At 45.0% G+C, this 144,179-nt stretch overlaps 2 protein-coding genes and 3 pseudogenes across 2 annotated transcripts; 1 reads left to right on the forward strand and 4 right to left on the reverse strand.

Annotated features, from left to right (window-relative positions):
- Positions 1-4,441: 4,441 nt before the first annotated feature.
- LOC136543218 (uncharacterized) lies at positions 4,442-6,043 on the reverse strand. The gene has a single exon (XM_066535728.1). The coding sequence runs from the start codon at positions 6,041-6,043 to the stop codon at positions 4,442-4,444; it is 1,602 nt and encodes a 533-aa protein (XP_066391825.1).
- A 2,343-nt stretch (positions 6,044-8,386) lies between these two features.
- LOC136543219 (uncharacterized) lies at positions 8,387-12,048 on the reverse strand (annotated as a pseudogene).
- A 16,035-nt stretch (positions 12,049-28,083) lies between these two features.
- On the reverse strand, positions 28,084-70,790 carry LOC136543220 (uncharacterized; annotated as a pseudogene).
- Positions 70,791-120,352: 49,562 nt separating this feature from the next.
- On the reverse strand, positions 120,353-120,775 carry LOC136543221 (uncharacterized). The gene has a single exon (XM_066535730.1). It carries the CDS (start codon positions 120,773-120,775, stop codon positions 120,353-120,355), a length of 423 nt encoding a protein of 140 aa, XP_066391827.1.
- Positions 120,776-131,836: 11,061 nt separating this feature from the next.
- On the forward strand, positions 131,837-133,049 carry LOC136543222 (uncharacterized; annotated as a pseudogene).
- Positions 133,050-144,179: the final 11,130 nt, after the last annotated feature.

The raw sequence follows: 144,179 nt of genomic DNA on the forward strand, positions 1-144,179 counted from the left end.
CATGTTATGAGTTCAACCATTTGGTGTTTACATGTCATTTCGTTTCAAGTTTAGACCTGCTAGGTCTGTCAGCGCTCTAAATCTTTCACTTGCTAAATCACCGGCTTCATAAAAATATGATCCGGTACTTGGAATTATTTCTCTCATAATAAAACCGCACAAGTCTGCTACTATATCTTCCATAGTTTTTGGAGTGAATGGCACGTCCTTTCCTTTGCTTCTCGGCTGGAAACAAAGTTTAAAAGCATCATTGACACATGTCCAATATTAATATTTCCAACTTTAATGAGAAAACTTCATACATAGATATTTTTTACCATATTTTTGTCCCTGACGTATCGTCCCCGCTGCCTTATGAACTCACACACATAGTATCCGCAGTAGACCGATCCAGGTGGTTGCTTGTGGCACTATGTAATTAATGAGCAAAAGATTAAACTAAAATTGTCATGCCTTGTGTATTATTTATATGATGATATGTGTTCGGACAACTTACCGGATAATGGTGTTGTATCGTCAATGGCACACTAGGATCTGAGCGGGCGGCGTCGACCGGTCCTTTTTGCTTCTTATAAAACCGCCATGCCCTGTAGATATCGAATATAAAACACTATAGTTATTTAGAAACTCTAATTCATATAAGTACGGATGTGGTTGCATGTTGGCTCACCTTTCTAAATGAATCAGGAATGTTTGATACGACTGAGGAGGATAATGTAAGGAGTCTAGGACAAGCACCTTCCCTTCGAATGGATAAATATAAAAAACAATCCAATGGTCACTGCATGAATAAACGAGTGAGCGACACATGTACTTAGGGTTAACACGATAATTTGAAGTACGTATACGAGGTCACGCTTACCCAAAGTTGTAGGGTGCCAATATAAAATCCCTGTACTTATATCTCAGCATTGCTCTACCGAGATAGAGGGCATATTCCTTTACAGCTTCTGTAAATTGTTCTGGTGTTTTGTCCTTCTCTATCTTTGCTCTATCTTCATTTGTAAGTACAAATTTGTGCATATTTTCTTGTAACCTGATTGGACTCAGGTAACCGACCATCGATCCTATAGTTAACGATCTCTGCTCGTGGTCTTGCAAACTACATACAACATCCACATATTAGAGTTTATCACATTCCAAATTTAATAATAACAATGTGTGTGCATGAGTGATACTTACAGGCACCAGATTGTAATGAGTTGGACGTCAAGTTTCCTATAGTTCAACAGCAGGTGCATGTCCTCGAAGGTAACAAATGCCCCGCTTTTATCCTTGCCAGTAGCAAACACGTCTGCTGGTATGTCAACACTAACTGCATGCAGGCCAGCATTCACTGCTCTCATGTACCAGTCATGAAACCTTTTTATCGTCCATGGACCCTTTTCAAGCACCGTCCATTGCAGCATAGGCCTTCCGGGCACATAGTTACTGGGGACATTGACATAATCATCAACCGTTGGCTTTCTTATATCCTTAAGGGTCAATGGTGTATTTGATGGCGGTTCGACATGTACATCGCCACTTGGGGCTTCCTTTGTTGGTGGCACGGCTTCAGTTGCTTGGCCGGCGGCTTCCTTATTCTGTGACGGTTCGAGCTCAACGACTCGTGCCGTCTGCTGCTTTCCAAGCCCTTTCAGAAATAGAACTGTGCCTGCTGCTTTCCCCTTTTTTGGCTCATAGGGAGAAACCAATTTTGGAATTGGAAATTTCTTTGCCTTCTTGGAGGCCGGTGCTTGTGGGGGAGTTTGCTCTGCTTCCTTATGCTTTGGTGGTGGCGGGGGAGTTTGCTCATCTTCATTCTACTTTGGTGGTGGCGGGGGAGTTTGCTCTACCTCCTTCTCTGGTGTTGTGTCCTTCTTGGCTGGCGGAGTCTGCTGCTCAGGCATGTTCTTGGCTGGCCCCTAGAGCTCATCCAGCGAGAATGACATATCATGTATTGGGGATGACGACGGTGGCTCATAAATATACGGGGATGCTGGAGCTCATCCAGGAGTTTGCTCTACCTCCTGTCAATTCAATTGTTAGGTACATACATACACATGCATTATTCTCTCGTATAGACAATCTACGAGCATATATACCTCATCATCATTTGGCTCATCTTCAGGCTCGTAATTAGGGTCACGTTCCAACTCAAGACGGGCCTTCTTAGCTCTAGGAGATTCACGCGGTGATACGCTCGGGCTCCTATAAGGTTCGGATCCAGAGGAGTCAGATCCCGGTGTACCTATCTGGGCATCGGCCTGCTCAGCATTTGATGGAGTACTCATCTGCATGAAATATAAGTATAACCACGGAATATAAGTATAAACATGGAATACAAGTATTAACATGGATTACATAGCCTAATCAATTAGCGAACCTATTATTAACAAACCTAATTAACTAACACTAATTTGCAAACCCTAAATAATGAATATTAAATAGGAAACCCTATTTAACAAACTAATTATTATTTCACAAACCCTAATTATGCATGAAATATAAGTATTAACATGGAAAAAACATAGCTAAATTATGGAAAAAACCCTAACAAAAAACATAGTACATACCATTAATTACTAACTAAACTAATTCACAAACCCTAAATAAAGGGAATAAATAACCGTTAATTACTTACTAAATTAACTAACAAACCTATTATTAATAAACACTAACTAAATTAACTAACTAAATTAACTAATTACTAAATAAACCCTAACAAAAAATATTACTAACTATTAATAAAAAACCATAACAAAAAACATTGCTAAATTTTGCAAACAAACCCTAACTAAATTAACTAACTAAATTAACTAATTACTAACTAACTAAATTACTAACTAAATTAGCTAATTACTAACAAAATTACCTAACAAACACTAATAAAACATTACTAATTAATTAAAAAAAAGGCAAGGCGGCCTGCCAGGCCCAGCAGGCCCAGCAAGGGCCTGCCAGGCCCAGCAGGCAACGCCGCCGGCGCTCAGAGGGGCGCGCGCGCGGCGGCGCACATGGCAGCTGCCACCGCACCGATCGGAGCCGCCTCGGAGCAGAGCTCGGCGGTGGCGGGTGTGCACGGCCTACCTCTCGGCGTTCCGGCGACGTCGCGGCGGCGGCGCGTAGGCGGATTCCTGGCGCGGCGCGGCAGCTGCTGGCGGCGGCGGTTCGCTGCGGCGGAGTGGAGGTCCCTCGGCGGCGTGGCGGCGGCAGCTCACGACGGTGGCGGTCCGGCGAGCGGTGGCGGAGCGGCGGCGGATTTCGGCAGCCTGACGGCGTCCAATTTCTGAACTCGCGCCTCCGGGACTTAGAAATTTTCGCGGTCCACGCGCGGGAACTTATATTGGAGCACATTAGTACAGGCGGGCCATATTGACCACCGCCTGTAAAAATCTTTTCACAGGCGGGCGTCATTGACCGCCGCCTGTACTAATATATTAGTACAGGCGGTTGTTAATGAGGGCCGCCTGTACTAATACATTAGTATAGGCGGCCCTCATCAACAGCCGTCTGTACTAATGTTTTTTTCATTTTCCACAGGAATTCAGGTTATTTATTCCCTTTATTTAGGGCCAGCGTTGCTTGCTGGGCCCGCCTTGCCTGCTGGGCCTCCTGGGCCAGCGTTGCCTGCTGGGCCCGTCTATACTAATTTAGTTAGTTAGTAATTTAGTTAGTGTTTATTAATAATAGGTTTGTTAGTTAATTTAGTAAGTAATTAAAGGTTATTTATTCCCTTTATTTAGGGTTTGTGAATTAGTTTAGTTAGTAATTAATGGTATGTTAATTAGGGTTAGTTATTATTTCATGTACTTAATTAGGGTTTGTGGATTAATTTAGTTAGTAAATAATGGTTTGTTAATTAGGGTTATTTATTATTTCATGTACTTAGTGGATTAATTTAGTTAGTAATTAAAGGCTTGTTTAATAGGGTTAGTTATTATTTCATGTACCTAGGGTTCGTGAATTAATTAAGTTTTTAATTAAAGGTTTGTTAATTAGGGTTAGTTAATATTTCATGTACCTTGGGTTAGTAAATAATATAGAATCCAAAGGTATACAAGAAGGGGAAAGAGGTTTTAATTAAGATTTGTTTAATTAAGTTAGAAAATAATATCATAGTCCAAAGGTATACAACAAGGGGAAATGTAAACATCTTGCTTAATAAGAAAGAGTAGCATTAGGTACAAATGATAAGTGATACATTAGTTACATGATAAACAATCTAGCGTGCTACAGTCCTTCCTTGTCCATCATGGCGCACCCAGGGCAAAGAGGTTTGCGGGATACTTTTCTCCACATTTTTTATCTTTTCTTCAAAGTTTGTAAAAAGAGACATCTCGCTGAACTGGTTAACATCCTCTAAATCCATTACACCATCAACTCCTACAATTTGTTGCTTTCCAGGGATTGCTACGTGCTTTGGCTTTTGGGTACTTTTCTTTTCATTCGTAGATAGAATTTATTCCACATAGAACACCTGTGCAGCACGGTTAGCAAGGATCCACGGATCATCTTTGTAACCTACTTTACTTAGATCAAGAACTCTTTGGCCATAGTTATCCACAGTGACATGTTTATCTTGAACCCATCGACATCGGAACACTGGAATCTGCAGGCGTGGACCATATTCAACCTCCCATATGTCATCAATGAATCCAAAGTATGTAGTTTCTTCACCAGTTGTATCATCTACAGCCTCACATCGAATGCCACTATTCTGTGCCATGCGCTTGGTGTCCCTAAAACTGGTGGAAAATGTGAAGCCACTAATGTCATAGCTCTGCCATGATATGACCTGGCTTGATGGTCCAGATGCTAAAATCTTGATGGTTTCTGATTCATCTGTCATGTCCAAATTCTTTAGCCATGCGGTGAACCGACGCTTGTGTTCCTTGTGTACCCAATCATTTGTGCATCCTGGATTCTCCTCACGAAGCTCTTTCATGTGCTGCTTGGTGAATGGGTCCATTATTATGAGTTGTTGTAGTATGCTGTAATGTACCTCTAGGACTATGTTGTAATCTGGTGGGATGAATGATTTCCGTCCCATCCTCCCTCGTCCACCAAGCCTTCCCTCATGTCGCAACGGAGGCAAACCAATTGATACCTGGTCTTTTAGGAGATTATTACATAATGGTCCTCCAGACTCAATGGCCTCTTCTGTAGTGTATGCCTCTATCATGGAACCCTCCGGATGAGCACGATTTGACATATAGCCATTCAATATTGACATGAAACGCTCATACGTCCACATTTCATGGAAATACATGGGGCCCAATGCCTCAATTTGAGGCACCAAATGAACAATAAGGTGTACCATGATATCAAAGAACGTTGGGGGAAAGCACATCTCCAACTGGCTCAATGTCTCTGCAGCAAATTTCTGTAGGGACTCTAACTCATCACGGATAATTACCTTCTCAGATATCTTATTGAAGAAGTAGCACAACCGTGTGATTGCCATCTTTAAGAACACTGGATTTATAGCCCTGATGGCAATAGGAAGAAAAGTGGTCAGCATTACATGACAATCATGTGAGTTGTAGTTGGTGAGTGTAAGGTCTTTCATTGAAACAAGACTCCTTATGTTGGAGCAGAAACCAGATGGAACTTTTAAATTCTTCAACCACACACACATTGCATGTTTCTCCTCTCTGTTTAGGTTATAGCTTGCTGCCGGTAGATGGTACTTCCCATTCTCTAGGAGTACAGGGTGAAGTTCTTTTCTGATCTTTAAATGTTGCATGTCCAAACGTGAATTGAGACCTTCCTTTGTCTTGCTCTTTATGTCTAGCAAAGTTCCAACTACGCTGTCAAACACATTCTTCTGAACATGCATACCATCGATCGCATGTCGTACGTCTAAGTCTTTCCAGTACGATAAGTACTTAAAGAAAATAGACTTCTTCTTGAATGTGTCCCCCTCATTTGCCTTCACAACCTTTCTTGGTTTCCCATCTTTGGTCTTTTTTCCAAACACAAACTTGACATTCTCAACTATCTTATACACTCTGTGCCCTTTACTATAACCTGATGGAGCAGTAGATTTTGATTCATCCATATTGTCAAAGTACTTATTCATCTTTTGTAAGCGGTACTTATGGCCTGCCGGTAGCCACCTCTATGCCTCATGTACACTATCTTGTTAGATGGAGGAAGAGACACGTGCCATGTTCCATCTATGCACTCTACACAACCAACCTTTCCCTTGAACTGGCCTGATAATGAGAAGAGAGCAGGATAATCATTAATTGTGACAATAATAATTGCTCTCAGTGTGAATGTCTCTTTGCGGAACGCATCGATCATTTTCACACCCACTTCCCATAGTATTTGCATCTCTTGCATTAAGGGCTCTAGAAATACATCCATATCAACTCCAGGTTGTGTAGGTCCAGAAATAAGAATGGTTAGCAAAAGATATTTTCTTTTTTGACACAACCATGAAGGAAGGTTGTATATTGTCATGATCACTGGCCATGTGCTGTGCGTGCTGCTCCTCTCGGCAAATGGATTCATTCCATCAGTACTCAGAGCAAACCTTACATTTCGTGGATCCTCGGCAAAGTCTGGATATTTCTTATCGAATTCTTGCCATTGCTTTGCATCGGCTGGATGTCGTAACTTTCCATCATCTTTCCTTTCATCAGAAGCATGCCAGGTCACAAGTTCCGCATCATCAGGGTTTGCAAACAAACACCTCAAACGATCAACCACAGGGAGATACCATATCACCAATGCAGGAATTCTTCTCAACGCATAATAGTCCACTTCGATATTGCTAGTGGGCTTTGAACGTTTGTCTTGTTGAGTCTTTGTTTGCGTCTTCTTTCGCTTCCTCCCTGAAGAAACAGAGGCTGCATTCTCTTCCTCTCGATAATCTTTATTCGTCTTGTACCTACTAGCACCACAGTTTGGACAACTGTCTAAGTCTTTATACTGATCACCCCGATATAGAATACAATGATTTCTACATGCGTGGATCTTCTCAACACCCATCGTAAGTGGACTGACTAGCTTCTTTGCATAGTATGTGTTAGCAGGCACTTTGTTCTCCTTAGGAAGAAGGTCTCCAAGTACACGCAATAAATCATTGAAACTAGCATCGGACCAACCATATCTAGCCTTAATCGTCAAAAACTGAAGAACAGCCCGTAGTGTCGACCACTCTTTGGTACAACCTTTCGACTCGTCGTACAAAGGCTCTTCTGCTGCCTTCTTCAAGGCTTCCATTCGCTTCATGAAGAATATTGATGGATCCGCACAACGGTTCATTATTGCCTCTAAGAAATCTGCATCTTCAATGGCATCAGTGTTAACATGCTGAGTTTCATTAACATCGGACGTAGAATTATGAGTTTGATTGACATCTGGCATAGCATGATGGGTTTCATTGATATCTGGCATAGCATCACATTCATTGAGATATGGCATTGGACCCTCCACATTGATGTTACTTGCAGTGTTGTCAGTTGTCCGCATATAAGGTGTAGAACTACCCTCACCATGTTTTGTCCAAATCAAGTAGTCCTCTACAAATCCTCTGCAAACCAGATGAGAAGTGATTGCTTCCACATTGTCAAATACCACAATATTTTTACAGTCTGCGCATGGACAACATATGTGCTTCGCCTTTGTTCTCTGAGCATGTATCTTCACGGCATCAATAAATTTTTGGACCTCCACTACATAAGATGGGTCTAATCTTGATAAGTTGTACATCCATAATGACCTCTCCATATTTATCTGTAATTAGTTAGGAAAATATTGTATGTCACTCTAAAAACAAAACGAAAATAACCCCTCATAACTAAGATTCTATCCTCCATCAATTAAATAGATATGAAAACCTACCTCCTACAGAATTTACAAAATAAAAAATTTAAATAATTATTTAAACTCATTTTTATAATTATAAGAATTAATTAAACGGAGATGGCATCTTGAATAACAAACCCTAAGTATAAGCAAAAATGAAGTTCAAAACCTTTTGGAAGTTTCTCACCAAAGAAATGAAGTTCAAAACCTCCCCCCCCTTGGAATCGCCACTTCTCTGTCCGCCACTGTGCACACAGCACGCGAGTAACTGTTCTTGTCTGGAGGTGGACGAAGGGAATTTATAGCAGCATTAACACAGGCGGTTGGTAAGGAGGACCGCCTGTGTAAAACAATTTACACAGGCGGCTCTCCTATCTCTACCGCCTGTGTAAATACCTGTATTTACACAGGCGGTTTATAATGTCAGCCGCCTGTGTAAATGGTATTTACACAGGCGGTTGTCATTGTAAACCGCCTGTGTAAATACACGTATTTACACAGGCGGTAGAGATAGGAGAGCCGCCTGTGTAAATTGTTTTACACAGGCGGTTCTCTTGCTGGGCCCACCCTATTTTTTGTACTGGCGTCATGAAATTGTGAACCGCCTGTGAAAAAAAAAACAACGTGCCAGCAAAAATGATTTCTGTAGTAGTGTGCCATGCCCACGGTTGTCATTCATCCTGCGGAGCTAGACCTTGAGCCTGTTCAATTTGCCCCATCCACATGGAAGAGGTGGAGGACAAAGTCCTCCCCTCGGCAGTGGACAAGGTGTTGCCTGAGTACTGATCAAGCGCCACACCCTCTGGGAGATCGGCGATGAAGAATCTCTCCTTGGCGAGGTCGATCCAGTCCTAGGATGTATTGGGTCGCCATATAGATTTTGTCGCAGGCGAGCACAATAGTAGGCGGGATATGGACCGTTGACTTATCGAGAAGACCCGTGGCTATGCAGCAGATGGCCCAGGAGCCGAACTGTAGGACACACACCAGTGCCATGACCTTATTGTCTGACTCCTAGGTGCAGACGCTAAAGCGGTAGGACAAGGCGTCGTTGCCGTGGTCGGCTGGGAGGGGCATCGCATGGCGGCCCTCCAAAAGGAAGATGGCTGTGGCGACTGTGGGAGCACCATGGCCTAACCTATGATAGGGTACAACAGTGGGGAGCGCACAGCGAGACAAGCACGGTGGAAGGTCTCGCCACAGAACTCGAAGAGGACCAAGTCGTTCCAGCAGTCCCAAACGTTCGACACCGGCGAGTCGCCGAAACCGAAGTCAGCACTCACCTCCGTGCTACAGGCATCAAGAAGCGGGATGAACTCCAAGCCAGAGATGCCTCCATTGGACACGTAGACCCCAAGCAAGCACGTCAAGTGTAGGCGCCGCATGGCCAACACTTGCTGGTGAGTGCGGTACTAACCAGGCAGCTCTGGCATCCGAGACGGAGAAGGATCTTGTCAAGGAGATCTCCGTTGGTGAGGGCGTGGTGCAACGATGGGAGCTCTGCTCAGTTAAAGACATTTCATGTAAAATATGATTTTTTTTCTATATATGCACCAGATTAAAAGTGTGGGACACATTTTCCTAGGATTGGTTTGTCATAATTTATGTGAATTCCCTGGATATATTTATTTATGTTTGCCAAATTAGTAACTTCTATTATGGGGGGACATTAAATGATTTTAAGGTGCTTTGGATTGTATTATTGTTGGAGTATATCTCAGTAAACAAAAAACATTTATAGCCCAAAGAAATCAGATTTGGTTTTCAAAGTGGAAACCTCTAAATAAACCCTGACTTGTTGTGTGTTGCCTACTTAGCCCCAACCTACCAGACCAAGTGTTCAGCACATTAAACTTTCGCATACCAATCATTTTACCGCCGGGCTCGTTTTGCTAACTGGTATTGTGTACCTGGACAGCTGCAGTGGCATTCTTGGCCACGCTTGTTTTGGGCCGCCGGCCTGTGGCGCACACTCGGCCCCGACCACCTCGCACTCCTCTGTGGGGAAGCCATCTTCCTCGAGCGCATGCACCGCCTCATGCCCGACAATGATGTCACGCTCCTTGTGGATCCTAGCTAGTAGGCGCTCCCACACAGCCTGCGGCCTTATCTCCCCGTAGCATTCAGCGACAGTGAATCGGCTTAGGTGGCATGGGATGTTGTCCCCAGCACCGCCCACCTGTTGGTGCTGCTGCCATGCCCACGGTCATCATTCATCCTGCGGAGCCAGACGCGTTGAGCCTGTTCAATTCGCCCCATCCACATGGAAGTTGTTGAGGACAGAGTCCTCCCTTGGCAATGGACAAGGTTGCCTGGGTACTGATCAAGCGCTGCACCCTCAGGGAGATCGACGATGAAGAATCTCTCCTCGGCGAGGTCGATCTAGTCCTAGGATGTATTGGGTCACCATATAGATCTTGCCGCAGGCGAGCACAATAGTAGGCAGGATATGGACCGTTGACTTATTGAGAAGACCCATGGCTATGCAGCGGATGGCCCAGGAGCCAGACCGTAGGACACACACCAGTGCCACGACCTTATTGTCTGACTCCTAGGTGCATACGCTGAAGCGGTAGCACAAGGCATCGTCATCGTGGTCGGCTGGGAGAAGCATCACATGGGCGTACTCCGAGAAGGTGGATGGCTACGGCAACCATGGGAGCACCATGGCCTTGTCCGTGTCCTTGTTAGGGTACAACAGTGGGGAGCGCACAGCGAGACCAGCTCCGTCGAGGTGCCGCGAGGCCAGCACTTGCTGGTGTGCACGACACTAACGACTGAGCTCCGGCATCCAAGGCTTATAAGGATCTTGTCAAGGAGATCTCCGTTGGTGGCGGCATGTTGCAATGATCCCAGCACCGCTGGGTTAAAAACATTTAATGTAAAATATGATTTTTTTTCTATATATGCACCAGATTAAAAGTGTGGGATACATTTTCCTACGTTTCATTTGTCATAATATATGTGAATTCCCTGCATATGTGTATTTTTTATTTTTGCTAAATTAGTAAATTCTTTTATGGGGGGGCATTAAATGTTTTTAGGGGCTTTGGATTGTACTGTTGTGAGTGTATATCTCAAGAAAAGGAAAACGTCCATTCTTGGCCATAATCATCTTGAGTCACCAGACTATGGTTGAGCACTAGGTTTTTTCTAAGTGTTGCTATGGACTAAGCACCTATGTATCTCACATCAACACATATTAGTCCACCTAGGTTATCACTCAATTATCAAAACCAAACCAGGGTCATTCACAAGCTCCTACACAATTCTAGTGATCATGGTAATTAACAAGCTGCCAGTAGAACTAGCAAGCTACTCAAACAACAACAAAAACTACATGAGGCAAACAAGCAAGTGGGCAAAACGACTACGCAGGCACGAGATTGCACAAAGTAAAGAGCAAGTGTAGAATCCGCAAACCACAGGAACAATGAAGATACAAGATTTATCTTTTGAGGTTCGATGATTCGCGCGATCACCTTCTCCCCATGGTGGCATGTACAAAGATTGCATATCACACCTAGTCGCGTAATATATATCCCGCTCTTATAATCAGGTGGATACAAGAAGAAAACATATTTTAAACAAATATTTTTTTGTTTCCAAACAAGTCCACAAATACTTGATTTTTGCCGGTGATTCTGATTTTTTTCTATTTTTAACACTTTTTGTAAACTAATTTTAAATCTAACACTGTTTTTTGTTTCAAAAGTAACACTTTTGGCCGTGCCTATTGCCATGGTACGGCGAAACGCCTGTGCCGCGCCATGCATGGTGGCGTGGCGGTAGGATGATGTGGCGACGACCGGGGCTGCTGACCGGTGACGTGGCAGGGCCTGCCGTGCCACCGAACTTGGCGCGGCAGTGACGCGCTCTAATCGGTGGCGCGGCAGAGCCGGCTAAAATGTCCGCAGCCCAGTTCCGTCTGCCCGCCGCGCCCGCTGTGAATTCGTGCCCGCCGCTCCTATCCACCACGCCCGCCGCCGGCAGTGCCAGCCACCGCTCCTGCCGCACGCCGCTCCCGCCGCGCCACAAAATGCCAGCACGCGCCACAAAATGCCGACCGCACCACAAACGCCGGCACACCACGTCCGTCAGCTGCCCGCCTTGCCCGCACGCTGGCGCGACATCCCCTCCGGCCACCCGCCGTGGCCTCCAGCCATGCACGGCGGCTGCCCGCCGCGCCACCACCTCCGGCCGCCCGCCGCGGCCTCTGGCCACGGCCGTGCCCGCCACCGCCCTCATTGCATCGCCCGCGACTGCCGCCGCTGAGAGGACGAGCGCTGCTGCCGCGAGCTACTCCCCTAGTGAGTCTAGTTATACATTAGTTGTTATAGTTAGCCTTGTATAGATGTTAATATTAGATTAGTTAGTATAGTTATAGTTAGAATAGGTATTAATATTACTATGGACATTACGTACGATGATTTCGACGAATTGATGAAGTTTCTTGAAATGCTTTTGTAGATGGATTGTTGTGTTAGAGTTTTATACGGAGAAAGTGTTAGGATAGAAGATGGTATGTTTGAGGATATGGAAGAAGAATTGGAATGGTTTGATGAACCTCCTAGCTTCAACGACCTTTGTGTCCATTTGAGTGCAAAGTTTGGCGGTGATTTCACACTAAAGGGGAGGTTTGATACTGGGAAGACTAGGGCACACTATGTCCTCATGCCCTTGCGCGACCCTGCTCACTGGTCCCACCACACTAGGGTGCTCTAAGGTTCCAATATGCCCATGGCTAAGGCGGTGGTGGAGAATGGGCACATGATGCAGGGTGTCCAGGACGGGCCATCCATTGACGGTGTTGGAGGCAATGAGCAAGAATTAGGGGTGGAAGGGGAAGCAACTCAGGGTAACATAGATTTGGACGGTCAGTTGATGCAGGAGCAGTTTCATTCAACTGCAGTAGGATGTATAAGCAATGACTTCTGTTGATGCAAAAGTGGATCTGCAAACACAAAGGGCTAATACCCGAATCGATATCCAAGGCGTGCCAGTCGATTTGACCTGTTAATCGACAAGGATGAAGATATGAGCACTTTGGTCCTGACAACAGCGATACGCCCGGAAGTCACGGCCAAGAGGTACTCACGCGGAACTCGAGAATCGCCGAAGGTCGCACTGAAGCAATGCAACTCGCCGAATCAGTGAGAACTCGTGAAAAGAAAAAAAATATGCAAATTGACGAAGTCCCGAAAAGTAAGTAGATGCAAATAGGAGTAAAAATTGGTTTTGATATTGATTGATATATTTATTACATTGCCCCTCACTCCATATTTATACCCTGATCTAAAGAGACACAACCAAACACAACTAGGACACCAAGCCCATATCTAAGGAAACACGTGACTCTTACATGAATCATACTCTAACAAATATAGAAAAGGAAATCAACTCCTATCTATTTCCCTGTCCGCCTCAATTACGATGGAAATCTCACCGTCCTCCTTTCCATCGGCATACTCCCTGTTTCATCGGCAACAGTCTTCAAGTCTTCCTTCATCGGCATACTCCCTGTTTCATCGGCAGTAGTCTTCAAGTCTTCCTTCATCGGCATACTCCCTGTTTCATCGGCAGTAGTCTTCAAGCCTCCCTTCATCGGCATCGACAATAACACCTCCAACCTCATCGGCAACGCCCGAGTCTAAATCAACCTTTCCATCGACCACCACCAGCTATCGGCAACCATCTTTACGAGCTGGCTTTCATCGGCTATCAGAATATACAGTAACTTTCCCCTTGCCGATTAGTCCACTCCGATCATTTTGACACGTGCAAAAAATGGTGTCAACACATGCCCCCCAATTTCAGAGTATAAAACCATTAATGCTCCGAAATTTACTCCAGATAACGTTTGCCTTCGCCCGATTACCGTAACTCATTCTCCAAGCCAGAACTTGATCTGTTATCAAATCCAATCAAATCTAATCCAGATTCACGCACTTCAATAAATATCGCACAATCGCCAACCACTCTTGCCTTGATTATGGTTAAGATACCGAAACAATAACCCATCGGCAAGATCTTAACATGATAATGCTGTCATTTTCAGAATTAAAATATCCTGTATTGATATCTCTTCCAAATCATGATTACTTACCATCAACTTATCTGTACAATCCCCTGATTATCGTGCGAACAGTTACCATATTCATCTGAACCACCTCGACCTACATGCGCGCGGTATAGAGATAAGTCCAAAATACCCCTACTCCAAGCGGCTTATAAATAGATTCCTCCGGAACACTCGTTTTCTACCCTCAGACTCCAATCTTTGACATTTTCTCTTTCCGGCGGCGACTCCAACGAACAACTGCGCGACCTCAACCAACAAGAACTCTTCTCCAGCGTTAACCTCAAGTCTCCGGCTCGTGCCCCCATCTTCCTCAAGATAATGGCAATCAACTTCGACGTCCCTGCGGTTCGCTCTACTTCCATTACCTTTTACTTTGATTCCCCTAGTTTTTGCAAATCCATACAGTTGGTGATTTTTCCTTTCTTTTGTTCTCCGGATCCTTTAAACTCAGGAACTGCGCAACAAATTAGTTATTCTAACCAATCAGCCGCATGTTCAATGCCTAGGACCAATGGGCAACCCAGATCCAACTGATCTGATTAATGCAGAGGTTAACAGAATCCCCTTTAGAGCCCAAAATTTCTCTCTAAATTTATGGAAAGACACATTCCGATCTTGGCCCAAAACCACCAAAGGGTGGAAAGATTGGTACTTGAGGGTTAATAGATCGATGCAAGTATACTGGGCAGAACGGAAGCTAGACCAATGCATTAGGCTATCTATTGCCGATATGCAGAAGAATGAATCAATGATGATTGCAGCTGCTTACTTCTGGTCAGACACAACAAACACTTTTATGTTTGGACATGGCCCAGCTACTCCCACACTTGCCGATGTCCACATGCTCACTGGCTTGGATATTTCAACTGCCGATGAAGGCTCCATCTATGGTAGAAAATCTGAATATAGGGTGAATACCCGCAACATCGGGGTTGGACGGGATACATTCAAGAATACCAGAAGACCGGGACACTTAACCAGAGGGAACATGCCACATTCTTGAATATGTGGTTAGAAAAATTTATCTTCTGTGGTCGATCAGTAGGACCAACCAACGCCTTCCTCCCCGCAGCTGAACTTTTGGCTAATGGTGTAAGGTTTCCTCTCGGCCGATACCTTCTGAGCTCCACTTATCATCTTCTTCATCAAGTGTCTCAGAAACTTTTGCTTGGCGAACCCATCGGCAACCTAGGAGGCCCGTGGTGGTTTATCAACATGTGGCTGAATGCCCATATGCACAAACGTTTGCAATGGGACTTTTTTGCCCAACAATTCCCACGAGAAATTGCTGAAGACCATGTGCTCGGGGACGATGAATCGGCAACACGCTCACCCCACAATTTTGGTGAAGCCATAATTGTCCTTCCTGGAACAGAGGCCAATGAAGACCAGATCGGCAGATTCTTCCAAAGCTTCTACAATGGTCTTTCTCGTGATCACAGAGCCTGGGTACCTTATATTGACGAGGAAAACAGATTCCCCCTTCTTTTCAACTTTGCCGATGACACCCTGAATCAGGATAAGGAACTCATGATGGCCATCATTACTCCCAGGGCAATTCCAGTAAATACATTTGGTAGCGGGAAAAACACCATCATTACATATGAATTTTACAACCCATCGGCAGTATCCCGTCAATTGGCTTTTGGGCAACTGCCAATCAAACTTTGCTTTGCCGATGTGATCAAACCCAGGGAAACAATCACCTGTGGAACAGATTGGAACAAGGTAGTACAACTTTCCCCCGATGCCGATACTACAGATGTTGATATATCCACCTGGACGCCAGTATCCTTCATCACCGAGTCATATAAGCAATGGTGGCGAGAGTGGAAGGAACAACTGTTTGCAACTTCTGCTCACACATATCGGCACATGATCGACCCTGAATATGCCATCCCTGATGACGCGGTAAGTTTCTTTTAACTCCCTTCTACTTTTCCCTTCATATATCAGTAACTGACTCTCTTATGACAGGTTAACAACCCAGCACCATCTGTGAGCAAAAGTGGGAAACCCTTCGATCTTCAGCTTGTTTCCCCGATATCACCGATCGGCTACAATGCCCCCACCTTAACTGCTTTGACTCACCAGAAGATCCGTACCAAGACCATCACCTCTAAGTCCAAATTGGCTACAGCTAGGGCCACTCCATCGGCTGCTGCTACAACCTTGGTCAAGGCATTCAAGGTAACAACCTTGTTTATTTCTACTTATGCTGATCACAAACTGTATTAACATTAATCATCAGGGGGTAAGAGCTGCTGCTGGATCGTCTCGGCAATTCCTCCGACATCAAGCACCACTTCTTTTGACAAACCTTCAGAGGTATCCTCTTGACTTCTCATTTTTATCTGTTAAATATCATACCTTACACTTGTTTTGCAGCAACAATTGGGTACATCGGCAAGCGTACCAGATATCCAAGCTTCACAACCAACAAGTGCCGATGCCCCCAGCCAATCATTGCCGATGCCCAAGCAAAGCGCAAAGCTTTAACAGATGCTGAAGCACAGCCAAAACGACAAAGGTCCATGCCGATCCCTACATCTGCCCCAATGTCATCGGTCATCATACCTCAAGAGCCAACCACCCATGAAGTCACAGAGGATATCCCATCGGCAAGCTCAGCCGATCCCCCACACGACATACTCCAGGTTGCTTCCTCCAGTCAAGCACAGGAAATTGCCTTGAAACAGGTAAACCGATTAACCTAGCTGATTTACAATACTCATACTTATCCTTAACTGACCTCCTTTTCTTTTCCTCAGGAACAAGACTCCCCAAACAGCCTATTCTCCTTTGCTATTGACGTCTCTGACGATGATGGAGAGGAAACAAGTTCTTCCCTTGCACTGGGAACAATATCGGCAGAAACTAAGTCCAAGTTGGAAGCTTTCCTGAACTTGCTACAGCAGGATACCGCCCAACTGGTAGATGACTCGGACCCCGCAAAGGCAATTTTCAAAACAATCCGTGGCCAGGTCCCTGCCGATGTTGAAGAAGTACTCTTCCCAGCAGCCCATTTAGAAAGCCGCCAACTACAATATCAACGGGCTGCTCAACGTATTGCCGATAGAGCAGCTCAGGCTCAACTCAAACAAGAGATGCTACAACTGAAACAAATTGCCGATGAGAAGCACAAGGGCATCGGCAACTTGCAGACTTCGGGTGCTGAACTTAAGCAGAAAATCTTGGATTTATCAGCAAGGAAGATGGCTCTATTGGCTGAATTGAAAGAAGTCGATGCAGCCTTAACTCATGCTCAACAAGAAGAAAGCCAGCTACCCAATGCCATCAAAGCCCTTTAGCAAGAAAGAGATATCCAGGCTCGCAAAGCTTTGGCCATGAAGAAAAAACTCAAGCCTGTGGAGGGTGCTGCCGATGACGATATCAAAGAAATGGAGGAAGCCGACCAGATTCGCCTGCGTGCGATATTAGCTATCCAATCCTTGCTGAACTTGTAATCTTGTTTATTGTATCGGCACTTTATGAAACATTGACATCCTTGCATAATTCTAGCCGATAGGACTGTTATCGGCACTTATACTTTTATGCATCCATCCAGATACTAGGGTAATATTTCTTTAAATATTTTCCATTTAATGCTCTGGGAAACACAACCCCTTCGAGGGTTTCTAGAATATATGCATTACCAGGAACAGACTGATTTATCTGATATGGACCTTCCCAATTAGGAGACCACTTTCCAAACTTTGAACTTTTAGTCCCAATCGGTAAAATCAATTTCCAAACCAGATCTCCATCGGCAAACTCCTTTACCTTCACCTTCTTGTCATACCATCTGGCTACTCTTTTCTTGTTTTCTTTGATGCTAACTAAAGCCCTTAACCGATGACCCGCCACATCTTCCAACTCATCCTTCATAAGAGTATTATAATCATCGGCTGTCAGCAGATCTTGAGAACGTATTCGCCTGGAGCCAACTTTAATTTCCCAAGGCAATACTGCATCGTGTCCATATACTAACTGATAAGGCGTTACTTTGGTTGCACCATGACATGACATCCAATATGACCACAAGGCTTCATTTAATACTATATGCCACCTCCTAGGATTTTCTTCAATTTTGCGCTTAATGAGTTTGATGATCCCTTTGTTAGAAGCCTCAGCTTGACCATTAGCTTGAGCATAATATGGAGAAGAATTTAAAACTTTAATTCCATACCTACAGCAAACTCATCAAATTCTCCTGATGTAAACATAGTGCCCTGATCGGTAGTGATAGTCTGAGGAATACCAAATCGGTAAACAATATGCTCTTTCACAAAATCAATCATATTAACCGATGTCACCTTTTTCAAAGGAATTGCCTCAACCCATTTTGTGAAATAATCGGTAGCAACCAGAATAAATTTATGTCCCTTACTCGATGGCGGATAAATCTGACCAATGAGATCAATAGCCCATCCCCGGAACGGCCACGGTTTGATTATAGGGTTCATAGCCGATGCAGGCGCTCTTTGAATATTACCAAACTTTTGACATCCCTAACATCCTTTAAAATATTTAAAACAATCTTCAAGAATAGTCGGCCAATAGTATCCATTCCTTTTGATCATCCACTTCATCTTGAAAGCCGATTGATGCGCACCACACACTCCTTCATGAATTTCACCCATCAAAGTTTTCGATTCATCACTGCCAACACATCTGAGTAAAACTCCATCTATAGTTCGATAATATAATTCATCATCAAGGAGCACATACTTGGTAGCTTGGAACCTTATACGTCTTTCAACCTTTTTATATGGATCCTTTAAATAATCGACAATCTCCCTTCTCCAGTCATCGGTATTAACTGCCGATGTTAGCACTTCCTGAATAGGTTGATACCCTGAAGCATGCTGAGCTAGTCGATTAGCTTCCTCATTATGCAATCGAGAGATATGTTCAAGACAAAAATCTCTAAATCCTTTCAACAATTGCAAACATTTTTCATAATACGAAATCAAACCTTCACTTCGGCATTCATAAAGTCCAGCCAATTGATTTATAACTAGCATAGAATCACCAAAGATTTCAACAGCATCAGCACGTATCTCCTTCAGTAATTCTAACCCTTTTACCAAGGCTTGGTATTCAGCCTGATTGTTCGTCGACGTAGCAACAATCGGCAATGAAAACTCATACTTCCTTCCTTGAGGTGAAATTAACACAAAGCCGATACCTGCTCCTTCACCACATGTGGACCCATCGAAGAAAAGTGTCCAGGGAGCAACCTCCAGAGAGTCCACTGTATCACAATGCTGAGTGACAAAATCAGCCATCACTTGCCCTTTAACTGCCTTAGTTGATTCGTAACGTAGTTCAAATTCTGATAATGCTAAAATCCACTTGCCGATTCTACCACTTAATATCGGCATCGACAGCATATACTTGACTACATCGTCTTTGCATATGACCGTACATTTGGCAGATAACAAATAATGCCTTAATTTGACACAAGAAAAGTATAAACACAGACATAATTTTTTGATGGCCGAATACCTCGTCTCAGCATCCACTAATCTTCTGCTCAAATAATAAATAACACGTTCTTTCCCTTCAAATTCTTGAATAAGAGCTGAACCGATAACTGTATCATCAGATTTGAACTGGGCATTTGAACCAAAGGCATCTGGAAACCCCCTAGAGTTGGTTGCATAGTAGTTGCTGTGGCATATTGAGGCACTTGGGCCATCGGCGAAACAGCCGATGGTATAGGAGCTTTTCCTACTGCGTCAAACACTTGAAGTAATCCAGGATTGAAAGCAGATGACTCCGGAGGCATACCATATCCCCACCAATTAGTAGGAATCTGGTTATTCTGAGACACAGGGCCTGACATAGCTGATGCCGATAGATCTGTACTAAGCTGAATTCGTCCTCCTGATCGTATCGGTGTAGATTGAATATTAGGTAAACCTGCCGATACTGGAGAAGAAGTGACTTCTGTACCCACAACGGCCGAGGGAGCCGATGGAGTATTGACAGACGCCGGCTCTGGTTGGTGATAGGCAGGCCCAACGTAATGCGGTGACGCTTGTCCTTCTTTGAGAGTTCGAACCACAGCATTATGAATAGTATTGGACAGCACATTGGAATGATTAATCAAAGCATGATTTACTGCAGAATTAACCATCTCTTGAAGTTTACCAGGATTGGAGTCAAAGGTAACCTGCCGAGGCAACGGCAAATCTTGCTTCTGGATGACTTGTCCACTTTTGTTCAGGCTAAACGATTTCAGACAAAGCTGCCTGTATTCTTCTACAGCCTTTTCCATAGCTTGCCTCTGCTCTTCCTTGAGATCTTCTTCTGATACCGCGCTAATGTTCCCCGCATCGATCTCGGAATTGAACATATTGATCGGATTGATTGGTCCCACCGGGCGTGCCAAAAGATGTGTTGATGCAAAAGTGGATCTGCAAACACAAAGGGCTAATACCCGAATCGATATCCAAGGCGTGCCAGTCGATTTGACCTGTTAATCGACAAGGATGAAGATACGAGCACTTTGGTCCTGACAACAGCGATACGCCCGGAAGTCACGGCCAAGAGGTACTCACGCGGAACTCGAGAATCGCCGAAGGTCGCACTGAAGCAATGCAACTCACCGAATCAGTGAGAACTCGTGAAAAGAAAAAAAAATATGCAAATTGACGAAGTCGCCGAAAAGTAAGTAGATGCAAATAGGAGTAAAAATTGGTTTTGATATTGATTGATATATTTATTACATTGCCCCTCACTCCATATTTATACCCTGATCTAAAGAGACACAACCAAACACAACTAGGACAGCAAGCCCATATCTAAGAAAACACGTGACTCTTACATGAATCATACTCTAACAAATATAGAAAAGGAAATCAACTCCTATATATTTCCCTGTCCGCCTCAATTACGATGGAAATCTCACCGTCCTCCTTCCCATCGGCATACTCCCTGTTTCATCGGCAACAGTCTTCAAGTCTTCCTTCATCGGCATACTCCCTGTTTCATCGGTAGTAGTCTTCAAGTCTTCCTTCATCGGCATACTCCCTGTTTCATCGGCAGTAGTCTTCAAGCCTCCCTTCATCGGCATCGACAATAACACCTCCAACCTCATCGGCAACGCCCGAGTCTAAATCAACCTTTCCATCGACCACCACCAGCTATCGGCAACCATCTTTACGAGCTGGCTTTCATCGGCTATCAGAATATACAGTAACTTTCCCCTTGCCGATTAGTCCACTCCGATCATTTTGACACGTGCAAAAAACGGTGTCAACAACTTCGATGTGAATGAGTTCAAACAGGAAGAGGAGGAGCAGGAGGAGGGGGACAAGATCGGTGATGTAGTTAGCTGTGATTCAAATGATTTTGATGATGACCAAGGAGGTATAGATGCTATGTCGACACCGGTTGATGCCATGCCAGTACCGGTTCATACTATGCCATTACTAGTACCAACTGAGGTTTTGCATGGTATCCAGGCTCAGGGTAGACTAGTCACAGATTTGCCAGCAGATGATACCCCCTATGATTCATGGGGCAGAATTAGCGAAGCGCAGCAATATGTTCTACCACCACCTTACACAGCGACTGAGCTTGAGCAACTAAGGTCGATGAATGTACCTTTCAGAGGCGTTCCGAACTATAGGGATGTCAGCATGATAGATTTGGCAGTTTGTGACACTGGTCTCCAGATGTGTAGGAAATCATTGTATGACCATGCGAAAGAAACCCTTAGGAAGGGGATGATATTCAATACAATGTCAGAGATGAAGCTCTTCCTTCAGGACTATGCTGTTTATCACCATAGGCCGTACACCATCACTCATTCGGACAAGGAGTTGAGGTACCACGTGGTATGCAAAAATGGGTTGTATGTGGAGGTTAAATGCATGAAAGAGACAGAGTGATGGCAAGTGAAGGATAAGTAAAGTTGTCGAACCCCACATTTGCCTAACAAATAGGGGGAAGGAAAATCATCAGCAGCTCACTGCACATTCCCTTGCCCGTCGTATATTGGGGCTCGTTGATGACAATAACGACATTTCGGTGTCTTCTTTACAACAGTCCATATCTGGATTCGTTAAGTACGATGTGAAGTACAAAAAGCCTTGGCGTGCTAAGGAAATTGCCTTGGCAATTTGATGGGGTAGTTGGGAGGAAGCGTACAACAGGGTGTCCCGCATCTTATGTGCAATGCATTACTACAACCCTAGCTTGAAATGGTTTGTGGACACTAGAGGGATGTGTTTTCGGGACCTGGTGAGGCATGTCCTCTATCGTGTGTTCTGGTCGTTCACACAAACGAAACATGCATTCCAATTTTGCCGGCCAGTCGTACTTGTTGATGGCACTTTCCTAACAGGAAAGTATAGGGGCACCTTGATGATGGCTGCTACTTTTGATCCTGAGGACCAGATAGTACCCATGGCATTTGCTTTGGCAGAGGGAGAGAACAATGAATCGTGGTCATGGTTCATGTGGCTTCTATGTGTTCAAGTGCTTGGCCCATCTCACACTATATGTTTGATCTCAGAACGTCACCCAGGGCTTCTTTATGCTGTAGCTGAGCATATAGATGGGTTCCCGCCTCTAGTGCATAGATGGTGCATGAGACACTTTGCCGCTAATTTCTAGCAACGTCAGAGGAAGCAAGTGGTATGTGACAAGGTAAAGGCTCTATGTTGTGTACGTACAGAGCACCAGTTCAAGAAGACAAAGAGAGAACTAGACAAGATGGTAAATGAAGTGAGAAAGGCCTGGTTAGAGGCGCAGATGGAACAGAAGGCTCAGTGGGCATTAGCATATGATGAGGGGGGTTTCAGGTATGGCATCATGACCACTAACTCCTCGGAGTCCTTCAACTGTGTATGCACCGGAGTTCGATCGTTGCCTATGTCTCGAATTGTTGAGTTCTCCTTTCATAAGTGCAATGAATATTTTGTCAAGAGGTGGGAACTTGCGCAGAGGAATATAGCTGAGTAGGGGTGTTTTGGAAAGGCCGGAGCAGAACATTTGAAGGAGGTCAAGAAATTGGCCAAGCAGCGCACCGTCGAGCCGTATGGACCCCGCCGCCATATCTTTAGTGTACGGGGCAAGGGTGGCACAAGATTGGGCGGCGAACGTTATGGTGGACGAAACTATCGAGTTGATCTTGAAAAGGTAGAGTGTAGTTGCATTGTCCCTCAGATCATGCATGCCCCTTGCTCTCATATGATCACAGCCTACAGGGTTCGCGGGTACAACTATGAGGATCTACCATATATGTGACCCTTGTATCTCCGTTCGAACATCGTTAGTATTTGGGAGATGAGCTTCGAGCCATGCCTTGACCTGACATAGTGGCCACCTTATAATGGTTATGACTACATGCCGCATCCGGATCTAATGAAGGTAGGGAAGGGTAGGAGGAAGAAGAAGCGACTCAAGGGGGACATAGATGCTATGAGAGGGTACGGCGAAGACATGTACGGAGGGGGAGACTTCAATGAGACCCGTGGTAGGAATCTTTGCTCCATTTGCAAAGACCCTGGTCACAAGGCTAGCAGGCATAGAAGACGAGGGCAGCAAGTGCTTTCATATCGTGTTCGTATTGCATACCAAGTAGTTCAATTTTTGCAATGCTACATAATGTTAATTTGAATACTCTAACCCTTTGTTTATCAATTTGTAATAGGATGGCCCCTCCCATGATGCACTAGATGTACCCCCTTCTTGAGGTGGAGTACGACGATGAGATTTCCAAGAGGTGTCCGAGGGATCCTTACACACCTGTGACTTAGTTGGTTATGTCGAACTTATGTCAAACGAATATTGTCGTCTGAAACTTGTAGACTCATGAACCAATGAAAATGTTATGTGGCAACTTGGCAACTTACACATGGACTCCATTTATTTGCTTCATATTTGTTTCAACTTGCACACGGTCGTGGCAGGACTTGTTGCTGTTTATAGCATCGACAACAGCTCCCGTTCAGTTGCAACTGAGGCTGGTCGGCTTCTATCTATGTCCATGTCCTGCCGCGCCATGGGGCATGGCGTGTCACTGCCGTGCCATGGGGTATGGTGCGGCAGAAGTTGGACACAGACAGAACCTAGGCTTAGGGTTGGCGCGTTGATTTTGTTCCTTTTAGAAATTCTAGACGCATTCGCTATTATTAAAAAAACTTGGAGAGCGAAAAACGGATAGGTCGAAGGGTGACAAACGGATGGGATCACTTAAGATCAACCATTGGTTTTCCGAGTACATGATACATGGGTACAATACATCAATAGTTCAAATGGAAAACAAGACAACACAATGAAAGTTCTAGTACATAGCTACATTGATCATTAATAAAGCATGGAACTAACAAACAGCGTAATTAAAAAACCCTCAGTCAGAAACATACTGAGTAAGCAACTCATCGTCAAAGTACCAATCCTCTACCACAACCTTTTTGTTGTGGCTAGGGTCACTTGCATTTTGCTGATCTACCTTTTGCCTGTAGTAAGAGGCCTCCGCTTCATCTGCGGCCTGAGTGAAGAACGTGTCCTCATCCTCCTCCGCCTACAAGCCTGCCTTTGCTAGAGCGATGAGCTCGCTTAGTCTGCCAGTGTCATCCTCAGCCTCCTCTGCCTGCAAACCCGCCTCTGCTAGAGCGATGAGCTCACTTAGTCTACCAATGTCGTCCTCATCCACGTCCCCCTCATCAGACAACATAATCGGTGATTCAACGGTGCGACCAGCTCATGTTTTTGTGCTCATCTAACTTCTTTTTCTCATACCTTGCATGAGCCACCTCTGCAGCATGTTCCTCGCTGCATCCAATCCCTTCATGTATAAAATGCAATCGGTTAGCAACGCGATTATATTACATTTAAAATCAGGCAATGAAAAAAAGGCTTTCAGGCACTCACTAGCACATAATGCAACAACATGCTCGTTCAAGACCTACATCTATACTCTTGTCTCCTCCCTTGCCTCCTTCCTTGCCCTCTCCTCCTCTAACGTCATCCGTCTCTCCAATCCCCATTTGTCAAGCCCAACATCGATCGAGTTACAAATACCGCGCTGTCTAGCAAACTCACGCATCTTTTCTTTGTGATGTTTAATGAATAGGTTGACATAGTCAAGTCCATATCCCCTCTTTTGTGCACTTACTTGCTCCCCTTCAGTTCATCCAAGAACTTAGCTTGACCATCATAACATTCCCACCAGCATTTCCTAGTGCTCTGTTCAAACGAAAAATTATATCATATATGTCTTAGCAAAAGAAACAAAATACAATTTCATGTTTACCACAAAAATAACCAACCTCATCATAGTCAACCATATGGCTACAATAATGGCCTATTCCAAGCTACAAAGGGACTAGATCGTAGTTGGATTTAACACCACATTTGCACTTGACTGGAGGTGCTTTGTAAATTAACATTTCTTTCTTCTTTTGCTTTGCCTTTGGCGGTTCTTCCGGCCATTGGTTCTTAGGACCATACCACCACTCCTTGAAATGACACTTCGCCATTCAAAACACCTAAAGAGGTGACATTAGTACATGAACACACATAGCTCAATATTTCAACACATACACTTTGCACTTACTTCATCCTTATTTGGACACACAAACTCCAACGTATTTTCAGGGTTTATCACAGCTCGATCTCCGCAATCACACAGAGGAGGTTCCTCGAGTCGTCTAACTATGGCTAAGTGCTTCTCCTTAGCCCTCATTGGAGGGGGGTTAGGGGGAGGTGGAACCCACCACTTGAAGTGCTCTCGTGGATGTCGCCCTCTCCACTAATCGTCGAAAAGGAGGTACCTGGGGTCAAACTTGTCTACACCGTCGATCCACTAAAAGAAAAAGCAAGTCTCATGGGGCTACACAACAAAATTCCAACAAAATATTAATAACTTAGTAATATAAATGAAGAAAAAAACATATGAAAACAATTACTTACATTAAAACGACTGCATGTGTAGAAGCAATGAGGCGCTATGTCTGGATGTCTCGATTGAAACACGTCGGCCGAACTACCACAGTCATAGTTAGGGACAGAGAGGTCAGGAGGGACGGGGGCATCTTTGCTAGACTCATCTAGGTACAATTCTCTAGGATGACCCCGTTTTCGCCACAACTGCTCCCGAAACATGTCTTCCATCTAATAAAATGGTTCAGATTAAACATCAGTCGAAACAACGCAAATTAATGGAAAATATAATCATTTGCATTGCAACTCAAATAATATAACAAACACTTATAGCAACAAAAATATACATGGTAAACATACTTCTAACTAAATAATTAGTTAAGGCGGGCTGGCAGGCGCGGCGGCCACGTGCGGGCAGGCGCGGGCGTGCGTGCGGGCAGGCGAGCAGGCGCGGGCATGCGTGCGGCAGGCGGCCAGGCGGGCGGCGGTAGGAGCGTGAGGCCAGGCAGACAGAGGGAGGGCGGCTCGCTGGCGATATATATTCCGGGAGTGACGCACAGTGAGGGATCGGTGGCACGGCAAGCCCTGCCACGTCACTGGTCAGCAGCCCCGGTTGTCACCACGTCATCCTGGCGCGACACAGGTGTTTCGCCGCGCCATGACAATAGGCGCGGCCAAAAGTGTTAGTTTTGGAAGAAAAAAAACAATATTAGATTTAAAATTAGTTTACAAAAACTGTTAAAAATAAAAAAAAAACTCTTCAATTTGCACATAGCAGAAAGTTCAAATCGCAAGACCTTCCTATGTCCTTCCTCTTCCCGTGCGGCCATTAACGTTACTATAGTTCCCTTGCATCCCTCCCGCCTCATCACACCGAACGCCCCCACAAGTCACGCTGACCATCATCCCGTCACTACTTTCCATATCTGCCCACACTTCCCCCACACACGGCACCACACAGCAACTGGGGTGGCAGTATAAATGGCGCCTCGCCACTGATCCCCAAACCCACCTCAAATGGATTGATTCAGCCTTATTTTTTTAACATGTATGATTGATTGTACCTTGAAATACCTTTTAGTGGTAAAAATAATGGGTATTCAATGAATACTCTTGAAATCCCCTAGGCGATGATGAGCAGCCCTATGGAGCGGCTGTGTGCGCGGCAAGATAAGCGGAGTGCTCAACCGCGGTGCGGCATCACCGCGGCCACCCAGATCGAGCGACGGCTCATGCGCGAGGCCGCACCGACTACGGATCTGGCGAGCGTGGGCTTCTCAGGCGATGTCACACGTGCGGGCCTCTCTGACGGTGGCGGATGCGCAAAATCCAGCAGTGCCACGGAGTTTCCTGCGAGCGGCAACAGCTCATCGATGGGCTCAGCGGGCCCTGTGGATGGGCTAGGCGGGTCAATCGACGGGATTGCTGTTTTTTATTTTTTTAATTCATTAATGCAGGCGAGCATATGTCCGCCTCTGTTAAGCCAGATTTACCAAGATGATTTGGCGGAGGTGAACTAGTTGCCCACCAGCCGAAACTGCTACTGTAGTAATGGATGACGACCACCCACCGTGGTGCGGGGCCCGGAAAGGCGAAAAGCGTCGACAGAATGACACGTCTGCCGAGCGGATTGAGCGCGAGGATGCGGAGACCGCGGGAGCACCATGGCCTTGTCCATGTTAGGGTACATCAGTGGGGAGCGCACAGGGAGACCAGCGTGGTGGCAGGTCTCGGCGCCGAACTCGAAGAGGACCAAGCCGTTTCTCCAGTCCCAAACGTTTGGCACCAGCAAGTCCCCGAAACCCAATTCAGCACTTACCGCCGTGCTAGAGGCATCAGGAAGCAGGATGAACTCCGAGCCAGAGATAACTCAGCGGGTTGGTATGAAAAGTAGCAGCAAAGCACACATGATTTAAAAGTGCGGGATACATTTTTCTTGGTTTTATATCTCAATATAGGAAAAACATTTTTTGCCTGAAGGAATCCGATGTGGTTTTAAAAATTGAAAATCTTTCTCCATTGTGTTTGGCCTCCTATTTCTACCACTCGATAGTCAATGTCACCATCTTCATCATAGTTGCCCACATAATAGTCACCACTCAGTTCCCGGAGCTCCCTCCGCCAGCACTCTACTGCAAGGCGATCCAAAGCCCCTGTGACCGGTTGAGCATGTCCACCATGGACGTCGTCTGGTGCCTGTCGACGAGGCCCGTGAGGTCCGTCGAGTCGCCAAGAACAGTGGCACGCTGCCATGAGTGGGAGCTCAGCCTGGAAGGATGTAGGCGTCGCCAGACCCCTCATACAGCTGCGGTTTCAGCACACGCTCCTGCATCTCCCGCCGCTCGGCCAATAGCGCCTGCGTTTGCTGGTCCCAGGACAGCGACGCGCACGACTCCAGAAGCCGCGCGGGTGTAGTCGCCCTCCTCCACGGCGGCCTGCACCACGGCCATGTCCTCCGCGGCGTGGACGCGGTGCCACTCGCGCTCCAGCTGCAGGGACATCCCCGCGGTCACCGGGAACTCCGGGCGGAGCAGAATCACTGGGTCGCCTCCCACCCGCACCATCTCCGTGGTGACTGTGTCGCGGTAGGTGCAGCTGTAACACCCTAAATTTTACAACAATTGAAACTAGAGAAAATTTGATTTACTAAGCATTTTTGTGAGCATTTAAATTTAGGAAGAATAATAAAGTTTACCAAATTAAAATTCAATATTGGTTAACAACAATGAATGTGCATTCATGCTGCTGCATAGTAATTTTTGGAATGGTGTGATTTGAATTCAAATTTGAACTTGATTTGAACTTTGTCTTCAAAATTGTTTTGGAAAGAAATTAGAAAAAGAAAAGAATAAATTCTTTCTTCTTCCTCTTTCCGGCCCGTAGGCCTGCTGCTGCCCGCGGCCCACCTTTTCTCCAGCGCCGGCCCACGCTCGCCCACGCCGCAAGCCGCTGGAGGCAGCCCAGCTCGCGCAGCCCAGTTCGCTGGCCAGCCGCAAGCCACGCCCGCGCACCTTCCTCCGCCCGCTGACAGCCCTGGCCCGCAGGTCAGGGGCTTCTCCTTCCTGGCGCCGTAGCGAAGTCGGACACTGTGCCGACGCCGTCGAGTCCGCCCTTGCCACGATCTGTGGTGCCGTGGCGCCCAAGGGATCCTGGCCCCATAAATAGCGCCCGCACCCTCCTCTGTCTCCTATCCCATCTGGCGCCCGTTTTTCTTCGCCAAGCAGCCGCAGCCGAGCTTCGTTCCAGCGCCGCCGCCGACCACCGCTGTCCACCAAGCACCGAGCCGCCGTCGCTGCTTCCCGCTTGCGTTTTCCGGTTCGGGTGAGATCCCCATCCCTTCCTCTCTCTCCCGGTACCTTTCTTTGGTCGAATAGTGCACTGGAGGTCATGAACTGAGTGCTCCAGAGGCCGGCCATGGCGCCGCCGTTGTCCAAGCCACCATTGGCACTGTTCCGGCGTCCCTCTCTCTCTCTATTTCTGCCAGATCGGATCTCAACCGCCCAAATCTAATCTAACGGCCTCAATCGGAGGATACCCCTTCGCATGGCTGTTTTACTTAAGAGTCCCTGTATTTTGCAAAAATAGAACCCGCCGTCCTTTGCGCGTTTCACAGTTTATGTTTCTTTCTTTCGAAAGCGTATTTTCGTTCGGTTGGACTGAAATACGTTTTCAATTATTTACAGTTTTGCCATTCAACTTGTTTTAGCCATAACTTCTTCGTTTTAACCCCAATTTGATCCGTTCAAGTTGCGTTAGGTTCATAATTATGTGATCTACATGTTTATGTTACTGTAAAGTAGATTTCCAACTATTAAAATTCAAGCTTAGATTTAATCTATTATTTTCCTATAGGAAATCTTGTTTAAATCATAACTTTTCTGTTTTAGATCCGATTTTCGTGATCTTCGCGCCTGTGTGTTCGTAGTGAGACGTAGATTCGTTTTCCAAACTTTTCATCTTGATTCTTTGCTGTTGGTGTACTGTTCTAATCTGTAGCCTTGTTTGCTTTGCATGATTGCTCCTGGATGATTGTATGTTGCTGTGGTTATCGAGTATAGACGGCGAGCAGTTCTCGGGAGATCAAGGGTACGACTTTGATGAGCAGGACCAGCAGGAGTACTTTGCTCAAGGCAAGTATAGCATGGGATCATCCTTGTTTCCTATTCACTTTAATTCATTAAATTCATGTTGCATGTGTTGCCTTGATAGGGAATTCCTAGAATTGAACTATTGCCTTGTCACCTATGGGTTATGCATTTGGGTAGCTTTGCTAGAGCTCAATCAAACCATGATCTTGTAACTTGACTAATGGTATACGCAATAAACATTAAAACATGACTTTTTAGCAACATGGAAATAGGGGGCTGGAGTGTTTAGCTACTTTCTAAATGCTTCAGATTCCACTCCCTAAGGACTTATCTGTAAGTGATCATCCGGGACTTACAGTACAGCTGTGAGGGCTACATGGCTCTGGCTTTAGCTCAGTATGAGGACCTTTTCTAGCTTGTTAGTGGTTACCTTTATGGCGCAAGAGGGGTGTGTTCCGGGTTGGATATAGTGCGGCCTCTGTCCGTCAGTGTATAGGCTGCGCGTCATTGTGCCTGTCAGAAGGGGAGCTCTACATTCGTAGGCCACAGAAACCTAGCAGCCCTAACTTGTTAGATGAACCTTTGAAAGGCTTCATAGTGACCCCTGCCCGCCCACCTTGGAAGTGTTTTGGGAGTTATAAACCCAGGCATATGGGTATCACGACTCACAGTGAAAGTGTACAACCTCTACAGAGTGTAAAACTGGTATATCAGCCATGCTCACGGTCACAAGCGGCCTTGGAACCCTTATGGAATAGATGATCACTAAGTAACATCTGTTTATGCTATTCATTATTCATGTTTACATTTGATCATGTGTTTTGCAATGGGAATTGAAACAACTTGATGCTACTGATAAGCTAAAATTGTGACAACTAAAAGCTGAACGCTGTTAAACCTGTGTCTAGCCTTTTGAGCCTCATGAACCCCGTGTTATACTTGTTGAGTACGACATGTACTTACACTTGTTTATTTTCATTATTTGGATAAAAATCCTGGATGGGTAACACATGACATTGGGTATGATGATTTTCCTGAGGACTACTAGACTTGTGGTCAACCAGTCGACGTCCCTGTGAAATGGAGCCTTCGCGAGAGATCTTTTTATTACCTTCGCTATACTTATGTAATAACTCTGTCTTATTCGTGATGTAATAAACATTGGTGATGATACTATTCATAATTTGTCGACTTATGTGTGTCACTGATCTCTGGGCGCACATAAGGTTTTGCACCCCATTGTCATAGGTTAGGTATATCATAATTTATATGAATTCCCTGCATATATTTATTTTATTGCTAAATTAGTAACTCTTTTTCTATGTGGGGACATTAAATGATTTTTAGAGGATTTGGATTGTGTTGTTGTGGGAGTATTTCTCAATACAAGGAAAACCTTTACTGCCCAAAGAAATCAGATTTGGTTTTGAAAATTCTAGGTCTTTCTCCGTTGTCCCTGCATTGTCCCCGGCACTGACCACCGTTACTGCAGGGGCGTCCTCATCTCCATCACCTGCGGTCTCCCAACCCTGCTCCACGAGATGGCCACAAGTCTCATGTAGGGAAATGGTGTCCCTAAGCACCCACCCGTCGGCACTGCCGCCAGCAGCACCAGTGCCGCCATACCTGCGGTCGTCCTTCATCCTGCGGAGCCAGATGTTGAGCCTGTTCTCCCCATCCATATGGAAGAGGTGTAGAGGACACTGTTGTCACCCCAGCAGTGGATAGGGTTGCCTTGGTATTGATCAAGCTCCACACCCTCATGGAGATCGACGATAAAGAATCTCCCTTGGCGGGGTCTAGTCATAGGATGTATCCTGCTTTGGGTTGCCATGTAGATCTTGTCACCGGTGAGCACAGTAGGCGACAGGATCTGCATAAGCAACGGAGGGACAAGACCCATGGCTATGCAGCGGATAGCCCAGGAGCCCGACCGCAGGACACACACCAGTGTTATGACCTTATTGTCTGACTCCCAGGTGCAGACGTTGACGCTGTAGCACAAGGCATCATCGCCGTGGTCGGCTGGGAGGATCATCGCATGGCGGTACTCCAGAAGGGAGATAGCTGTGATGACTGTGGGAGCACCATGGCCAAACCCATGATAGGGTACAACAATGGGGAGCGCACAGCGAGACCAGCATGTGGAAGGTCTCGCCACTAAACTCAAAGAGGGCCAAGTCATAGGCACGTCGAGTGTAGGCGCCGCAAGAGATACCTCCGCAAGAGATAATTTATGTGAATTCCCTGCATATATTTATCCAAAATACTATTTTACGAGCGCGCGCACGTTAGCGCTGGGGAATGCGCACCATTGCTACCGTCCGATCTCTCTGTGCGGATGTAGCCATGAGCCCACAACGAAGTAGACATGGCCCACAAACCACAAGTATCAACGTTTCTCAGATATCGATTCCCCATTTCCTCTCTGTTCTCTCTCCTCCCTATCGTTCTCTGTCTTCCCATTCATTTCCAATCCCGTACAAAATTGAAAAGTGAATCCAGCAGCCGGAGCTACACCCTGCAATCCTTGACGAATCTAGCAATAGCTGGTGACAAGGGGGCAAAAGCCCTTCGAACCTGGGTGGACGTCGTTGACGACCGCTTGTGGACGGAGGTAACAGGGAGGATTTCGCCCATGGTTCATGGAGAAGGAACCTTGATGGTTCAAGAAGGGTGGTGATCTGGTGGATTTTGGCATCCCGCTGCCAGTGATGTTCCACCTCCCCTAGGCTCCCATGGGGTTGTAAGGTGCGTAAACATTTCCATCCCATTTTTCTTCAACTAGCCCATTCTAATCCCAGTGAATCTCGCATCAATGGGGCTTCGATCCCTAGTGAATCTGGTAGAAGCTAGGTTTCAAATCACTATCAATTTCACAGCAGACTATGAACTGGCCCTTCGAATCCGGCTAGATGAATGATTTGTAGCTTTGAATCGAGCTGCGTTTGGTGTTCCAGTGAGGAGCTGTGACGGGAGGTTGTCTTGCCTATGGTGGTTTCCGCGGTGGTGGAGATGTTCGTTTTGGGTCCGTCATCATCCTTCCCCTTCCCCCATTCGCATCCGTTTGTTGTTCTTCGCCGTTTCGATTTCATATGCCCTTCTAATCCTCCATGTTCTCTATATTGAATCTCACTTTACGAATCCATGGCAGATCTGTTACTATTGGTGAATCTTGCCTCTGTTTAGTTTGTCTCCTTCATGAATTAGTCGCCGCTAAGCTTCAATCGAAGTCAATCGAAGTGGTGGATCTCCAATTTGGGCGCCACAAACTGTAGGTTCATTAGCATTTCCTAAGCATTTAGGTTCATTTTTGGGAATATCCTTGCCATTCTGTATGCAATCCTACTGAATTTCACTCTCAGTCTAGCTTCGGTACTACATGTGTGTTGGTGCCCTATACTATGTACTCGGATTTTTCATGCGGTCTGTACTTAGATTTGATAGAACAGATGGTAGCTGTGGTCTAAGTGATCTTTCATGTGGTGTGTTTGGAGGCCTAGGGTTTTTTCATGAGAATTGCATTAATCATGAGCTTTGTCATATGTGTAGTAGCTATTATGCCTTTTCTTAGATTTTGTAATAAAATGTGAATATGGTTATTATTCATGTAATGATGTGGTTATTCATGACAAGTGTGTATTCCCTGCACTACGGGAAACAGGGCATTTACCGAGTGAAACTTTCTTTGCTGAGGGCTAAAAGTCAGGCACTCGACAAAGAGCTATTTTGCCGAGTGCTGCACTATGGCAAAGGAGGGAAGTACTTGAATGGATCCAGACGCTAATGTTCCCTGATGGGTATGTAGCGAATCTGAAGAGGGGAGTGAACTTATCTACTCTGCGAGTCAACGGGATGAAGAGTCATGACTACCACATATGGATTGAGCGGCTTCTTCCGACGATGGTTCGAGGCTATGTCCCTGAGCATGTCTGGCTAGTGCTGGCAAAGTTGAGCTATTTCTTGCGCCAGCTTTGTGCCAAGGAGCTATCTCGGACCGTCATTGATGACTTGGGAAAAGGGGCACCTGTGTTGCTCTGTAAGTTGGAGAAGATCTTTCCACCCGGCTTCTTCTTGTCAATGCAGCATTTGATTGTGCACCTCCCGTATGAGGCACGAATGGGGGGGCGTGCAGGCCCGTTGGTGCTATCCAATCGAGAGATGTCTAAAGACTCTTCGCAAAAAATGTAGAAATAAAGCCAAAATTGAGGCTTCCATTGCAGAGGCATACATTCTGGAGGAGGTGTCAAACTTCACAGAAAAATACTACACTGAGAACCTTCCTAGCGTGCATAATCTACCCCCTCATTACAATGCTAGCAAAAATGAATCGAACCTCAGCCTTTTCCAAGGGCAACTCGGAAGCGCAAGTGCATCGACCACTAAGCACTTGAGTATTGAAGAGTGGTGCAGTATCATGTTATATGTGTTGACCAACCTTGTCGAGGTGCAGCCGTATGTGAGATAAGTTCTCAACGAACTTGTTTCAGTATGCCATCACTATTCTGCATCCAACTCCCTTGTTTCTCGTTGGTACAGGGAATTTCTTCGTGAATCCTGGCATCAATCAAGGGATCCTACCCCGCAGGAAAATGATACCCTTCTTTCACAGGGTGCGGGACTAGGGAGGCCTGGTTTCATTTCTTGGTTCAAAAATATGGTACCGTCCAATTTAGCTCGTACTTAGTTTGACATTCCAAGTTGCTCGTATGTTCGAATAATATAACGATCTATCCTGCTTGAGCTTGCAGGCCCAAACCGATGCTTTTATAAGTGATGAGTTGAGACAGGTTGCAAACGGTTGTGCCTTAAGGGTCAGGTCATTTACCAGTTATGATGTGAATGGATATCGCTTTCACACAACAAGCTACGAGCAGAGTCGGACAAATAAAAAAAACCACAAATAGTGGAGTTTTTACGCCCGGCACTGATGGCCTTGACTATTATGGAAGAATTGAAGAAATATACGAACTTTCATTTTATGGTGCCAAACCTTTTAATCCTATCATATTTAAATGCCATTGGTTTGATCCTCGAGTAACGAGACGGACCCCTAATCTTGGGCTAGTCAGAATGGAACTAGACAATGAAAGGGTTGATGACGAGGACACTGGAGATGAGGTGCAAAATGTGAAGGACTTCGAAATGCTTGAGCGATTACGTTTAGGCAATGACAATGAAGACAACATTCCTCCTTCGGATAGTGTTGATTATTTGGGCAATGACAATGTTGATAGTGATGACGAAACCTATGATCCAGCTAATCCCAATCATGAAGATTATTTCTAATACATGTAATACTATGTTTTTGTAATTATGTTTTGTTTATTTTTCATCTATTTCTATTTCTAATTACGTCTTGTTTATTCTTTTTAATTGCAACTGATTGAACAAAGATGGCGGGCCGAAGCGACCGTCATAGGGACGTGTCCTCGCTTTACCAAACACCACACACTATAGATGCCGCTGCAGGTGAGGGGCCGTCGGACAGGAGGAGGAGGAGCAGCGGCCGCAGGAGGCAGCCACCGCCGCCTCCTACCACACAGCACGAGGAGGACGAGGAGGAGGCGAGGCCCGGAGACGATGACGAGCTGGTTCGGCAGACGAACGAGGAGGAGGGAGCGCACAAGGGGGAGGGGATGCACGAGGAGGATGATACGGGTTCCGCTTCCTCTGGTTCATCCAACGTCTACTTGCGAGGTCCGGCGAGCCTCCCTCCAGTTCCGCTTCCTCACCAACGCCCAATGATTCACCCCAAAGGGCAAAAGTAAGTAACTTAAGATTTAATCACCACCACTTCATATGATATGTTGAAAATCGATATAGAAACTAATATTTTTTCTTAATCACTTGTGCAGGAACTGGACGATTGTGTCAGGTGGTGGTCACGGATGCCCGGGTGGGCCGAGACGCATGATGCTGCCCGGGAGCGGCGTTTGCAGATGCATGGTCCAGCACACCATCAAGGCAACCGCAACCTCGCCGGATACAAACAATTATGGGTACGCGAATTCATTTAACTATTCTGACACTCAATTATGCCTTATTTCTAATCATCTTGCTGTCTTTCTCACAGTCGGAGGCACATGGTGGCCAGCAATGCTCCGACTTCTAGGCATGGTGTATGTCCCACAAGGGCAAGGCGACATCCAGCGACTCCTACAACCCGGAGGACCCGCCCAAGGCGTACACCAACCCGAGCGTCCACACCCGCATCAGTGAGTACACGTCGGCAGCAAGGTCGGTCCATGGACCAGAGTACGACCCGAGCACCGAGGACTTTGATGCAGAGATCGTCATGAGGGTGGGTGGAGGCAAGAAGCATGGGCGGTACTAGCTTGGTGACGGCGTCATCGACTCGACCTCTACTCCCTTTCTCTCCTAGATCTGAGCACAGAGCACGAGCGCAAGCCCGGCCATACGGCCATGGCCAAGTGCTTCACAGCAATGGGTCGACGCACTCGAGGTTATTCCTGTTTTACTCGTCGTACATTGATCTTTACACAACTTAATTAGCTTTGCATTACTGAAACATTGGAGTGAAATATTGCAGGCCCGGCTGAAAGAAGAAGCAAGGCAACGTCAGGACCTGGCGGCCCAGCTGCAGTCCGAGTGGGCCTCGTGAGAGGCCCAGGCGCAGAGGATGGCGGAAATGATGCAGTTCATGCAGACTCTTGGGCAACATACCGGTCTAGCTGTGCCACCTGGGCTATTCGCTCCACCTCCGACTCCTGCAGCTGCAGCTACTCCTGTGAGTTTTCGCTTGTGCTTTGCTTGTATGACCTAGATTAGCTATCCAAGTAATCTTGTCTAAGGCATGCAATCTCTTCTCCTTTGTGCAGCCTTAGTCGGAGGGTTCAAATAATCCAGCTCATGCGCCTCCGACTGATCCAACTTTTCCTTCACCAGGCACTCAGTTTCCACCTTGGTGATGAGTAGCATTAGTTGTATTTGCATTTGTTGTTCACTTGGTGATGGATTTCTGATATATTTGTCATGCACTAGTGGTATATTTGGATAATTGTGATATATGTGATAGATGTTTGGATTGATGTATGTGATATATGTGATATATTGTGATAAATGTGATATATGCGATGGATGTGATAAATATGTGATGTATGTTTGGATGGATGTGAGATATATGTGATAATCTGTGTTTGTCGTGATGGAATGTAAAAATGAATAAAAAAACTGGTTTTGGTCAGTTTGCCGAGTGCAATGGTCACTGCACTCGGCAAAGCTGAAAAAAGGGGCGCCAACCCGTTTCCCAGCTTTGCCGAGTGCCATGACCATGGCACTCGGCAAAGAATTGTTTAAAAAAAAATAAAAAACTTTACCGAGTGCCACCCATCCGGCACTCGGCAAAGAATTTTTTTAAAAATAAAAAAATAAAAAACTTTGTCGAGAGCCACCCGTCCGACGCTTGGCAAAGAAATTTAAAAAAAAATAAAAAACTTTGTCGAGTGCCATCCCGGGCGGCGCTCGGCAAAGATTTTTTTAAAAAATAAAAATAAAAAACTTTGCCGAGTGCCAGCCTGGGCGGCGCTCGGCAAAGAATTTAAAAAAAATGAAAAACTTTGCCGAGTGCCGTTCGGGTTGGCACTCGGTAAAGCCGCCGTCACCGTTTCCTGCGCCATGATGGCTCGTTTTCTTTGCCGAGTGTTGTCTTGGCACTCAGCAAAAGCTTTGCCGAGTGCCCGACAAATGGCTCTCGGCAAAGGCTGCTTTGCCGGCCATTTTTTTCCCGAGTGGCCTTTGCCGAGTGCGGCAGTCGGCAAAGCCTTTGCCGAGTGTATTTAGGGCTTTGCCGAGTGCCGCAGGCACTCGGCAAAGCGCCAGAATCGAGTAGTGCTGGTTGCTTCTCCTAATTGTTAGTATTTATCCGCCTCCCTGTCATTTCAAATCTGCACCAAAAATCTTTTTCAAAACTCATGTTGTGATGTGCCTAGATTTTTTTTCTCATAAGTGGTTCCGTTTTGATAACTACAAGTGTGCACGTGCTCTCCTACCTGTTAGTATTCATGCCTGTTCACCCTTACTTGCCTGTGCACTTTTCTGTCATTGTAAATGACTGTGCAATGTACCCTGAAGACTTATATGTTTTTACTTTTTTCTTAAAAAACTCATGTATTGACAAGCCTAGTGCACAAGTGAGAACTTTGCATTATTCACTACATGAAAAACAATTTGTAGCAACAGGGCTTTTTTTAGGGGCGACTGGCATTGGAGCAGCCCCTATAGTGGTGTGCTCGGGCTCCAGCACAGCAGCCACCCCTACAAATGACACAGTAGGGGAGGCTGGTAATACGAGTCGTCCCTACAAATATGTCGATTTATAGGTATTACCAGCCGCCCCTACAAATACCCGTTGTATATATAGCAACCACCTTCTTCCACCTCGGGCCACTCTCTCCAACCCGAGCAAAAATGGTTGGGAGGCCTTGGGCTCCTCTAAAAAATTGCTCTACTAATGGGGGGGGGTTTGATCTCAAATAATTTGGTGGAGAGGTTGTACAAGGTAAGAAAATGCTATTCCAAGCCTTTATTTGAAGTTTTAATGGTTGGTTAGTGATCGTAATTAGAGTTTTGCTTTTCTCTCTTTTCTATGGTGCTTGAGCTTTGCATGAAGCGAATTAGACTCTAGTTTTGAAGCTATTAGTGTAAATTAGTTAGATAAATGAGATTACACCATTTATTAGTCGATCTTGCTTGATTTTAGTTGAGATTACACCATAGTTTCATGTATGTTTCATGTAGATATAGATTTAGATCTAGATCTAGGGTTTGTTTTTTTATTTTAATTTTGTAAATTTATGTTTCATGAAATTGGAATAGGATTTGCATCAAAGGTAGTGGGTGAAATATTAATTGTTGCAAATTGTTGTCTTCGAAATTATTTATTTTAATTAATAAATATATATTTTTAATTATTTATTGATAAATAGGTCATTAATTAATTACCCTCTATCATGGTGTGTGTTTGATATGCTTCATGTAATTTTATTTTATATTTATATTTATATATATCTGAAGTATATAGAATTATTGTCAAGTACTTAATTTTTAATTTGATTCCTTTACATATATATCTGAATTAGTAGTCCTTTAATGTATTTTCTTTTATTGTTGTGTTTTAAAAGATGGAGTACAGGAAGTCTTGGATGTATGGTTCGAGGCAGGTTTCCTTGAAGAGGTGGACAAATTTATTGAAGCCGCAAAGAAGCATGCAACGACGTTGACAGAGAATAAGGATACAATTATTTGTCCCAACAAAGATTGCAAGAACCTTATGGCATGGACAGATGTGAGTATCATCAGATAACATTTGATTTTGCGAGGATTTGTTGAGGACTACACAGTATGGATTCATCATGGTGAAACAACGGTTGTTGATAATGATGACGATGATGAAGAAGACGATGCCGAAACCCTAGAATACCTATCCCAATACTTAGAAGAGCTTGATGTACAAATGGATCCTGAGTTTGGCAATGAACAATGTGGTGATGATGGTGGTTGGGATGGTAATGATGAAGGTGGTGCCAATAATGATGGGGGAGCACGTGTTGGTGATGAAGATGATTTTGATGATTTGGAGGAAATGATTCGGGTCCTTGGACCAGAGATTTTACTAAAGAACCCGAAAGGTCTAGAAAATTTGGAAAGGGTGATAAAAGCATCGAAGGAGACTGTGTATGGTGTTCAAAAGGGTTGTCTGCCACATTGGACATTGCTACGTTTTGTGCTTGAGCTACTCATCCTGAAGGCTAAGTACGGCTGGTTAGACTATAGTTTCAATTATCTATTGCGTCTCCTGTCATGGGTGCTACCACAACCAAACTCGGTTCCTGCCAACACATACCAAGCGAAGAAGGTCATAAGTCCACTGACAATGGGGGTTGAAAAAATCCATGCATGCCCCAACCAATGTATCCTTTTTCGTGGTGAAATGTTCACGTCACTGGATAAATGTCCCCGGTTGTCATGTGATGCTGACAGTGTTTCTACCTATTGCAATCAGGTCTATAAAGTCAGAGTTCTTGGAAATGGCCATCACCCACATGTGCTACTTCTTTTCGAAGATCTCACAGAAGACGATTGGCAAGAAAGAGCTGAGTGACCTACATGAATTTGTGGTGGAGACACAAAACCAACTAGAGATGTGTTTACCTCCTTCTTTTTTTGATATAACGCCACATCTTATGATTCACATGGTTCATTAGATACAGGCGCTCGGCCCTTGCGACTTGTATGAAATGTGGTCCTACGAGCGGTTCATGTCGGTTCTAAGCCGATACGTGTATAATCGAGCATACCTAGAGGCCTCCATGATAGAGGGTTACAGTACTGAAGAAGTCATTGAGTGCTGTCAAGAGTACCTAAAAGTATAGAAAGGGATTGGTAAACCCGATTCTCGTCACAAGGGTAGGCTGGCTACGAAGGGCACCTATGATAGAAAAGTGTTCATCGACATGATTACAAAGAAGTGAGTCGGGCGCATTATAGTGTCTTGTAGAGTACACAACAGATGCAACCGTACATTGATGAACACTTGCTATCATTATGGCGGAGAGAAATGGTTGTTCAGATGATTGGGTCATGAAATAGTATAAGCAATGACTAACTACATGGTTGAAGGACCAAAACATATCGCCTAGAGAAACCATAGACTCTATTACCATAAGTAGGTTGGCGGAGGGGCCATCGAGACAAGTGACATCTTGGAAAGCTTATGACATCAATGGGTACACGTACTATACCCACGCAAAGGATAGTAGATATGTGAACCAAAATAGCGGCGTTCGATTAGAAGCTCTCGATGGAGTGGGGCGAAAGATCAAATACTTTGGCATCATTGAAGAGATATGGAAACTTGACTATGGAAGGGATATAACGGTGGCCCTGTTTCGATGCCGCTGGATCAAACAACAACAACCGAACAAGATCGGATTGAGAGTCCTGGACCTCGAGAATCTAGGCTACCAAGATGACCCTTGGGTGCTCGCTTCACGTGTCACACAAGTTTTCTATATGCTTGATCCACAAAGTAACCTCTCCCCGAAGAAGAAGACAAAGCACGTGGTTGCCTTCGAGAAACAACACATTATCAGAGTTGATGGCATGAACGATGTTGAAGCTTACAATAACTATGATGAGATACAGCGGGCTAGCTAGTTGTTGAACGTAGAGTGTTTGTGTAAGTGTGTGTTTGTAAGACTTCATTTATGCATGTGTGTGAGATTATATATTTATGTATGTGTGTGAGACTACATTTATGCATGTGTGTGAGACTATCCTTTGCAACATCCAGGTGAACCTATTGCAACTTCCACTCTATTACTACTAAAATAGCTGTAACACGTAGACACTTGAAACAGACACTTATTACTACAGCAACATCTTCGGACTACTATTGAAACACTTAAAACAAGCACTTAACACTTTATGAAATGAAGAAATGACCAAAATAAAAGTTGGAGATCTTGACGAGTTATACAACTTTTATATTCATCACCTTTACAGCTGAAATCATTTAGTGGATGAAAATCAGGTTTGAAGTTGTCATTTTCTGAAATTCAAAATTTGAATTGTCCAAAATTAGTGACAAAGATAGATGACCAGAATAAAATGATAGAGCATGATTTTTAAAAAAATTAGGAAAAAACCCATCACATTTGGAGATAGTATGAGGGGGAAAAACAAGTTACAAGTTTCAACCACAGATTAAAAAGAGAAATCACACTTATTCATCATTGATCATCATGAACAATTGTGATTTTTTTTAATTTCTGGGTAAAATTTGTAACAAGTCTTTCTTCCTCATACTAACTCCAAATGCGATGATTTTCCCTAAAATTTTCTAAAATCATGGCCTATCAAGTTACTATGTTGATTTGGTCATTCTTTTCGTTCGACAAAGTTTGAGCAATTCAAATTTTCAAATTTAAAAAAAATGACAAATTCTAACAAGATTTTGAAACACCAAATGATTTGAGCTAAAAAAGTGGTGAATACCAAAGTTGTATAACTCATCAAGATCTACAACTTTTATTTTGGTCATTTCTTCATCTGACAAAGTGATAGTAAACATTGTTCACAAATCAACATGTCTCTCGTATAGTTTATGAAACTATGAGTGATATGTGGATTTGTGAACAATATTTACTAACACTTTGTTAAATGAAGAAATGATCAAAATAAAAGTTGTAGATAGTGATGCGTTTTCTAGTTGAAATCATTTAAGGTTTCAAAATCTTGTTTGAAGTTGCCATTTATTAAAATTTAAATTTTGAACTGTTCAAATTTATCAAATGAAAAGATGACCCAAATAAAAGTTGTAGATAGTGATGCGTTCAACAACTTTTATGTTCATGGCTTTCTTATTTGAAACCATTTAAGGTTTCCAAATCTTGTTTGAAGTTGCCATTTATTGAAATTCAAAATTTGAACTTTTCAAATTTTGTCAAATGAAAAGATGAGCAAAATATAAGTTGTACATCTTGATGAGTTCTACAACTTTGATGTTTACAAAATTTTTATTTGAGGTCATTTAGTGTCCTAAAATTCTATTAGTTGTTTTGAAATTCAAATTTTGAATTTTTAAAATATTGTTTTTTTAAAGAAGAAAATATAGAATTATATCTATATATATAATAAAATTGTTTACATATACATATATTTATATATATAGAATAATGAAAAAACTAATATATAAATTTACATTGTGTTCTTTATATATGAATGAATTACAGAATTAGTAATTAAAATAAATTGAAAAATATTTGTCGGGACGGCTAATTAGGAGCCGCCCCTACAAATCGATTTGTAGGGGCGGCTAACTCAGGAGCCGCCACTACAAATGACCTCTGGTATATAAACTAGAGCCTGTGGGTGGCCAAAATTTTTCTAAGTCTAGGCGCTATTCTTCCTCTATGTCGCCGGCAGCCTGCCAAAGTTTCTTTCGACGCCGCCGACGCCTCCTTGTCCCTGACCACTCCACCGCTGACACAGTCCACGAAGCCGCCGCACCGACGCCGCCACCCCATATTCGTGCCCTCGGGCCCCAGCCTCGGCAATCCCTATGCCGCCACGCGGCTAGGGTTTGAGAGCCTCCCGGCCGGCCAGCCCACCGTAGCCCCATCTCTGACCCCGACCTCCCCCGCTCCGACCGTCGGCTCGTCGATCTACAACCTTGATCTCTCCTGGCCACCTACACTAGGGTTTGAGGGCCCCGACCCACTGCGCCGCACTGTCGCCATCCCTTGGTGGCCGTGTGCACAGACGTCTGTGCACGCTCCCCATCTCCGACCTCTGCATCTGACGTGGGGGTCTTCTCCGACCTCGACATCCCTGCCCCGTGCTCGCTACCGCCGCCATCCCTTGCTTCGCCAGGTCTTCTATAGGTATGCGCCCCCCCAACCTCGCCTTTTCCTCCATTCCTGCTGCACTGACTGTCGATTTGGCTAAAATATCCTTGGAATCACTTGCGAGCTCGGCACTGGCTTCTGATTTTTCAGTATACATCACTGACAATAGATAAATGTGCATATATGTATATTCAGTTCCAGTGCATGACTACCTGATGAATTTCTTGAAAAAAATGAAGGCTAATTATCAGCTAGGTCGCGTGTTAAATGGATGTGTTTCTAGAGTTGTACTGGTGTCACGGATAGGGTGAAGCCTGAGTGAAGTGACCTTTTTTCATATAGCCTGAGTTGTAGTGATTATTAGCTAGGTCCCGTGTTAAATGGATGTGCTTCTATTATTTGGGGGAAGTGCGATCGTTCTTGGACCATGCATATTTATAGCCTGCAATTTTTGCTTACTGTTATTTGGGGCAAATTGTGTGCTTGAGGAAGGTTTGTTGCTCAATGATGATAAAGGGACGAAGTGAGATTGGTGTGACAGTTCAGACCATACTCTGGGCTTTAGTTGTGCTGTTGTTTCATTTTGATCATGTAGCAAATCTATCTTGATTTTATTCCATCTACTGTTGGCTATATTGCTTTGCCAGCTGTTTTATTTAGTTTTGTATAAAAACTGTTATAGTTCCTGTTGGAATATTAGCAATAAAATCTTGACCTTCAATTTGTAGAACTAAAACCTTAGATTATTGTCTTGGTTCTGTCACACTTATCTAGGATCTTGATTTGGCCATTTTAGCGTTGGATCGGTGTTAATTTGGAAACCCGCACTGAGAGCAACTTATTATGCATACAACACTTGTGGATATGTTTCTATTGTTTGCCTACCATTTTTTGAGCTTTAGAAGGCCGTTCCTAGACAGTTGCGAATATGAGCTCCATCAGAGGCGCAGTGCTCAACTACTCTGGAGGAGGAGTATGTTTTTGCTGTGGAGGACGCTTGTATTATAGTACATATTACTTAAAATGTGGATTTGGATACCAGCTTGGGGTTACAAGACTCCAAGCATCCTAGGTTCAAAGGGACGCTTGTATTGGTACTTGTGCATTTGGATACCAGCTGGTCGTAACGCATTATTTAAAATGTTTTGTTTAATAAATAAAATGGTTCCCAGCTTGGGGTTGAATCGGAGCTCAAATGTTGTGCCAGTGGGACCCCATGAAATAGAGCAAACGAACGATTTGCATACCAGGGAGGGGGGCTACATCTACATACATGCCCAGCTATCATGTGTGCAGCTGTGTTTGTGTTGCTGCTCCCCATTTGCCAACAGGGAGACAAGGCCCGGGCCTGGGACCAGGACCACGGACCTGGAGGGGACAGACAGGTTCACAGTTGGTCAGGTCCCATCCCAACTGCTAGTGAGAGAAACAATATCTAGTAGGATTTTTTTGTCCTTTTTGCCAATAGATAGAAAATCTCTACCCCTCATGTTAAAATTATTCCATGCGTAGTCCTAGCATTATTAATATGACTTATTAATAGAACAAAGTGGACCAGCACCATAAACATCCAAAATTTGTTTTGTTATATTTTTACTCCTTGGAATAAATACTGTAATAAATGATATGCAGATCTACTCTCTTCTCCTCTCTACTCTACTACTCCTACTCCTCTCTTCTCTTTTCTCCTCTCTACTCTACTACTCCTACTCCTCTCTACTATACTACTCTTTTCCTCTCTACTCTACTACTCCTACTCCTCTGTACTCTACTATTCTTCTCTCTATGTTTGTTAACAGTGAGCATATATATGTTTGTTAAGCAGCTGTTGCTTGGTGGATCTGCAGGGGTCTTTCAACCATGTGGCAGCAGTATGTTATATGGTCAGTATTATATATGTTCACTAGTTCATCAATTTTCTGCTAATAATGAGACCAATGCTGCTGTTTTTAGCTATTTTTGCCATCAGCTGCTGCTCTATGTTTGCTAAGTAGCTGTTGCTTTTTTTGCCAAATCTCCCCTCTCCTATCCTTTGTTTTGTTGATGATGAAATTGATCAAGTCCATATATTATATGGAATATGAGCTGATGATCAAGAACTTGTGAAGAACTTGGCATCATTATCAGCCGCCCCTACATTATCTTCTCCTCTCTTCTCTGTTATGATGCTTTGATGCTCCAAGTTCATGATCAAATGATGATTGACATGTTTCTGAGGCCTCTACTACCGCTACTACTCGTTTTTTATATATTGTTGTTTTATAGGACTAATTAGTTTTATAGACCTTTTTTATTTCTTATACCTTCTCACGTACCTAAAGCACACTTTCTTGCATCTATTAGAACAGAGCACGAAATAATGTCGTGGACAGCAGACAGTGCAACCCGATGCCCTGAGCATGATGAGCAGCCAACCTATGAAGAGCAAGCACTAGAGGACCAGCTTACTCAGGAGCAGTTCGATAGCGAGTTAGAAAATGATCTAGAAGTGATGCTTACTCAGGAGCAGTGTGACGAGGAGGAAGGGGGAGCAGAGGGAAGAGTAGGAGAGGCTGCTAAAGGCAAAGAAGAAGAGGATGATGATGATGAAGACGATGACGACGAGAACTTAGAAGAGGGATATGTAAGTCCCGAGGATCCTTTCCCATGTGAAGCCAGAAGGAGGCCAACGAAGGAAGATTTGGACAAGGATTTTGACCCAACCGAGGAGGTAGGGATACAACCTTAGCTTGCAAATTTTGCTAAAGCTTTGGCTGTGTTACCTCTGCTAACACTTTGACCTATCGTATATGCAGGTCCCTCCTGAAACTCAGAAAAGACGACGTTGATGTCCGTGACATCTCACCGGACAAGACGGAGTAGAGGAAAGGAGACCAGAGGCAGCAGCCACAGAGACGGACATTGAGGCCTCTGCTCCACAACCTCAAAACACAACCATGAACACGTCTACCAAGCCAAAAGACGAAACGAGGGGATAGAAAAGCAAACCAATATCTAGATAAGGCATGCTATGTGATAACCGAGATCGGGCCAGCAGGGGAGATCCTTGAGCCGAAGGAATTCAGAGGACGATTCCATAATGCGATCGGGGCCCTAGTAAGAGATAAATTGAACCCAGCAATCCCAAACTGGAAAGAGATACCAGAGAAGAAAAAGGATGAACTATGGGATAAGCAGTTGAAGCTCAATTTTTGATTTCCGGAGGGTAAACAAGAACTGATAAAAAAATGCTTTCAAGATCATGGGAGAGTCATTCCGATGTTGGCAGTTGGAGCTCAACAAGAGGTATATACAAAAGGGGTTAACTCCCTTCAACGAGTTTGGCAACATAACTCCTAGTCAATGGGAGGACCTCGTGGCTTAGAAGACTTCACCGGAGGCATTGGAGCTCAGTGCCCGAAACACCGAGCTGGCGAAGAGGAACAAACACAACCATCATCTAGGCCTTGGTGGCTACTATGCCAAGGAAGAGTAGTTTAGGAAGATGGACGAAGAGGCCGCAACTTCTGGGAATATCATTGTGAAGAATTTGAAGTACGCTCAACGCTCAAGGAATTGGATATATGCGAGGAGTACAGAATCATCCGGCGGTAATCTTAAGTTTGATAAGCCGGAGACCCAAGAGGCAGTATCAAGGATACTAAAATATGCTAAAGACAAGGAGAAGGGTTCATTCAATCCTTCTAGAGAGAGGGACGAGCTTAGCCTTGGCTTGGCAAACAACGAGCACACAGTCCGCACCAGGAGGCTAGGGAAATGACGACTTGGAAGCACGGATTCGAAGAGTACAGGCACATGTTCAAGAAACATGGTAGAGACCGGGAGGCTAATCTATAGCGTCGCTATAAGTCTATACCGACCGATAGGGTTTATAGCGACCGATAGTTAGACGCAAATATTTATACCGACTGATGATCTGTAACATGTTTTAGCGACCAATGGTTTGAGGATATCAAACTTTTTAGCAACCGATAATCTGTCGCTATGAACTGGCACAATTATATATTTAATTTCACATTGTACCATATAATTTTAGGCTTGTTTAACATCGATACAAGTTCACAGTACACATCAACCACATAATTGTATAAACAGATCTCATATATTCATTAAAATCAATATTTGTACAATTGTATTTTGGATAAATTCTACAAGGCACCTACCACAGAGGCACACAACCCATGAACTTCTAGAGTTCACTATACAGAACACCAAGTACCCTATCAATCCAGAAACTACATGCTAGAAACACATCTGAGCACTCCACACCTTTTAGACCATCTTCCATGAGAACTCTAAATAGCTTGTCGACACCATCAAGCATGCTAGCTGCTTTACTAGCACCTCCCAGAACTACATGCCTGAAATCCACATGCAATCCAATATAAGTATTCTAGTATTCAGCTAGGATCCAATAAGTAGACAGGTGCAGGTGCAGTAAGAAAAGTATTTATTTTCTTTTCTTATATTAAAGCCAACAGACCACAGATTGAAGAACAGACTAGTGCCATTTGAATATTAATTCTTGACCACCAACCATGAAGCCAAAACAGTTCTCTCTCAGCAAAGTGATGCAGATCTGAAGAACATTAATTCTAGGGCAAATAATATATCTCACCATATTCAGTTGAGGAGATGGCTCTAGTCTACCCCCATTTTAATTATGTACACTACTGATCCAAAAGGCTATTGTCATGAAACAATTTTAATGAAAAATCCAAAATATGGATCCTTTTTCCATCTAAATGAATCAAAGATTAGAGACATGACAGTGTCAACCTCAGTCTGACAGAGTCCCAAATTGGCAAGTAGAATTCACATCAGCAAGCATAAAAATGGATAGGTGCACATTCTGACAATGCACCATGTCAACTTGTGTACATTGCAGTAAATAAAGTAGCAGGAAGTAAGCACATCCTAAATTAAAGTACATAAAACAGCTTTGGTCTTTTGGTCTTTGCATAAAGGGTAAAGACTAACTTCTTTGGCAAATCAGCTGACGGAAAAGGCTTATCATATTCCAGTTCGTGATCAGCAAAACCTCCTTTCACACCTATCAATTGTCTATTTGATTATGAGAAAAATGAAGTTAAAGCCTTGTAATTCATTCGCCTCAGTGAATGGCAACAGTTTCAACAGGAATGATCATGACTTGATTTTGTCATCAATGGGGGACGACCACCATTTGGTTTTCTTATGGAATTCATTTCAGAGCATAAGGCAAACCAAGCACAAGTCAACACTGCACTTATTAAAGTCAAAATTTGAAACAGGTGGTGGATTCAGAAATGGAGTAACGACTTGTATCTGTGAATTGAAAATAATATGATAGTGCAACAAAATTTGCATGTTTTCTAAAAGAATGTAGGATGGCAATAGTTGACAAGTGATAGCAGCTGGCAAAACAGATACCTGATTTGTAAATGCAAAAGAGTTTCGTTGCCAATTTGACGAGGATTGTGGTTGTTCTAGAGCATAAACCTCGTTCATCCATCAGGTGTGCAATGGGGCGACAATGCTCTATTGTTGATGATCTGTTACTATTTCCTCTTCATCCTTCTTAAGTCTTCCGTCTTCCAACGATATCTGTGCCATAATACATCTCATATGAAAATTTAGCTAAGATACAATCAATATAATCACACTACCTGAGATCATGTGAAGATCAAAAACAACTGATAAGAGTAGCTAACTGTCATATGTTTGACACAGAAGCTTCTTGCGGTACACAATACAGGTTGTATATGAAGTTTATCATTAGCTACTCTTAGCCCCACAGATCATTTGTAACTGATGCTAATACCTCCAATTTGAAAAAGATACTATCATCAGCTGCATTACCTGAACTCAATGGGACAATGTGTTCATGAGAATCCCTTAAAAATTAAACACCTAAGAAAGTCTACTTCACAGTTCAATGAATCAGTTAAGACCTGAAATTCATATGTTCCATCAAGGCATTTTCTCAAGCACTCGGTGTGAAGCCAACATTTCCAAATTCGATCAAGGCATTTCAATTGTTGAGATAAAGTATACAATAGTGACAAAATGAAATATGGTCTGCCTTCACACAAAAACACATGCAGCCACACAGGTTCACTGCATCTACATGATGCTGAAAGGTGTCTGAATTCAGTACACCCTCAAGCCTGAAAATTATATGCAAATCTCTGCATGATACTATCATTACCGTTGAATTTGTGATTTACATCATGATTTTAATGGTTTGGCAATGGGATCAAAGCTGAGGGTTTTTTAAAGAAAAGAAAAATGTACTTTATTATTTTGGAATGACTTAAATTTGGACCCTACCTAACCATCATCAAACACAAATATCATCTATTCAGAAACACATATCTATATTTGAAGCAGATAGATTGGAGCAAATTAAGTGACCACAGCTACAGACAACTTGGTTCCATAGAATTCAGCAATTCCTTCTTTCGAATATCCAAATAACCACAGCTACCAATCACTCAGTTACTGTATTTTATACACCAACATAACCTTCTACAATTTCCTAAGAATAAAATCCCATTCTACTTTGTGCTTTATGTATTATAAGTTATGTTGACCTTGCAGTTTTCGCATAACAGGGATGCAGCAGAGAAGGAATCCTTGTGTTCAGTAGTATCATACAAAGGATTGAGTCCCTGAAAATACAAAACATTCATTCAGGTCATACAAGTTAACTAACAATTTTTTGTTTTCAGCAAAAACCATTTTCTCACGATTAGTTACCTATGTGACTGCAATTAGAAAGTCATAAGTATAATGAGGATTCAGATTATGAAATCGAAAAATAGCATAAGTAACATTTTACAAGTACACAAATTTGCAAAGTCCAATAAACAAGAATACTTAGTTTTCTGTTTAACAGAAAAATGTAAAATTAGGAACCCAGAAACAAAATACCTCCGCTGCTCGGCATCTAGATCAATTCTAGCAGCAGCAACTAGCCATAAAAAAAAGAAAACTGCACGGGGAAGACCATACCTGATGTGCATCCACTGTGGAAGGAACCTTTGCACTGCACTTTGCCTCTGGTCAGCCACCGCCCGTGCCAACCACGTCGAAGGCTGTAGCTGCGCCAACAACTAGAGGGCAGAGAGAGAAAAGCAGAGAGTCTTCAGATCCAGGAGGCCAGGGAGTTGCTTGAGTCCGAGCTTGCACGCCGCACCATCGAGGACACCATGGGCTGGTGGATCAAGGGTACCGTCGCCCGCGCTGCAGAGGAGTCCGCCACTGCTTGCACTGCAGAGATGGTCCTTGTCGCTGCGGCAGAAGAGGGGGGCAGATCTGGGGGTGAGGTGAGGATACGGTGCGACAGATCTGAGTTTGGGACATGGAAAGGAGAGAGAAGTGAAGGGGAAGAGTGCGTCGATGGATCTCAGCTCGTCACCTATTTGTTGGTCGCGGCTGGCCCTAGACCTCGAGCATGGCGGTCCCGAGCGCGGCCCCGAGGTGGCTACCACCCAGCAGCGGCCTCTTCGCGTGCCCCTCTAGCGGCTCCGAGCAGCGCCCCCCTCACGTGGCCCCAAGCAGAGACCCTGTCGAGCACGCAGCGTGGACGGCGACCCAGACGACCGCCGCGGTAGGGATGGTGGTCCCGGCAAGCTCACGCTGGTGGTGGAGAAGAACACCCGAGGCAACGACGAGCGGCATCTGGGTTGCTGAGTCCGTGAGGTGAGAGAGCGTGTGTGTGGCGGCGCTGTTGGGTTGGGTGGGTCACAGGTGGGTGCCGAAGATAGGGTTTGGTTTTTTTAGGGGTGGACCTGGTTTGTTACACTCTGACCTGTGGGCCATGTAATTTTCTGTGAGCGCGAGTGGGCTGGGCTGGACGCATCAAAATAAAAATAGGCTATAGCGACCGATAGTATGACTCTAATAAGTGTTTTTACCGACCAATCATCTGAAGTAAATAGCTAAATATTTGTAGCGACTGATGTACCGTCGGTACGGGTAAAAATAGCGACCGATGATAAGTTAGAAATTTATAGTGACCGATTATTGGATGTTAATATTACGTTTTAGCGACTGTTGTCCGACGCTATAGATTGGTTGTGGTATAGTGTGAGGAGGCCGTCACTAGCAAAGCCCACCAAACAGCAAAGAAGTATTCAAATGTTGATGCCATCAAATGGTCAAAGGATTGTCCAAAAATATATGAAAGAGGCAAGCTCTTCCTACCAAACCGGGACATCCAGCGCCTACCACTTGGAATGAGAAGGTTCCATGATTGGTACTTGCATGTTCTCCTAACGAGCATAGACCTCGTACAAGCATGCTTCCCCGCCGGCATATTTGGAAGCCCAACCGGGAAAATTATCTTTGACTTCACTGATATGCAGACATGCTTTCACCTCGGAGCAATGGAAATGAATCTACTTCGCACGTGGTGCCTATAAGTCCTTGCCCTTGCCATATGATATGAATGTAATCTTTGGATTTTGTTGTAACTAACCCATGTCATGATTTGTAGAATGCAAGTGCACATTGCAAAACAAATGCCAAGTGTGAAAGCCGGGTATACAGACCCTCAAGCTATAGCACAAACAAATTTTAATTACCCTAGACAGTGGAAACTAGATGCAAAAGAGCTAGCTGCTGGAAAGACCCTTCGGGAGAAAGAGGACATCCATGCCAAAAAACTAAGGCAAGAGTCCCTTAAGGTTTCGGCATACATTGCCCTGGCTTTTAAAAATCTCCAACAGCACTCTACTATATGGCTACCATACAACTTCGAGTAAGTTCAACTCTATACTTAAAGCTTTGTTCGATATATTTTATTCGATGTAAAAGAGCTTATCTAGTTCTACGATTAAATTCGTGCAGCAACCACTGGATTTGTATAGGCGTCGATGTCGGTAGGAGCATGGCATGGGTCTTTGATTCAATAGATAGGGACCCTGTGACATACAAAGACTTCATATCGATTCTCAAGATGTATACATATCGACAATCCTCATTAGCTTATATGTTTGTATACATACTTGTAACGTTCACTTTTGGATACTAACAAGTTGCATTTGCTAAAATAATTCGAACAGGGCATTCAGGTTCTATGTCAATAAACATTATGGAAGGCATGATCCAGTAAGGAAGGAAAGGCTAGCTATAAAAACACTATGTGCGGTAAGTGTAACTTACTTTAGTACTCCATCACATGGCTGTCAAAAGCATTACTTAACATTTCCATATGCAAAATACATAGTGCCCCAAGCAGAAGCCTGGGAGTGTACATTGTGGATACTACGTATGTTCTATGATGAGTAACACCGGTGTCTACAGGAGACACCCCTTAAGGGTAAGTTTGAACCTCTTCACCCGTAGTATAAAAACTTCACACATGATAAGAAATACTAAACTAAAACTTATTCTCTTGTAGTGGAAAGAAGTGAAAGAAATGAAAAGTGACCCATACAAGGATGACCAACTCTTAGAGCTAGTCGGCGACCTTTGCAACTTCATATTGGACTAGATTGTACACGTCAAAGGCACCTACCATGACCGAGATTCTAACTTAGGTAGAAATCCTCAGTACCAACACCTTCGTGAGACTGAAAGGCTAGCTCTAGGCCGTTGATAACAATGTGTATGGAATTTGACATTAGTCTTACCTTGTGGGACGGTTTGGACTTGTGGAACGAATTAGACTTTTGAATTATGTCTATTTAATGATGGATTGTATATATTCTTGTGCATTGGACTTGTAATGGTAGTTTATATAATGCTCTTGTGCTTGTGGTCAGATTTGAATTATATATATATATTCTGGTCGAATTTGAATTGTAAATTTGATTTTTTTTCGAAAAAATGTACTGTAGGGGCGGTTCTAGACTGAACCGCCTATACAAACAGGTATTATAGGGGTAGTTGGTACTACGGCTGCCCCTACAAATCGATTTGTAGGGGCGGCTGATAACACCAGCCGCCTCTATAAATCGATTTGTAAAGGCGGTCTCGGAACCGCCCCTACAAATGCATGATTTGTAGAGACGGTTTGGTAGGGGCGGCTGGCCGAGCCGCCTCTACAAAGCCTCACCAGCCGCCCCTAGAAATCATTCCTGTAATAGTGATTGGAACTGCTGGTTGTTCGCTGCTTTCAACTATATCCAATGGTATGTAAGGTTTACCTATCTCCATGCTATGTTCATAAAAAATTTACTGGTTCCAGATCAATATGGTGAAGTTGGGATCATTTTCAATCACAAAGTTTTTAGAACCGACTAAAATTCCACCGGAGTAGTATGTAGATTCTGTGAGAAACCGGGGGTGCTTTCCCCTCCATTTCTCTTGGGATCTCTGTAATTCCCTGTTCCAGTGGCTTAAAATAATGTGGTTGGACTTGATCTTGGCTTCATCATGCACTTACTGTTCATTTCTTTCCTTTTCCAGGTACCACATTTATTTGCTCTCATCTGGTGCTTTGTGTTTCATTTACAAATCCTTTGTGTCACGTCAAGTATGTTTTGGTTCCCTTCTCTACCTATTATTGATTGTTAATTCTTGTTTATATACACACTTGTTAGTATGCCATGGAGTCATTAGTACTGGTACTCCCTTTTTCTAACAATGGTTCTAGTATGACGGTAAACTTTCCTTTGAATAAATGGTTGCCGTAATTTTTCTAACAAATTATGATCACTATTGGATTAGTATAACACAATCTATTGTCACTCTTATTTCTAACAATACTTCTAGGCCTACCTACATATATAGATTCAAAGTTACTTTTTTCTGTAGATAAATACATGCACTGTACACCAAAAATGCTTTTTGTTTCAAACATAAATGCCTTCCATACCAATCTAAATTTCAAATATTTTGGCACACGTACCTAGCCTAGCTTTAACTTGTCCCTCCATTTTTGTTTCAACTTTTGGTGGTGTCATCCACTTGTATGTCAATACCTTGTGAATATTGGCAATATTTTCCTCGTTATAGTTGTATGTTGATCTCCCATCCTAGTGTTTAGCATGCATGAGCATATCAGATCCATAATCATGGTTGCGATAACATACAGTTCAACACTTAACATTTAATTTAACCATTCTATAAAATTTGAAGCACATGAACCAATGTCATTTTAAACTGACGTATTTTATTGTTTTGGCGCAATAATGTCCACCACCTCGTAGTTGCTATGCCCTTCTTTGTGTTTGGGTAGTGTTATCTCAAATCTGTTGCTCCTTAGGTTTAGAACCACCGTAGTAGTGTCCCACTGATTCTGATCCTTTATTTTCGACGGCTTGAAGCATAGGGACCATTACCTGTGTTGTTTTTGTTTACATCGTTAGTAATAATGTGCCAAAAAAACATAGACTAAATTTGAGTATGCTGAATATATGAACAAATTCATATATGAACAGACCATCTAACGATTGTGATTAGGGGTGGCCATGGGCGCCTTTAGATGGAGCTTCCCTCTATTTTCTCCGCTGCTGAAGAGACCCAAGGATCAACAAATGTGATGGCGAGCATGTGGCCAGTGCATTGCGTGATGCTTTCCCATCATTGCTTGAGGCATTATTAAAATTATTACCCCTTTCACTCATCACAACAGAGGTAGGCCCATGGATCATAGCTTTCTTCATCACACCAGTGCAATGCCAAATCCTCACAACTGTCGTGAGCCCACATATTTAATTTAGAGCCATGTTATGCTAAATCAGCAAGCAATTTTTTTTTTCATTTTGGTTTAGCATTTTTAGTGTTGTAATGATCTGCCATTGATGATGATGCCAATCCATGCTTTTGTACTAGAGGATTGGGCTTAAAGAGACTAATTTGTGTATTTTTAGATGACAGATTCTTAGTCAAAGACTACCTCGTGTGATAATGACTTCATTTAGCCCAGCAGTAATTTTTTCTTTGCACGCACACACCCATCCGCCGTTAACAGATGATCCAATGCACCTACGCTGATGGAAGCCTCTGGAAGCCGGCCTTATGACAAGCACATCTGCAATATCTCACATTTATCTCCTCCCTTTCTCTCCCCTGCCATGCGCTTGTCGACACCCCCTTGCCCTCCATCTCTGCCGTGGTGGAGGGCAAGGACGGGAGCGTATTGCGCGTCTATGGCTCCGACGGCAAGCTGCCCCATCGATCAGGTGGTGCATCCACGTCTCCCTCTTCTACAAGGCTGCGACGCCCTTCCACTTCATGCCCCCCCGAGCCGGCACCACTTAGTCGCCCCGTGCTCCACCTCTCCATTGTCAGCGTGGAGGTCTAAGGCACTGCCGCCGAGCTGCTGGGCCAGGTGGGTGCACGGTTCGAGTGCAAGCCTCGTGTCGTGCTGCAGGAGTAGCCTATGACTGCTTGCTATGCTTTTGTTACACTACTTTTACCATAATGAAATGCTGGAAGGTGACTGTTCTTTACTATACATACTTCTGCTCGGAAGATGAAACACATTTTCAACTACATAATCACATAGATAACCTTAAAAGCTAGTGGGCTCTCCTGTCGGAAGGTTACTGAACAAGACTCCTTATTTAGAAAATGAACAACGGCATTCACAATTCTGTTGGTCAATTGTTTCTTTCAGATTTTCAGTCAAACATTGCTTTTGTTTGGTTCTCAACTAGAATCTAGTAAATTGACTATCCCACATCCTAATGACTTCCCTCTTGTTTGCAGGGTCATGGTCCTATCGATGAATTCCCGTACATGGACTTGCCTCAACACTTCAACCCCTACAAAGCATTTTCTTCAACAGTTACAAGCAATTTAGTTCTGCTACTGAAGCAGTTTTAGTTAGCTCATTATCCAAAATGAAAATTGAATGCATGGTCAATAGAAGATATGAAGGGAACCAGTAAGAATCGAAACAGGAAGAAATCTTGGAATGGAGATACGAAGGGAAGAAACGTAGAAAATGCATTAATCTGACTTGAAATGCATGTTACTGTTCATTGAGTCCACACTCTTGCTTAATGTTGGATCTATGCGATTTTCTTGATCATCTTGGGTTCTATGGTTTTCTGGACGATACATGAGGTTTTCGAGATCCAAACTGGTGGGGAATACATGTTACCATGTGAAAGTTGAAAATGCTTACGGTAGAAGAAGATGGGCCGGTGAATCTACTTTTTTGTGGGCCTGGCTTGGGAGCTGCGCTCTTTTGGTGCACGTCGGTGCATTAAGCGCGTGGAGCTCTCCCGCCTCCGCTTCTTGCCATATATGGCAAGCGCGTTGGTTGATTTCCCAAAACAGAGTGTGCAGTCGGATGTTGGAATTCCTGCACAAAATTCTATATTTATTTATGTTTGCTAAATTAGTAACTTCTTTTATGGGGGACATTAAATGATTTTTAGGGGCTTTGGATTGTATTATTGTTGGAGTATATCTCAATAAATGAAAAACATTTATAGCCCAAAGAAATCAGATTTGGTTTTGATAGTGGAAACCTCTAAATAACCCCTGACGTCTTGTGTGTTGCCTACTTAGCCCCCAACCTACCAGACCAAGTGTTCAGCACATTATACTTTCCCACACCAATCATTTTACCCTTGGGCTCGTTTTGCTAACCGGTATTGTGTACGTGGACAGCTGCAGTGGCATTCTTGGCCACGCTAATTTTGGGTTGCCGGCCTGTGGCGCACACTCGGCCCCGACCACCTCACGCTCCTCCATGGGGAAGCCATCTTCCTTGAGGGCATGCACCGCGTCATGCCCGATGATGATGTCACACTCCTTGTGGAGCCTAGTAGGCACTCCGACAGAGTCTGAAGCCTTATGTCCCCGTAGCATTCGACGATAGTGAATCGACTTAGGTGGCACAGGATGGTGTCTCCAGCACCGCCCACCTGTTGGTGCTGCCGCCATGCCCACGGTCGTCATTCATCCTGCGGAGCTAGACGTTGAGCCTGTTCAATTCGCCACATCCACATGGAAGAGGTAGAGGATAGAGTCCCCCCCACCCCGGCAGTGGACAAGGTTGCCTGGGTATTGATCAAGCTCCGCACCCTCAGGGAGATCGGCATTGAAGAATCTCTTCTTGGCGATTTTGATCTAGTCCTAGGATGTATTGGGTCAACATATAGATCTTGTTGTAGGCGAGCACAATAGTGGGCAGGATATGGATCGTTGACTTATCGAGAAGACCAGTGGCTATGCAGCGGATGGCCCAGGAGCTGGACCGTAGGACACACACCAGCGCCACGACCTTATTGTTAGACTCCTAGGTGCAGACGCTGAAGCAGTAGCACAAGGCGCCGTCATCGTGGTTGGCTGAGAGAAGCATCGTCGGGGCATACTCCAAGAAGGTGGACGGCTGCGACGACCGCGGGAGCACCATGGCCTTGTCTATGTTAGGGTACAGCAGTGGGGAGCGCACAGCGAGACCAACACCTGCTGGTGAGCACGGCACTAACGACTGAGCTCCGGCATCCAAGGCGTAGAAGGATCTTGTCAAGGAGATCTCTGTTGGTGGGGGCGTGTTGCAACGATGGGAGCCCCGCTCAGTTAAAAACATTTCATGTAAAATATGATTTTTTTTTTCTATATACGCACCAGATTAAAAGTGTGGGATACATTTTCCTAGGTTTCGTTTGTCATGATTTATGTGAATTCCCTGCATATGTGTATTTTTATTTTTGCTAAATTAGTAACTTCTTTAATGGGGAACATTAAATGATTTTTAGGGGCTTTGGATTGTTCTATTGTGGGTGTATATCTCAATAAAAGAAAAACATCCATTCTTGGCCATAACCATCTTAGGTCATTGGCCTATGGTTGCGTACTAGGTTTTTTCTAAGTGTTGCTATGGACTAAGCACGTGTGTATCGCACATCCAGGACATATTAGTCAACCTAGGTGTCGGCACAAAAATATGCCAGGCACACGAGCAAGCTGAAAGGGTCCGCTCGATGGAGCTAGAGATCCGCCTGGCTTCAACGCAGGGATGATTGGTCCTGCGTACTCCTCCCGCGATGTGCCAGCCAATTTGACCCTGCAATTGACAAGGAGAGAAAGTGTATCAGTAATTTAAGGTGGAACATGCCGGTCTATGCCCAGACAGTTCCAAGTGTGCCGCTTCTGGAGCAGCCATACAGGAAGAGCGGCTGAATAGCCAATCCGCACAGAAATCAGCTGTTACGGACAAGAGTCGATAACTAGCTTATACCAGAGTTGCAGTGGAGGTCGACCGGATCGATGCAGCAGTACGAACAGAAGTATAAGCCATGATGGTACTTACAGACAAGCTGGAGGTCGGGCGGACGGATGCAGCCCTTCTCGCTGAAGAACTCGCTGAGATCTACTCTACTCCTACTCCTAAGGGGTGGTCGGAGCCAAAAAAGTAAGTAACTTGTATTTGATTGATTGTGTGTCCTTTACAATAGCCGGGGTCCAATATTTATATCTGGAACCTACGCATGAATCCTACTTAAGCACGACTCATTATAGTCTTTGGCACAAGAGAAAATATTCCTAATTTAAGATAACTTGGACCCTAATCTTTCCCTTTTTGTTGAGTCCAACATGTTTTTTCTTGATGCCAACCGCAACTTTTATCGTTATCTACTGGCGACATCTAAAGAGAGCCGATTCGAGTACTGCATTTGAATCAACTAATACCGACCTTTATGCAATCGATTCCTTGATGGCACGATCTTCGGAGCTTTAGAGTTCCTGCAATTCTTCTTCCCAAATTTTGGTGTAAACACATGCCCTCTAATTTTGGGATAAAAGTAATTTATTCCAAAATTATCATGATTGTACCCCCGATAGGTCCATGGTCACAAGTGGAGAATCTTGATCTGGGGTCTACTGTCTGTCACCGTCTTTGCCAGCTTATGAGCCCATGCTTCAAAACTTTACGAGAGCATCATTGCTTCACGGGCGCTTGGATCCATCTTTCAGGCTGACTATAAAACATCTATCTAACTCCGGTGAGAGCAATTCAACAACTCAGTTTATTGGCTTCGATATTCTCAAGAGCACGCAGCCGATGGCAACTCAAGTCCTCTAAGTCGTCTATCATAAGATTCTTGTAGACTTCGACTGACAAATCATTTTGCAATGTAACATGCCTCAATCTAGTTTGAACTTCCCAAGGAAGGACTGCATTATGGCCATACAAAAGTTCATAAGGTGACGTTTTAATCGATCCATGATAGGCCATCCTATATGCCAATAATGCCTCATTAAGTGTTGAATGCCACTTCCTTGGCTGCTCCTCAATCTTTTTCTTGATTAGCATAATCGTAATCTAATTGGACGCCTCTGCCTGCCCATTAGCCTGAGCATAGTAAGGAGAAGAATTTAGTAGCTTAATTCCCATACTGGCAGCAAAATCTCCGAACTCCTCTGATGTGAACATTGTCCCTTGATCGGTAGTGATAGTTTGAGGAATCCTAAAATGATACACAATATGCTCCTTGACAAAATCAACCATGTTCTTTGAGGTTCCGTCTTCAAAGGAATTGCCTCAACCCACTTAGTGAAGTAATCCGCTGCTACCAATATAAACTTATGCCGTTTACTTAAGGGCGGAAAAATCTAGCCAATTAAATCAATTCCCTAGCCTCGAAACGACCATGGTTTGATTATTAGATTCATAGCTGATGCAGGCAATTTATGGACATTACCAAAATGTTGACAGTCCTAGCACCCCTTATAATATTCAAAATAGTCTTCCAATATTGTTGGCCAAAAATATCTAGTTCTGCGAATAATCCATTTTATCTTATAAGCCCATTGATGAGCTCCACATATCCCTTCATGGACTTCGCCCATCAACACCTTAGCTTCCTCTTGATTTAAGTATTTGAGCAACAGCCCATCGACTATTTTGTAATATAGCTGATCATCCAGTAAAACATACTTAGTCGATTTATATCTTAGCTTTCTATCAACTTTCTGTGACGGATTCCTAAGGTAATTGGCTTTTTCAACTTTCCAATCATCATTCGAGGTTTCACTACTCAAGACTTCTTGAAACACTCGATAACCTAACGCACTTTGAGCTAAACGATTAGCCTCTTGATTTTGTGCTCTTAGAATATGTTGAAAAGAGACATGAAGAAATTCTTTGCGCAACCTTTGGCACTCATCATAGTATCCTCTCAGAGTATCTTCTTTGCACTCATATAGGCTGATCAACTTATTAATAATTAACTGTGAATCTCCAAATATTTTAATTACTTCAGCCTTTACTTCATGTAGAAGTTGAAGTCCCTTAAGAATAGCTTCATATTCTGCTTGGTTGTTGGTAATCATTGGTTCAGTTGGAAGAGCAAACTCAAAACTTGCCCCCCGAGGTGAAATAATAACAATACCAATGCCACCACCTTGCTTGCATGATGACCCATCAAAGAACAATGTCCATGGTACCGGCTCCACATAGGCAACAATTGGCTTATGATGCTGGGTGACAAAATTGGCTATTACTTGCCCTTTGACTGCTTTAGTCGATTCGTACCTCAAGTCAAATTCTGACAACGCAAGAATCCACTTTTCCACTCTCCCATTCAGTATTGGCATTGATAACATGTGCTTGATCACATCAGCCTTGGAAACAATCGTACACTCGACCGATAATAAGTAGTGTCGCAACTTAGTGCAAGAGAAATATAAGCACAAGCATAACATTTCGGTGGGAGAATATCTTATTTCTAGATCCACAAGTCTTCTACTCAGATAGAAAACAACATGCTCTTTTCCTTCAAACTCTTGCATCAAGGCCGATCCAATTGTTTTGTCATCGGCCAATATATACAACTTAAAAGGCTTACCCTGCCGAGGAGGGACTAGCACAGGTGGACATTTCATATATTCTTTTATCTCCTCAAACGCCTTTTGTTGTACATCACCCCACTTAAATTCTTGATCATTTTTCAACTTCAACAAGGGAGAAAACGACAGAACTCTTTCCGACAAATTTGAAATAAACCTTCTGATAAAATTAATCTTACCAAGCAAAGATTGTAGCTCTATTTTAGTAGTCGGGGGCACTGCCTCATCAATTGCTTTTATGCTTTTCTGACCAACTTCGATTTCTCTCTCATGGACCATGAAACCCAAGAATTGTCCAGCTGATACTCCAAAGGCTCACTTATTAGGATTCATCTTTAGACCATGTTTTCTTGTGCATTCTAGAGTCTCCCGTAAATCAGCTAGATGCTCCTCGTACCCCTTGGATTTTATCATCACATCATCAATGTAGATTTCAACAATCCTACCGATCAACTTATGAAAAATATAATTCATTACCCTCTGATAAGTTGCACCGGCATTCTTTAGACCGAAGGTCATCACAACCCACTCAAATAAACCGATTGCACTAGGGCACCTGAAAGCGGTCTTTGCTATGTCTTCCTTAGCCATGAAAATTTGGTTATATCCTACATTGTCGTCCATGAAGCTAATAACCTTGTGCCCGACTGCTGCGTCTACCAACATATCAGCTATTGGCATCGAATAACCATCTATGGGTGTGGCCTACTTCAGATCCATAAAATCGATGCAAACTCTTAACTTTCCATTCTTCTTATACGCAAGGACAACATTCGATATCCACTCTGCTTATCGGCACGGTCGGATAAACTTTGCTTCCAGCAACCTTTCAGTCTCTTTTTTTATATCATCAAGCACATTTGGGTTGAATCTCCTCGAAGCTTGTTTGAACGACCAATATCCAGGTTTGATTGGCAATTGATGTTCAACAATCGATCGGTCAAGACCAGGCATCTCATAGTATTCCAATGCAAAACAATCTTTAAATTCCTTTAATAAATCGACTAGCTCTTGCTTATACTCAGGATCCAACTTGGCACTTACATACGTCGGCCTAGGCCTATCTCCAGAACCAATATCTACCTCTTCTAATTCATTGGCCGACGTGAAGCTATGTCCTAGCTTGCCATCTGTACCATCTATTGGATTATCCATTAAAACAAATTTTCAAAGCCAACTGCTTGGATCGGCTGTTGGCTTTCATTATTGATTCTAATGAAGCCTCCTTCCCATAACTTGCTAGAAAAGCATTCAAAGTCTTCTAGCTCCCGAAAGACTGGATCAGGTGTTGCGATACTCAGACTCATCAGCGCAAACTAGCTCAACATCATCTCCATGCCATTGAATCAAACACTGATGCATGGTTGATGGCACACAACAGTTTGCATGAATCCAATCATGACCAAGGAGTAAACTGTATGACCCTTTTTCCATCGATGACGAAGAACGCGGGGAGCAGAGTCTTACTCCCAATTGTCAGTTCGACATTCATTGCCCCCCGGGTCTTAGATGCATTACCCTAAAGTCCTTAAGCATCATGATGGTCTCAATCAGATCTCCTGGTCCCTTACCAAGTTTACGAAAAGTGGTGTAAGGCATAAGATTGATAGAAGCACCTCCATCCACCAACATCTTATTCATTGGCTTCCCATCAACAAAACCTTTTACATATAAAGCCTTTAAGTGCCGATGCTTGACTAGTTTATCAAATATAGCCTGTTGTATAACTGTCAACTTGGCAACTATCTCCTCATACTCCAATTCATCAAAATCTGAGTAAACTTCTTGATCCGCTAGAGCTCTGAATTCTGACGACAACATAAAAGCCATTTGAATATTAGCCGATGGTTGCCTTCTATCGATTGTTTGCTTAGCACGCCACACTTGAGGTCTACCAGATGCTTGAGCCTATTCCAATTCTCTGTTCCTTAGCTATTGCACTCTTCTTTTTTGGCTTCTTGTCAGATCTCCTGGACACCATTGGCCTTCCTACCAAACATATTCTTCCTCATTACTTTCTTCTTCATAATCAGCCCAGTCTTGATCAACAACTCCTTTTCCAAGCCGATCATGAACACTTCTATTTTTTAAGCGCCGATCCATATTATTATGATGGTACACATCTTGAGCATGGATAGATCGGCGGTTGGCTTGAGATTGCCTAAACTCCCAATATTGTTCACTGCACACTGGACAGTTATTTCTGGTAGGCAATTTCAAACCTTCGTTCCAGCAATGTCTGAAGAAAGGACAATTCCAATGTGTTTCAGCTTGCTTTCTTTCATACTTTTCTTTTTCCTGTTGACGCTGGTATTCTTGCTCTTCTAACCAATGCTGATAATCCTTTTCCTTCTGTCACTACCATTTATTCAACTGAATTCGAGATGTAACATGCGGCTTTATTGTCCCATCCTTTGATGTTTCTCCCTGCTCATATCGGCTCTTTTATCGGTCATGACGCCTTCTAATTTCTCTGTATTCATCGGGCGATATTTGCGTCTTGGGATCGACTATTCCAGTTTCTCTTGATCTGGTTGATGTTAGGACCTTAGTCTTCCCTTTGAGCAGCCTAGCATCGACCATGTTCTGATCTCCTAGGAATGGATTATCATCAACTTTCATCTTCCGAGGCGTATCGAATTTGAGCCTTCCTTGGTGAATAGCCCTCTATATATGCTGCTGGAAAACTCTGCACTCATTAGTAGAATGAGATGTAGCGTTATGAAACTTGCAGAACTTCTTATTCTTCAACTGATCGGGAGGCAACATAACATGATTATCGGGCAACTTGATCTGCCCCTTCTCAAGCAAGAAATCAAAGAGCTTATCCGATATCGTGACGTCAAAGTCATAGCTCTTCTCGACTCCTCTTCCCTAAGGATTTGGCACCATTACCGTCTTCTTACCCCAATTCCATTCAGCCATGACAACCTCTTCTTCCTCATCGTCTTCATAGTTGTCATCGACTGAATATGGATTATAAGCTTCGGCCATTGTGGTACTTTTCTGGAATAGGGTATCTCTGCGCATACTCTAGAATTGGCTATTGAGCGCTGTCACTCGTTGAGCCAATTGACCCAAGTTTTCAAACTCTTATCCCAATAGCTTCTCTCTCTATGTTGGCAACATTCCTTGAACGGCCAAAGCAGCTAGCTGATCATCAGTCAAGTTTAATGAGAAGCACAAATTTCTAGTCTATCAGAACCTCTGAAGAAACTCGGTGCCCGATTCATTAGTTCTCTGCCTTATAGTTGTCAAATCGGTAATCTTCTTTTCCCCTGTCCCAATGTAAAAGTATGTATGAAACTTCTTCTCTAGGTCAGTCCAATTGACAATGGAGTTAACTAACAGTGATGAAAACTAAGTGAAGGCTAGCCCTGATAGGGAGAAGGAGAAGAAACGAACTCGATGAGCCTCTTCAATGGATGCTTTGCCCAACTGTGTAAGATACCGACTGACATGTTCTATTGTGCTTGTGTTGTCTTGGCTAGTGAACTTTGCAAACTCTGGGAGCCTATAAATTGTAGGAAGAGTGACCAAATCATACGAGAAGGTCTGCCCTTTTGGCTTCAAGTCGAACTGATTCTTTATCATCTCGTTCACTCTCAGCAACAACTCATCAGCATTTAAATTTGGATTTCTCCACACCTGCTGACCCATCTGTGGATTGAAATCCCATGTACCTTGATACCCTGGATTTAGAATCATGTGAAGGGTGTTGTAATCTATGCCATAATGATATCCCTGTAGAATCTCTATCTGCTGGGTCCTTTGCTAGTTTGCTGCTTGAACTCTCTGGTTATAGACATTAGGATCTATATCTCTACGGATCCTTTGAATTGATGGTGTTATTTTTTGAGCCGAGACGGTATGTGGCCTGATGTGCCAAAATTAGTCATCTAGCTCTGACCTTGCCCCACCGGCTGTTGCACATGCTGCACTGATGATCCAGGATTATACTGTATCTGATTCGTAGTAGCACCTTGAACTTGCTCAGATGAACTCTGAACTACCTGACATCATCATTACCAGCTAGTGCTGCTTCTTGATGGCTAGTACCGGCTTGATTAGTCCCATGAGTCATGGATGTGGGATGTTGCAATAAGCCGGTCCAACCTGATCAATTGGAAACCCATGAAACACCTCTTTCATGGTGTTGAGGAACGTGTTCAAGAAAACTTCATTATGGTTTGATATGGCATCATGAACAGATTTGTTCACAGCTTCCATGAAGAAACACCTGTCTTCAGCTTCATCTGCATCTGTCTGCCCATGCAACAGAACTCTGGGTAGTGGATATTTCTGAACAATTGTATTGTCACGTGTCTTGGTGTAGGACAATAAACACTTATTCTAAAATTCTTCTATAGCTCTGTTGATGACATCTTTATCTCCATCATGTAGGTCTTCATAAGGTACCATAAGGATGTCGTTGTTGTTGTAAGCCTCCATGACGATTGTGGGGTCTCACCATGCATGCCAGAATGTGTGTCGGCACAAAATTGTGCCGGGCACACGAGCAAGCCAGAAGGGTCTGCTCGATGGAGCTAGAGATCCGCCTGGCTTCAACGTAGGGATGATCGGTCCTACATACTCCTCCTGAGACATGCCAGTCAATTTGACCCTATAATTGATAAGGAGAGAAAGTGTATCAGTAATTTAAGGTGGAACATGTCGGTCTGTGCCCAGACAGTTCCAAGTGTGCTGCTTGGGGAGCAGCCATACGGGAAGAGCGGCTGAATAGCCGATCCACACAGAAATCGACTGTTATGGACTGTAAAGCTCATGGGTAGCGATTAACTTCATATTGACAAGTACAATACTCGTAGATGTAAATAAGATCATTAGCTAGGTGGATATTATCAGTATGAATCATTGAGCCGACGAATCTAATGAGAAAAGATATAACATGCGAACAATTCAACTATCTAATACAAACGGATCTACAGACGCTCTGAATCTAATCTGTTACCACCAACAGTGAGGTTCGACCGGATCGATGACAGCTATGATGATAGTAACAAACTAAAACCGAAGAATCCACAAAAACATCCATACTTCGACAGGCTTTCCGAAAGACATGCTATACGTCAAGGCTCGGATGAATCAACTAAAATAGCCGATTCAGGTGAAGAGGACTACAGCGTGTGAATAATCGACTATTTCACATAAACAAGCCTATAGACTCCTCAGACTCAACCTGCTATCTCTAACAGTGGGGTTCGACCGGATTGATGCAACCGTGAAAAGGACAACGAATCAAACCTATAAAGTACACATATCTATTCACGCTTAACAGAATCATGTAGACATGCTATAGGCGTTAACGCACAAACGATCAGCTATTTAGCCAATGCAGGCAGAGCAAATAGTTAAGGTCACGCCTAATCAAGAATAGATCTACTAACTAGCATCCTTCAATCTACAGTGCTATTAGTGGGGATCGACCAGATCGTTACAACCATAATAGTGAACCATAGACCAGATTTAACTAACCAACAAGCCTCTCCAAGATCATACGTGCCCTAACCGCGTACTATGCGCGACCAAGATCGAAATAGAATAGCCGATAAGACATAATCCATCGTTCATTGTAAGAGGTATTGTGTTGTGACAAAGCAAACAACGGGCCCAAAGGATATGAGGCCGATCTACATCGATCTCGACAGGGTAGATTGATGTTGCTGCAAACTAATGACAATAAGAACATCAGCAAGATTGGTAACTTAATGAATCTACCAAAGATTGCCACTCTTAGATAGAGCCGATAACTTGACCTTAATCTAATTCGAGCAGTGGAGGTCGACTGGATCGATGCAGCCGTACTTGAACTAGACAAGAGTCGATAACTAGCTTATACCAAAGGCGTAGTGGAGGTCGACCAAATTGATGCAGCCGTATGAATAGAAGTATAAGCCATGACGGTACTTACAGACTAGCCAGAGGTCGGCTGGACCGATGCAGCCCTGCTCGCTGAAGAGCTCACCGAGATCTACTCTACTCCTAATCCTAAGGGGTGGCCGGAGCCGAAAAAGTAAGTAACTTGTATTTGATTGATTGTGTGTCTAGCCGGGGTTCAATATTTATACCTAGAACCTATGCATGAATCCTACTTAAGCACGACTCATTACAGTCTTTGGCACAAGAGAAAACATTCCTAATTTAAGATAACTTGGACCCTAATCTTTCCCTTTTTGTAGAGTCCAACATGTTTTTCCTGACGCCAACCGCAGCTTTTATCGTTATCTGCTGGCGATATCTGAAGAGAGCCGATTCCAGTACTGCATTCGAATCAGCTGATACCGACCTTTATGCAATCGATTCCTTGATGACACGATCTTGGGAGCTTTCGAGTTCCTGCAATTCTTCTTCCCAAATTTTGGTGTAAACACTAGGTTATCACTCAATTATAAAAACCGAACTATAGGGTCTTTCACAAGATCCTACAAAATTCTAGTGATCATGATAAACAACAAGCTACCAGTAGAACTAGCAAGCTACTCAAACAACTACAAAAACTACTTGAGGCAAACAAGCAAGTGGGCAAAACCACTACACAGGCACGAGATTGCACAAAGTAAAGACCATGTGTAGAATACGCAAACCACGGGAACAACAGATATACAAGATTTTTCTTCCGAGGTTCGATGATTTGCCGATCACCAACTCCCCATTGTGGCATGTACAATGATTGCATATCGGACCTAGTGGCATAATATATATCCCGCTCTTATAATTAGGTGGATACATGAAGAAAACATATTTTAAACAAATATATTTTTTGTTTCCAAACAAGTCAACAAATACTTGATTTTTGCACTGTAATTCAATTTGCACATAGCAAAAAGTTCAAATCGCAAGACCTTCCTATGTCCTTTGTCTTCCTGCACGGCGGTGGACGTTTTAATAGTTCCCTTGCATCTGTCCCGCCTCATCACACTAAACGCCTCCACAAGTCATGCTGACCATCATTCTGTCACCACTTTCCAAATCTGCCCACACTTCCCCCCACACGACACCTCACACCAACTGGGGTGGCAGTATAAATGGTGCCTCGCCACCAATTCCCAAACCCACCACAAAACCCTATCCCTCACAGATCAGGCGACGGCAATGCTAGAGGTGAAAGGAGAGCTTGGCAGAGGCATCCAGGTATTGGAGTGGTGTTGCTTGCTCGCTCACTGCCAGGTTTTGACGATCCTGTAGATTAGCGCGACCAAACGTTAGTCCAAGATTCAAAGAACGTGTATTCAAAATTTGAAAAGGCAAACAAATGGATTGATCCAGCCTTATTTTTTAACATTTATGATTGATTGTACCTTGAAATACCTTTGATCGGTAAAAATAATGGGCATTCAATGAATATCCATGAAAACCCCTAGGCGGTGATGAACAGCCTTGTGGAGCGGCTGTGTGCGTGGCTAGATAAGTGGATCTCTCAACTACAGCGCGACATCACCGCGGCCACCCAGATCCAGCGATGGCACACGCGTGAGGCCTCACCGACTATGGATCCGGCGAGCGTGGGCTTCTCAGGCGACCGCACACGCGCGGGCCTCTCTAATGTTGGTGGACACGCAAATCAAGCGTGCCACGCTGGATCCTGCGAGCGGCAACAGCTCGTCGATGGGCTCAGCGGGCCTTGTGGATGCGCTCGGCGGGCCAATTGTTGGGATTGCACGCGAGCATATGTCCGCCTCTGTTAATCCTGATTTCCCTAGATGATTTGGCGAAGGCGAACTAGTTGCCCGCTTGCCAAAACTGCTACTGTAGTAATGAATGACAACCTCCCACCATGGGGCGGGGCCAGAAAGGGGAAAAGCGTCAACAGAATGACGCGTCTGCTGAGCCGATTGAGCACGAGGATGCAGCGACCATGGGAGCACCATGGCCTTGTCCATGTTAGGGTACATCGCTAGGGAGTGCATAGAGAGACCAGTGTAGAGGAAGGTCTCGCCGCCGAACTCGAAGAGGACGAAGCCGTTTCTGCAGTCCCAAACGTTCGGCACCAGCAAGTACCCGAAACCCAAGTCAGTACTCACCACAGGGCTAGAGGCATCAGGTAGCAGGATGAACTCCGAGCCATAGATGCCTCCATGAGAGATGTAGACCCTAAGTAGGCACAACGAGTGGAGGCGCCGCGGGGCCAACACTACCTGTTGGTGACCACGGCACTAACGACTCAGCTCTGACATATAAGGCAGAGAAGGATCTTGTCAAGGAGATCTCCGTTGGTGGGGGCGTGGTGCAACGATGGGAGCCCCGCTCGGTTAAAAATATTTCATGGAAAATATGATTTTTTAATTAAAATGCATGAATAGTCCATTAACATGTGACGCTATGTCAATTTAGTCCATCAGGTTTGAAAGTGCATTTTTTGTCCAAAATCTTGGGTAGTGGTACATAAAGAGTTCATGTCCCCTCGTTTTATGTTTATATTTGTAGAAACTCCCCTATATTTATTTTTCTTTCACAAGCTTACCCTTCATGTGCACGCTGGCCGCATCCCGTGCCCGTGACATCGGCCCACTCGCCATGCCGTGTGCCCACGCCGGCCGCCCGCTCATCCACGCCGCCCTCCGCACTGGCCGTGCACGAACACAGAGCTGACCGCGAGCTCGCCAGGCCGGCTGCGCATGTTCACCTCGCCACCCTCCGCGATGGCAACATGTGCTCTGTTGGGGTTTAGTCCCACATCGTGTAGCGATGGTGGGGGAGCACAACATATAAGGCGGGAGAACCCTCAAGGCTAGTCTTTTGGGTTGAGTAAGGCCCAAAGGCCTTATATGTTGTAGCTCTGGTGGACCTGGGACCTGTGGGAGCGCAGGCTCGTGGTAACGAGCCGGGCCGGCTATAAGCCAGCTTCAAGATCGTGAACTCGGTGGTCACCACCGGTTCCAAAAATTGGTATCGTGAGCCCATGGTAAAAAAAAAGCTAAACCTGATAAAAAAATCTCAATCGTCACATATGGTGGGGGCACCCCGATGTGTGACTAAGGGGGAGATTGTTGGGGTTTAGTCCCACATCGTGTAGCGATGGTGGGGGAGCACAACATATAAGGCGGAAGAAGCCCCCACCTATCAGGCTAGTCTTTTCTTTTTATTCTTTATTCTTTTTTTTATTTTTTAATTGTTGGGATTTAGTCCCACATCGTGTAACGATGGTGGGGGAGCACAACATATAAGGTGGAAGAAGCCCCCACCTATTAGTCTTTTGGGTTGAGTAAGGCCCAAAGGCCTTATATGTTGTAGCTCCGGTGGACCTAGGACCTGTGGGAGCGCAGGCTCGTGGTAACGAGCCAGGCCAGCTGTAAGCCAGCTCCAAGATCGTGAACTCGGTGGTCACCACCGGTTCCAACACGCTCGCCGCATCCCATGTACACGACGACCGCCACTCGTTGTGCAGCCCGCCGCGATGCCCTCGCACGCTCGCCGCCTGCCGTGCTTGTGATGGCCGCCCGCTCGCCGTGCCCTGTGCCCACATGCCGGCCCATGCTTGGCCGCGAGCTCACCACGTCAGTCGTGCACGCTTGCAGCGCTAGCCGCAGGCAGACCTCCCGCTCGCATGGTGCCGGCCACGCGCTTCACGCCGATCATGGTGTACTCCTGCTTCGGCGATCCCTCCTTTGCCACGATGGTCAAGACGGCCTTCACTTGGACGGTCCTGAGGCTGGTGGTGGCAAAGTCCACCATGGACTCTAGCAATGTGGTGCATGCCTTCTTCTCGCACTTGGCCATGGGCGCCTCGTAGTCGTGCAACGTCTGCGCCACCTTCGCCGCCTCAGCGGAGTCTGGGTCCATCGAGAAGCGAGCGAGCCGGCGAGGATCTCGGGGACTTTCTCAGCCAAGAACAGGATGGCCTCGGCCTCGCATATTCGTGGGAGGAACTTGGCGGGAAAGGGGAGACATTGACGTTGATGGAATTCTTGCATGGGTTGTTCAAGTGGACACCAACCCCGCCCTTGCCAATGCCGTCCGTGGTACCGCCCAGCTTGCCGTGCCCAGGATTGATGCTGACGCCCACCCCGCCTTTGCCCATGCCAACGGTTGTTCCGGTACCACCTGGCTTGCTAGTATTGACGTTGACGTCCACTCCGCCCATCCTGACGCCGATCGTGGTGCCACTGGGCTTGCCATAGCCAGGATTGACGTTGACGCCAACTCAGCCCATGCCAACGCCGACCGTGGGCCGCCGGGCTGCAAAGGTTTGACGTACGCCCACACGCCATACGCCGTGCTAGGCACATGCACGAACGCCGCCGACTGCTAGGCTGCGTGTGCTGTCTCTGCATCCCCGTGCTACTCAATAGCAACGATGGCACATGCACCGCCGGCACGTCGAGCGGGCACCCGTCGCGGGCACGGAATGTAGTCAATGTGCAAGTGAAGGGTAAGCCTGTGAAAGAAAAATAAATGTAGGGGGTTTCTACAAATATGAACATAAAACGAAAGGGTATGGACTCTTTATGCACCACTACTCAAGATTTTGGACAAAAAATTGCACTTTCAAAGCAGACGGACCAAATCGACACACCGAAACAAGTTAATGGACTATCCATGCATTTTACTCATTTTTTCTATATATGCACCAGACTAAAAGTGTATGATACATTTTCCTAGGTTTGGTTTGTCATAATTTTATGGATTCCCTGCATATATGTTTTTATTGCTAAATTAGTTACTTCTTTTATGGGGGGGCATTAAATGATTTTTAGGGGCTTTGGATTGTATTGTTGTGGGAGTATATCTCAATAAAAGAAAAACATCCATTCTTGGCCATAATCATCTTGGGTCGCCAGCCTATGGTGCGCGCTCGGCCTCAACCACCTCATGCATCTCCGTGCAGAAGCCATCTGCCTCGAGGGCATGCGCCGCCTAGTGGCCGACGACGATGCCACGCTCCTCATGGCACTCCCCGTTGATGGGGGCATGGTGCAACCATGGGAGATCTCCGTTGATGGGGGCATGGTGCAACCATGGGAGCCCCGCTCGGTTAAAAACATTTCATCTAAAATATGATTTTTTTCTATATATGCACCAGATTAAAAGTGTAGCATACATTTTCCTAGGTTTTGTTTGTCACAATTTATGTGAATTCCCTGCACATATTTTTTTGCTATATTAGTAATTCTTTTATGGGGGGACATTAAATAATTTTTAGGGGCTTTTGATTGTATTGTTGTGGGAGTATATCTAAATAAAAGAAAAACATTCATTCTTGGCCACGGTCATCTTGGGTCGACGGCCTATGGCGCATGCTCGGCCTCGACCACCACGCGCATCTCCACGGGGAAGCCATCTGCCTCGAGGGCATGCACCGCCTCGTGGCTGATGATGATGCCGCGCTCCTCATGCAGCGTAGTAGGCACTCCCCATGTGCAGCCTTATCTCCCCGTATCATTCGGTGATGGTGTCTTGGCTCAGGTGGCACGGGTGTTGTCTCCCACACCGCGCGCATAGGATGTGGCCACAGTAGTAGCGGCGCACGCAAATCGCAAATACAGAGGCAGGGACACAGTGCCAAAATTTTTCTATGTCTCACACGACTGGTCATGGAGTGGACATTGATGAAGTCGATCTGATTGCCGTGGCTTGCCGCGCCGAGTGCCACTACTGCTGAGATCGAGATCGTACATGTCGGCGACGGCGGCACCTCTTTGGAGTGTGACAGCTCCTTGGCCACTAACATAGCTGCTAGTGCCTCCACTTGCTCGCACCGCTACCAGAGTTGAGCACGTGGAATGTGTTGCTCGTGGCGGCGTGGTGGCCACAATATTCTCTGGCCTTGCCGCCATCGACATCAACGACGACGACGACATTCTGGAAAGTTCACACATTCCACGTGTGTGCCACCTCGCTGTCAATGATGAGGGTGAAGCGGTCGAGGGCGTGTGTGCCACCTCTTGGCAGACGACGATTCAGGCCCCAGCACTACTGGGAACCCTCTCTTTGCCGAGTGCCTGCGGCACTCGGCAAAGCCCGAAATACACTCGGCAAAGGCTTTACCGAGTGCCACACTCGGCAAAGGGCACTCGGCAAAAAATTAATCGGCAAAGAAGCCTTTGCCGAGTGCTTTTTGTCGGGCACTCGGCAAAGCCTTTGCCGAGTGCCGGAAAAGCACTCGGCAAAGATTTACACTCGGCAAAATGAAAACCCAAAAATAATAGCAATTTTTTTCGGGGGAGGCCGCCACCGGCCAGCGCCCGCCCATCTCCATCGAAGTCGCTGCTTTTTTTGCAGCAAAATTCGCAGCTAACACGGTCGGCGGGATTCGAACTCACGACCTCTCCCTCGCGTGTCTGCTGCTCTACCACTGCACTACACTGTAACTTGTGTCTAGATTCCGTTATCTATCCTCATATATTATACTAAACCGAGAGTAAATTGCTTGTTTGAGGCCCTAAACGAATTCAAATCAAAAAGTAGTCAACTACAAAGTTCCATAACTTTTCGAGATCTACAATTTTCATTTAGGAAGTTTTTCCATCCAAGGTCGTTTGAAAAATTCGAATTTCAAATTTAAGAGATTCAAACGTAGTTTTGCATGATAAGATGATTTCAAATCAAAACGTTGTCAACTACATAGTTTCATAACTTTTGGAGATCTACAATTTTCATTTAGGAAGTTTTTCCATCCGATGTCTTTTGAAAAATTCAAATTTTAAAATTTTCAAATTCAAACGTCGTTTTTGCATGACAAGATGATTTCAAATCAAAATGTTGCCAACTACAAAATTTCATAACTTCTCAAGATCTACAAAGTTTATTTTGGTCATTTGTTCATCCGACATAGTGGTAGTAACATTGTTCATAAATCTTATATATCTCTCTTCTACTTTCATGAAACTAATATGAGAGATATGAGAGAGATGTAGATTTTATGAACAACGTTATTGTCGCTTTGTCAAATAAAGAAATGACCAAAATAAACTTTGTAGATCTTGAGAAGTTATACAACTTTGTAGTTGAAAAGTTTTTCATTTGAATTCATTTAGGGCCTCAAAAATTGCTTTGAAAAAATGATTTGCGAGGGCAAAAAAATGCACACGGTAAAATGCCTCTTTGCCGAGTGCCAAAATATGGCACTCAGCAAAATACATCTTTGCCGAGTGCCAGAAAAAGGCACTCGGCAAAGACGCATTTTGCCGAGTGCATTTTAATAACACTCGGCAAAATACATCTTTACCGAGTGTCGAAAAATGGCACTCGGCAAAATACATCTTTGCCGAGTGCCGAAAAAAAACACTCGGCAAAGCCGTCTTTGTCGAGTGTTTTTTTTGTGCCGAGTGTATTTTATTTGGCACTCGGCAAAGACCGTCTTTGCCGAGTGCCCGATAAAATACACTCGGCAAAGCCTCCGGCACTCAGCAAAGTGCCGGTTTCCAGTAGTGCAGCATCATTTGCAGCGACATGAGCATCGGTTGGTAAAAACCATTTGTGGTAAAATATGATTTTTCTATGTATGCACCCGATTAAAATTGTGGGATACATTTTTGTTGGTTTGGTATGTCTTAATTTATGTGAATTCCCTGCATTTTTTTTTGCTAAATTAGTAACTTCTTTTATGGGGGGACATTAAATAATTTTTAAGGGATTTGGATTGTATTATTGTGGGAGTATATCTCCATACTAGAAAAACGTTTATTGCCCAAAGAAATCAGATTTTATTTTGAAACTGGGAAAAGTCTAAATAACACCTTGACGTCTTGTGAGTTGCCTACTTAAGTGCCCAACATACAAAACCATGATTTCAACACATTAAACTTTTCCATACCAGTCATGCATTTTACCCCGGGCAACTTCTGCTAACCGGTTTTGTGTACGTGGAGAGCTGCGCTGGCATTCTTGGCCATGCTCGTCTTGGTCCACCGGCCTATAGCACGCGCTGCCCCAACCACCTCACTCACCTCCGCGAGGAAGCCATCCGCCTCGAGGGCGTGCGCCACCTCGTGGCCGACATTGATGTCGCACTCCTCGCACATCCTTGAAGGCACTCCTATAGTCTGAAGCCTTATCTCCCGATAGCATTTGGCAATGGTGACTCGGCTTAGGTGGTGCAGGATGTTGTCTCCGCAACCGCAAAGGATGTGGCCACAGTATCGCGGATAGGGTGGTTGGGAGACTGTGCCAGAACTTTGCTGAATGTCACACTACTGGTGACAGAGTGGAGGTGGATGAAGTCAATTCGGTGGCAGCAGTTGTACGGCCGCTGTAATCTGAAGTGATCTCACGTTTGGTGGTTTGTCGCACCATGTGCCGCTACTGCCGAGACCGAGATCATACCTGCTGGCTATGGCAGCACCACTTTGGAGAGTGACAACTTCCTGGCCACAAACGCAGCTGCTACTGCCGGCACTTCCTCCCACCGGCACCACGGAGGCACATTACGACGTACTCCGGATTTCCCCCTGGGAGAACTAGCGGATGGAGAGACGACATGGGGCTGGCCACGAGGACATGCACGCATAGCACTGTGCTCATGGCGGGCGGTTATTCCATCCAGCTGAGTGCAGGAGCAGCTGCAGCGCATTCTTCCCATGTTGTCCACCGGGAACACATGTCACCATTGTGTTCGTGAAGGCAACGCAGGTGTTGGCTGGGTAGCCGTAGCCGGGGATGGCGCATGACATCAGCAAAGGCAACACGGTGCCTTGTGGAGGCCACACATATGCTCAGTGGCTGCATGCGGCATGCCCATGCCCCTTGGCACTGCTGCTAGAGTTGAGCACGTGGAATGTGTTGCTCGCTGTGGCCGTGGCGTCCACGATGTTCCACATTGTAAAAAACTGAAATAGCTGCTAGGGCCCCGTACAGACGTCGTACCAACGAGCGTCCATGAGATCAATTGAAAGACGTGCACTCCCAACACGTGTCTGTAGTAATTTGCCGACCAGAGTCACATGTCCTCAGGTGTTGGAGTTGTCCTAAATTGCCAAGATGGACGGATTCTGGATCATACGCATCTGCCCACGCCAGGAACACTATCTGGGCGCTGAGATGTTAGCAACCAGTTTCCTCTGATCGTCATCAAGAAGACTGTATGCCACACCTAACTTCCTGAGATTCGGCGCGACAATTTTGAGCTGCTGCAAGCTCCTAGTCGAACAGCTTTATTTTTAGGAGATACTTGGAGTGGACGGAGAGATTGTCCAGCCGGTCGGATTCGAGGACGCTAAGCTTCTGCAAGCACGAGCATCATGTTTCGGAGACAGCGTTGCTGAGGTTGCACGGGCTGTGGAATCAAACGCAGTCAGGGAGAGGTTTGTGAGCTTGTCGAAGACGTCCTAGGGAGGGAAGGCGAGGCCTTGATACCGTAGCTTGAGCTGAATCTTGGTGGCTTTCTTGGAGCAAGGCAGCTTAATGAGACCTCTGTCCCTGGCCCCCTCCACCTCCTCGTCGTCATCGTCATCGTCGGCGGCAGCGCTATTCGGAACCACGTTGCGGTAGAGAAGATCACCGACCAGGCAGCGCGTGGCAGTGGGAAGCCAAGCATCGACAACGACATTGACATCGTGGTTCGGAGACAGCGTTGCCAACATCGACGCTGACGACGACGACATCCTGGCAAAGTTCACGTACGAGAAAAACATTTGTTAGTGCCAGCACTTTGCTTCTCGCTATCACATGTGCCACCTCGTGGTTCACAACGATACAGGCCCCAGCAACATGGCCACAACATGTCCATCACAATTTGCAACGACATGAGCATTGGTTCGTAAAAACAATTGTGGTAAAATATGAATTTTCAATGTATGCACGTGATTAAAAATGTGGGATACACTTTTTGAGGTTTGGTATGTCATCATTTATGTGAATTCCCTACATATATTTATTTTTTTGCTAAGTTACTAACTTCTTTTATGGGGGGACATGAAATGATTATTTGGGGCTTTGGATTGTATTATTTTGGGAGTATACCTCAATACAAGAAAACCATTTGTTGTGGAAAGAAATCAGATTTGGTTTTGAAAATGATAGGTCTTTCTCCATTGTGTTTGGCCACCACTTTCTACCACTCAATTGTAAATGTAACCATCTTCGTCATATTTGCCCACATAGTCAACACTCAGTTCCACAGCACACTACATCCTTGGCACATCACTTACTTTATACCGACCGCCCTACACACTATGCAGATCTACAATTGGGATAGTTGTGATGCATCGTGCCATCACAAGAACTACATCCACCTGTGATATCATTGCATATAATTTAATACAAAGGCCAAACATGGAACTTTTAAAAACATAACTTATAGAAACTCTTATGTGGTTTGGACCAGAACTAAAACTTACTACACAGAACCATACAAGAGAGGAAATTCACAACTCTAAATATCTCATCGCCGTCGGTTCAAAAGTGCCCATCACTGTCGGTTTTTGCCCTCGTTAGTGAAAGGTCAGTAGAGATAATAATCTCATCACCGTCGGTTTCAAATCGACTTTGGAAATGAAGGTCACTTCATCTCATAATACAAACGGGATTTAATAGCTATAAAAAACAAAAAAAATCCAGCTATTGGCATGCCGAGCCTACTTCTAGCCCACCGTCGTGGCCCCTGCCACATCTAGGAGAGGGAGAGTGGGTGAGCGATATTTGCACTTCTAGGTCCGAGAGGAAGAGAGAGTGAGGGAGATAGAGGGGAGGGACAACCCCATGCATGGTCGGGGTAGGATGCCCACTGTGGTGCTTGGACCCCACAATGAGCCAAAGTGATGTGAAGTATGGCAAGGGTGAAAGAGTCGCTAGTATTTTTTTGGGTAATGTCTTTCTTATGGGCGTGCGGTTGTTTAACGCCCCGCACGCCGTCGCCTCACATGCACCCGTGCACTCTCCTGCCCATGCCAGCTCTCTCTCTCTCTCTCACCGGTGTTCGACAACCTCCTCCCTGAACCCACGCCCCACCACCTCCTCGTGCCGAGCTCCTCCCTCCATCCGAGCCGGCCATGGCGGATCCGGTGGATCCAGCGATGGCCATGCGGGATCTGGCGAGGTAGGCCTCCTACTCGTCATCCTTGTCCTCATCTTCCCCAACCTCGGCGGGCTTAGAAGAGAAGGTTTGGGGGAAGGAAGGCTGGCCAGGTGGTGGGGTTGGCTGGATGGCAGTTAGGGGCCCTGGTGGCGGTGGAGGTGGCTAGGCCAGGTCGGGATGGGAGAGCTCCGGCGGGAGCGAGCTCCAACAAGAGGGGGAGACGGCCGCCGTAGGAGAGCTAGGGCTTGGCCGGCGGTGGGGGCGAGGATGAGGTACCAGTGTGGAGGAAGAACGGGGAGGGGGGCACGCGGGTGAAGGTTGAAGATAGCCGTGCGTGCGGCCTAATGCACACACGACCGTTTTTAGTCGTGTCGGTGTGAGTTGTTTGGTGGCGTGTTGGAGACACCTTTTGTATAAAAGTAGTAACAAGTGAACTTTTTCTAGTTAGTGTGGCCTGAGATGTTAGTTGATATAGAAAGTAGTAGAAGTCGACCATTTTTTGTTTCATTGTGGCTAGATGTGTCATGAAGTGGCGCGTTGGTACATAAAGGATTCACTATGGGATACTGTTTATTTACCGAGTGTGAGTAACACTCGGCAAATAGTGCTACACACTCGGCAAACTGTTTACCGAGTGCCACACTCGGTAAAGTGGACTCGGCAAACAACGACTCGGTGAAGTTATTTTACCGAGTGTCTAATATCGGCGCACTCGGAGCATAGAGTTACCGAGTGCTACAATGACACTCGGTAAACAATTATGACTTGACAGTCGTCAGCCTCCAAACTAACCGTTAACGCCAAGGTTTACCGAGTGTCACTAGCAGCACTCGGTAAATAAATTAGCATTTCGTGATTAAAACAATTCCGGAAATAAATTTTTTGAATAATGTTTACCGAGTGTAGCTCCTAACACTCGGTAAAATAATAACCATTTTCGTGATTAAAACAATTCCGCAAATAAACTTCAAGAATAATGTTTACCGAGTGTTCCCACTCGGTAAAAAGTAGTCAAATATTTCCGAGTGGGGACGCCGCACTCGGTAAAAAATGGCACACTCGGCAAAATGCACAGAATCAGAACCAAATTGGTTCTGTTCGCTGTTTTACCGAGTGCTACACTCAGTAAAACTGACAGAATCTCTGTTTTACCAAGTGCTACACTCGGTAAAATATGTCCACAGAATTTTTTTTGTTTGTTTCAGTGCATATCCAGTCACAATGAGCAACAAAATCACAGGAAATTATAATAACATGACAGATAGGCAATATATATCACATATATGTCCACAAATGTCACATCCACTCACAATAACCAACATATGTCGACAAGCACCATGCAAAGTCCACAAACACCATCAACATATGTCCAAAGTCCACAAAGTTCAACCAAGTCCACAGTTCAACATACAAACCCATCAAACAAGGTCGGATGGCCTGTCACATGGTCGGAGGCCTGCGGAGAAACGGAGTCAAGTCCAGGTCTTGATCACCCTGCATATCGTTGTTCGATCCAACTGTAGAGGCACCAACGGTATCATCGGCGGCGGCGGAGGCGGTGGAGGCTGGCCCATGCTCTGAGAAAAACGGGCCATGTACTCGTACCAGTCCTTGTGCGCCTGCTAGAAGGCCTCAAGCTGGGCTTGCACTCGCACCCTCTCCTGTGCCAACTCGGCCTGGTGCGACAGCTCGAGGGCCTGAAGCTGGCTCTGTGAGGCTTGCTGTGACTCCTGCAGGGCTTCAATCTGGGCCTACAATTATTTATCACATAGTTAGAATGCAAATAAAGAACGAGTAGAAATTGAATGGACAACGAATGCAACAGAACTAACCTGGAGTGCTACCACCTGGGGCTGTGAGCGTGGGCGTATGGCCGGACTCGAACTCGTGCTCCGGGCTCTAATCTGGGCGAGTGTCTGAGTGTTGGCCGTGTCTATGGTGCTGTTGCCCATATAGTACTACCCGTGTGGCTTACCTGGTCCCAACCTCATGATGATGTCACCCTCGAGGTCAGCGGTGCTCGGATCAAATTCTGACCCATGGATCTCTCTCGCCATCGCCGTGTACTCGTTGAGGCACCTGTGCACGCTCGGGTTGCTGTATGCCTCGGGCGGGTCCTCCACGTTGTAGAAGAGGTCGGGGTCCTTTGCCTTGCCCTTGTGTGCCAAGGCATATGCCTTGAACGAGGCGCACTCCTGGCCGGGGTGGAACCGCGTCTGCAGGAAGAAGCACAACAATAAGATATTATGCATTCAGAAGTTAGCATAGCAACAACGAAATGAAATCTGCGTACATATCTGGCTGCATATTCCTTAAGGGTAGTGGGGCCTTGTTTGTGCGAGGAACCCTGCATCATCGCACGGCAACATGAGTGTACGGCGTGATATTGCTCGTACTCCTCACTCAACCACTTGTCCACAATGGCCTCCCGGCAGTTGTCCATCCCCGCACACCAAGCAGGAGGCACCTGCACGTACACGAGCACATGACAAATCATAAATCAATTTCAGTGCAATTAATCGCAGACGATGTAATCTCATGTTTACCGTCAAGTATTGCTCCTTAGTCAGGGGCAGGTGCACTGCCTGCGCTCTGGTGACTCTGTGTCCTCTGCGGGCATGGTAAATTCTTCTGCACAGGAGCTTTGTCTCGTAGAAGAGGTTCTGCACTCGGTGAACACAGACTCTGTTCACCACGTTATCCGCGTCCTCCCTACGTACTCCCTCCGCCAAGGTGTAGTAATCCTACAAGCAAATAAAGTCAGTAATATACAATTAATGTGATGTTATTATCAGCATAGTGCGATGAACATGTACCCACAGCTCTTTCATCACCCGGTCGGCCTTGCTGTTATAACACCTGCCAGCTCGATCAGTCTGATCGCTAGCGGCGTGCTAGTGGGACCACTTCATGGCGGGCTGCACAACACCATCGATCCTCACCATCCTGGGGTAGTTTGCCCTACACAGAAGACCCAGGATCCCGTTTACTCGGCGAGAGTGACTCCCTGGGATCACCATTTCCCAATCCCTGCACAAAGTTATTGAGATTGAATATTAGTTTCTGTTATAACTTAAAAACCTGTGAAGTAGTGTTAACATGCAAAAATTACTTACTTAGTTCCGGAGGGTCGAATCACTGGCCGTCTCTGTATGGGTAAGTCTAGGAGGCGCGACGACCCTCGCAGCCAAACCGTAGGCACCCCATTTTCCTCTGCCAGCAAGTCGGCATCCTCCTCGCGCTCAGCCCGCTCGGCCTCATCCTCCCTCCGTGCCTCCTCCACTGCCTCCGCTATCTCCTCCCTAGTCTCCTCCTCCTCCTCATCCTCCTCCGTGGCCGCTACGAACTCATCGTCGTCGTCCTGTGGAGGAGGTGTCGGCTCTCGACGCCCTCGTCGTCGCCGTCCTCCTCCACCACCCTTGGCTCCTCCTCCACCCTGGGCTCCACCTCCACCCTGGGCTCCACCTCCCTGGGCACGCCCTCATCATCGTCCTCCTCCTCCTCCCTAGGCACGCCCTCCACCCTCAGTCTGTGCACGCCCTCCTCCTCCACCCTAGCTGGACCCCTCGCCACCAGCCAGTAAGGTCATAACCGACCTAATCTTCCTGATTCCATCGCCCACCATCAATCACCTGCAACAAAAGGAATAAACTATCAGTACGCATATACCAAAGTAAATGTATCATACATGTATAAAAGAGATGCAAAATAAGTAAATGTATCGTACATGTATAAAAGAGATGCAAAATAAGTAAATGTATCATACATGTATAAAAGAGATGCAAAATAAGTAAATGTATCATACATGTATAAAATTGCCATAAGTACTACAGATCTTACATGTACTAGAAATAATCATCAAGATCATTGATAGGTGGGCCAAAAATCTCATCATCGCTATTGTCGACGTAATTATGATCGTCTCTCAAAGTCTCATCACTAGCGACACTGCCTGAATGGTGTTGCTCAAGTAATAACAAGTCCTTCGCGCTGTGAACCTCCTCTCCATCATCCCCGTCAACAATGACCGTATCATTGTCTACTTCCATTGCAAGATCTACATCTAAGACAATCTCAAAACTCACATCTAATCCTTCTTCTTGAAAGAACTCTCCGTCATATGTGTTTGCATCGATGTTAAAATCATCATCGTTTGGGACGGGTACTTTACCATGCGGCGATACCTTGTACACCACATCATACGCCTTAAGACGGTCTTTGGTTTGGCATGGGTATGAGAGATAATAAACTTGCGTGGCCTGTTGGGCCACAATGTACACGTCGTCTCCTAGCAAGACGGATGACTTTAGAACTTCGACTAACCCAAGCTCAGGTCTTTATCACTTCTTTGGGATCAAACCAATGGCATTTGAATATGACAGGACGAAGATGTACACAACCAGGAAACTTGAGTTTGTATATTTCTTCAATTATTCCATAGTAGTCCAACCCATCTGTGCCTGGCGTGAAAACACCGGTATTTGTGGTTCTTCGATTCGGCCGACTCTGCTCGTGCCGAGTTGTGTGAAAGCGATATCCATTGACATCGTACATAGAGAATGACTTGACCCTAAATTCAAATCCATTGGCAACTTGCCTCAACTCGGCACTCACAGACACGTCAGTTTTGGCCTACTAGTTCAAGTAGGATGATTCGTTATATATTTGTCGAGTTGAGAGTTAAGTACAAACAACAAATGAAATTGAACAGTACCTCCTCCTTGAACCAACAAATAAAAGTGGGATTTCGTTCTCCCGCGCCATGTCTTAGAAGGGTTTCAACTTCCGCTTCGGTGGGTTCCCTCCGTGAAGGACGATGGTAGAGGAGAACAAATTTGCTGTAACGGCCGTTAACAAGAGGGTTGGATGGGTGCATGCAAAATATTGACAAGAAAAGAAACAAGTTTGTGTAAAACTTACGCAATGTACGGGCCAACCTCTTCAAGGTTCCGCAACACATACAGCTGGATAGAGCGCCACTCTTCTAGGCTCAACATCTTCAAGGTAGGTTCACTTGCACTTCCGAGTTGCCCTCGAAAAAGGCTGAGGGTCGACTGATTGTCGACAGCATTGTAACAAGGGGTGGATTATGCACGTTAGGAAGGTTGTCGGCATAGTATCTTGTTGTGAAGTATGACACCTCCTCCACAATGGATGCCTCTGCACAGGAAGCTTCAATTTTGCATTTATTTTTGCATTTTGTTCTAAGAACCTTTAGGCATTGCTCAATTGGATAGCACCAACGGGCATGCACAGGGCCCCCCATTTTGCCTCATATGGTAGGTGCAAGAGCAAATGTTGCATCGGATTGAAGAAGCCGGGGGGGAAAGATCTTCTCCAACTTGCAGAGCAACACCGGGGCTATTCTTTCCATTTCTTCAATCTTGGTCCGAGATATCTCCTTAGCACATAGCTTGCGGAAGAACATGCTCAACTCTGCCATCACTCGCCAGATGTGATCAGGGAAATAGCCACGAACCATCACCGGAAGAAGGCGTTCAATCCATATGTGGTAATCATGACTCTTGAGCCCTGTGATTCGCATGGTACTTAAGTTCACACCCCTCCTCCAATTCGCTGCATACCCATCAGGGAACATCAATGATTGGAACCATTGAAGAACTTCTTTCTTTTGGGCCCTCGTTAGGACGAAGTCGGCCTTAGGCTTCTTCCATGACTTCCCGCGTAAGGGAGGCAACATGTTTAGCTTTGGTCTATCGCACAGCGTTGCTTGATCCAATCTAGCCTTGACATTGTCCTTTGACTTTTCCCAGTCCATGATTGTGTGAAGGACTGCCTCGGCGAAATTCTTTTCAGTGTGCATTACATCAATGTTATGTGGAAGAAGGAGGTCCTTAAAGTAAGGAAGCTTCCACAAGCACGACTTGTGTGTCCAGGCATGCTCTTTTCCGTATCCCACGAAGCCCCCCTTTTCATTGTCGACCACAAGACCATCTAACATCTCAAGAACCTGGGCACCTGTCATCATTTCCGGTGCAGAGTCTTCCAATGTGACACCTTTTCGAAAGTTCTTCTTGTCTCTCCTGAATGGGTGGTCAAGAGGGAGGAATTGTTGATGTTTGTCAAACGAAGAAAACTTGCCCCCCTTCTCCAACTGAAAGAACTCCACAGCTGACTTGCATATCGGGCTTGGCATCTTCGTGTGAACACACCAGCCACAAAATAACCCATAAGCCAGGAAGTCATGCATGGAATAATGGTACCAAATATGCATTCTGAAGTTTGTCTTTGTGAATCGGTCGTATGTCACTACCCCTTCGTCCCATGCACGGACCAAATCATCTATCAAAGGCTCCATGTACACACTCATATTAGCCCCCGGGTGTCCTGGAATTATAAGTGACAATAAAATATTTTGCCGTTGAAAGGCGACGCCAGGTGGGAGGTTGAGAGGGATGACGAATACGGGCCAACATGTGTACGGTGAAGAACCCATTCCATAAGGATTGAACCCATCAGTTGCCAGTGCAATGCGTACATTACGAGCCTCGTCAGCTTTGTCGGTATGCTTCCGATCGAAGCTTTTCCATGATTCACCATCGGACGGATGTATCATCTTGTTAGTGTATCGGCGTCCAGTTTTGTGCCACGTCATCTGTTTTGCGGATTCCTCGCTCATGAAAAGCCGTTGGATCCTCGGTATGAAAGGAAGGTACCTCAGGATCTTTGCGCCAACTTTTGTTTGCGTCTTCCGACCATCACCAGATTCTAACTCCATGTACCTAGATGCCTTACACTTCGGACAGTACTTATCGTCAGCATGTTCTCCCCTGAATAAGATGCATCTGTTCGGACAAGCATGTATCTGCTCGTACGACATCTTGAGTGCACGAAGGATTTTATTTGACTCATACGTGTTCTTTGGCAGAACGTGATCATCCGGAAGTAGGGTGCCAACTACTGTCAACAGTTGATCGAAGGATTCTCTACTCCAGCTAAACTGGGACTTCACAGCCATTAGACGTGCAATGGCATCCAGTTTAGAAACATTGGTGCGCTCGTGAAGGGGTTGTTGTGCCGCATCCAACATGGCGTAAAACGCCTTTGCAGTTTGCTCTGGCTCCTGCTCTGCACTTCCTTCATCGAAAGCCATGTCATGGTCATTTAACATTTCTGCCACCCCGGCTTCAGAATCAAACTCCTCGATCCGTTGTCTCACGACCTCTTCTCTCGCACGATGGCGTTCACCATGCATGGTCCACCGGGTATAGTTCTCTACAAATCCATTGTTGACAAGATCTTTAGTCATCTCCTCATATGTTTTCATTGCCTTGTTCTTACACTTCCTACAGGGACACCAGGCATGTCGCCGTCCATTTGCAAATGCCTTCGTCATGAAATCATTGGCCTTCTCAATCCATTCATTTGTGTATTGACCCCTCTTCTGATAGCCCGTGTACATCCACTGACGGTCATCCATCCTAACATATAGACGATATTGCAGTTTAGAGCAATAGAGTAGTAGTGCTAGAGAAAAACCATATGAGATGATAAAGAGACATTCATGTTCTTGGTCGATTCACATAGAAGATGTTTGCTAGATTGGATGATGAGATTTTACCTAAGGTTGAAAGGCCGCTATGTCACTTGTAGATGGAGGAATACATGGAACCAATTTTTTTTTAGCCACAAACATCACTAGCAAGATTTATCGAAGATTGAGGTAGAGCACGACGACAAGTGCATGAAGAACAACAAGGTGACGGTGCAGATCGAACTTGTGCGACCACGACGTGAAAAACAAGAAGGAAAACAACAAGTAGTAGTAGTACGTGCTAACTTGTGAATCTTGTGCCTCTTGGCGGAACAACCAGAAGTCGCAAGGTCATTCGCTAGCTGCCAACTTGTATTGGTTCTTACTACAACTTTTTAAGATGAACTACTCGCCTTGTGTTCTTTGTTTGCCCGTCATCATTGGTATGAACGAATATTTCTAGCATACTCCTACATTTGTTTGTTATAAAGACAAGAGTAAGCACAAATATTGGGTTGAGACCAATGAGTATGCAGATGAATGCCCTGAGATGGTAAAATATGGCTTTTTCATATGCTGATGTGCAGGATCACGGAAGAAAAAACATGTACTTCAGAACACAAAAGATGTCTGCAAAGAAAGGGTAATAAAGTGGACATGGCATAAAAGGCATCCGTGATTGTCCATATACACGCTAAAACTCCATGCTCTGTTACTGAACAGCACGAGCTGACCAACAACATAATAGCTAGTGGAGTAGATGACTTCAGATCTATATAAAGATCATCACCTAGCTGACTAATTTTCACATAATATTTCTGGAAACCATACTTGTTAAAGTAAAAGGGAAGCAAACATATATACAATTTCGACATCACAAGCTAGGAATTCTAGAAACAGGTACATTATATATTAAAAAAAGGAACAAAAGGTAGCACCACATAGTGTTTTTTTATGCGTGAATTAGTGGGCATAATCTTTATAACTGACGGTTGGAGACCAGCATCTTGAGAAATTAACTTTTCTGCTGCATCACAAATGGCAGAGAGCCCTAATTTCTGTTGTTAATCCGTCTACCAGGCCAATCCTTGGACTTGGTACGCAAGCGATTGTAGCTAACAAAGCCCTCTGCCTAGTTTGATTAATCACTAGCATCATAGGGAAGCCGTGCTGCGGCTGCCTTTCAATGTGAAAGCATGAGTAGTTTGGGAAGAACAAGCCATTATCCAAAAAAAAGCTTGGGAAGAACAAGCAAAATCTTCCATTGGCCAAATCGGCTAGTACATAGTAGAGGTCCGTCAAAAACAAGGCACCAAGCAAATTGTATTACAAATCAGTCATCAGTCAATAAAGTGAATATGCATGGCAGGTGATGGATGTTGTGTTGTAGGAGCCGATCCTTGCCTGATGTCGCGCAGAAGTGTCCGGGAGGCGGCCGTGGCGGCGGCAGTCCTGCGGTGGCGGCGGGTGACCGCCCTCCCCCGATGGTGGCGGCTGTGGGGGACCGCCCGGTGGCGGCGGTGGTGGAGGGGAGGAGGCGGCCGCGGCGGTGGGGAGGCGCCGGCGACAGCGGGGAGGCGCTGGCGACGGCGTGGAGGGGAGGAGGCGGCCGCGGCGGTGGGGAGGCGCTGGTGACGGCGGGGAGGCGCCGGCGACGGCGTGGAGCGCGCGGGCGCGGGCGCGGGGAGGCGCGGGCGCAAGTGCGGGGGACGGCGGGGAGGCGCCGGCGCGGGTGACGGCGGCGGTGCGGCAGGGATGTGCGGGCGTGTGCGGCGCGGGGATGCCTGCTAATGTCTGTGCACGATCTGAGGGAGAAACGGGTAGGTGTTGAATGCTTCTGTTTACCGAGTGCCTAGATATACGGCACTCGGTAAACTCAAACACCGCAGCCCAATGACATGTGGGCATGGTACATGTTTACCGAGTGCCCAGATCTACGGCACTCGGTAAACAGAAGCACCGTGGCCTGGTACATGTTTACCGAGTGCCCAGATCTACGGCACTCGGTAAACAGAAGCATGGCAGCCCACTGTGGCAGACAGGTGGGCCGTGGCTAACCTTTACCGAGTGTTTAAGGTCACACTCGGTAAAAGTATCCATCATTTCATGCAAAACTAAAAAGAAAAAATGCCAATTTAATCCTAAAATTCACCAAACTTTCACATGAACTATTTCATGTCATCTATTTACTATCTAAAAAATTCCAAGTTCAAATCATAATGTTGAATTTCACTCTTAATAGAAATCCTACTCGTCATTGTTAATGTTTAGTGTCTCTTTGGAAGATGTACCGGTTCGGCAGCGACGAATGTAAATATACTTCCGAAACGTTATGAAAATTTTTCTATAATATAGATGTATGCTTCAATGTTAATTCTTCCAATCTCGTGATTTATCGAGTTCGATTTTAATTATTACAATTAAATTTACACGATATGTACCTAATTTTCATAAAGAATGAAAATTTTGTGAAATATAGTAAATAAATCGAAATAAACACCATATTTTGGAATGGAGTACTAAATATCATATGTGGATAGAGGAAAAAGAATGAAGGGAAAAACAAGAAATTTGGTTGAATTTTACCGAGTGTTGCGACAATACACTCGGTAAAAGATAGTGTTTACCGAGTGTTGTGCACTTACACTCGGTAAAACTTTATTATTACCGAGTGTGACACTCGGTAAACATTTTCGGTCTTTTTTATTTGCTATGAGCGCTTCATGGGCGGAGCTGTTGTTACCGTGATGTTTGCCGAGTGTATGCTCATAACACTCGGTAAACATGTCATGCCGTGACGCCGTTTGGCGCACGGTTGCTATCCTAGGTGATGTGGCACCTCAATACCGAGTGGCTGTTTTTACCGAGTGCACCCTTCGGTAAACTTGTAGTTTTAACGAGTGTCTTAAGTTACCGAGTGTGGTGACTCGGTAAATCGGTCTACTACCGGGTGTTTATGTTTTCCGAGTGTTGGCACTCGGTAAGTAATGTTTTCCGAGTGCCCCGACTTTTGACACTCGGTAATTGTCGGGGCACTCGGTAACTACACAGTGTCCGGTAGTGATTAGCAAGTGAACATCTTTTTGTGTTGATATGGCTCAGCGGGTTGGTATCAAAAGTAGTAGCAAGCACGTGATTAAAAGTGTGGTATACATTTTTCTAGGTTTCATATCTCAATAGAAGAAAAATATTTTTTTCCAGAAGAAATTCGATGTGGTTTTGAAAATTGAAAATCTTTCTCCATTCTGTGTGGCCACCCCTTTCTACCACTCGATAGTCAATGTAACCATCTTCATCGTAGTTGCCCCCTGTGCTCTCCAAAATCTCTTTAACAAAAAACCAGTGTCAACGTAATGGAAACTGGAATCAATGGGCCCTCATCAATCGGTGATTTCCTCTACCACCGGCGCTATGTATTATCATGTATGTATGTAAATATGGAACAACCTGCCTGGCCGCTCGAAATGCGCGCGCGACAGGGGCATTCATGGCCATCCTCGCTCGCGCAGTACATAGACCAGCTCGATCAGTGGCTTCTCTGTGGGCATGGCTGCGCTGTATTCTTGATCTCGACTTTAATTTGACTGAAGGATTGAATTACAGTAACTTCTCCCAAGCAGTCGTACAGAACTGCTGGCTTTTCTTTTCTGACAAAACTGAATTGACTGAAGATTGTTGAGGTTGCGAGATCAGATTGAAGTGCGCCCAGCCCTGAATGACCTATGTATTGGAGTATCATGTAGACATATACATGTATATATCGAAAAACCTGCCTGGCCGCTCGATCGACATCCTATAGCGCTCCCAGCCTCGAATTCCCGATCTCCACTCCACCATCCACCGCACCATGGCCATGTGGATGGTCACCAGGGCCAAAAAGAGGAGACTGGAGGAGCAACAACGCCTCACCGACAGGATCAGCAACCTCCCCGATGGCGTCCTCGGCGACATCGTCTCCCTTCACCCCACCTACTTCTGACCCTTGTGTGATTGTTGAAAACCTGAGATGCAGCTTCATCAACCCTTTTCTATGGAAATTATTGTGACCATGTGCTGGTCTATTTGGATGATCCATAATGACGTGATCTTCAGAGGCATCCCTCACTCTATTCTTCGCTGTAAAGAAGTTTTCAGGAAGGAATTTGCCCTAGTAGTTAAGCTTCGGGCAAAGACCAGAAATGGTCCATTCTCACTGGAGGAGGCACTATGGTTTATTGTTACACAGTGAATATTATGTTATTATACAATTGGGTAATGTTGAGAAAATCAAACTACAAATATATTTTCATTAGGCAATGTCAGATTCTATTCCATTCATGGAGGGCGAAGGACGCATCGAGAGCTCTTGGATTCAACCATGCTCAATTAGCAATGTTCCTACAGACACTGAATAGGTTTCTTACTGATATGTCTCATGAACATGTATAGGCATAGCCATCTAAGACAAGAGATCGATCGTCGTTCAAAATGCAAGGTTATCCACAGCAGCCATGGCCGCCGCTCCACCCCAGAAAAATTACATTCTCCGGCCTGCTCAGGAACTCAAGACGACGATTGTGTACGAGCGCAACATCGTGCGTGAAGTACGTACGAGCTTGCTCACGTTTGTTGTCCCTTTTTCGATTGCATTAGGTGGTCCGCCGTTGATCTATTATGACTTATGAGGAGTATAATAACTTTTTCTCTCGACGCCTGCTTGTAGATTAAGGTTCTAGACGCGAAGATTGGTAAACTCGAGCTCCAGCTCAACAGTGAGTAGGAAAAGATCTCCTCCTGCGCAGGCTTGCTGGAGGAGATCATCCCCAAGCCACAAGGCTCACTGTGTTCTTCGGTGCGTGCAGAGCGAGACAGGGCCAGCGCCAAGAGAGATAGGGTGTACCAGAAGCTCCAGCGCCAGCAGCTGGAGATGGAGATCCACAACCACAACGGTCAGGGCGGTGCCCCTAATCCTCTTGCCGGCTCCGTCAGTGCCGGCTCCAGCAACTATCGCATCAGCAAGGAGCTCGGCGCGGCTAGCTAGCTTAGAATTAATTGCGCTGTATCTGTATGCGAGCTAGTTGAGTAATTTATTCGACTATACAACATGCAAATACGATGATCCTATTGTTTTTGTGTAGAGGTTTACATGTTATGTACATTGTGTGATAAAGCAAGTACATAGAATGTGTCTGCATGTGTGTTTGTGTTTGTGTTTGTGTTTGTGTTTGTGCGTGGGCGTGCGTGCGTGCTTGTGTGTGTGTCTTGTGTCTGTGTGTGCACATGTGTTGTGTGGGTGTGCATGCGCGTGCGTTGTGCAAGTGTGTCTGTGTGTCTGCGCGTGTGTGGTGGGGTGCATGTGTCGGCGCGTCTATGTGTGGGGGTGCGTGGATGTGTGTGTGTGCGCATCTGTGCATGTGGGTGCGCGTGTGTGTGTCTGTGTGTTGTGCGTGTGTGTGTTTGGGCGTGTGTGCATGTTGGTGTGCTTGTGCGTGTGCGCGCGCGTGTGTGCGTGTTGTGTGTGTGTATTCGGGCGTGTGTGCGTGTGGGTGTGGTTGTGCGTGTGTGTGCACGCGTGTAATGTTGAGAAAATCATTTAATGCAATACATTTTCATTAGGTACTGTTAGATTCTATTCCATTCATGGAGGGCGAAGGACGCACCTTGAGAGTTCTTGGATTCAACCATGCTCAATGAGCAATGTTCCTACACTACTAGAGAACAGACTTAAGAACGATGTCCCAATTTGGCATTAGCATCGGCATTTTTTGCCCCCGGACTAAAGGTCCCTGCCCAACGGTCATCCGCGGGGCAGGGATCTTTAGTCCCGGCTGGTATTACCAACCGGGACTAAAGCTTTTAGTCCCGGTTTGGGTGATGCCCCGGGAATAAAGATTAATCTTTAGTCCCGGTTTGGCCCCCTAACCGGGACTAATTATCCCGGCCTATAATCTAGCTCATTTCTTCCTCCCCGAGCCCGAGCCATTCCATTCAAACTCACTGCCTCTGTTCTTCAGCTTGCTGTTGTTCTTGCTCTCTCCCCCTCCATTGGTGTTGCTCTTCGATTTTGGAGGTAACAAACTTAATCCTCTTATGTTTTATTAGTAGCTTATCTCATTTTGCGATGTAGATGCATGTGTAACTTTATATGTTGGACTTTATTATGATTTTATATGTCATTTTTAGCTCAAAATCACATGATGATTTGCATATATGTTTGGATAAACAAAAGTTAAATTAGTTCATCAAAATCACACCTCGCTCGTCCTCGCTGGAGCACGCGCCATCCTCGTCCCCGGCGACTTACGTGATCTTAGAATTAATTTTTCCATGAAATGAAAAACTTAGAAAATAGTTAGAAAATTGTAGAAAATCCGTACTAGTTGAACTTGCGGACCGTGTTCAGCTCGACGAGCATGTTCTCTGCCGAGCGGTAACGGACGTCAAAGAGGAGCTTTGATTCTACGAGGAAGAGCAGCAACGGTCGTGGAAGACCATGTTCCCTTTCTCGTAGAATCGGAGCTCTTCCTTGGCCAAGTATGGTGCAGTCCGGTGGAGAAATGCTCGCCGAGATGATCACGTAAGCAAGGTCAACTAGTACGGATGGTTATTTATTGAAACATGTTTTTGAGCAATAATTTGATGGATATTTGATAACTTTAGACCTACAAATGTCATCTACAAATGTTACTATCCTCGGCAACCTAAACGCCAGCGAGCTCGCCGATATCGAGCAGGTCACTTAGAATTATTTTTTTCATAAAATGAACTACTTAGAAATCATGCCTTTTATTTTTTAGAATTAAATTTTCCATGAAATGAAAAACTTAGAAAATAGTTAGAAAATTATAGAAAATCCGTACTAGTTGAACTTGCGGACCGTGTTCATCTCGGCGAGCATGTTCTCTGCCGAGCGGTAACGGACGTCAAGGAGGAGCTTTGATTCTACGAGGGAGAGCGGCAACGGTCGTGGAAGACCGTGTTGCCTTCCTCGTAGAATCAGAGCTCTTCCTTGGCCAAGTACGGTGCCGTCCGGTGGAGAAATGCTCGCCGAGATGATCACGTAAGCAAGGTCAACTAGTACGGATGGTTATTTATTGAAACATGTTTTTGAGCTATGTGATTTCTATGTCATTTTTAGCTCAAAATCACATGATGATTTACAATAGTAAAATCACTTGATAGTTTGGTATTTTACTATTATACATAGTACATATTTCATGGTTTAGTTAGATAAATAAATAATTTTAGTTTTGTTTAAATATATCATTTTAGAAAATGTGAAATTTACACTAGTTTGCAAAAATAAGTATAGAAAGTAGATGACAACTGGTACCGGATCCTCGGCCTCTCGTTCGGTTGAGAAACGACTGAGGCCAGAACTCCCTCTCATTATCTGCGGCAAGTGTAAGCAGAACATTGTGATGGAGTACCGAGTCAAGAGACAGGGACCCAACAAGGGTCGTGTTTTCTACAAGTGCCCGGATCGCGATGTGAGTTTCTTACGCATTTGATTATTATGGCTAATTGACCTGCTTTTCTTGAATATTTTTGACTAAATATTTTTTGGCTTTAATTTCAGTGGGAGGGCAATGGATGCTATGGTTGGTACTGGGAGGAAGATTATGCTACATACGTGCAGAATTCGGGTGCACTTGAGGTAGCGGCTGCTGATGATGAGGTAGTGAGCCAGCAGGAGAAGCTTATTGATATTCAACGGAAGAATGATTTGTCTATTTTAGTTGCGTACGATCATGAAATAATTATGTTACTGAAGTGCATTGTAGTTTTAGTTTGTTTAGTGATAGTTGGGATTGCTTACGTTGTAGCCAGGATTAGTTAATTAATCAACCGTGTGTGAGTCATCTATGTTGTGTAATAAAATACTTAATTATGTTCAAGGTTTTCATAATTTGTCGTGTAATGCAGATTATGTCACGCCATTGGATGTACAATGCCGATCGCCGCTCCCAAGACTTTATTGAGGGCGTGCACTATTTCTTAGGTATGGCCGAGGCAAATAAGCGGGATGGTTTCATGTGCTGTCCATGTGCCATATGTAAGAATTTAAAGGAATATTCAAGCTCAATGAGTCTTCATTCACATTTGCTTAAGTCAGGTTTCATGTCAAACTATATATGTTGGACTAAGCATGGAGAAAGCGGGGTCATGATGGAAGAAGGTGAAGGAGAAGATTTAGACATTGATGACATTATTGCTCAGTATGGTGCCTTTGATGATACTACAATGGGGAGAGATGAAGAAGAGGTAGCGGCAGAAGATGATCTCGGTGATGCTCTTGGCGATGCCATTCGTGATGCACAACAAGAATACGAAAGTGAAAAAGAGAAAGTTAAGTTCGAGCGCATGCTTGAGGATCATAGGAAGTTGCTATACCCGACGGCCGAAGAGGGGCAAAAAAAAGCTGGGTACAACACTGGAATTGCTACAGTGGAAGGAAAAGAATGGTGTATCTGACAAGGCATTTAGGAATTTATTGAACCTCATAAAGAAGATGCTTCCAAAGCCAAATGAATTGCCCACCACTACGTACGAAGCAAAAAAGGTTGTCTACCCTTTGGGATTAAAAATCTAGAAGATACATGCATGTCCTAATGACTGCATCCTCTACCATGGCAATGAATATGAGAATTTAGATGAATGCCCGGTATGTAAAGCAGTGCGGTATAAGATCAGGCGCGATGATCCTGGTGACATCGAGGGTGAACAACGTCCTAGAAAGAAAATCCCTACCAAGGTTATGTGGTATGCTCCTATAATACCATGCTTAAAATGTTTGTTTAGAAATAAAGACCATGCAAAGTTGTTGCGGTGGCATAAAGAAGACCGTAAGGTAGACAATATGCTGAGACACCTAGCTGATGGGTCCTAGTGGAGAGCGATAGATAGGGAATTTCTAGAGTTTGCAAATGAGGCTAGAAACTTAAGGTTCGCCTTAAGTATAGATGGTATGAATCCTTTTAGGGAGCAGAGCACTAGTCATAGCACTTGGTCAGTTACTCTATGTATCTACAACCTTCCTCCATGGTTATGCATGAAGCGGAAGTTCATTATGATGCCGATCCTCATCCAAGGTCCGAGGCAACCTAGCAACGACATTGATGTCTATCTGAAGCATTAGTTGAAGAACTTCTAGTTTTATGGAACAAACCAGGTGTACGTGTCTAGGATGAGTACAAACAAGAACACTTTGACCTACGAGCAATGTTTTTCGTAACAATCAATGATTGGCCTGCTTTAAGTAATCTTTCAGGTCAGACAAACAAAGGATATAATGCATGCACACATTGTTTTGATGACCTTGACAGTATATATTTGAAAAGATGTCGAAAGGTCGTGTACCTTGGCCATCGTCGATTCCTTCCTTTGAATCACCAAGTAAGAAAGAAAGGTACGCATTTTAAAGGTAAGCCAGACCACCGGAAGAAGCCTCATAACCAAACCGGGGAAGATGTACTCGCCATGGTCAAGGATGTGAAAGTAGTATTTGGAAAGGGACAAGGTAGCGAATCTGTTCCCAAAGATGCTAAGGGACACGCACCCATGTGGAAGAAGTCCATCTTTTGGGAGCTACCCTATTGGCAAGTCCTAGAGGTCCGCAACGCAATCGACATGATGCACCTGACAAAGAATCTTTGTGTGAACCTGTTAGGATTCATGGGTGTGTACGGGAAGCCAAAAGATTCACTTGAAGCACGCCAGGACTTGCAGGGCATGAAAGAACGAGACAACCTTCATTTGGTGAAGGAGATTAGTATTCTTGGACCTGTGTTCTTACATAACATGTTCCCCTTCGAGAGGTTTATGGGAGTCTTGAAGAAATATGTGAAAGTCCGTTCTAAGCCTGAAGGAAGCATCGCCCAGGGCTGTGGAATAGAGGAGGTCATTGAGTTCTGTGTTGACTTTATTCCTGACCTTGCCCCGATTGGTGTTCCCGAATCGCGACACGAGGGGAGACTTAGTGGTAAAGAAACTTTAGGGAAGAAAACATATATTGGCATGGAAGACGATTATTTCAATAAAGCACACTACACAGTTCTTCAGAACTCGTCATTGGTGCATCCGTACATCGAGATACATAAGGAGTTCTTACGATCCAAGTTTCCAGGAAAGGCTGAAGCTTGGATTAGGCGTCAGCACATGGAAAGTTTCAGTGGTTGGTTGCGAAAAGAATGTTAAGGCGATGACAATATTGATGAGCAACTATATTTGTTGGCTAGGCAACCATCATGGCATATCTCCACGTACCAAGGGTATGAGATAAATGGGAATATATTTTACACAGTTGCCCAAGATAAAAAGGAGCACCAATCAAAATAGTGGTGTTCGCATAGATGGCACAGATCCAAATAGGAATATACAAACATATTATGGCCGCATAGAAGATATATGGGAACTAGACTACGCACCTAATTTTAAAGTCCCTTTGTTCCGGTGCCAATGGGTGAAGCTGACCGGAGGAGGGGTAACAGTCGTCAAAGAGTATGGAATGACAATAGTGGACCTCAACAATATTGGGTACAAAGACGAACCATTTGTCCTTGCTTCCGATGTGAGTCAGATGTTCTATGTGAAAGACATGTCTACAAAATCAAAGAGAGGAAAAAACTAAGACATCAACTCAATGATCAATGAGCCAAAGCGCCACATAGTTCTTTCTGGGAAAATAAATATAGTGGGAATTGAAGACAAGTCAGACATGTCAAAAGATTATAAAAGAAATGTCCGAATTCCACCCTTCATAGTGAAGAAAGATCCAAGCATCATGTTAAATGATGAAGACACTCTATGGTTATGACAAGATCATAACCAAGGGTCATACGTCAAAAAAAAATTCACTGTTGTGCCCGCATGATACAACGATGCACTGTTGTGACATAGTTTTAGAAAGTCTATATGATATTCAAGAATTTATGACTAGTGTTTGATAAAACTTTCTCAAATGGGAAAATGAGCTATGTAACAATTGTAGATCTTGCTGAGATGACCAAACTTGGTATTCAGAGATTTTTCATCTGAGGTCATTTAGTGTCTCATTTGAGCAAGTTTGACCAAGTCAAATTTGGTCAAATGAAAAAACAACACTTTGACTCTAGTATTATGAACTCTAAATGACTTCAAATTTAAAAGTTTTGAATACCAAGTTTGTTAAAATCATCAATATCTACAATTGTTGTTTTGGTCAACTTTCCATTTGAGATAGTTTGGACGGTTCAAATTTGTGATTTTTAAATTTCGATGCCTACAAACTAGTTTTCGGAACCCTAGATTATCTCCAATTGAAAAGTTTTGAATACCAAGTTTGTTCACCTCTTGAAGATCTACAATCCTTATATAGGACATTTTTTTTATTTGAGAAAGTTTGAACAAAATGTAGTTCAAATTTCACAAGTGTGTGACATAGTTTTAGAAAGTCTATATGAGATTCAAGAATTTGTGACTAGTGTTTGATAAAACTTTCTCAAATGGGAAAATGAGCTATGTAACAATTGTAGATCTTGCTGAGATGATCAAACTTGGTATTCAGAGATTTTTCATCTGAGGTCATTTAGTGTCTCATTTGAGCAAGTTTGACCAAGTCAAATTTGGTCAAATGAAAAAACAACACTTTGACTCTAGTATTATGAACTCTAAATGACTTCAAATTTAAAAGTTTTGAATACCAAGTTTGTTAAAATCATCAAGATCTACAATTGTTGTTTTGGTCAACTTTCCATTTGAGATAGTTTGGACGGTTCAAATTTCTGATTTTTAAATTTCGACGCCTACAAACTAGTTTTCGGAACCCTAGATTGTCTCCAATTGAAAAGTTTTGAATACGAAGTTTGTTCAGCTCTTCAAGATATACAATCCTTATATAGGCCATTTTTTCATTTGAGAAAGTTTGAACAAAATGTAGTTCAAATTTCACAAGTGTGTGACATAGTTTTAGAAAGTCTATATGAGATTCAAGAATTTGTGACTAGTGTTTGATAAAACTTTCTCAAATGGGAAAATGAGCTATGTAACAATTGTAGATCTTGCTGAGATGATCAAACTTGGTATTCAGAGATTTTTCATCTGAGGTCATTTAGTGTCTCATTTGAGCAGCTCATCAAGATCTACAATCCTTAATGAAAAAACAACACTTTGGCGGGAGCAAAAATTTCAGGCCTTCAGTCCCAGCCCAGGCCAGGAACTAGGACTAAAGGGTGGGCGGAATTGCCCGCCCAAAAATACCTTTAGTCCCGGCTGGTAACACCAACCAGGACTAAAGATCCTTTAGTCCCGGTTGGTGTTACAAGCCGGGACTAAAGGGTCCTGTTCTATATATATCAAATGGTTCGTCTTCTACTTTTCGATCTACAACGTCGATCTCGTCGTCTCTGCCGCGCCCGCGCCACCGTCGTCGTCGAGCCCCGCCCGGCGGCCATCGAGTCTCCGCCATACGTCGTCCTCGCGCGGCTCTGCTCGGCCCCGTGGCCGGCCAGCACGCCCAGCCGCCATGCATATGGCCATCCATAGCCTGTTTTAGATAGTTTTAGATACTTTTTAGATAGTTTTTTAGATAGTTTTTTTAGGTAGTGTTTGATATATATGTTAGATTAAAATGTATTAAAATTTAATTAGTAGTTTATTCTTAGTTTTTAGATAGTTGTTGATATATGTTAATTAGATTTAAATGTATTAAAATTTAATTAGTACTTTATTTAGATAGTTTTTTTTAGATAGTTTTTATTATAGTTTTTGATATATTTAGTAATTATTATTCTATCTCTCTCTCTATATGTGTTAGATTTAATTTTGATTTAGTAATTCTATCTATGTATATATGTTAGGTTTAATTAGATTTAGTAATTAATTCTATCTAGAGATTCTATATGTATACATATATATGTACTTAATTATTTCTATGTGTATATATACATGTACTTAATTATTTCCATGTGTTGAGAGAGAGAGAAAATTGTATCTAGAGAGACATTCTATGTGTTATCACATGCATATCTAGAGATATATATACATATGCACTTATTCTATGTGTTTAGAGAGAGAGAGAAAATTGTACTTATGTTATGTGCCATAGTAATTCTATCTATGTGTTATCTTGAAGATACAAATGGCTGCTCCGGATGATAACTTGAATGATGACATAATGGCGAATATTATCAACGCCGGCACCAATGTGGATGTAGATGACACGAGTCAGTACTTTGCTGATTATGAGGATATCTTGAATATGCCGGTGGTTGAAGATCAACAAATTGTCGCGCAAGAAAATACTGGTGAGGTATATTCGATTATCTATCATCTCTTATAGATGCATGCGTACGTATATTTGTTGTTAATCGTTGTGTTTCTACTCATGTAGCCGGTCTCTGGATCTACATCAACCACCGATAAGAGTAGGAAAGTCCGAGGGCCAAAAAAGCCATTAGAGGACCGTTTCATAATATCATAATTCGACACCGACACCGGCAAACCATTGGGACCTCATGCTCAGACATATGTCAATCAATGTGGGTTCATTGTAAGGGATAGGATCCCAGTTAGTGCTCGTGAATGGAAGCAGAAGATATCCGCTCCTAATGTTAGTTTTGTATCTGATCGTGACAAGAACCTAGCTTGGAGAGATATCACTCAGCATTTCACATTACAAGCAGATGATGCTTTGAAGGAGCTAGTGAGGGATTGGACAATGAAGAAGATGGCAACATTGTTCCAGAGTTGGAAGAAGACATTGTATAAAAAGTTTATCATGAAGAATGAAACGCCGAATTTCAATGCTAAGGCGTTTGTCAAGTTGGAGTCCCATTGGGATGACTTCGTACAATACAAGACATCTCAAGAGAGTGAGGAACGTGTGATGAGGAATCAGCAGAATGCCCGACAAAAGCAATACCATCATCGCATGGGATTAGGCGGTTATAGGAGTGCTATTCCCAAGTGGCAGAACATAGAAGCAGAGATTACTGCCAAGGGAATCATACCTGAAACAATAGAGAAGAACTGGCCTCAACGCGCGAAGAATTGGTTCTACGCTCATGGGGGAAGCCTAGACCCAGACACTGGCAAGCTAATTTTCGGCCAAAAAATTGAGAGAGCAACACAGAGACTAGCTCGTGCTAGGGAAGAAGCTGATAGTGGTGTTTTCAAGCCCAACAGAGAAAAGGATGAATTGACATATGCCCTAGAGAATCCCGAACACGGTGGTCGAACAAGAGGCTATGGGGCGGTTCCGTGGCTACAAGCATTCCCAGCAGACAGGGATACCTACAGAAGCCGCCAGAGAAAGAAGGATGAGGAGGCAAACCAAATCCGTGTATTGGAGCAATTTGTTAATGAGTCACGACAAGCATTGCTTGAATCACGTGAACGAGAAAAATCTCTTGAGGCAAGAATGCAGGAGGAGATCAAGAGGCAAGTGCAGCTAGCAATGAGTCAAATGCAATCGCAATCAATGCCGGGAGTCACCATTAGCCCCGTTGGTCAGATGAAAAGCAATTGTGCTTCCACGGAGCTGCCAGTTATTCAAGGTGACGCTGGGTTGTGCTTCCCTATTGATGACATTACCAAGCCTCTAACAACATGTGAGCTGCACATTCTAGATGGTAATAATGCATCAATCATGGTGGCTGTCGGGGTTGTATCTCCAATAGACCGAACGAAGACACCAAGAATCCATGGGTCAGTTATTCAACCTGGATATGCTAGCGTCTCGGTCGATAGAGTGCTCAAAGGTTACAGCAATGTTCCTCTTAACATTGAAGGCGGTGATGGGGAGAAGACACTAGGAGAAGCAGAGAAGACTTTTATTCAATGGCGCAAATGCTTCATCATCATTCCTGGGGCGCCACCGCTTCCCCTACCTCACCCTAGGTACGAATGAAAGTGAATGAAATATTATTTATCCATTAATTTTATATTGGCTTCAAAAATAATTGACCCACAACATGTTTTTGTAGCAGGGTCTCCCCTAGCCTAGCCCAATCATTCATTCCCCATCTCATCACAGCATCGCGGGGGCGAGACGACTTCATCCCCACGGCGATCTCCAACTCCTACACCGGCCCCATCGCCTCCACAACGATCTCCAACTCCTACACCAGCCCCACCGCCTCCACAACGATCTCCAACGCCTCCACGCCGGACTCCAACACCAGCCTCATCGCCTCCACGCCGGTCTCCAACACCGCCCCCACCCCCTCCACAGCGACGCACTACAAAGACGTCTAAGGTCCCGGCGGCAAAGAAGATCCCAAAAAAGAGAGTTATTTCTCAAGAAATACCTCCTAAAAAGACTGATGAGCAAATAGCAGCTGAAGAAGACAAAAAAGTGAAAGATTTTTTTTATAGATATCCAAAAGTAGAGACAAGCGAAGCTTAAGGAGAAGTCGTACTTTTACATACCACGAGATCAGCTGAGGCAGAAGGTCGAAGCTCACAAGAAAAAGATGCTTGAAGTTCGTAAGCCTCCGCCACTATCAGACTATGACCGCTCCCTCATGAAGTCACATGATGCACATTAGAAAAGGAAAAGAGCATCAGGGAAGGATGTCCCACAGCTCGGACAACAGAAGCAACCAATGCAAAATCTTGTTGTTGCTAATGAATATGGTTCCAACATAGAAGTCTATCGACCAGATAACTCTGGAGAAGTGTCGGTTCATGACCTTAATGTTTTTTTGAACAAACTGGTTTAACCTTGGATCAAGTGATAGGCAAAGCTCCAATCCAGAACCTGGAAGTTGATACCTGGAAGACTTATAAATTTGGCAAAAGTCTGTACAACCCTACGGCTCTGAATGAATTGGGTACGCAAATGTACTTGCTCAACAAGTGGTACATGCAGACGTGTGGCAGGGGTGAGCAGTGGATCTTTGTCAGATTTAGAGACCATCATTACTTCCGTGGCGATGACATCTTACATATTAGTTTCGAAGAATTGCATCAACTATTCCACTTGGACGCTCTGGACAAATCAATCATTAGCTCCTTTTGTTTGTAAGTGATTCTTACTTTTATTTAATAAACTCACTTCCATGCGTACGTGTATATAATTATCCTCACATGTAACTTATATTTATATACAGATTCCAGATGTCAGAGCTCCAAAGAATACAAGACACCAGTGTTGGCTTCATTGATCCTTATATCGTATTCAAAACCGATATTATTGTCAAGGAGCACTGGGTATCTTAAGCACAGACGAATATCATGAAGTTCTTCGTGAAGCAGCACGACAAGACAATAATACTTTTCTCGTACAACTTTGAGTAAGTGTTAATAATAATGTAGTCTACACATTTTATGTAATATCAATACAACTTATATGCATGTACGTGTGTGTATAAACCAATGCAGGTTTCACTGGATACTCATTGTCATTGAGTTAAACTCAAGTCAGTTAGTAATCTTGGACTCATTGAGAAAAGAGCGAGCACTATACCAAGATATGATAGACATTATCCAGGGGTAATTTCGATCTCTCGCGCACAACTATTATTGAATAGACTTTGCCATAATTTATTAACGATCGTACATTATTGGTCGCACAGGGTTTGGAAAGAGTTTATTCGGCAACACCGCAAGGATTGCAAGGCACCACTTAATGTAGTTGAAATACCAGTAAGTTGTACTTTATATACTTCCCCACGTGTTTAATTACTATATCGTACTTCAATTTACGTGTGAGATGATGAGAATAATCTTCTTCTCGTACAGTGGTGTTTGCGGCAGGAACTAGGTAATAACTTGTGTGGATACTACGTTTGTGAATTTATCACTGCATACATAAGAAGAACTCCTGAAGATGTCCTCAGAGTACGTATATATCAATTTTTTATTTATTTTTAAATGAATATAGGAAAAAGTCTACTTCACCCCCCACCTTTCATACGTCTACGTCACCCCCTCAACTATGAAACCGTCTGTTTTACCCCCTGAACTTTCTAAAACCGTCTATTTTACCCCCTAGGCGGTTTGCAGCGGCGGGTTTGCTACAGTAACAGCGACTTTGCTACAGTGTCGTCGGGTATGCTACAGTGCCGGCGGTTTTGAATTTTCTTTTTAATTTATTTTCGGTGAATTTTTGAAAAATCATAGTAAATCATAGAAAAATCATAAAATGAAAAATCTAATTTTATTGGACTCCACATGAGTAGATCTACACAATGAATATATAATACAGTATGCTTTAGTACAAATTTTTTTTTAGCTTTAGATTAATTGGAAAATCCAATTTTGTCTATAATTAATTAGAATTTATCTATAACTAAGTTATACATAGTCCAATGAGTATGAAATTTTTACTATAGTTCAAGCATACAACAATTAGCGTAGCATAAAAATTTCACCACAATTGGACCATAGAAGCTGCAGCTATGAATTATTCCAATTAATTATAGACAAAATTAGATTTTTCCAATTAATCTAAAGCTACAAAAAAATTTTGTACTAAAGCATACTGTATTATATATTCATTGTGTAGATCTACTCATGTGGAGTCCAATAAAATTAGATTTTTTATTTTATGATTTTTCTATGATTTACTATGATTTTTCAAAAATTCACCGAAAATAAAAAAAAAGAAAATTCAAAATGACGACACTGTAGCAAACCCGCGGGTACTGTAGCAAACCCGTTGCTGCTGTAGCAGACCCGCCGCTGAAAAACCGCCCAGGGGGTAAAATAGACGGTTTTGGAAAGTTCAGGGGGTAAAACAGACGGTTTCATAGTTGGGGGGTGAAGTAGACCAAGTATGAAAGGTCGGGGGGTGAAGTAGACTTTTTCCAATGAATATATATATATATATGTATTAATACTTTTCCTTTTATTTCAAATGCAAGACTGAATGGTTGAAACGAAGGATAATGCAAAAAGACCATCTGAAAGCAGTTCAAGAGTCAATAGTAGGATATCTTCTAGAAAAAGTGCTAAATCCCAACGGCGAGTTCTACTTTGATCTAAGGAACTAATGATGTAAATTAAATGTTTATTGATATCGTTATTTTCGAGAACAAGATTATGAAAGTGTTGTATATATACATATATATCTATAATATATATAGTTTCATACTTTATTCGAATATAATAATGCTCGAGATGAGAATTAGATGTAATTATATGCGTGCGTGTATTTATATTAGCAGCGTAGAATACGTACATAAAAACATATTATATATTAAACAAATATGTGTAACTGAACTGAAAACAAATTAAACAAAAAAAAAGAACCTTTAGTCCCGGTTGGGGTTACCAACCGGGACTAAAGGGTGCAGCCAGGTTTGCTTGGCTGGAGGGCTTTTTGTCCCGATTGGTAACACCAACCGGGATTAAAGGTCCCTCTTTAGTCCCGGCTCGATGACCCGGGACTGAAGGTTCCACCTTTAGTCCCGGGATCGTTGTCCCGGCGCGGTAACCGGGACTAAAGGCCGTTACCGCCCGGGACAACAAGTCCATTCTGTAGTAGTGCTAGAGACACTCAATACAGGTTTCTTACTGATATGTCTCATGAACATGTATGTACAACATGCAAATACGATGATAAACTAAGTACATAGAATATGTGTCTACATAGAATAGGTTTTTAAGCTGAGTATTACACAATTGGATATGCTACAATATCTGCGCAAGTCAGAAACCTGGGCAGCAGCAAGAAGTCAGCAATCAGCAGAGCAGTCACGTCATCAACTGTGACATCGAGGTAGGTGCGAACCCTAGCTACGATTCACTGTGTGATCGATATGCTTATTATTTCCGAATACCGATCGGTCAGGAACCCCGGATGAGATCGATCCTGCCGGCAGGTTTACTACTGTAGGAAAGCTGTTCAAATTTTCAATGGATATGTTTACCGAGAGGATGCCACGGCATATTTCGTCGTGGCCACACGCCACCACCTACTACACTAGATGTCTAGACCTCGAGACGACTAGATGTCTACATCAACCAACCGGTGACATCCGACCGCGGGCTGCTTTTTGTTCAACTTTCAATTGATGACAGACATCCGACAGACATCCAGCCCACTCTCGACCTCAACTTACTAGTAATTGCCTAAACCGGGCACCCATATATTCCTCCCCCTCTCTCACTCGCCAAAACCCAAGGAATAATCCCTCTCACCAACCATCCACAGCCGCCACCCGCGCCCCAATCCCGAGTCCACTACATAAAAAATGATTTTTAGCAACGGTTTATTTTTTTTAGGGACGGCTGGTGATGGAGCCGCCTCTACAGTGACGTGCTTGGGTGCCCAGACACCAGCCGCCCCTACAAATGAAACAGCAGGGGCGGCTGGTGTTACGAGCCGCCCCTACAAATGGGGTCTAATTTGTAGGGGCGGCTCAATCACCAGCCGCCTCTGGAAATGCTATTTGTAGGGGCGGCTGGTGATTGAGCTGCCCCTACAAATGGCCCCGTATTTATAGCACCGATTTGTAGGGGCGGCTCAATCACCAGCCGCCCCTACAAATGCCCCCCATATAAAACAGATGCAGCACCTTCTTCCTCCTCGGGTCACTCACTCCAACCCGTGAAAAAAGGTGGGGAGGCCTTGGGCACCTCCCAAAAATTGCTCTACTAAGGGGGGAAGGTTTTGGTCTCAAATCCTTTGGTGGAGAGGTTGTAGAAGGTAAGAAAATGCTATTCCATACTTTTTTTGAAGTTTTAATGGTTGGTTAGTAAGTAATTAGAGTTTTATTTTTCTCTTTCTTCTATGGTGCTTGAGCTATTTATGAAGCAAATTAGACCCAACTTTTGAATGTACTAGGGTAAATTAGGGAGGGGAACAAGATCATACCCTTATTTGGTCCATGTTTCTTGATTTTATTGAACAATTAGTTAGTTTTATGGATGTTTCATGTGCATGTGGATCTAGATCTAGGGTTTGGTTTTTTTATTAATTTCGTTTTTGTAAATTTATGTTTGATGAAATTGGACTGGGTTTGTATGAAAGATATTGGGTAAAGTATAATTCTTGCTAATTGTTGTCTTTGAAATTATTTATTGTAATCAATAAATATGTATTTTAATTATTTATGGATAAATGGGCCGTTAATTAATTCTCTTTTACCATGGTGTGTTTGTATGCTTCATGTAATTATATTAGATTTATATTCATATATATCTGAAGTATATACAATTATTCTCAAGTAATTATTAATTTGTTTCATTTTCATATATATCTGAATAAGTACTCCTTTAATGTTTGTTTTGTTGTTGTTGTAAAAGATGGAGTACAGGAACTCTTGGATGTATGGTTCGTTAAGGTTCAAGGCAGGTTTCCGTGAAGAGGTGAATAAATTTATTGAAGCCGCAAAGAAGTATGCAACAACATTGAAAGAGAATAAGGATACAATTATTTGCCCATGTAAAGATTGCAAGAACCGTATGGCATGGACAGATATGACTATCATCAGATCACATTTGATTATGCGAGGATTTGTTGAGGACTACACAGTGTGGATTCATCATGGTGAAACGATTATTGTTAACGACGAGGATGAGGAGGAATACGATGATAAAACCATAGAATCCCTGTCCCAATATTCAGCAGAGCTTGATGCACGAATGGATTTCGAGTTTGGCAATGAACAAGGTGGTGATGCTGGTGGTTGGGATGGTAACGACGAAGGTGGTGCCAATAATGATGGTGGAGCATGTGTTGGGGATGAAGATGATTTGGAGGACATGATTCGAGCCCTTGGACCAGAGATTTTACTAAATAGCCTGAAAGGTCTAGAAAATTTGGAAAGGGTGACAAAAGCATCGAAGGAGACTGTGTATGGTGTTGAAAAGGGCTGTTCGATACATTGGACATTGCTACGTTTTGTGCTTGAGCTGCTCATCCTGAAGGCTAAGTATGGCTGGTCAGACTGTAGTTTCAATGATCTATTGCATCTCCTGTCATGGGTGCTGCCACAACCAAACTCAGTTCCCACCAACACATACCAAGCGAAGAAGGTCATAAGTCCATTGACAATGGGGGTTGAAAAAATCCATGCATGCCCTAACCACTGTATACTTTTTCGTGGCGAAACGTTCAAGTCATTGGATAAATATCCCCGGTGTGGGGTCAGCCGGTACAAGAACAATGACCTTTACGGTCGGGACGAAGACTCCACGGGGAAAAAGAGGAATAAGAAGGGTACCAAAAAGATGGTACAAGAATCTCAGCCCCCAGAGGACACTCCATTAGGCAACGATGCAAAGCAGAGAAGAATTCCTGCCCTAGTAATGTGGTACCTGCCAGTGACCGACCGCTTGAGACGTATCTTCATAAACCCTAAAGAAGCCGCACTCATGACATGGTGGGATGATGAGCGCAAGGTGGATGATGATAAGATTGCACACCCGGCTAATTGTAGTCAGTGGCAAAGGTTTGATGAGAAGCATAAAGAATTCAGCGATGACCCAAGGAATGTACGGTTTGGCTTGAGCACCGATGGAATGAATCCCTTCAATGAGAGGATGAGCGACCACAGCACATGGACAGTGATCTTGACCATGTACAACATCCCAACATGGTTGTGTCAAAAGAGAAAGTACCTTCTCCTCACTATTCTTATTTCTGGCCCTAAACAACCAGGCATTGATATAGACGTGTTCCTCGAGCCCTTGACGCAAGAAATGGATAGGCTATGGAGGCATGGGGAGCAGATGTACGATGCATTCCGAAAGGAGGACTTCATATGTAGAGCAATAATATTTGTTACTACCAATGATTACCCCGCGCTATTTGCTTTGTCTGGACAGATCAAAGGGAAGACGGGATGCTTGGTTTGCTTGGATGGTACTACATGGGTGTACCTGGATGCATCCAAGAAGATAGTTTACCTAAGGAACCGACGCTTCTTAAAGATAAGTCACAAGTACCACAGCAAATTGTTCTTTAGATTTTATGACAACGCCCCGGAGATTGAACCCTCTCCGGAGAGACGTCATAATGGAGAACACGTGTATAGAATGGTGAAAAACATACGCGTCGTCTATGGAAAGAAGAATCTGGATGGGACGAACAGAGATAGAAGCACACCTCCTGTCGAAGGCGTACCTTTCAAGAAACAATCGATCTTTTTTCAGTATCTGCCTTATTGGCCAGACTTAGAGGTCCCCCATGCCATTGATGCTATGCACGTGCAGAAAAATGTCTTTGAGAGTCTCATTGCTACCTTGATGGACACAGGCAAGTCAAAGGATGGTCTAAAAGCACGGAAAGACATGGTGCAGCTAAACATGATGCCATAGCTTCACCCGGTACCTGAGGCTAATGGAAAATACACTTTGCCCGCAGCGTGCTTCAACCTAACACCAGACGAGAAGAGAGCTATATGCACTTTCTTAAGAGGGATCAAAGTCCCAACTGGGTTTTCAGCAAATGTGAAGAAGCTAGTGTCGATGAAGGACTTGTCAATAACACACTGCAAGGCTCATGATTGCCATGTGATGCTGACAATATTTCTACCTATTGCAATCAGGGCTATAAAGCCAGAGTTCTTGAAAATGGCCATCACCCGCATGTGCTACTTCTTTTCGAAGATCTCATAGAAGACGATTGGTAAGGAAGAGCTGAGTGACCTACATGAATTTGTGGTGGAGACACAAAATCAACTAGAGATGTGTTTACCTCCTGCTTTTTTTTTGATATAATGCCACATCTCATGATTCACATGGTTCATCAAATACAGGCGCTTGGCCCTTGCTACTTGCATGAAATGTGGTCCTATGAGCGGTTCATGTCGGTTCTAAGTCGATACATGCATAATCGAGCATACCCAGAGGGCTCCATGATAGAGGGTTATAGTACTGAAGAAGTCGTCGAGTGTCAAGAGTACCTAAAAGTACAGAAAGGGATTGGTAAACCCGATTCTCGTCACAAGGGTAGGCTGGCTGGGAAGGGCACCAGTGGTAGAAAAGTGTTCATCGACCATGATTACAAAGAGGTGAGTCGGGCGCATTACAGTGTCTTGCAGAGTACATAACTGATGCAACCGTATATTGATGAACACTTGGCTATCATTATGGTGGAGAGAAATGGCCGTTCGGATGATTGGATCATGAAACAACACAAGCAACGACTAACTACATGGTTGAAGGACCAAAACATACCGCCTGAAGAAACCATAGACTCTATTACCATCAGTAGGTTGGCGGAGGGGCCATCGAGACAAGTGACATCTTGGAATGCTTATGGCATCAATGGGTATACGTACTATACCCACGCAAAGGATAGTAAATATGTGAACCAAAACAGCGGCGTTCGAATAGAGGCTCTCGATGGATTAGGGTGAAAGATCCAATACTTTGGCATCATTGAAGAGATATGAGAACTTGACTATGGAAGGGATATAACGGTGGCCCTATTTCGATGCCGCTGGATGAAACAACACCAACTGAATGAGATCGGATTGAGAGTCCTGGACCTCGAGAATCTAGGCTACCAAGATGACCCTTGGGTGCTCGCTTCACGTGTCGCACAAGTTTTCTATATGTCTGACCCACAAAGTAACATCCCCCCGAAGAAGAAGATAAAGCACGTGGTTGCCTCCGGGAAACAGCACATTATTGGAGTTGATGGCATGGACGATGTTGAAGCTTACAATAACTACGATGAGATGTCGCTATTCACAGACTTTCCTAAGAAGATCAGTGTTGTGGAAAAGAACCTCCCCAAAGACATATTGCCATGGGAACGAAAAGGTGTCAAGTGGAAAGTCATTACACTGGGCTAGCTAGTTGTTGAACGTGGAGTGTTTGTGTAAGTGTGTGTTTGTAAGACTTCATTTATGCATGTGTGTGAGACTACATTTATGCATATGTGTGAGACTACCCTTTGCAACATCCAGATGACTCTATTTGAACATCCACTCTATTACTACTAAAACTTTATGAAATCACTTAACACTTTATGAAATGAAGAAATGGCCAAAATAAAAGTAGGAGATCTTGATGAGTTATACAACTCTTATATTCATCACCTTTACAGCTGAAATCATTTAGTGTTTGAAAATCAGGTTTGAAGCTGTCATTTTCTGAAATTTAAAATTTAAATTGTTCAAAATTAGTGACAAAGATAGATGACTAGATTAAAATGATAGAGCATGATTTTAGAAAAATCTAGGGAAAAAACCATCATATTTGGAGTTAGTATGAAGGAGAAAAACTAGTTACAAGTTTCAGCCACAGATTAAAAAGAGAAATCACACTTGTTCATCATTGATCATCATGAACAGCTGTGATTTTTCTTTTTAATCTCTGGGTAAAATTTGTAACTAGTTTTTCTCCCTCATACTAACTCCAAATGTGATGATTTTTTTTCCTAAAATTTTCTAAAATCTTGCCCTATCAAGTTAGTGTGTTGATTTGGTCATTCTTTTCATTTGACAAAGTTTGAGCACTTCAAATTTTTAAATTTAAAAAAATGACAAGTTCGAACGAGATTTTCAACCATTAAATGATTTCAGCTGAAAAAGTGATGAATACCAAAGTTGTATAACTCATCAAGATCTACAACTTTTATTTTGATCATTTCTTCATCTGATAAAGTGATAGTAAACATTGTTCACAAATCAACATGTTTCTCATATAGTTCATGAAACTATGAGTCATATGTGAATTTATGAACAATGTTTACTAATACTTTGTCACATGAAGAAGTGACCAAAATAAAAGTTGTAGATAGTGAGCAGTTCAACAACTTTTATGTTTATGACTCTTATTTTTGAAACCATTTAAGGTTTCAAAATCTTGTTTGAAGTTACCATTTAGTGAAATTCAAAATTTCAACTATACAAATTTGGTCAAATAAAAATATGATCAAAATAAAAGTTGTACATATTGATGAGTTCTACAACTTTGGTATTCATAAGTTTTTCATCTGAAATCATTTACTCTTTCAAAATATTGTTTCAAGTTCAAATTGTTTGAATTTCAAAATTTGAATCGTTCAAACAAAGTCACATGACAAGATGACCAAAATAAAAGTTGTACATGTTGATGAGTTATACAACTTTTATGTTTACAACATTTTCATTTTATTTCATTTAATGTCGTAAAATTGTAGTCGAAGTTTTAAAATTCAAATTTTTAAATTTTGTTTTTTTGTTTTCTATATTGTTTTGACTACAATTGTTTATATATATATTTCTTCATATATAGAATAATACAAAATATTATATTTGTGCATATACACAAATTTTTTTATATTACTTTGTGTTTTTATGATATAAAAAATATAGAATTTATAATTTAAAAAATAGAAACTATTTGTAGGGGCGGCTGGATCAGGAACCGCCCCTACAAATGCATTTGTAGGGGCGGCTGGATCAGGAACCGCCCCTAGAAATGTATTTGTAGGGGCGGCTGTATCAGGAACCGCTCCTACAAATCATCCCAACTATATATACAAGGCCGCACAGGGGAGTTGCCTGTTGGGCGCTCTCTTCTTCTCCGACGCCGTCAGGCTGCCTCCCGGACCTGTCCCGACGCCTGCCCCGCGCGCCCCCTCCCCGCACCCGCTCCCTCACCATCCTCCGCCGTGCGCCGGGTCGCCCCTCGCCACAGTTGTTCCCTCGCGGCGCAACCGCACCCACGTTCCCCACGTCACCGACCGTCCGTCGCCCCTCGCCGCCGTCCGGCCCTCTCCCGGCGGCCCCCCTACAGATCTGGCCTTCGCTGAACTCAAAGAAGCCGCGGCACCTTCACGGCCGCCCAAAATGGCCCAGATCCGAGCAGCTCCGCATCCTCTTCGGTGGTTCACAGTCCTAGCGGCCGGATCCGGTTTGCCAAGGTTCGTTTCTTCCCTTTTCTACCCTACCTATTGTTCCCTTGATGCAAAAGTGAGTCGCATAACAGGTACTACATCACGAAAGGCTTGCATTTGCCTGCATGTAGTTGTTCTACCACATTTTTAGTCAGTCCATTGCGTTTACCTTTGTTCACAGTTATTGCTTTTGTTGACAGTCACTTTTTGTTTACCTTAGCTTAGAGTTTACTCTTGTATTTCCTTAAAATCCGAATCATCATTATGCTACAGACGCTTCAGAAGAATCACAGTTAGCTTTTCCATGCTAGCACCTTGCCAATAATTTCAGTTGGGGGATTATCTTTAGTTTTCCGTTACTGCAAGTTTTACAGTCTAACTCTCCCAACTATTATGCTTCTATTGTCTAGCGAAAGTCTTAATTTAATTGTGAAATCTTTGGAGTACTGTATCCTTGAAATTGAACTATATAAGGCCGCCGGTGGCTCAGCCACTGCCCTCCAGTGGCTCGGCCACTGCCCTCCGGTGTCCTGACTATATCAATTGTATTAGCACCTGTGTCAGTTCTCAGTTCTTTGGAGTACTGTATCCTTGAAAGTCTTAATTTCTGTATGTTTGGTTAGTTTCAAACCGTTAGTCAATTGTATTAGCACCTGTGTCAGTTCTCAGTTCTTACTTCTTAGACCATCACGTTAATCAATTCGGCTTCAGACAGGGTGAATTATCTAGTGCTCCATCACACAAAGCACACATTTATATATAGTGTTTTATGCATAGTTTTTTTATTGATCCTCCCGACTATATCATAAGGATCTGATCTCATATTCCCCGTAAGTTTTGGATGTGGTGACGCGTATACAAACTGATATCCATCACTGGGCCAGCCTGCTGTCAGGGTTCTAGCTAGGGTCAGCGTGCTGTCTCCCAAGTGCTGTCTGCCACTTCCCCAATACCGTTTCAGCACTTGTTTTCCTATTTTCTGCCCGTCAGACAGTGCAAGTCCAGTTTTAGGTACAATGGTAGCGGTCGTAGTTTGTAATGTCTTCATTTATAGCGTCCATTTGGTTCTATTTTCTCCACTAAAACTTATCAGAGAACTGTACACATTTATAATTAGCTAAACTCATTCTAGCACAGATGACTTGTTGAAATGAGATAACATCTAATCTGGTAACTCAGCTTAAGGTGCTATGGCAAAGGGTTATGGCAAGCATGATCAAACTTGAGCTTTCTGTTTAGTCTTTTGGGAAAATGCCTCTCGATATGGCAGCCAACCACACATTTTACTCCCTAAAGCATGGGTCATATGCTGCATTATTGGCCAATACACTCTCAGTTTGATTGCTCTTTTAGGTTCATTTCCTCACTCTTTCTTAGACATTAGATGAAATAGATAGCCTATCCTACTGTTGTAATTAATGTGCTGCTATTCTATTCTCTCAACTCCTACTGTTGAGGGTGGCAGTTTAGCCTGTTTTTTTATGCTCTTTGTTTTTGCTGATTTGGATGCGCTTCTTTTTGGGATCGACCCAGCATGGCCGTCTGCATTGTCTTATTATGAATAGATATCCTGTCCCCAAGTACAACTAGCTGCAGTTCATTGAGTTTACATTTGGTTTATTTATTTGCAACTCAGATTACAGTGGTTCATTGAGTTTCAGAAAATTTGTAGTAGCTAGCTGAGTTTAGTGTGGTTTTCATTTCCTGTGCAATGTCATTTTCATGATACAACAATCTACCTTTATAATTTGTTCCATGCTTAGCTATTGTGTTTTTTTGTAGCTGTTTGTTTCTTATATTAGTCTCTTTTTAGCTTGAACTGCATGGATGCTTGGCCCGTTGGTGGATGGTTAGCTGTAGGTTAGTTTCATATCAATGTTTGAGTGGTTAGTAATTGAGCCTTTCAGTTTTAAATATTTGAGAAGTGAATAAAATAAGTTTCTAAATAGGCCATTTGACATTGCTAACAACATTGCAAGTGAATCATACATATTCAAATCAGATTGTTATATGGCAATAAAATAAGCTCATATTTATCAAGTGCAAGCAGTTGGTTCTTACTACATATTCAAATCAGTAGTAGCTAGCCATTTCAGGTTCCAGATCTTGACTGTAGCATTTCACTTATATGATTGGTTGTAGCATTTCACTACATACCTGCTACTGCTATACTACTATCCTACTGTACTACTCTACTGTACTGAACTACTACTACTCTACTTGCTACTGCTAGCTACTCCTACTCCTACTAGCTGGCTGCTACTCTACTCTCTTCCCTTGCTACTGGCTGCTACTTCCTTACTACTACTGTTTACTACTTCTACTTCTGTCTTCTATCAACTACTTGTACTTCTGTCAACTACTTATACAACTTCCCTACTACTACTGTCTACTACTTCTGATTGTCCGATCTGTCTATCAGGTTCGGAAGATATTAAGCATATGATGTTCATGTGTGATTGAGCAAAGTCAGTATGGCAGCTGTTGCTTTTTTTGGGAAGCAGCACCTGCTTTTTTTGTCAAATCTCCCCTCTCCTCTATTTTTGCCACCTTTCCTATCCTCTATGTTTGGGAAGCAGCAGCTGCTTTTTTTACACCTTTTCCTCTCTATGTTTGTTAAGCAGCTGTTGCTTTTTTGCCAAATCTCCCCTCTCCTCTCCTTTGTTTTGCCGATGATGAAATTGTCCAAGTCCATACATTATATGGAATATGAGCTGATGATCAAGAACTTGTGAGGAACTTGGCATCATTAGCAGCCGCCCCTACATTACCTTCTCCTCTCTTCTCTGTTATGATGCCTTGATGCTCCAAGTTCAAGATCAGATGATGTTTGACATGTTTCTGAGGCCTCTACCACTGCTACTTCTCGTTTTTTATATATTGTTGTTTTATAGGACTACTTTGGTTTATAGACCTTTTTGATTTCTTATACCTTCTAGCATACCTAAAGCACACTTTCTTGCATCTATTAGAACAAAGCACGAAATAATGTCGCGGACACCAGACAGTGCAGCCCAATGCCCCGAGCATGATGAGCAGCCAACCCTTGAGGAGCAAGCACTAGAGGACCAGCTTACTCAGGAACAGTTCAATAAGGAGGTACAAAATGATCTAGAAGTGATGCTTACTCAGGAGCAGTGTGACGAGGAGGAAGGCCCCAAAGGAGAGGCTGCTAAAGGCGAAGAAGAAGAGGATGATGCTGATGATGACTCAGAAGAGGGATATGTAAGTCCCGAGGATCCTTTCCCACATGAAGCCAGATGGAGGCCAACGGAGGAAGATTTGGACAAGGACTTTGACCCGAACGAGGAGGTAGGGAAAAAGCCTTAGCTTGTAAATTTTGCTAAAGCTTTGGCTGTGTTACCTCTGCTAACACTTTGACCTGTCATATATATAGGTCCCTCCTAAAACTCGGAAAAGACGACGTCGATGTCCGTGACATCTCGCTGGACAAGACGGAGTAGAGGAAAGGAGAGCAGAGGCAACAGCCACAGAGACGGATCACGATGCCTCTGCTCCACAACCTGAAGAAACAACCACGACTACCAAGCCTAAGAGGGAACGAGGGGATAGAAAAGGAAATCTATATCTAGATAAGGCATGCTATGTGATAATGGAGGTCGGGCCAGCAGGGGAGGTCCTTGAGCCAAAGGAATTAAGAGGACGATTTCGTAATGCGATCGGGGCCCTAGTAAGAGATAAATTGAACCCAGCAATCCCTAACTGGAAAGAGGTACCAGAGAACAAAAAGAATGAACTATGGGATAGACACCTGAGGGTCAATTTTAGATTTCTGGAGGGTAAGCACGAACTGGTAAAAAATGCTTTCAGGATGATGGGAGAGGTATTCCGACGTTGGAGGTCGGAGCTCAACACGAAGTATATCCAAAAGGGGTTAACTCCATTCAAAGAGTTCAGCAAAATAACTCCTAGTCAATGGGAGGAGCTCGTGGCTCAGAAGACTTCACCGGAGGCATTGGAGCTCAGTGCCCGTAACACCGAGCTAGCGAAGAGGAACAAACACCACCATCATCTAGGCCTCGGTGGCTACTATGCCAAGGAAGAGCAGTTTAGGAAGATGGACGAAGAGGCCGCAACTGCTGGGAATATCGATGTGATGAATCTGAAGGTACGCTCAAGGAACTAGATATATGCGAGGAGTACAGAATCATCTGACAGTAATCTTAAGTTTGATAAGCCAGAGACCCAAGAGGCGGTATCAAGGATACTGAAATATGCTGAAGACAAGGAGAAGGGCTCCTTCAATCCTTCCAGAGAGGGGGACGAGCTTAGCCTTGGCTTGGGAAACAAGGAGCACACAGGCCGCACCAGGGGGCTAGGGAAAAGGACGACCTAAAAGCAAGGATTCAAAGAGGACAGGCACATGTACAAGAAACATGGCCGAGACCGGGAGACTAGTCTTGAGCTCCAAGTGAAGGCTCTAGTTGTGAAGGCGCTGGAGGAGCAAGGACTGTCTACAGAGCCACAGATGTTAGTGACGCCGATGGGAGAACTAGCATTAGTTGGCAGCCCTCCGAAAGTTCCTAGCAGCCAAGGTTCCACTGCAACCTCAACCCCCATTGATCGCATACGGGAACCAACTAGTTGCACCTTGGTGTTTCTAAGCGGCCGACAGAACACTGTGATGGAGGTGGCAACGGGTGTGGCACATTCTCCTGGTGGCTTACACCACAATAATAAGATATCGTCGGACTACACTAGGGTCGAGGTGCATACCGTGAAGCCCGAGTTCATGCAGTGGAGGATAGACTATGCAACTCCCGAGGGGCTGGTGTTACTCGGAGACGTTATTGAGCAGTTCATCCTCTGGCACAAACGGGACATTATATTGACTGCTTCTTCGCCGCCTCCCCCTCTCCCAAATTTGGAGCGAGTTGTTGAGGTTGAGGAGATATTTTCACCATCTCGTGACCACCATGTACCTAAGATGCCACATTCTTCCCCACCTCCTAGCGAGCATGTGCCTGATGAGATGCCACAACCTTCTCCAGCTCGTACCAAGCAAGTGCATGATGAGATGCCACAGTCTTCTCAACAAGCACAGCCGATACATGAACAACGAGTGCCTCCTAAAGAAGGTGATGCACAAGAAGATGAGGACATGCCTGAATGGGAACTTCGAATGAAGATTCCAATCAACATAAGGCTAGTTTATGTTCCGGTGAAAGACGTCTCGTCGGTGTCCAAGTGGTATTCACATGACCAGTTCAAGCCTGAGAACCAAGTTAAACAAGTCCCAGAACGGGGTTCTGAGGAGGCCGTAACTAGCAAACTCCACCAAATTGCAAAGCAGTATCCAAATGTTGATAACATCAAATGGTCAAAGGATTGCCCAAAAACATATGAAAGAGGCAAGCCCTTTATACCAAACCAGGACATCCGGCGCCTACCACTTGGAATGAGAAGGTTCCATGATTGGTACTTGCGTGTTCTCCCAACGAGCATAGATCTCGTACAAGCATGCTTCCCCACCGGCACATTTGGAAGCCCAGCCGGGAAAATTGTCTTTGACTTCAATGACATGCACACATGCTTTCACCTAGGAGAAATGGAGATGAATCTAATTCGCACGTGGTGCTTGTAAGTCCTTGTCCTTCCGATATGATATGAATGTAATCTTTGAATTTTGTTGTAACTAACCAACGCCGTGATTTGTAGAATGCAAGTGCACATTGTCAAACAAATGCCAAGTTTGAAAGCCAGGTATGTAGACCCTCAAGCTATAGCCCAACCAAATTTTAATTACCCTAAATAGTGGATAGTGGATGCCAAAGAGCTAGCTGCTGCAAAGACTCTTCGGGAGAAAGGGCGCATCTGTACGGCGAAACTAAAGGAAGAGTCCCTTAAGGTTGCGGCATACATTGCTCTGGCTTTCAAAAATCTACAACAACACTCTACTATATGGCTACCATACAACTTCGAGTAAGTTCAACTATATACTTAAAGCTTTGTTCGATATATTTTATTCGATGCAAAAGAGCTTATCTAGTTCTATGATTAAATCCATGCAGCAACCACTGGATTTGTATAGCCGTCGATGTCGGGAGGAGCATGGCATGGGTCTTTGATTCAATAGATAAGGACCCGGAGACATACAAAGACTTCATATCGATTCTCAAGACGTATACATATCGACAATCCTCATTAGCTTATATGTTTGTATACATACTTGTAACGTTCACTTATGGATACTAACAAGTTGTATTTGCTAAAATAATTCGAACAGGGCATTTAGGTTCTATGTCACTCATCTCACGGAAGGCATGATCCAGCGAGGAAAGAAAAGCTAGCTATAAAAACACTATGTGCGGTAAGTGTAACTTACTTCTTCAGTACTCCGTTACATGGCTGTCAAAAGCATTACCTAACATTTTCATATGCAAAACACACAGTGCCCCAAGCAGAGGCCTGGGAGTGTACATTGTGGATACTATATATGTTCTATGATAAGTAACATCAGTGCCTATAGGAGACACCCCTTAAGGGTAAGTTTGAACCTCTTCATCAGTTGTATAAAAACTTCATACATGGTATGAAATACTAAACCGAAACTTGTTCTCTTGTAGTGGAGAGAAGAGAAAGGAATGAAAAAAGACCCATACAAGGATGACCAACTCTTAGAGCTCGTCGGCGACCTTTGCAACTTCATATTGGACCAGATTGTACACGTCAAAGGCGCCTACCATGACCGAGAGTCTGACTTAGGTAGAAATCCTCAGTACCAACACCTTCGTGAGACTAAAAGGCTAGCTCTAGGACGTTGATAACAATGTTTATGGAATTTGTGTATTAAATGATGGATTGTATATATCCTTACGAATTGGACTTGTAATTATAGTTTATATAATACTATTGTGCTGGTAGTCGCGTTCGGAACGTTGGTCGCGGGGCATTCGGCAACGCGAACGCGGTTCGGAACGTTGGTCGCGGTGCGTTCGGCAACGCGAACGCTGGATGGAATACGCGGAAACAAACAGTTCTGGTCGAATTTGAATTGTAAATTTGAATTTTTTTTTGTGGGAAAACGTACTGTAGGGGCGGTTCTAGATTGAACCACCCCTACAAATAGGTATTATAGAGGCGGCTGGCACTACAGCCGCCCCTACAAATCGATTTGTAGGGGCGGTTGGTGATTGAGCCGCCCCTACAAATCTATTTATAGGGGCGGCTCGTAATACCAACCGCCCCTACAAATCGATTTGTAGGGGCGGCCTGGGAACCGCCCCTACAAATGCATGATTTGTAGAGACGGTTCGGTAGGGGCGGCTGGCCAAACCGCCCCTACAAAGGGTTACCAGCCGCCCCTAAAAATGCTTTGTGTAGTAGTGGTCCCTGCCCGACTCACACCTGCGACTGCGAGAGAGGGCAATTGGAAGACGCGGGAACGCGCTACGCCATGAAGGCGGCGCCATCGAGGTCGACGATGTTGATAACGAATGATCGCAGGTCGCTGGCTCCAATGGCCACGCACGTTTCTCCCGGCCCGTGCCCGCGTCAGATGGAAGGGCGCTGCACCTGGAGCTACTGGGTGGCCGCAACACCGTGAGCAAGCTGATGTCCCATGAGGTCCGCCATCTGCGCGGCCGGATGCCACCGCGCCCGGACGTGAACTTTTGTACAAAGAAGTTCCGGCGCTTCAAGCTGCAGGTGACACTACTGGAAACAGAGACTTTGCCGAGTGTAAAATTCTTTGCCGAGTGTCAAAAATCGGACACTCGGCAAAGATCTTCTTTGCCGAGTGCTACACTCGGCAAAGAATTGCACTCGGCAAAGATTTCTTTGCCGAGTGCCGGGCACTCGGCAAACACGGGCACTCGGCAAAGGACTTCTTTGCCGAGTGCCAGACTCTCGGGAAAATCTCTCCACTCGGCATAGGCTGCCCGCGAAACGGCGCCCTACCACGGCCTTCTTTGCCGAGCGCCTGCGGTTAGGCACTCGGCAAAGATTTGTTTTTTTTGTTTTTAATTTCTTTGCCGAGTGCCCCAGATCTGGCACTCGGCAAAGATTTAATTTTTTTTTAATTCTTTGCCGAGCGTCTCAGATCTGGCGCTCGGCAAAGAAAATTTTTTATTTTTAAAATACTTTGCCGAGTGCCCCCTGGACGGCACTCGGCAAAGATTTAATTTTTTTTTTATTATTTCTTTGCCGAGTGCCGTCCAGGGGGATTTCGTGCACGTTGTCACGTACGATGCTTACAAACCAGGACATCTCCACATGTGATAACCAGGACATCTCCACATGTGATATCTGATATCACATGTGGAGATGTCCTGGTTTGTAAGCGTCGTACGTGACAACGTGCACGAAATCTTCTGAAATTTTTATCATAGCCTCCACATATGATATCACGACATCTCAACAAGTTTCATGATTTTCGGACTTCGTTTGCTTTTTATAGAATTTATAAACACTTCACACGCAATTTCGCGGACATGTTTCGTGAACAAGATGTCCGAAATTTCGGGTTCGTTCCTGGATACGGCCTCTCATAACACTCACTAACATGACTATCAATTTTCAAATCATTAAACTCCATTATTCGTACCACGTGCAGTTCAAATTTCTAATTTCCAGAAAAATTCAAGTAAACGAAATAAAGTAACTAAATATAACAAAAAGCCACAAAAAAATCCCCAAATTGTAACTAGGAGTTCCTGGTGCTTTAAAAAGGCTGCACAAAAAAATTGGAGGCCAAAAACAAAAAAAAACAAAAAAAAACAAAAAAACTTTGCCGAGTGCCGTGCCATGGCACTCGGCAAAGGGTGTCTTTGCCGAGTGCCAGCCATCAGGCACTCGACAAAGAATGTTTTAATTTTTTTTTAAAATTTCCTCTTTGCCGAGTGCATCCACAGGAGCACTCGGCAAAGAAATAATAAAAAAAATTAAATCTTTGCCGAGTGCCGTCCAGGGGGCACTCGGCAAAGTATTTTAAAAATAAAAAAATTTTCTTTGCCAAGCGCCAGATCTGAGACGCTCGGCAAAGAATTAAAAAAATTTAAATCTTTGCCGAGTGCCAGATCTGGGGCACTCGGCAAAGAAATTAAAAACAAAAAAAACAAAATCTTTGCCGAGTGCCTCCCTGATCTGGCACTCGGCAAAGCCGCGGACTTAGCGGTTTTTGACCGGCCGGGCAGTCACTGCCAGCCATCCCGCGCCCACGCCTGCCCGCTCACGCCTGCCCACCCCCCTCGCCCGTGCCGCCACCGGCCGCCCGCGCGCCCGCGACGCCCGGCCGCCGTGCTGCCCGCGCGCCCGCGCGCCTGCGCGCCCGCGTCGCCCGGACGCCGCGTTGCCCGCGCGCCCGACCGCCCGCGCCGCCTTGCCCTCGCTGCCCACGCGCCCGGCCGCCCGTGTGCCGTGCCCTCGGCCGGCCCTGCCCCCGACCAGCGCCGCCCGCTGCCTTCGCGCCCTGCCGCCGGCCGCGCCGTGCCCCCGGCCGGCCCTTCCCCTAGCCGCGCCGCCCGCTGCCCGCGTGCCAGGCCGCGCGCGTGCCCCCGGCTAGCCCTTCCCCCGGCCGCGCCGCCCTGACCCCGGCCGGCCCTGTGCCCCGGCGCCATCCGTGCTCTACCCTGTCCCCGACTCCGCCCGATCCTGACGCCGCCCGCCCCTACCCCGTCGCCCGTCAGGTATGCCTTCTCACTTATTATTGTCGAGGTAGTGGTAGTTGTAGTAGTATTAGTTGTACTAGTGGTAGTATTAGTACAACTAGTGGTAGTATTAGTAGTAGAATTAGTGGTAGTAGTAGTAGTACAACTAATGGTATTAGTTGTAGCAATAGTGGTAGTAGTAGAAGAACCAATGGTAGTAGTAGTAGCAATAGTGAAAGTAGTAGTACAAGTAGTGGTACTACTTGGATATATTCTTCTGCATGGATTGATATCCAAACTACATGGCTTCTGTTGAGCCATATGTGCTTGTCGGCCATCGTGCCGTTGTTTTTTGCAGGTTTTGGAAACCTCACCATGCAGGGGAGGTTCTGCCAAATTTTTTTGTAAATAACAGTATTTTGTTCCATTTTTGTAGAGAAGAGCCCGTCAAAGTTGAGTCGGAGTTCTCGCCACCGTGTCGGTCTGCCTGCACCGCATTGTCTCGCCACTGCACCGACCCGCCATGGCCCCGCTAGCCTGACTCCGTCGCCACCCTAGGTATAACCCCTCTTTTCGTATCATTGTCATAGATCGTGTAACCCAGTTAGGCGTCTCCCGTTCGAAAGAGATACGGTTAGTTTCCATGTTCTGCTCTAGTCCGAGACAGAGTTTCGGCATCACCTCCCTATTGTTCTCCGGATACACACTCTTCTTTGGCAGGACATGTATCTAGAGAACAGCGGGGAGGTGCTACCGAAATTCTGTCTTGGATAGGAGTAGAGCATGGAAACTAACCTCATCTACACATCTATGGGTGGGATTAGGACCTATCCTCACCTATTAGACAGTAGGAACACCATGTAGATGCAATTAATGGTTACATTACTCGCCGATACATATGTTAGAGGATGGATGACCGTCAGTGGATGTACACGGGCTGGAGAAGTCAGAGTGATTACACCACGGAATGGATGAACAAGACCGATGCTTTCTTGAACAGTGCATTTGGCAACGCTGCTAAAGGACATTGCCTAGTTTTGTGTCCCTGCAGCAAATGTGGAAACAGGAGAAGGGTAAACAAGGTGGAAATGGGTAAACATCTTGTGAAGATTGGATTTACGCCGGACTACACCCGGTGGGTCCACCATGGTGAAGCCCATCGTATGAGAGAGGAGGTGGTGAGACCACGGGTGGAGGCTTTTGATGCTGATGCCAGGGTAGCAGACATGTTAGATGACTTTCACCAAGGACAGTTTGATGAGGGACGTGAGAAGGAGGAGATGGAAGCAGCCGCATAGGCGTTCTACGATATGATGGACTCGGCACAGAAACCCCTTCACGATCGATCAACGGTGTCTCAACTGGATGCCATTGGACGCTTAATGGGGTTGAAGTCCGAGTTAAACTTAAGTCGACCTGGCTTCGATAAGATGTTGGCCGTGATTGGCACCTTGCTTCCGGAGGGCCACATTCTTCCGAAGAGCATGTACGAGTCACAGAAACTCCTTCGAGCACTTAAGATGCCGTATGAGCAGATACATGCTTGTCCGAAAGGGTGCCTCCTATTTAGGAAAGAACACGAGCATGCAAAGTTTTGTCCAAAGTGTAAATCCTCCAGGTACCTAGAGGTAGACTCTGATGATGGCCAGAAGAGGCAACTTACGATCCCCATGAAAATCCTGTGGTACCTTCCATTCCTACCGAGGATCCAACGGCTATACATGACCGAGGAATCCGCGAAACAGATGACATGGCACAAAAATGGCAAACGGTACAATCCTGACAAGATGGTACATCCATCCGATGGTGAAGCTTGGATCCGCTTTAATGACAAACATCGTGACAAAGCAGATGAGGCTCGTAATGTACGTGTCGCGTTGGCAACAGATGGGTTCAATCCTTATGGAATGATGGCTGCCCCATACACATGTTGGCCCGTCTTTGTTATCCCCCTTAATCTCCCCCCCCCCCCGGTGTCTCCTTTCAACGACATAACGTATTCTTGTCGTTGATAATTCCTGGACACCCAGGGAGTAATATGGGTGTGTTCATGGAGCCCGTGTTTGATGAATTGGTCCATGCTTGGGACGAAGGGGTATGGACATACGATCGAGCTACAAAGACAACCTTCAAAATGCACGTTTGGTACCACTACTCCCTGCATGACTTCCTGGCGTATGGGATATTCTGCGCCTGGTGTGTTCACGGGAAGTTCCCAAGCCCAATATGCAAGGAAGGTGTGAGGTTTATTTGGTTGCAGAAGGGTGGCAAGTATTCGTCGTTTGATAGACATCGTCAATTCCTACCTCTTGACCATCCATTCAGACAAGACATCAAGAACTTTATGAAAGGCATCAAAGTGACAAACCCTGCACCATGGATGATGAATGGTGCCGAGGTTCATGCTCAGATAGGTGCTCTCGTGCCCAATGAAGAAGGTGGTTTTGTGGGATATGGTGAGCAGCATATGTGGACTCATATCTCAGGCATGACGAGGCTCCCCTATTTCGATGACCTTCTTCTACCACATAACATTGATGTAATACACACTTAAAAGAATGTCGCCGAGGCACTTTGGGCAACACTCATGGACACTGAAAAGTCTAAGGACAACCCAAAGGCTAGAGTAGACCTGGCAACATTGTGCGATAGACCAAATCAAGAGATGCAACCTCCTAGTCGTGGCAAGACCTGGAGAAGGCCTAAGGCTGATTTTGTCTTGAAAAAGGACCAAAGGAGGGAAGTACTTGAATGGATCAAGAAGCTAATGTTCCCTGATGGGTATGCAGCGAATCTAAAGAGGGGAGTTAACTTAGGCACTTTGCGAGTCAACGGGATGAAGAGTCATGACTACCACATATGGATTGAGCAGCTTCTTCCGGCGATGGTTCGAGGCTATGTCCTGGAGCATGTCTGGCAAGTGCTGATAGAGTTGAGCTACTTATTCCGCCAGCTTTGTGCCAAGGAGCTCTCTCGGACCGTCATTGATGACTTGGAAAAAGCGGCACCCGTGTTGCTCTGTAAGTTAGAGAAGATCTTTCCACCCGCCTGCTTCTTGTCGATGCAGCATTTGATTGTGCACCTCCCGTATGTGGCACGGATGGGGGGGCCCGTGCAGAACCGTTGGTGCTATCCAATCGAGAGATGTCTGAAGACTCTTCGCAAAAAATGTAGAAATAAAGCTAGAATTGAGGCTTCCATTGCAGAGGCATACATTCTAGAGGAGGTGTCGAACTTCACAGAGAAATACTACACTGAGAAACTTCCTAACGTTCATAATCCACCCCCTCGTTACAATGCTGGCGAAAATGAATCGAACCTCAGCCTTTTCCAAGGGCAACTTGGAAGCGCAAGTGCATCGACCACTAAGCAATTGAAAAATGAAGAGTGGCGCAGTATCATGCTATATGTGTTGACCAACCTTGTCGAGGTGCAACCGTTCATTCGGTAAGTTCTAAACGAACTTGTTTCATTTCGCTGTATGTCCTTGTTTCGTCGTCCAACCCCCTTGTTTCTCGTTGGTACAGGGAATTTCTTCGTCAATCCTGGCATGGATCAAGGCAACCTACCCCGCAAGAAAATGATACCCTTCTTTCACGGGGTGTGGGACCAGGGAGCCCCGATTTCATTTGTTGGTTCAAACAGAAAGCCCAAACTGATGTGCCTATAAGTGATGAGTTAAGACAGGTTGCAAATGGTTGTGCCATTAGGGTCAAGTCATTTACCGGTTATGACGTGAATGGATATCATTTTCACACAGCAAGCTACGAGCAGAGTCGGCCCAATCGACAAACCACAAACAGCGGAGTTGTTACACCCGGCACTGATGGACTCGACTATTATGGAAGAATTGAAGAAATCTATGAACTATCATTTTATGGTTCCAAACCTCTTACTCCTGTCATATTCAAATGCCACTGGTTTCATCCTGGTGTAACGAGACGAACCCCTAAGCTTGGGCTAGTCGAGATTCGACAGGATTCTATCTATCTAGGAAAAGATGTCTACATTGTGGCTCAACAGGCCGTCCAGGTTTATTATACGTCATACGCGTGCAAAGACGTCGAGCATCTTAAGGGTTGGTCTATTGTGCACAAGGTATCGCCACACGGTAAACTACCTGTCCCAAACGATGAAGATTATAACTTCAACCCAAACACATATGATGGAGAGTTCTATCAAGAAGAGGGGCTACAAGGGAGGTTTGACATAGACTTAACCGAAGAGATAGGAATGGAAGTAGATAATGAAAGGGATGATGACGAGGACGCTGGAGACGAGGTGCGAAATCTGAAGGACATACAGATGCTTGAGCGATTACATTTCGGCAATGACAATGAAGACAACATTCCTCCTTCGGATAGTGTTGATGAGTTGGACAATGTTGATAGTGATGACGAGACCTATGATCCAGCTAATTTCAATCATGAAGATTATTTCTAATACATGCAATACTATGTTTTTTGTAATTATGTTTTGTTCATTTTTGCATATATTTCCAATACATGTAATACTATGTTTTTTGTAATTATGTTTTGTTTATTTTTGCACCTATTTCTAATTACATCTTGTTTTTCTTTTTTATTGCAGGTGATTGAACAAAGATGGCGGGCGACCGTCATAGGTCTGTGAACTCAATTTACCAAAGACCACGCCGGTCGCAGGAGGGGGTGGAGGGGGCGGCAGAGGGATCGAACAGGAGGAGGAGGACCGCTAGCCGCAGGAGGGGCCATCTCCTCCCACGCCACGTGAGGAGGACCGCCAGCCGCAGGAGGAGGTGGCGCCCGTGGACGAGTCAGACGAGGAGTTGGTTCGGCAGACGGAGGAGGAGGACGAGGAGGAGGAGGAGGTGGAGGAGGAGGAGGGGGGAGGCGGTAGGCACGGGTTCCGCTTCCTCCAACTCCTCTTCGAGTGTCTACTTGCGAGGTCCCGCGAGCCTCCCACAGGTTCCGCTTCCTCACCAACGCCCAGTGATTCGCCCCGAAGGACAAAAGTAAGTAACTGTATATGTTATCACCACTACTTCATATGATATGATGAAAAAAACTAATAATTTCTCTTAATTACTTGTGCAGGAACTGGGTGGTTGTGTCGGGTGGTAGCGCACGGCTAGTCAACGGCATCCTGGGTCTTCTGTGCAGGCAGCACTTCCCCGGCATTGTCACGTACGCATCGAAGACGGAGCCGGCCTACTCGTTTGACCACTACGTCGTCGCCTCCGATGCGGAGTACCCCAACAAGGCGGCGCGGGTGAAGGCAGAGTTTTGGGTAAGTCTCCCTTGCACAACATTGCTCAATATGTCGCATTCATTAGACTTTTCTTGAAATAATGAATCGATACATCGCTTTTGTATGCAGACTTATTATAGATGCGAGGAGGGATTTGAGGCCAGGGCGGAGCAGGCGACTACCAAAGCCTGTAAAAAACTCATCACCGACATGCATCACGAGGCGCGCATCTAGGCCATCGTAACCTACTATGGGTCGAAGCTTGGAGAGAGGAAAACCAAGAAAGACGCAAGAGAGATGCAGCTGACCCGGGAGCAGTACCTTGAGGTAAATGAAGAACATCAACATTGATTCGATTTGAGATTAAGTTGGTTTAATTTGATCTTCTTATATGTCCAATACTTGATGACGTGTAGGTGATTCCCTGGTGGTGCCAAGCGTATCCTGAGTGCTGGGCGATGATGGTGGACAGGTGGTTCACGGAGGAGTACCTCAAGATGCACAGGGATGCTCGGGACCGTCGTTTACTGATGCAAGGTCCAGCACACCATCAAGGCAGCCGCAACCTCGCCGGATACAAACAAGCATGGGTACGCGAATTGATTTATCTATTGTTACGCTCAGTTCTGTCTGATTTCTAATCATCGTGCTGTCTTTCTCGTAGTCGGCGTCACATAGTGGCCAGGCTTGCTCGGACTTCCAGGCATGGTGTATGGCCCACAAGGGTAAGGCGACGTCCGACGTCTCCTTCAACCTGGAGGACCCGCCCAAGGCATACACGAACCCGAGCGTCCACTCCCGCATCAGTGAGTACACTGAGGTGGCGAGGTCGCTCCATGGGGTAGACCACGATCCGAGCACCCAGGACTTCGATGGAGAGGCCATCATGAGGGCGGGGCAAGGCAAGAAGCATGGACGGTTCTGGCTTGGCGACGGCGTCATCGACACGGCCTCTACTCCCTCTCTCTCCCATATCCGAGCACGGAGCATGAGCGAGAGCCCGGCCATTCGCACACGGCCGACCGCTGCACAGCACCGGGTCGACGCACTCGAGGTTATTCCTGTTTTACTCGTCATACATTGATCTTTACACACCTTAATTAGCTTTGCATTACTGAAACATTAGAGTGAAATATTGTAGGCCCGGCTGGAACAAGAAATGAAGGAACGTCAGGAGCTGGGGGCCCAGTTGGAGGCCGAGCGGGCCGAGCGGTAGGCCCAGGCGCAGAGGCTGATGGACATTACGGATTTCCTACAAGGGCTTGGGCAACGTATGGGCTTGTCTCTGCACCTGGGCTGTTGGTTCCACCTCCGCCTCTGCGTCCTGCAGCTGTAGCTACTCCTGTGAGTATCAAAGTTTTTTACTTTCACTTGTGCTTTGCTTGTATGGCCTCTATCGTCCTAGATTAGCTATCAAAATAATCTTGTCTCACATGCAATCTTTTCTCCTTTGTGCAGTCTCCATCTGACGGTGGTTCGAATAATCCACCTCATGCACCTACGAATGATGCATCTGGGCCTTCACCACAGTCGCAGTGGCCGAGATGAGTGCATGTTGTATTTTTTACATTTGTTGTTCACTTGGTGATGGACTTGTGATGCACTTGTGGACTTTGATGGACTTGTAAACTTATTTGGATGGACTTGAGCACTTATTATTATATATTGTGATGGATGTGATATGGGCGGATGGATGTGTGGATGGATGAGATATATATGTGATGGATGAGATATATATGCGATGGATGAGATATATATGTGATGGATGAGATATATATGTGATGGATGAGATATATATGTGATATATATTTGTATGAATGTATTTGTCATGATGGAATGCAAAAAAAAATATTTGCCGTTTTGGGTCACTTTGCCGAGTGTTGCACTCGGCAAAGGACCCCTTTGCCGAGCGCAATGGTCACAACGCTCGGCAAAGCTGGCAAAATGGGCGACCAGAAAACAGATTTTCCAGCTTTGCCGAGTGCTGTGACTCTAACACTCGGCAAAGAAATTTAAAAAAAAAATTTAAACTTTGCCGAGTGCCTGCCGTGTTGGCACTCGGCAAAGAGTTTAAAAAAAATATTTGCCGAGTGCCTGGAGTGGTGGCACTCGGCAAAGAAAATTTCCAAAAAAAATAAAAGCTCTTTGCCGAGTGCCTTCCGGGTTGACGCTCGGCAAAGAATTTTTCAAAAAAAAATAAAAAAATATTTGCCGAGTGCCTGGAGGTTTGGCACTCGGCAAAGAAAATTTTCAAAAAAAAAAATAAAAGCTCTTTGCCGAGTGCCTTCCGGGTTGGCGCTCGGCAAAGAATTTTTTAAAAAAAATAAAAAAGTTTTGCCGAGTGCATGGAGGGTTGGCACTCGGCAAAGAAAATTCTCAAAAAAATAAATAAAAGCTCTTTGCCGAGTGCCTCACGGGTTGGCGCTCGGCAAAGAAAGTTTTAAAAAAAATTTAAAAAAATCTTTGCCGAGTGCCGGCAAGGTTGACACTCGGCAAAGTGACCGTCAACGGGACCGGTGCCGTGACGGTCGCTTTTCTTTGCCGAGTGTTTCCGGGGCACTCGGCAAAGCCTTTGCCGAGTGCCCGATAAAATACACTCGGCAAAGAGTGCTTTGCCGATCAATTTTTTGCCGTGTGTGCTTTGCCGAGTGCCGCACTCGGCAAAGGCTTTGCCGAGTGCAATATAGCCTTTGCCGAGTGCCTCAGGCACTCGGCAAAGAACCTGAATCCAGTAGCAGTGAGCTAGCTAGAGACGACCATGTCCATCCCATTCCCATCCTGCAAATCCCGGCCGGCCAGACGTACTTGGCGTGTTGCCTCTCCGACCCATAGATCCGTAGACTATAGTCCATAGTCATGCAATTACGAATGCACGCGCTCGCGAGCGCACGCAGTGCATGAGATACTGATGACACACTGCGAGATGCCGAGATGACCAGGAGCTGTTGCTCACAGGGAAGTTTTGTTGGTGTCATCTACTCATCTGAACATTTTGCCCGGATAACACTTCAAACACTTCTTTATGTACTGGCCTTGACTAACCTGAAATTGTCGATTTGTCTCCTTGGGTCGGGTATCATCATTTAACTTTCGATAGGTCAGTATCAATGTATTTGGAGGCCAAAAAGTAAGAGAAGTAGAAATGTTTTAGCCAGAAACTTTGGTTCTCAGCGTATCAAGATAAAGGAGGCTATGCATACACCGACCGACCTTCAGACGAGAAAACAAGAAATAGCGAAATCTTTACTGACCGACGGTCCATCGGTATTTTCGTATTTTTACTGACCCTATGTCCGACGCTAGTTTGGGCTGTGGTATAGTGTTGTGATTTTTTCCCCCTTGAAAAAAAGCTTCCTGGTACGAGTACTAGCTTGCGTGTGTGTGTCTCTTGTGTCTGTACATGCACATATGTGTTGTGCGTGTGCACGGGCGCGTGTGCGTGGTGTGGGTGTGTTGTGTGCTTAGCAGCCATGTTCCAGTTCCCGTCCGAGTTCTCGGAACGGGAATGGAAACTTGGTTATCATTTTATAACGTGGGAAAAGGGAACATTCATTTTATAACGTGGGAAAAGGGAACATTCGTATTTTCAGAACGTAAACGTTCCCGGAACGTGGAACATGAGAACGGGAACGTGGGTCATATTCCCGTTCCCAGGGTGCTAACGTTGTGTGTGTATTCGGGCATGTGTGCGTGTGGGTGTGCGAGTGTGCGCGCGCGTGTGTTGTGCTTGCGTGTGTGCGCATTTGCTTGTGCGTCAGTGTGTGCGCGCGCGTGTGTGGTGGGGTGCATGTGTGGGCGCCTCTTTGTGTGGGGGTACGTGGAAGTCTGTGTGTGCGGCTGTGCTATGTTGTGTCGCCCGCTGTTGCTATCCCAGCTGGATATTATATCCCAATGTATCATAATGGAAACGGCATGTATCTGCCAGTGCCACCATCAGGTAACAAGTCTTCCAGCCTGCTATCTTGTGCTAATCTGACTGTCATGTGATGATGTTCGAAATTATTTATGATGTGCTGCTCTTGCTATCAGATTTGAATTATGGACTGGCCAGACCATCGGGAAAAAGTCAGGTAATAAACCTTCTCATCATGTGTTCACAGCTTTTTTCTGTAAGCAAATGACACTCTTTCAAGAGGAAGATTGATTCAATTAACTTAACTGCTACCTTATTCCATTTATTCTGATTCATGTTTCATTTATGTCGAACTTGATCAATAATAATTGTTGATCTTATTCCTTTGTTCAGATGGGGCAATCTGGTTCTTCCAGACCAGCAGGGCAGCCACATAGAAGCAGAAATTAACAAAAATGTAAGTATGCCTAGCTTGCCCATCATTGGCTTCACGGCAATTTAGACATGATATCTTATATTCTACATATTGTCCCATGGACTTCCACAGGTTTCCTGCAGTTAATGATGGTGACTTGGGTAAGTAGAGACTAGTGATTAGGAAGGACTCCTTTTGTAAAGCCAACCAATCGAGCCGGATCCAAGAGGACATTAACATGGAGCGAAGCGCCGAGCTCAATGAGTCTGCTCTGTGCCCATCCAGCATCCTCCTTCCAGCTATCGAGTCGATGTAGAGCCTCCCTTGACCAGAGGATGAGCTTGGACTGCTGAATGAGAGCCAATCCCAGGTTACCATCTTCTGTAGTCTTGAGCATGGCGGCGTGATCTTGCTTGAAGAATGCAGGTGCTTTCCTAACATTAGGCTCATCTGGCTACCTGGGAGGATGAACAAGCTTTGAAGCTGATTTTTCCGGCGGCACCGGCTTGGGGACAAGCCGGTTCTCAAGAAGGGAGGAATGTCACGATGAAGCCGGCGTCTAAACCTGAACCTGAGGGAGGCACCGATGATGGCGAAGCTAATGGTGGTGGAGAAACAAACCAGGACGCAATACAGCCAGAAAGGCCCAAGAGGAAGGTCCAGCCCAACAGCAAGTATCTCGGCCCAAGTTGGACGAAGCCGTAGTCTAGCATGCGGAGTCGGCTAGTGGGAGATGTTATCTGAGAAGGGGGAAGCAGAGGGGAGGGGGAGAACGACACGGAACAGAACCGGCCGGCTGCGTCTGGAGCAAAGTTTTAAATAGCGCGCTATAGCGGACGCTATAGCGCTATTTAGCGGATCTGGAAGACCAACGCTAAGCTACCAAGATTTTAACGCTAAACGATTTTTTCCGCTATTAGCTGCTAATAGCGCGCTAATTCCGCTAAATTGTGGTTCATTTAGCGCCGCTATTTGACTTGGGCTTTCATTTCCACCTTTGTATGAACTTTGAACTCACGTATGTCCCTATGTGATGTATGATGTATCATTTATGAACTACGAACTTTGATGTAATGTGTTAGTAAGACTTTGAACTATCTATCCCTATTGGTATTTGTAATGTTTTCATCTTCTATATCTTTATTATGTGTAAAATTACATGATGTTTGACATATTTTTTGTCCAGCCGCTAAATGGCTTAGCCCGCTATTTAGCTCGCTATAGCCTTTCTTAGCCTTTTGGAGAGGCTGCCGCTAAGAGGCTTAGCCCGCTATTTAAAACATTGGTCTGGAGCGATGGCGAGTGCTGCTCGATGTATCCTAAACCCACTCACTCTTCGTGTTGAATTCGTTCTAAACCAATGAATTGCTAAGTAGTGTCGTAACATGTAGGTACTTGTTGCTCAGAATTTTGTGCCATATATCTAGCAACGACTTGCATGGAGTCTGTACATACGTGCCGTGCTGTCGTTTCAATTCCTCTGATCCATTCCATACTTCCATAGCATCCAAGATCGAACCCAGTGACCACCTGCATGGCGTCTTCGTTGCCGGAGGAGCTCATCCAAGAGATCCTCGTGCGCGTCCTCGCAGACGAGCCAGTGCACCTAGTCCACGCCAGCCTCTTCTGCAAGGCCTGGCACCGCAACATCTCTGACCGGGACTGCTTCCTGCGCCGCTGCCGCGGATTCCATGGAGCGCCGCCACCGCACGGCTACATCCAGAACTGCTACTCCGACGCCTCATCCATGCAATTCGTCCCCGCGACGACTTGCATCCCCTCCCCCATTCGCATGCTTGCAGTCGACTAGAACTGCTGGGTCGCCCTTGACAGCCGCCACGACTGCGTGCTGATCCACTTCAGGGACGCGTCAAAGAGGAGACTCGTCGTCTGGGACCCCATCACCGGCAGCCAACAGCACCTGAGATTGCCCTCTGATAGGTACCCCTCCTACTCGTCCTACAACTACACAGGGGCGGTGCTGTGTGCCAAGGACGGCTGCGACACCTCGATTGCCACGGTGGTCCGTTCCGTGTGGTCTTTGTAGAGACCAACCTTCTCAGCCCTATATTCGCATGTGCATACAGTTACTCATCACTGACCGGTGCATGGAGCGCTCCAACCCCAATCAGATCACTGACAACGTACTCCCAGAAGCGGTCGCAAACCCAGTCTTCTTATTGGAGATGTCGTATACTTCCCCTTTGAATATACCACAAGCATCCTCAAGTATGACCTGTGTACACATTGGCTATCTGAGATCAACATGCCACGAGGTATGTCTAGGGCAGTTCTCATGAAGACAGAGGATGGAGGGCTGGGACTTGCCACCCTGTCTGACGACAATTGCATCCATATGTGGTCACGACAAGATGTTACTAACGACATCGATGGGTGGGTGAAACACAAGGTTATGAAGCTTGGAACGTTGCTCCCAAGTCATGTACCATACAAGTCATATCAAGTGGTTGGCTTCGCCGAGGGCACAAATACTATTTTCGTTAACATATCTACTGAAATCTTCACACTCAACCTCAAGTCAAAGAAAGTGAGAAAGGTTGGCGAAAGAGAGGGCGAACGGTTCGACCTCATCTTGCCTTACACGAGCTTCTACACTCCAAGGTATATATAGTAGCTTTGTGGCACTCTTTATTTATACCTCTGTTTTACAATTTTTATGTTATAGTTATGTCCAAAAGTTCATTTACTTCTGTCAAGTAGTCATAAACCGGAGCAATAGGATGTGAACAATACAAATTACTGTCACCTATATATTTTTTAGCCGTGACTTGTAAATAATCTTTTGGGAATGTAAGGTCAATTGGAATTCCATGGTGGTGTATAGATTTTTTTAACTATTTTGGTGATATACTATCAACATATCTATAGGAACTTAAAGATATATTAATTTGTATTAACTTGTAGGCCATGTGATGCAGAAGTACCAAGCCATATAATCATTTAGCGGCACACATATCAAATATTTGCAAACATCAAACTAATGGATTGTATCTTTTCAGATCTTGCTATAAGGGCAAACTGTCACTACCATGAAGATGCAATGATCCATCCATGAACATGATCCTGCTACTGTTTGATGGTTGAGTAAAAAATAGGTTCTCATGGCATTAAGTATGTTTAATTTTAAGTTGTGCAGTTGAAGGAAAGAAAGAGTTCATCATATTTTGTCTTTTTACATTCAGCTATGCAATTGTTGTGACCATAGTATATCTCATCGCGCTATCTCCTCTTTCTTGCTCCTTGGGGATTTGATCTATAAGGAAGACAGGAAAGCCCTTTGTCAGTCATACAGTGAGATGCCGGTGTGCTAGCACCTTGGTGATGAGCGATTGACAACACGGTGTGCGTGTGACGTATCTCTCGGCAGGTTGTGGTTGTAGGTGACAGGTGGAGACAAGGTACATGCGGCGACGAGTGAAGAACGAGGATAGGATGCCGTGCCGAAGAACCGTGGGGGCGGAGAAGGGCGGATCGAGGCTTGCGTTCGAGGGACAGGCGATCATGTGGTGTACGTCTACTGTACCTGGCTACACGGTGGGAGGACGTCGAGGGAGGTTTCCAGATTACGCCACAAAATCCGGGGTTCGCTGGTTGAGCCACAAAGCCATGCATCGTACCGGGACGCTCGTGCGGCGTGCGTTGGCCGAAGATGGAAATTCTGGCGATCGCGATACGATTTCGGATGGTCGTGCGGCGACATCGCGAGGATCACATCGCGGAGATGGAGGGATCGCGGACATCGCGGAATTTGCCATGGAGGACGTAATTGGAATTTACGCCCCTACGTTGGATTTATTTAGCGTAGGGGGTTATGTGAAAATAGGTCGTGCCACCCTTTGGAGATATAAATATGTGGCACCTAGGGTTGAGAAGGGAGGGACGTTTTTGACTCCCGGCGAGTTACTATTCACGCGTGAATAGTACCCGTGAACAGTACCCGTGCCCGGGGTTCCACGGTTCAGTTTTCCTCTCTCCGGTCTAGCCTAGGGTTTGAATTCTAGTGAGAGGTTTTTGTTGATCTCTCCGATTAAGAGAGGGAGGATGTTCGGGCGGAGGCTAGATGCACTTTTGTAAGTTCAATTACTCTATTTAATCTTTCATCTATAATGATTGATCTTGTGCATCTCGATTTGTTCTTTACAATTCTCGTTAGCATCTGACATAGTCTGCTTGTTTTATTTTTATCTCAAGATCCGTAAGTCAGATTGACGCGATTCCAGTTAGGTTAGTTTTGTAATTTCATCTAGTTTAATCTGACAAATTTTTAGGTCGATCGGAGTTACGGATTTTCGTCCACATCAGGTTTACTAGGTACATAGAGTTATGTCCAGATTTAAAAAACGTGATTTAGTCAGGTTTTGTGTTTAGGGGAAGGGTTATAAATTTTTGGCTTCCGCGACCATTCACCCCCCCCCCCCCCTCTGGTCGCCCGTTTCGATCCTTCATACAGCTTGCATTGGCAGCGAGTGGTGTCATAGTCATACTGAGAAAAAAACAGAAGAAACATTTTCTGGTTTCGGCAGAATCCATTCAATATAGGGTCATGTATGACTGCATCCTACAGACCTGTGCAAATAAATAGAAGAGAGAACATTTTCTGAACCTGAAACACTGCTTTTTGATGGAGGTACAGTACACATGTCAATTTACTACTACTTAGCTAATTAAGTCTCATTATTGATCATGTGCCTGCTGCAGACATTGCTAGACGTATATAACAAGTCTTAGTTTCTGCAGCAGGCGATGCGATATAATTTCGTGTAAAATGGCTATGCTTTTCTTTTTCCGTGTGTCAGTTTTTCAGTTTTCCGTTACACGTGAACAAGTCTACCCGGGCTCCAAGCCTCAATCTAGTATATGATTCAGTTTTAGTAAACTAGGGTGTGATTTTGGTTCAATGATCAGATGAGTCCGGCTCGCTCCTATGGGCCTGGTTGAGCTAGGCCAAGCCTGCTGTATGCAACTCATGTTTGGTTGATTGTATGAGTATATAATAGATGAGCATATCAGTTGTTTGGTTTCCTGCTTACTGGCTTGCATCTGCGCTCGCTCTCTCCCTCACACGGCCCCCCATAGAAGAAACGGAAACAGTTCTAGCTGGTTTACTTAGAGCCAGGCCCGAAGCCGAAGGAGCATTTTGCATGCTGCCAGACAACTGATCACTACGGAGCTGACTTAAAGCAGGAACCAGCCTACCAATCACGACCTTAGTTTCCTAGCTTCAGTTTCAGTAAACTACTTATACTAGTATATATGCATGCCCACTGAATTTCGACCGGAAGCGTTCACTTGAATTTACTGAGTGTTCGCTTGACAAATTACACAGTTGACTTCTATATCTGAGGATCAGACGACGTGGGTGTCCGATGCTATGGTTGACATCTTCAGCCGAATCGGTGTGCTTAGGCTTAATAATTAGCTGAGGCCGCACTAATTCCCACATTTAGTCCAAGATTGAAATCATGAAATAATACACTTGCTTGATATATACTCTCTCCATCCGATAAAAAGTGGCATTTCTTACTTCCCAAGAAATCAAACATTTTTTCAGTTTGACCTAATATATAAGAAAATATTAATATTTATAGTGCATAAATAATTAGTATCGTTAAATAAATAAATGATATGTTTTCGTAATATACTTATTTGAAAATGTAAACGATGCTTATATTTTCTATAAAATTAGTCAAACTTAAGAAAGTTTGACCAGCATAAACTCCATAGCGATACTATTTTTGGGACAGAGGAAGTATATTATTGCTTTGCTAGTTATTTTGGTGCTTGTGTTTTTGCATGCATCCATGCTTAGCAGCGTTGAATGGTCCTAGCCTCCATTTCGACAATACATACAATACAGTACTACGTAAGCATTCAACTTGAGTACAGTACTTTACGTACGTACTACGTATACGTAGTTGCAGCTGTAACGTTGTAACTACGTTTACTACAAAAGTATGTATCCTCTCCTTCCTTGAGCACCGTGCAGTGTATGTTCTTAGATCTTGAGCTTTGCGGTTCCCTTCTTCCCTGTCCTGTGCACATGCATGCATGGCCACAAGAGACTCAAGACTGGATCTTAGAGAGGCTGCCTTAGTCAGCGCCTCACTAGCCAAGTCAATGCCGAAAATTCTGCACAACCATGCATGCATATGAAGTGAAATCTAATCCTGCACAGCACAGGTTTGGACTTTGGAGTAAGTTGGTTGTGTGGCACTACATAAAAAAGGCACATATCCACGAGCGGCACCTACAAACGCCGCACAAAAGCGCATGATGCGAGTTTACAGACGCGCCTTCTGTAGTAAGTCGCCGGCGGGGTCGCCGGTCCAGCAAGGTCAATACACGTCTATAATAAGAGCTTACTATAGACGCATGTCGGTAAAACTCGTCTGTGCTAACACTACAGGCTTCTGTAACACGCATCTGTAGCTGCATCAAATATTACAGACGCGTGTTGTGTTTTCCGAGTCTCGGATAACGAGTTGAAATTCCACAGACGCCCGTACGGAACATGCGTCTGTATTTGGATAACATATTACAGACGCACGTACGGGACATGCATTTGTAATAATATCACATATTACAGACGTGTGTTATGTTACAGATGCGTGTTGTGAACACGCGTCTATATCTTTTTCCCTATTACAATGCGTATAGCTTTCAGACCTGTGTTGTGAACACGCCTCTGTAGTGTTCGTACTTGGATCAGATGCGTCCTGCTCTATACGTGTCTGTAATTTGTGCAGATGTGTGTTCCGTACGCACGTCTGTAGTACTTGGCCTGTGGACTTAGCCGTCGGCACGTGCTAATGGGCAGAGGGAGGTCACCTCAGTTAGCTAGCTCAAGCGTGCGGTGGTTGTGGGCTCCTGCGGCTCTCATGCAGGCGGCGCCGGCCGTGGTTGCGCGCGACGCAGGCCTATGGCTTTGAGGAATGAGGACCTCATTGACGGGCGGAGGGGCATGCCGCGCCGGTGGGTGGAGGGCGGAGGCCGTGCTCCGCGTAGGCTGGTGGCGGGCAGAGGGGCGTGCTACTGTTGCAGGCGGTAGGCCGGAGGGGCGTGCTGTTGTAGCGGGTGGTGGCTGGGAGTGGGCTCGACGCTGGCGTTGGCCCAGGCGTGCTCCGACTGTCCTTCGCCATCTCGACCTATAGGAGATCACCGACGTGCTCAGCTATCCTCCTTGGTCCCCGGCATGCTTTGCTCTCAGGCCTCCTGGTCCCCGGCGTGCTCTGCTCTGGTTTCTCTGTAGGTGACCAAATTCTTTGCTAAATAGCATTGTCGTTGTAACAGAGTGTACATGAGAAAGAGAGAGATTTGGTAGGGAATCGCTCAGTGCTGATCCTAGGGTCATCTCGCCGCTGGTGGAGCCTTCCCCCTCGTCGGAGAGGAGGAAGATGAAGACAGTGGAGGAGCTCTCGGTGCCTCTCTCTGGGTTGCTCTACTCTCAGTGCAGAGCTCGAGTGGAACGGTGAGGACTCGAATGATCTGTGTGGAATCGTCCTCCCCCCTCTTAGGATCCGACCACCCCCTTATATTCCAATGTTGGTCAGGTACATGGTGTTTTGGGGGAGTTCAGCCTATGGTCTACATGCGCCAGAGTTGAGCCTATGGTCTACATAGCTGCAAGGGCCCTATACAAACATCGGACAAATGCGCGTCTGTAGCAATTCGCGGTCGGAGAGATTGTCCGGCTGTCGGATTCGAGGACGCTGAGCTTCTGCAAGCATGGGCACCGTGGTTTGGAAATAGCATTGCCGAGGCTGCATGGGACGTGAAATTGGACACGGCTCAGGGAGAGGTTGGTGAGATGGTTGAAGACGCCATGGGGATTGTCGACAAAAGATTCTCAGTAGTCCTCCGAGGGGTATCCCACAAAGGTAGATTGATCGGTGGAGGCGCTCGTGATAGAAACCGGATGGTGACACAAGGCGCAGAGATAGCGATTTAGACAGATTCGGGCCGTCTAATCAACGTAATACCCTACGTCATGTGTCTTTGTTGTATTGTGTTGAATATGAGATCTGATGGAGATGTCGACTAAGGGACCCCTTCCCCTCATTATATACTCTAGAGGGGTAGGGTTATAAGGAAAGTATCATATTTGGTACTATACAATATCTTGCGGTGCACGTCGACCAGTGCCGTGCACGCCTTGATCTTGTGGGTAGGGCCACTTCTGATGGTGTGGCCCATGTCTTGTCTTGTGGATACCGGGGGCCATAACCCCATAGCTAGTCCCTGAGCCTGACAGTAGGTGACGTAGTAACGTGGTGCTAGTGTCAGAAAGTAGAAGAAAGGCAGATGACCGGTCGAGCAAGCAACCAGTCCATGGGCGGAGCCCTAAATTGTAAAGCGCACATTCACTGTAAGGTAAAGTGTGCCCACTTCGTCCCTGAGCCTGCTGGAAGATGAAGAATGAATCTTATAGTAGGGTCAAAGAAAAAGAAGTCTGAAAGCTTGTCGACATCGTCTGACATGCGTGTATCAAGACCCCAGATATGCTGCCCAAGATCAGCACCCAGATCCGAACAGCATGGAGCAGCTTGCACGAAGAATCCGAACACTGAGGAGTCCCCAGTGTAGCTGGCGATGTCCAAGCACCGAGGATCCCCCGGCGTAGCTAGCGATATCCGAGCACCGAGGAGTCCACGGCGTAGCTGGCGATATCCAAGCGTCGAGGAGTCCACGACATAGCTGGTGATATCCGAGCACCGAGGAGTCTTCGGCGTCGCTGGCGATGTCCGAGCACCGAGGTGTCCCTAGCGTAGCTGGCGATGTCCGAGCACCGCGGAGTCCTCGACGTAGCTGATGATGCCGAGCACCGAGGAGCCCTCGGCGTAGCTGGCGATGTCCGAGCACTGAGGAGTCCTCGGGGTAGCTAGAGATGTCCGAGCACCGAGGAGTCCCCGGCGTAGCTGATGATGAAGCTCAAGCGACGAACAGTCCGATCAACTGGTCGGCGGTGAAGTGAGCATTGAGTAGAAACGTCCGACGAACAGTCCGATCAACTGGTCGGCGGCGAAGTGAGCATTGAGTAGAAACGTCCGGCGAACAGTCCGATCAACTGGTCGGCGATGAAGTCCATAAACCTAGCGGTCCGACCAGTTGATTGGTGGAGAAGTCCAAGCACTAGGTGGTCCGATCACCTGGACGATGATCCTGCAATACAAATATGTAGAACGGGTAGTACATGATGTAAAAATATATGAACTCCGGAGAAAAATCAGCAATGGTGATGAAACAACGTATGCAGATCGGTGATCAGTTGGTGTGAAGATGTATTTATATTTAATATAAACCGCCCAACCAGTTAGTATGTAGCTGAGTCTCTAGCCCTAGCTAGCCCGTTAATCATAACGCGGAGCGCGGAGCCTGTATGCGTGTAGGAAGAACAAAGCGTTGCTAAGGAGCCGCTGCCGATCACCCATAACGCAGAGGGCAGACGCTTGTGCACGTGTAGGGACGAGCCAGAGACAGGGCCGTCTCTTGAGACATCTGAGCGTCAACATGACTGTTCGGGGGTTCGCCTTAGACTTAGTTGTATGTCATCTTTAAGATGGTATACATGAAAGAAAATCGTTTAGAGAGAAAACATGGAGAAAACAGCTCGGAGAAATATTATGGCGATATACGAAGATTGGAGAATATTTAGAAAAATATTAAAGCATGACTTAGCTTTAGACAGAAAATCTGGTCGGTGGCATTTTGCGTTATCTGGTCGGCGTTGATGAAATTGCCCGGCACTCGAGCTTCTAGTCTGTCGTCGTGGCGGCGGTCATCATTGCGACGCGTCAGGTGGTCGGAGTAAGTTGTCCGGGAGACGTCGTCCTTCTGCGGCTCGCTTTGCGGCTCGGGTGACTTGACGCACTCGAACGGGTGCGCGGAGTTGTAGGTGAACCCGCATAGTGGATCCCATGTTAGAGGTAGGTCACGAGGATTTTTGGCAGGCGTGACCGGTGCATGCGTAAGCACGTATATGCAGAAACCAAGATTAGTACGTTGATCACTTTTGGCTAGCTTGCTTGGATCATCTTCATGTCATGGTGATGTAAGGCCACGCATAATGGCGGTGGAGATCATGACGTGATGTCATAATGCTGCTTTCAAGTCTCGTCGTTGATGCATGCCGTGGCTAAAGCTTTGACTTCGTATTCGCCAACACGAGATGCATGCAGGACAGACTCCGATCTCGTCGTGAGTTTTAAGATCGGATCTGATAAAATTTGCTGCAGCTAAGGTCGCCTGGCTTCTCGCCGACCTGCTTCCTAGTGTTGGTCCTGGCCAAAATCCAGGTGAGTCGGAGCTGGATGCTTGAGAGGTGAAGTCCCATCGCAGGTAGCCGGACGGTTGTCGTTGCCGTAACGTCGAGCCCGTAAGGCTGCTGAAGAACGCCGCCTCAGGAAGTCAGGTTGCCACGAACGGCGTTGTTCTTGATGTCCCATCTGGTTCGCCATGGATCAGCACACACAGTCTCACGATGGGCGCTAACTGTCGACAAAAGATGCTCGGCAGTCCTTCAAGGGGTATCCCACGAAGGAAGATTGATCGGTGGAGGTGCGCGTGATAGGAACCGGATGGTGACACAAGGCGTAGAGGCAGCGATTTAGACAGATTCGGGCCATCTGATCGACGTAATACCCTACGTCCTGTGTCTTTGTTGTATTGTATTGAATATGAGATTTGATGAAGATGTCGACTAAGGGACCCTTGCCTCTCCTTATATAGTCTGGAGGGGTAGGGTTATAAGGAAAATATCTTATTTGGTACTATATAATATCTTGTGGTGCACGTCGACCAGTGCCGTGCACGCCTTTATCTTGTGGGCTGGGCCACTTCTGATGTTGCGGCTCATATCTTGTCTTGTAGATACCGGGGGCCATGCCCCGACAGGGATGGAAGACGAGGCCTTGATTTTGTAGCTTGAGCTCAATCTTGGTGGCTATCACGAAGCAAGGCAGCTCAATGAGGCCTCTCTTCCGGGCCTACTCCACGTCCTCCTCCTCCTCATCGGCGGCGGCGCTCTTCGGAACCACGCTCTTGTAGAGAAGATCATCAACCAGGCGGCACGCGGTGGTGGGATGCAGGTGGATGTGGTACTCTTAGTTCTGTCAATAACTTCTAAACCCACATCATTTCTGAAGTGGCGTTAGCAAGCGCTTTGTATTCCGCTTCAGTGCTGGACCGTGAAACTGTGGCTTGTTTTCATGCACTTCATGATATGAGATTGGAGCCAAGAAAAACAGCAAAACCACCTGTTGAATGCCGATCATCAACAGAACCTGCCCAGTTCACATCTGAAAATGTACTTACTAGCATCGAGTCTGACTTTCTAATGTTGAGGGCAAGCTAAATGTTCCATGTATATACCGCAATATACGTTTGACAGCACTCCAATATACATTAGTCGGAGCATGAAGAAACTGACTGTTGGAACCGGTGGTGACTACCGAGTTCACGATCTTGGAGCTGGCTTATAGCCGGCCCGGCTCGTTACCACGAGCCTGCGCTCCCACAGTTCCTAGGTTCACCGGAGCTACAACATATAAGGTCTTTGGGCCTTACTCAACCCAAAAGACTAGTCTGATAGGTGAGGGTTCTCCCGCCTTATATGTTGTGCTCCCCCACCATCGTTACACGATGTGGGACTAAACCCCAACAATCTCCCCCTTAGCCACACATCAGGGTGCCCCCGCCATATGTGACGCTCGAGATTTTTTATCGGGTTTAGCTTTTTTTTACCATGGTCTCCGATACCAATTGTTGGAACCGGTGGTGACCACTGAGTTCTCGATCTTGGAGCTGGCTTGCAGCCGGCCTAGCTCGTTACGAGCCTGCACTCCCACAGGTCCTAGGTCCACTGGAGCTACAACATATAAGGTCTTTGGGCCTTACTCAACCCAAAAGACTAGCCTGATAGGTGGGGGTTCTCCCGCCTTATATGTTGTGCTCCCCCACCATCGCTACACAATGTGGGACTAAACCCCAACAATCTCCCCCTTAGTCACACATCGGAGTGCCCCCGCCATATGTGTGACGCTCGAGATTTTTTTTATTGGGTTTAGCTTTTTTGACCATGGGCTCCTGATACCAATTGTTGGAACCGGTGGTGACCATCGAGTTCTCGATCTTGGAGCTGGCTTGCAGCCGGCCCGGCTCGTTACGAGCCTGCGCTCCCACAGGTCCTAGTTTTACCATAGCTACAACATATAAAGTCTTTGGGCCTTACTCAACCCAAAAGACTAGCCTGATAGGTGGGGGTTCTCCCGCCTTATATGTTGTGCTCCCCCACCATCGCTACACGATGTGGGACTAAACCCCAACAATCTCCCCCTTAGTCACACATCGGGGTGCCCCCACCATATGTGATGCTCGAGATTTTTTATCGGGTTTAGCTTTTTTGACCATGGGCTCTGATACCAATTGGGCACTGGTTCCAACAATTGGTATCAGAGCCCATGGTCAAAAAAAACTAAATCCGATAAAAAATCTCGAGCGTCACATATGGCGGGGGCACCCCGATGTGTCACTAAGGGGGAGATTGTTGGGGTTTAGTCTCACATCGTGTAGTGATGGTGGGGGAGCACAACATATAAGGCGAGAGAACCCTCACTTATCAGACTAGTCTTTTGGGTTGAGTAAGGCCCAAAGACCTTATATGTTGTAGCTCCGGTGAACCTGGGACCTATGGGAGCGTAGGCTCGTAGTAATGAGCCAGGCCGGCTGTAAGCCAGCTCCAAGATCGAGAACTCGGTGGTCACCACCAGTTCCAACAATTGGTATCGGAGACTATGGTAAAAAAAAGCTAAACCTGATAAAAAAATCTCGAGCGTCACATATGGCGGGGGCACTCCGATGTGTGACTAAGGGGGTTGTTGGAACCGGTGGTGACCACCGAGTTCACGATCTTGGAGCTGGCTTACAGCTGGCCCGGCTCGTTACCATGAGCCTACGCTCCCACAGGTCCCAGGTTCACCGAAGCTACAACATATAAGGTCTTTGGGCCTTACTCAACCCAAAAGACTTGTCTTATAGGTGAGGGTTCTCCTGCCTTATATGTTGTGCTCCCCCACCATCATTACACGATTTGGGACTAAACCCCAACAAAAATCTACTTCTAACTATACCTCTAATTCTCACCTTAGCAAAACGTATGTAAATAAATAAACTATCTAAATATGTAACTTTGATTTTACTATTGTGTTGTTATCTCTACTGTAAAAGAGTTATGAAATCTATGTTCCAATCCTATCAACTAGCCTATCAACTATGCTAAGAAAGGTAAAGCACAAAACCAAGATTGCAATATAAATGCGATAACTAAAGATGAGGTAGAGACGCAAACTCCCGTCGACGACTCTAGTAATTTTACCAAGGTATCGAGAAACGTGCAAGCTTCCCCTAGTGCTCACTAGAGCCTCTCGCAAGGCAGCCTCCGTAAGGGCAAAGCTCCCGGTAAGGTAACTCCATGGATAGCCTTGGCCCTTTCCCACATGCAAGTAGGTCTCCAATGTGCTTTTCGGCAAGCCTCTTCCGTAATGCTCCCTGCCACCTTTACTATCAAGCTTTCGGTCAAAACGCCACATGCCTTGTTCCCTTCGTACATGGTGGCTCTAGGGCTTTTGACGATGAAAGCTCCACATTGCCGATGAGCTCCTCGGCAGGCTTCTCCCGGTGGGCATGGACAGGCGGTCGTGCCGGAGCCGGTATGAGTCATGGCGGTAACATAAGCAGTTCCCGTATGCAACGTCGTTGTACCTCATAGACAAGCTGCGCACCTACGAGGCCCGGGACAGGCGGTGCGCCCCTAGAACGCCGCTCTATGCCAAGTCCATGGAGTAGCTCTAGTCCGGCCGCAA

This window comes from Miscanthus floridulus, chromosome 3 (genome assembly GCF_019320115.1).
Source record: "Miscanthus floridulus cultivar M001 chromosome 3, ASM1932011v1, whole genome shotgun sequence".
NCBI lineage: Eukaryota > Viridiplantae > Streptophyta > Magnoliopsida > Poales > Poaceae > Miscanthus > Miscanthus floridulus.

Excerpts from the sequence above, each read along its gene's own strand:
- LOC136543218 (XM_066535728.1), bottom strand. The coding sequence starts at position 6,043 with ATGGATGAATCAAAATCTACTGCTCCATCAGGTTATAGTAAAGGGCAC.
- LOC136543221 (XM_066535730.1), bottom strand. The coding sequence starts at position 120,775 with ATGGCGCCGGGGCACAGGGCCGGCCGGGGTCAGGGCGGCGCGGCCGGG.